Here is a 112732-nt window from a genome sequence, read left to right on the forward strand (position 1 = left end):
GTTTTAAATTTAACGAACCAACAACAAACGAATACAAGAAGTATGAAATGGAAAATTTCAGATGACATCGTAAAGATATATACGAACTGAATATGGATCTATCATTTTCGATAATTCGATCATCCCACACCGCTTGATAACAATCAACCTTGTTCCTTTATCATTATGCGATAAGTAGTTTTTGGTCCTTCACGTCGGATTTATCAGATATTCAGTATCTCGATAATGTGCAACCGACAATTACTACAGGTGTATTTCAAGTTGCATAGCTAGTAAATCGTCAAGGAATGTTGAGAACGAAATTGCGATATATTATTGTTTACCGATTTCCCAAGGATATTGCAAGGAGGGGGAATCGATAAGAAGCTTATGAGCAGAATAATTCTAACGCTGGTGAATGTGTACAGCTTATTTCTTCTGACCTTTCGGCTTCTATTCTTCCTCTACAAAACACCGGTGTACAAATGTCAACAGAAAAACTGATAACCAAATAGTTGACAAACAAAGCCGGCCAAAATCAGGAACCGGGAACAACAATCCCGTATTTTGTCGACCTTTCCCCCACCATCCTAGTATGGAATAGTGGAATGTAGGTCAAACTCGTTTCGCGAATCGCAAGCTCCCCCTACCATCACGTGGTTTTGTTGTTATCATCAGCTGTGGCCGGGCCGCTACACCGGCATTCTGAGGAATTTTCGAAGCGTCCTTCTATAGTTTTCTCTTTCCAAAATCGAACAGAGGAAGGGAGATGGAATGCGCGTTCACGTTGACTACAATCAGCTGATGTTACGCTTGCCGGCCGGCTCGAAATCGGCAGTCAGTGTTCAGCTGTTTTGCTTTGCTACAGTATCCCTGAGCATAGCCCTCTTGATCTATTATGATTATGAGTTTTCGTTACGGTAATGTGTATCAAGGAAAAGTTGTTCAATTGATTGGTCATAGTTCAATACAGTGCTTCACCTACACTCAACAATCTGTGCAAAAACTGATGGTTCGCAGGTTGTACTTTACGGATGATGTTGTTCTGTGAAAACTAACCAGAGAACTTTATATCACGAAGCGTGTTTTGAATTTTTTCTTGAAACGGAAAAGTGTTAACGCTCGAGATGTCGACTGGAAAGAGATTGGCCAAAAGGTCTATAATCGGTACTCGAGTGTGTGCTCCTGGTGAGGATGGTAAATACTACTCTGGTGTTATACAGGCAGTGAAAACCCCAGCTAATTGCTCTTCCAACAATAACTGTATCAATCTCACCCCCTATACGCGATATACAGTGAAGTTTGACTCTAGGCAAGGCAATTTGGGACGTACCAGTTGTGAGTTTTTCGAGGGTAACTTGATCGGACCCGGCTTCCAATCTGTGCTCGGTCTTGAACTTGTTAAAGGACAAAAAGTTTTTGTTACCCATAATGGCAGAGAAAACTGTGGTGAAGTCTTGAAACATTACGTGGAGACGGACGAAGTACTGATAAGAATCCACCCCTCAGGCAACGAGGTACGTTTCATCTGAAAAATCATCGAAAAAAAAAATCTACGTGATTTGGATCATAGAACACTTCATCAAAAAAAAATTTTTTTTTAATACGAAACTCAAATTCTTGAGAAATGTGAGCGAAGGTCAGTTGTCTGTTATGAATGTACCTAAAGTACCTGGCAACTTGAACTTCTAAAGGGTTTACGTCCACAGAATTATTTAATTGTTTGGAGAACAACATTTGGATATTGCTCTAGAAATTACAAAATTCATAGAATGAGATTGGACAACTTTTCAACGAACGTCAGAATTGGAATTCTCACAGAAAATTGAGAATACTGACTGAAAGAAAAAATTTTAATAAAATTACACGAAAAAAATTGTTTCATTTTTTCAAGTGAAATAAAACTTTCGCCATTTCGAATGAGAAGTTTTACTGAATATTTTCAGGTTTAACCTGCATTTTTCCAAAAGTTCCAGTTTTGTACGATTGCATAGACCATAATAATATGCATTATAAAAATCATTATAGCTTGGAAATTTCAGAAGATATGATGAGATTCAAACAACTATCAGTCTAGAACTATTTATAAATTCATCAGCCAGTAGTATAGTGTTATTGTTTATTTTACATGATGGCTAGCATTCTTCCTTATCATCCTTAATACGTTTCGAATTAATTTCAGATAACTTCATATAGTATGAAGGTTAATTAATTTTTGAGCCCTTATTTAGACAATAGTCTCAGCAAGGAAGTGAATGTCTTACAAAACTCTTAAAACGTAGATACCAACAAATAAGCAATGAATTCAAAAACTCATTTACTATTCACACTGCACTGAAGATCAATTTTTGTGAAAGGAAAACTTTCTCTGAAATTCCTACACCATTCGCTGACCAAATCAGACCATAAAACGTATTTTTGTTTATTGAGCTATGAATGCCAAACACCTACAAGGTTATGTTAACAATAGTTGAAATATTTTTTTGGCCAAATTAAATCTATTGTTTATTTATAATGTGTTTATGAGGCGTATACCGATTCAATAATTAAAATAAGACTTATGTCGCTTCTGTATATAATGTAGAAAAAATTTACATGCTGTAAATCTGCCAATTTGATCAATTTCAAGGAATAATAATCCATGGCGAAATAAATCTTCTACAATTTCAACTTGGCAATCATTTATGATTTCGTGTGATCAAATGCACACATTGGAACACTTTTTTTCAATTCAAATCGTACCTCTTGAGTTGAAAAACTCACATTCTATTGTTCCAACTCATATATCATCACGATTCCCCTTGTTTTAAACAAATTGTTACGCTTGTAGACAAAGGTGCCTATTGTTATGCATTTGTTATGTTGATTTAACCGGAAATAAGTTGAAAATATGACCGGGAGAGCAACTAACGGATGTAGTGTAAAAAAATTACGTAGAGGAGTTATTTTAAACACCTTTCTTGTAATCACCACAAAATTAACTTATGGGACCATTTCTCCAGAAAATTGGCGGTATGATTTTGAGAAGTGAACGGTTTTGTGTTCAGTAGCGGCACTCCTCAGGTCTTTTAACGGAAGTTCAAGGTTCTTCTGCTGAAACATTCAATGGAACAGTTATTTGAGAACTTGGTCATCGGTTCCAGTAGTTTCGTAATGAAAAGCAGTCATCAGGTAGATAAATGAAGCGTTGCAAACACTTGCATCCTGTACGGAGAAAAAAAAATCAACACACACTTAATTTTATCATGAGGCGTTTCCTTTGGAGATGTGAAAAATGGGAATGAAATGATTGGAGGAAGTGACAAACCCAAAATTTATGATTGGAAAGTGACTTCTATCTAGGTCAAATAAACGCCTAATTCTTATTGTGATTGGGAAATAACAATCAAGATTTTATTACGAGTGATAGAAAGTTACGAAATCGATTTTGAAATGGGTGCCAACATTTGGAATCAATAAAATGAAACACGTTCTTGAACATGACACGTGATTGACAATTTCGGCGAACTACTTATTACCCCCTATTGGAAACAGTTGAAGGACAGATTTTGTCAGATCGATTTTTGGATTCGGTTTATTCCAAAACGTTCCTATTGGCAGAACCAGTACAAACACGTTTGTTTCTTAAAAATTCGACTTCAATTGTCAACATAGTCACCTTTAACGTTTCTCTCACCTTACAATATCTTTTCTGTAGATCTTAAAATATGGATAGAAGAAACGGAAAGTAAACATTTGTGCTCGATTCCGAATACAAGAGAGATGCAAGTTTAGTGTCGCCAATCACAATCGAGTTATCCGATTGTGTGTGCGAGCCATAGGCGTGGAGAATCCTGATTTGATTGTTGAATGTTTTATCAGGAAACCCTTCTTCCTAACTTCACAATAGCTAAATCATTAAATTGAGAAAAACATTGGCCCTATTGAATCACGAAAGAATTTTTATGAATAAATCAGATTGTAAACTATTTTTAAGCATCAAATGATAATTTCGAAATTAATTAAATTATGTAACGCTACTGCTATAGTGTCCCGTTAGACAAGGAGTGACGAATGTTGGCATCAAAACAAATGCATCAGTTATGAGGCGATATCCGTTCCTCTTGCTAATGTTCTAAGCTGTAGATAGATTCGTCTGTGTTTTCGAAATAGGCTTTAACCTCGTCAATCTTCTTTAGAACCAAATTTAAATTCATGATACCACCTTTTAACTGTTGTTGTTGATGGAGCAGTCTGAAAAACACTTGTCAAGACATGCTTGTATGTTCAGTATTTTTTTCCATCAGAAAACAGTGTTTTATCAATACACGACACTCGTTTTTATCCATTTTTAAACAACCACGAATATAGCGTCATTTAAAATTCAATATCTGGATCCCGTCGTAAGTTTATTTTCCAAATTTTAATACGCCAATGAAAATAATGTGGTATGGCACTGACGGTGCGATCTCTGCGCCAGGTCCTAGACATATTGAGTGACGTGTTGATTTGACAAAAATATGGTATTGAATATGCAGAAAAAACCTCTAAAAACATCAAAACTGTTATCACGTGAAGGAAAACAGTTTGCGTCGACGTCAAGGCAAATTTCGATATTTTCTACAATAAAATGAGTTAAGATGCGTGTCAAAATTTCACAATGGAAGGGTTAAGTGACGCTACACACTTAAGTTGTTGTTTGAAATTCATAGGAACGAGTTTCGTGTAAACCTATAAGAAAACATACTGTAAAAGGCTTGAGAAGTTTCATTCAGACACTGCTCCATCAAAAACAACGGTTTAAAAGAGCTCTAGAGGGAAAAATTTGGCTCTAATGAAGAAGTAATTGCCAAGGTTCGAGCCTATTTAGAAAGCAAAGAAGAATCCTTCTGCAAAGAATGTATTGAAAAGTTAGAGAAACATTGGAGTCCATGTATCACTCTTTAAAGTCAAAATTTTCAAGGAAACTGTATTTTTACTGACTGGGCCCGGAACCTGTTGAGCAAAGTTTTAATTATTAAATGTGAAAGGAAGAAATCAAAATGGAAAATTCCTATGATAATCGTTCTGGGTAGAAATCCCAAAAATCACTTTCAAAGTTTCGTAAAACTCAATATTCATCCTGTACTTATAATCCTCCGGCTCAATACTCCCCATTCTCCCTAAGGTGGATTACTTTCTCTCCAGCACCGTCAATCACGTTCTCTTAATCTCACCGAAATTAACGTTGGAAGCTGTTTTGATCAAAAAAACTTTCATTCGTATCCTCCTCATCCTTCTCAAGATCGGATTCCTCAACGAAATCCATTCGGAAACCGGCTCCCCACGAGGCGTAGCAGGCTGTGCAGGCCTAAATGTTGCTGCGTAAACTGCGTAGAAACGTGATCATAGTTGGCCGCGACACGTACCTACGTCTACAATCGACCCACTTGTTTGTTCCTCGTATCTCCTTGGTCGAGGCAGCAGGATGTGGAATTGGGCCGCTGTAACTTGTTTACATTCTGCCGAAGCCGAGCATCATCGCTACTAGAGGCGGATCGCAGAGCGCATGGACGGAACCGGCGTGATGATCGTATCTGTTTTTGTTGAAGCAATCCGGGGAGGCCGTTTTGGTAGGACGCGTTAAGACGTTTTGGAAAGGCACATGTTGAACGCAGGATTTGATAACTTTTCAGGGATATTACGTGAATCAGTTTGTTTTCGAATGTTTGGGTTGTTCGCTAGATGGCCGAAGATAATCTTGTGGCATTACATTTCAAATATGATTTCTGGCATATGACCGCCACGTTTGGCTCGGATGTAGTCCAATCTGGATGTCCAATTTTCGATGACTTTTTCCAAAATTTGTGGCCGTATATCGGCAATAACACGGCGAATGTTTTCTTCCAAATGGTCAAGGGTTTGTGGCTTATCCGCATAGACCAATGACTTTACATAGCCCCACAGAAGGTAGTCTAGCGGTGTTAAGTCACAAGATCTTGGAGGCCAATTCACAGGTCCAAAACGTGAAATTAGGCGGTCTTTCAATAAATCGATTGTGGCACGAGCTGTGTGACATGTTGCGCCGTCTTGTTGGAACCACAGCTCCTGGACATCATGGTTGTTCAATTCAGGAATGAAAAAGTTAGTAATTATGGCTCTATACCGATCACCATTGACTGTTACGTTTTGGCCATCATCGTTTTTGAAAAAGTACGGACCAATGATTCCACCAGCCCATAAAGCGCACCAAACAGTCAGTTTTTCTGGATGTAACGGTGTTTCGACATACACTTGAGGATTAGCTTCACTCCAAATATGGCAGTTTTGTTTGTTGACGTAGCCATTCAACCCGAAGTGCTCTTCATCGCTCTCATTTCAGGCCTATTCGACGAATCTACGCCTTACTTGATGATCGTTTGGCTTCAATTCTTGCACGAGTTGGATTTTGTAAGCACGCAAACCAAGATCCTTCCGCAAAATCTTCCATAAAGTGGATGGACACAGATCCAATTCCTGTGCTCGATGGCGGATAGACTCATTCGGCTCTTCCTCAATGCTACGCTCTACAGCTGCAATAGCTTCTTCTGTACGCACCGTACGGCGTCTCTGGGGATGCGACTTATCAATAAGAGTAAACGTGGTGCAAAAACGTTCCATGGTTAATCGAATTAACTGCTCTGATGGACGATTTTGTCGACGGCAAAATGGACGTAGTGCGCGATACGTATTCTGCACAGAACCATTATTTTCGAAATAAAATTGCAGTTTCTTTGTCAGTTAGAAAATATTCGTAAAAACGTGGAATATATTTCTTTACTGAATTATGCGTTTTTTAAAAGGGCGCATCGATTTTAACATCGATAAAAAGTAGCGTTTCAATTGAATTGAAACTATTAATTTGCGATTAAATCATTGAAATTGAATGTATCTACTTGAAAATCACTCGATATATTGGAGGCTGTAGAAACAACAATCTATTAACTCAAACTTCATTTTTTTTAATCAATTTAAATATGAACAAATGGTACTAGACAATCTTGTTTGTTCTCGATGCATTTCTATTATATAGAAATAGATAATAGTGTTGTTCTAGTTTTAAGAGTATTATTCGATAAAAAAAGCGCTTTTGCTTTTGCGTATGAAATTTTACTATGCTTAGTGTTTGAAAGTTTCTTGAAATAGAGGTGCTTTGAGTTTATAATTTTCAATGTTTTTTTATCCAGACCCTTGAGATATCAAAGTCACATCTAGCCAAGGCGTTTAGTATACCTTTCTTGAAATATCTTCAGGAGCCCCTACACACTATTTAAAGAATATTTCTATGCAGCCCTAACAAATTACAACGAAGACAGGTGCATCTCGTAATAGTTGAAAATCTACCTTTGCTCATACCTGCCCTAACAATAGATGAGGACTGAAAGTCTTTTATCTTCAGTCTTCGTCAAAACAAGACAGTTTTTACACAAAGGATTCAAGCTCCCTCATCAATCTGAATAAGCTCTCCCTCAAATAATCTGAGGGAGATAATTTCCCTCAAACAATTCAAAAGGTACCTACACCTCCTATACATACTGCATACTTGTTGAATACAGCTATTGTATGTGTCCGATATATCAATCTATTTTTCATCTATTATTTTCGAACTTATTAAAATCACATTTATCAGTGTGAATAGAAATGGACTTTGATTGGTACAGACAATAAACTTGTCCCAGTGAATTAATAGACATCAGGGGCGATAAAACCATCTTTTGTTCGATATCAAGGTCGTTGCATAACAAAAAATGTCCCAGTATTAGTAATCGTACCAGAGATTTTCGTCATTTTATCTATTTGCTCATTTTTTTGTGTGATCTCGATTGTTCTAAGTAATTTCGAAATATTTTATGGATCTGATTGTTTAAAGTGCGAAACAATGCATGGAGATTGTGCATTATTCGAATGATAGTGTGAATAAATTCCATGAACTTTATTACGATATCTATCTATTGATGGAGTGTTGATCAAAATATTTTTATTGTGGGTTTCCCGAGGGGTTTCCTTTGTTGTAGTATCTTCATATACTGTAGAATCTCAGCAAATTTGATCTCTTAAAAAGTACAGTTGATATGGAAAATTGACGTTTCATTCTTTTCAAGGCATAACTAAATATTTATTAACTTACAACGGAACCTGCTAGTTTTTCAAGGGCTATTACAATTTCATTTTTCAAATTTAGCCATTCATGAGGTGTTCACTCAATAATAAAATAAAATTTCTGATAAAGGTAATATAAAAAACAATATTTTGAAGAAGAAGTAACATATTAGAATAATAAAAAAACAAAACTTCCAACAGACAAAATTTTGTCATTATTGAAACGTGACCTCATTCAAAGATGGGTCAGTTACAATAGATCAAATTTCTGTTCTTTTTTTTAAATACGATTCGTAATAACGTTTATTCCATTCGATATCCAATCAAAGGAAAGTTTTGAAGAGAAACTGTTACACGAAGACCATTGTGAAAAGAAAACTACAGTTATTTCGTATATTCAATAGATTCAATAGCACAAATGAGTTTCATCTGCCAAATGGCGCAGAAAGGTCTACAACTAAAGTGCTAGGCATCCACATCCGCGTGTTTAAGATCACGTATTATTCAATATTGTGGTAATTTATAGATAAATAGAAATTAACGTGGACGTGCAAGAGAAAGTCGGAGTCATCTGCAATGAGAATTGTTTCGAATGGTTGTTTTATGGTTGTGAGTTGTAAAAAGTTATGATATTGATGAAGATTTCTTGTATTGAAAACAATTCATTCACTTGAAAGTGCATTAAAACAAATCTATAATATTGGAAATAAAAATTATTATACAGGGTGATCCACCGGGATGGCCTTCTAGACGTTTATGGAAAACTTATCATAATTTTGAGCTAAATATTTGCATATTGGGGTATGAGACAATAACCTTTCTCCCTAAAATATATTCAGATCTCTACAACTTCCGGTTATACAGATACATACAGGAAACAGACAACTACTGCCTCATTTCAAATGGCACACCCAGTATATTATTGCATCATTCGATAGCTTTTTTTATGGCAATTTCGGCAATATGCCATACCTTGGGTAAAAACTCAACGGTTCATGAGTTAATGGGATTCTTATGAAAAAATGGTGTCGATGAGGACTCATATATATTTTTTGATATTACGCCAAAAAAAAGCTTTTTTCGAAAAAATCTTTTTTCTTTTTCGATTCTGCAAATACGTAGTATTATTAACCCCAAATTGGATCCTTGACAGATAATATTTATTTGAGAAATTCTTCAGTGAGTCAAGTTATTCTACAAGAAAAGTAAATAATAACCCCTTGTGAAAATTCTTTAGCGTTTTCATGAATGGCACACTCTAAATATAGAGAGCGTTGTGTACGGTTTCTTCGAACGTAGTATACGATATCTGAGATAGTGTTATTTTAGAGTCTGTTATTGATGACGAAACCGAGATTTGCATTTTAAATTAGAAGATTCACAGCTAGTAAACAACATCCAAATCCGGCCGCAGAATGTTGGAATTCGAAAGTTATTTCGGTGAAAGGATTGGGAAAAATCTCATCATTTCGAACAATGAGGATCCTCCAATCTTGATCTGTTTTGGTGATGTTAGGCAATGCGAAGATTAAGATGGATAAGGTTTTGGTAATCTGGTGAAAAGAAAGGATTTATCACTCTGGAAGAGTTTCTAATTCAATTCTGATGTAACCTTTGAATTACGTGTCACTAAGGCTGTTATTAAGACACATTGGTCATGTCTTGAGTGGCATCAAGTGGATCATTGAAAATAACAATACGATTTTCAATTTTCTCCCAGATAATTCCTTTTTCCACATATTGAATTCACATTCGAGGGTTATTTCATTGGCTATTTCTAAATCCATTTCATATAATTTTGTTATTTTTTGAAGCAGACATCTGAACGTATACATCATACCATTCACGAATATTTGTACATGAGAAAGCTGTGTGCAAAATGGGTGCCGCGCGAGCTCACAATCGATCAAAAGCAACAACGTGTTAATGATTCTGAGCAGTGTTTGAAGCTGTTTAAGTGCAATAAACCAGAATTTTTGCGTCGATATGTGACAATGGTTAAAACATGGATCCATAATTTTACTCCGGAGTCCATTCGACAGTCAGCTGAGTGGACTGCACACTATGAACCGAATCCAAAGCGAGGAATAACACAACAGTCAGCTGGCAAGGTTATGGCATCAGTATTCTGGGATGCGCAAGGTTTAATATTCATTTGTTACCTCCAAAAGGGCCAGACCATCAACAGCAATTATTATATAACGTTATGGGAACGTTTAAAGGATAAAATCGTTAAAAAGCGGCCCCACTTGAAGAAAAAAAGGTGCTGTTTCATCAAGACAATGCGCCGAGTCACAAATCAATGGAAACAATGGCAAAATTGCATGAATTGCGTTTCGAATTGCTTCTGCATCCACCGTATTCGTCAGATCTGGCCCTCAGCGACTTTTCCATGTTCTCAGACCTCAAAAGAATGCTCGCTGGAAAGAAATTTAACGCCAATGAAGAAGTAATCGCCTAAACTGAGGCGTATTTTGAAGCGAAAGACAAATCGTAGTACAAAAATGGTATCGAAAAGTTGTAAGATCGCTATAATCGCTGTATCTCCCTCGAAAGCAACTATGTTGAATAATAAAATCGAATTTTGCCAAAAAAATGTGTTTTACTATGGTACTTTTCAATTGGCCTGTTACGTCTGCAACATCATCAGTTTTAGGGAATATTTTGTAGGATGTGTTGATACAACGAAATGATAATAATTCTTTGAATCATGGTGTTCAACTACTGAACTACTACCTGGTGTATTTTATGGATATCTATGAGGAGCAATCCCTGAGAAATCTTTACCATATTTAAGCTGCCGATCGCTAGCTGTGCTAGTGTCCTGAGATACCGAGTGAGATACAGACTTGCCAGATCTGTATCCCCATATGAGGATATAATAATATTCAATTCTCGATGACGCCCACTATATCCGGATACTTAATACAAAGCTGCCAACACTCCAAGATAAGAATTTCAAGAAAAACCAAGAGTCAACTTAAAATATCGGATATTGTGCTCGATGCCTTTGTTCCTGTTGATACACTTTCCTCTTCAACCTCAGTAGGTGTTAAACTTGGCATATCTGATTACCTAATCACCATACAAAGATCCGGATAAAAGCGTAAGTAAAACGTTCAGTCTGTGTTCCAGTTTCTAAAACAAATATTCGAAGTCGAGTGCATGGCACAGTTAAAAAGAGGTCGAGTGAGGTGAATGGTGGCATGCAGCGAGATTGAGAAATATTTCGCAAGAGCCAGGCAATAGTCAACCTGTCTTGAGGTCGATTATGCGATACCTTTCTCTCACCACCTTTGCACAACAAGCATCAGCGACGCCATGCAGGAACTACATAGCAGTGAATTATTGTCTGAATAGAATGAAGATTACCGATTTCTCTATCTAGTTGCTGATTCCGATCAGGCCTTGGGGATGTGATAAGCTTGTTAGGATTGATGGCTCTGATTGTACGTACAACAAAAGTGCATTAGTTTATGGTATGTTGGTAATTGCGATGGTACTTTCTTGCTTCTGGGTAATGGGATAGGGACTTGTTCGTAATGGAGCTGGCGCCGAATGTGCTTCTCATGAGATGAGTATAGGAAAAACTCAGGATGATATAGAGTTGAAAGTCTTAAAAAGAAACCATTGATGGAGATTGAACGCACTTAGTTGGACCTCGTTCTATCGGATGATTGAAGTTTTTTGGCTTCAACCAATGCGATCGTAAAATGCTGTCTTTATACAGAATCTGCACATAATGGGTTTTTCAATAGCAATGATACAATTTTAAAATTAAAAAAACATCAATTATTCGGTGAGACAAATTTTCCGTACTGTAAACCAAATTCACGTAAATCTTGATTAGGTGGAAAAGTTTTCGGGTAAGCTTTGAATTTGGTTGATTAGAGATCGTCAATTCTAACACCGCTCACCGTTTTTTCGTAGACCTCACAGTTTGAGAAAAATTCGAAGTCGAAATTTGGGAAAAATTGAATCTCAATACAAAAATTGTTATATCTCCTGAAATATTCATCACAGATCCATCAAATAAAAACGTTTTTTGAATATCGGGTTCTGATCTGAAACATAGTAAGGTTTCAAGGGCGTAGCTCACGTCCAGGAGAAGTTGCAGCTTCGGGAGTTTCATCAATTTTTTTTTCGAAAATTTCAGATTTTTACCTATGATTTCTGAAATAATGTACTAATCGCCAAACTGCAAGCATTTTCGTGATCTACATAGTCGAATCAATCAATAAATTGGTACAATAGTCCCATGAATGAACTTTTAATTTTTTTCAATTTTCTAAGGGTTAGGTATGGAAAATTTTATATTCATCACAGACCAATCAAATAAAAACGTCTTTTGAAGATCGAGCTCTGATATAAAACTTGATGAGGTTTCAAGTCCATATCTTGCGTCCAGGAGAGATAGCAGCCTCGAAAAAATTATGACAATTTTTTTTTTAAATTACTGTTTTTGACAAATAATTTCTGAAATAATGGAGTTATCACCCAACAGCAAGCATTTTCGTAATCTACGTAATGGGATCAATCAATAAAGGGGTTCAAAATTTCCATGAAGGAACTTTTAAATTTTTTAATATTCTAAGAATCTACAAGAACGTCAAGAACCGTTCTTTTTCTTAAATAAATCATTTGAAATCTCTTAGAGGTGACTTCAAATTCGCCAATAGAACGTTTAGCATAATAAAATTGTGCTCAGTGACTCAATGAAGACGAGAAAAGATAAGAATAAGTAATCAATGCAATTTCCTTGATTTATTTGGAAAATAACTCATAGTGGAAGTACCTTTACCTGTACTTGAATTGTTGAAAAGGCCAAACTCGACAAATACTAGCACGTCTAACCTCAAAAGTGAACCATGAAGGTTACACACTCTATTCAGAAAAACCTCAACGGAAATCTTCCTGTTCTCAAATGCGTGTGGGAACTAGTGGCAACATTTGCAATGCTAGAAACTGTCTTTCTCTAATTCTGTGGTTATTCCGTTCATTCTTCCACATCTTGTAGAACAAAATCGTGCGAGAATATATCAGAAACGCACAATTTTCATGGTTATATTTTATTATTCTATGGTGGTACTCCGAACTTTCCGCCACGGCTTCATCTGTCAATTCATCAATTTGCCTTAAAGCAATCAGTTCTGCCAACCAACATTTTTCAATGCAAAAATCACTAAAATATATTTATGGAAATATTTCATTAATTTCAATGAAAATGCAATGCATTAGAGAAAATAATGTATAATACTCGTACAGAAGGCTCATTCTACCACTCGTTCATTCCAAAACTCGCCACTTCGTGGCTCGTTTTTGAATTTTGAACTCGTGGAAGAATATCAATGCCTTCTGCACTTGTATTATAAATAACTATTCTCTAATTCTGTGGTTATTCCGTTCATTCTTCCACATCTTGTAGAACAAAATCGTGCGAGAATATATCAGAAACGCACAGTTTTCATGGTTTATTATTCTATGTTGGCACTCCGAACTTTCCGCCACGGCTTTATCTGTCAATTCATCAATCTGCCTTAAAGAAATCAGTTCGGCCAACCAACATTTTTCAATGCAAAAATCACTAAATTATATTTATGGAAATATTTCATTAATTTCAATGAAAATGCAATGAATTAGAGAAAATAATGTATAATACTCGTACAGAAGGCTCATTCTACCACTCGTTCATTCCAAAACTCGCCACTTCGTGGCTCGTTTTTGAATTTTGAACTCGTGGAAGAATATCAATGCCTTCTGCACTTGTATTATAAATAACTATTATCCATCTACAGACTGAGTTTCGTCATAAAGTAGGTAGTATTGAACTTCGTTTAATGACACGATCTTAGACACATGCCAAGGCTAACATTTCGCAAAATCGATATCAGTTATCAGTTAATAAAAGGTGTGGCAGGATACAAAAACTGTAGGAACAAGATTTTGCTGAGTGGTTGGCGCAATGACTGTGACTACAGTTTAAGGAGAGATATGTCGATTAGCTCAGATCGTTTCGACCTTAGCATAGATTCATAATTACGTTCTTGATTTCCCTTATGCCAGGCATAGCGCAACTGGATTGTCTTGGCTGCAATCGACTTATATAGACGATTGAAAATTTCATGCCTGGAATATTGATTACCCACGTGCATAATTCATCTTAATCAGAACAATGAATAAATATAAATCAACCTCTATACGAATATTTGCTGAGTTTGACCTAGAAGGTACATACTTCCTTTGGCGTCAAATGCCAACTTGCTGATAGAAATCAGGAACAAACCTAGTATTTGTGACCGGTACATACCTTAAGGATATTGCATCATTCTGAGAAAAGTTCATTGTCATCAGTGAATAATTTCGAATATTCCTAATTTTAAGGATGTTTTATTTGCACTAAAGATAAGAAGAGAACATACACCAAATTCATTAATTCATTTGTAATATTAGGTATCGTTATCTCTAGGTATTTTCCAATAAGAACGATGATTTCAAAATGAATAAAATCTGAATGAGTCTATATTTGATGATGGTAGAGTAATAATCATAGACAGAGGGAGCATATGTCATTTTCAGTAAGCAAATTTTGTCCCCAACATGAACAATCACATTTGACAAGAAGCGCGCGGAAATGAAAACATATCAGTGATACGATATTTCACTCAATTCGCGAATTTCTCCACAAAGAACGCACTTCTTATGACCCATAGTAAATCAACGTTTCATATTGACTCAAATATTATTATATATTGAAATTAATACCTAAATATATCAGAAATTCAGAAAACAAACTTCAAGCTCGCCAAATGACGTGAAACAACCTATGACACTAGGAGAGCAAAAGTTGCCAAACCTTGGATTTCATCAGGTAGATACAGAAAATAATGAATATTCTGCTTATTATATTATAAATTCGACAATTAGGAAAATTATCGGATTCCGAACATTCAAATTTGTATATTTAATCGGGAATCACTCAGATAAATATATTTCATTCAATATAATATAAAGGGTGTTTTTTTAAGGCTATAGAACTTTAAAAGGCAATAAAACAACGATGGATTATTCGATTGACATGAATTTAATTTATCCGCAAGATAATCTTGTGGCATTACATTTTAAATATGATTTCTGGCATATGACCGCCACGGCTGGCTCGGATGTAGTCCAATCTGGACGTCCAATTTTTTCCAACATTTGTGGCGGTATATCGGCGATAACACGGCGAATGTTGTCTTCCAAATGGTCAAGGGTTTGTGGCCTATCCGCATAGACCAATGACTTTACATAACCCCACAGAAAGTAGTCTAGCGGAATTAAATCACAAGATCTTGGAGGCCAATTCACAGATCCAAAACGTGAAGTTAAGCGGTCACAAAACGTGTCTTTCAATAAATCGATTGTGGCACGAGCTGTGTGACATGTTGCGCCTTCTTGTTGGAACCACAGCTCCTGGACATCATGGTTGTTCAATTCAGGAATGAAAAAGTTAGTAATCATGGCTCTATACCGATCACCATTGACTGTAACGTTCTGGCCATCATGGTTTTTGAAGAAGTACGGACCAATGATTACACCAGCCCATAAAGCGCACCAAACAGTCAGTTTTTCTGGATGTAACGGTGTTTCGACATACACCTGAGGATTAGCTTCACTCCAAATGCGGCAGTTTTGTTTGTTGACGTAGCCATTCAACCAGAAGTGCGCTTCATCGCTAAACAAAATAAAATGGACGTAGTGCGCGATACGTATTCCGCACAGAACCATTATTTTCGAAATAAAATGGCACTATTTGCAAGCGTTGTTCAGGCGTGAGTCTATTCATGATGAATTGCCAAACCAAACTGAGAATAAATCACTTGACAGCTGTTAAATCAGTCGCCATCTTGAACAGTAATGCCAACTTAAAGTTATATACCTCGAAAAAAACCTCCTATACATAAAGTAAAATTGTGGATATGAAAATATATCACAATAGTACAACATAATCTAACCATGTTGGGGACATGTAAAAATTGCGTATACTCCCTCTATCTATGTTTATTACTCTACCTAACCTAACCATTTGTTGAAGTTAATTTTAAGGCTAAAGTGCCAATTGGACAACGATACTGAAAACTTTTGATAACGTAATTTCACTGCTAAGATGAATAATTTATAGTTATAGTTACAAAATAATCTTCCTAGAAAAAGAAATTTCTCTCATTGTGTAGTTATCATGTTACGCTGAATTTCGACCTTGCTTATTTTGCAGAAAGTTATCCGACATACCTTGGTTCTGTTACAAATGAACTAGGTCATCCGGGTATTTGGTAAACAAGTATTTAATATTGTCACAACATCTAAACTATCGTCCAAATTGCATCAGAAATGTTTAGTCAGCAATGGAGTGTACAATGTCAGGTGTCTGAAAATAAATTCTTGCGGCGACCTTAATATTTGTCATCTATGACGATTCGACCTCGTGGATATGCGTTTCTGACCCGAAATTAAAACAAACACGAAATAAATTCCATTCAGCGAAGTTTATTCTTATTGCTTGCTGAAATTTGCATGAAATTTATGTGAGACATTCCGCGTTACAATAATTCTGCAGATATTCTCGTGTATTATATTGCTTCCTCATACGATTAATATTATTTTCTTCCATATTAAATATATAACTTGCGACAATCGCTAAAATTATATTTTTTTCTTGATGCCATTTATTTTGAAGGATAACCTTATTTATTGAACAAACAGAAACAACCCTGATATCAAATTTCACCATACAATGATAACCTTATTTACACTAATATTGAATAATATTTCTAAGACGAATCTGCAGTTACATCTTTGATATACCCTCAATTAAACTGCTTTCTTTTAAAAAGATCTGCCCAATTGTCTCGGTTTTATGAAAGAAACAAGGTGGTGTTAGTTTATGTTCTTTTTTGTGCTGCTAATTCAGCATTTCAAAAATTTGTTACTAGGCTAACTTACTTACTAGCCAAAACATCTTCTAGCTCTTTAATTGTCATTTGCCTTCAGAAGGTTGGCTATTATCATAACTAGGTTGTTCTACCATTGCTCCACTAAAAACATTTGAAGTCGCTCAAGGGCGGTCGTAGCCTAAAATTTTGGGGGGCGCCCTAATGGGCTTTTTTTATGAAACCAATTACAAGTCCCAGATTACAACGATATCAAGTCCTAACCTCTCAAAAATATTTATATTAATAAAGATATTTATATAAGGTGTAGGTACAACTTTACTTCCGCTGTTTTGCAATAGATGGCTGTAGCAGTAAGTGGTAGTAGAAATAAATAGGTCGTAGATGTTATACAATAAGCTTAGGCATTTTTACAAATTCCTAAGCTTATTGTATGACATCTACGACCTATTTCGACTACCACATAACGCCATTGAAATATTAGTCGATTTGTGTCTGCATCGTAAAGTTATTCTCGATAAAACATGTCAGTTTACATGCCAAATCTTCTTCATTTGTGGGAGGTTTTAATTTACAATATGAAGAAATCTGCGGCTGAGGCTCATCAAATGCTCTCAAATGACAATGGTGAGGCCTCTATTAGTGAAAGAACGTGCCGAGAGTGGTTTCAACGCTTCAAAACGGTGATTTCGACGTCGAAGACCAGCTGGAAGAGAGAAGGTTTTCGAAAATGCATAATTGAAGGCATTACTTGATCAAGACTCATGTCAAACGCAACAAGAATTGGCAGGACATTGGAAGTGACGCAACAAGCCATTTCAAAACGCCTGAAAGTCATGGGAATGATTCAGAAAGAAGGAAATTAGGTGTCGTACGAGTTGAAGCCGAGAGATGTTGAATGGCGTTTGTTTTCTTGTGAACAGCTGCTTGCAAGGCAAAGACGGAAGGGATTTCTGAATCGCATTGTAACTGAAAACAAAAATCCCAAGCGCAGAAAATCATAAGGATATCCCGGCCATACTTACACGTCGACGGCCAAACCGAATATTCACGGTTCCAAGGTCATGTTCAGTATTTGGTGGGACCAGCTCGGCGTAGTGTATTATCAGTTGTTGAAACCGACTAAAACAATCACAAGCGATTGTTATCGAACGCAACTGAAGCGTTTGAGCCGAGCATTGAAAGAAAAACGGCCGCAATACAACAAGAGACATGATAAAGTGATTTAACAGCATGACAATGGTCGACCACATGTTGCGAAAGTGGTCAAGACATACTTGGAAACGTTGAAATGTGAAGTCCTACCCCACCCGCCGTATTCTACAGACGTTGCTCCCTTAGACTATCACTTGTTTCGATCAATGGCACACGGCCTGGCTGACCAGCACTTCCGGTCATGAAGAAGTAAAAATTGGATCGATGCGTGGATCGCTTCAAAAGATGAGCAGTTTTTTCAACGTGGGAGTCGTACGCTGCCCGAAAGATGGGAGAAAGTAGTGGCCAGCGATGGACAATACTTTGAATCATAAATGTATAACCAGTTTTTTACAATAAAGCCTCGAATTTCTGGGAAAAAACGGTGGAAGCAAAGTCGACAAATGTATTTTTAAATTTCTACCCTTTGAAAAAGGATATTCTGCGTCATACAGAATTCTATAAAACCCCCGTCATTTCTGCCAGTGACGTCAACGTAACACCTGGGTAGTTCGGGAGGAAAGGAGCATCGCAGATAATCCGATTCTGCCGACATCAGTGCTGCCGCCCGCGCACTTCCGCATTGCAATGCTATTTTTATACCCCTATGATGCAGTAGGCTGCGAGGGTGGACGACAGTCGCTACGCAAAGCGTCGTAGCAACCCCAGAAACCCGGACAGCGCGTGCGACCTCATTTCTGCATCGACCTGCGACCTACTTATTTGGGCAACACGTGCCTACCGCAGTGTTGCCATATAGGCTGTTTTAGTGAGGTGAAACAGGAATTTTAAAATTGAGTTTTGTTGGTGGATTGGATCATTGATAATTCTTCTTCTCCCCTCCAAATATTAATGGGGGTGAGTGTTGTTCATCCCTGCAAGTTGTTTTTTCATCTTCATCTTCGTCTTTCGATGGTTATTTTCCAAGAGGAAACACAGTCTGTATTTTCCCAGAGAATGTGGGACAAAATAATGTGCGGTCTTGCCAGAACGATTGAATGATCAGTAGAAGTTAGGAATATTACAATAGTTCCAACTTTCGTCGGAAAGAGGCGAACCTTTTTAAAATTTTCACAATATCAAAATTTTGCTTCTTTTGTAGTGATTTTTTGTAGCATTTTTTCACTAATTTTCTTAAGATACATCAGTGCTTTGTAGGGATACCGTAAAATCAATTTTTTTGCGAAAAACGAAAAGTTACCAAATTTATTTTCATATTGAAATACTACAATGTAGATTATTATTCAAAGAAATCATGTGAAAACCACATAAAAATCATTGATTTATAGGAAGAAATATCTCTTATTTCACGTGGTGGTGTTCCTTCTTCATATCTTCTTCTTCTTCTTTCTACAAGTGCAATATTTTTTCAGAATTTCGTTACAGTCTTCGATGCTGTAAATGAACTAAAATTGTATCTTTATACCAGATATTTTCAAATTAATCTACCTTTACCCACTGATCACTCAGTGCAAAGTGCAGCTTTTTATTAGCTGAGGCTTTATCTTGTTCCGATCGAAATGACTTTGCGGCCTACTTATCTGGGCAACACGTGCCAAATGCCACGTTGCCATATCGACCATGTTGGTGAGGTTAGGCAGGAATTTTGAATCGTTATTATACATGGATCCATCACTGACTGATGTAATTATTCTTCATCTTGGCAAGTTGTTACTTTATCTTCTGCTTGGCTTTCCGATGCTTCATTTTCTTAATATTATTTTATTTTTCTCGATCTTGTATCAGGGATTTCATCTACCAGACAAAGGTATCTCCTTCTTTTTCAAGGGCAATCTCCTTTCAGAAGGTACACTATTATAAGAATTGATTTCATCTTCGATGCTGTGGCCCTAGTGGACTCAACTGAACTGCATTTGTATCTTTGGTCAGTTATTTTGAAATTAATCTTCCTTCATTTATCACTTCTTGGAAGTGCAAAGGAGCAGCTCTTTATGAGCTGAGGCATGAGTTTGAGCAAACTCTCTTCATCAGTCATTCCATCTTTTCCTGGGTTTTCGTATGCTTCTCATCCCTATTGGGGCTTTATTTGTCACTTTTCCTAATCTTGTTTCATCATCCAGACCAGATATTCTTCTTCTGTTTCAAGTACCATTTCTGCTCAGAAGGTTCACTATAATTTGCTGATTTTATCTACAATGCTGCAGCATTGGACAACCCAACTTAGAACTGCACTAGCATCACACTCTTCATATTCCTTATTTTACAATGAATCTACCTTACCAATTGCGATTTTGAAACTACTCTCTGTGTAAAGTGGCAGCTTTTAAAAAGAGAAGGAATTATCTTGTTGGGATTTAAAAGATTCTGCAACCTAGTTATTTGGGTAACACTTGTTGAGCTTTGATGCTGTGTGTCTTATAGACCTTATTATTGAGGTGAGGCAGGAATTTTGAAACTCAATCTCTTAGTAGACCCAACATTGATTTTAAGGAAAGACCAATGCATTGTTAAGACCCTGACTTATTAACTGGAGTATTACACCTTTCCTAGGCCATCGCTTACCCGGTAGAGTGACATAGTTCGGGATATGTTAGTGTCACGTTCTTACCTACTCCCATATGTAACAACTATGTTGCCAGGATGCCAGACAAATATTTATATCTTTGAGTCTGGCGAGTAGTGTTTGTTACGCGATACATTCGACACAAATATATTATTCATGCGGTCGGCATTTAGTGGTTAGGTTACCAAGACCGAGCTGGCTTTGAAGCCGGCAAAACGGAATGGTTGACTCACTTTTAATATTGTTGTCGTCATCGTTTCCAAAGGCAGACATCGATTGGATCACTATTTTCGGTTCTGGGGATCAGGAGATCGGGTTTCGACCCTTTGATTTTGAGGATTTCTTCAAATTTTTCCTCTGTTAGAATAGAGGATGATTATGAGCTGTCTTTTTGTCTCTACGAAGGAGTAAAAAGTTAATACTGGTTTAATGAACTGGTTTATATCCTGTTCGTCTTACTATCTTTTAGATGGACGTTGATTCAGTTATTTGACTTCTGAGGATAGATATCAAGTTTTCGACTACCGACCATTATCAATACTAGTACAGGCTGAGTAGCTGAAGGAGATTGTAAGCTACCTTTTTTGGTCAAATATAGATGGAAAAGTTGAGACGTTCTTGCATGGTTAGGACCCAGTGGTCACTCTGTTGGACATGACAGATCTTGAGCCAAACTTAAAAGCCGGCAAGGCCTAATAGTGACTCAATAACTTTGATTTTCGGTTGCAAGGATGGATATCAGTTTCAATCCTGATTCCTCCAACTGCCTTATCTGTTGCATGCCACCTATCAACACTTGCAGCATATAAGGCTTTCCTGCAAGGCATTCCATTAAAAATTTTAGTCATTACGAAATCTAAATCTTAATCTAACCAGTAATATGCTTTCTTTTCTTTAGATATTTTTCACTCAGCGAGATAAGGCACAACACTAAACAAAGTCATGTTATGGCAGCATGGCACATGCTTTATCTCGATCTTCGGTAATTCTGTTTAACTTTATCTGTGTTAATGTTCCTTTATCGTTGTACCTTTCAAGTCCAAGAGAGTATCAATTTTTCAATTTTGAATTAGGCCAAATCTATTCTATAGTATACTTCTTTTTCCCCCTCTTATTATTTTTTTATGTTTATTATCTGTTCTACCTCATGAAATCTTTTTGATTTTGGTTTTTACTATATTCCTGATGAGGGATCATTGCGAAATGGGTTGATGATTATTGGATTCCTTTAGTTTTATGCATCTCATCTCCCTACATTTTTATTAGTTTGACTATCCAGTAATTTAATGTTTTAGTTTTTTCGATGACTTGTTTCGTAACTTCGTTGCTTATTTTTAAATCACTGAGAGCATATTTGTGGTGTTATAAGCAGCCAACATCTGTTGAATTCCATTTGATTCGTATCGTAGGTGGCGCCGCCTAAATGTTGTCTAGCAATAAACAAGGTGACATAATTAAATTCTGTTCTATATTGTGTAAGGAGACGCGTAACCAAAATATATTGTTGTCGAAATCCAAGATGCACCATTTGGTAATCGCTGTCTAAAAATAACACAGTGAAGACGTTCAGTCAATCCTAAACAATCTCAATTGGGAACTTAACCTCGAATTTGTACGCATTTACGCGGAAATGTCATGGCCGCGAATTAGTGTTGCCCACCTTCGCAGTAACTATTGTTGAATGGGAGCCACCATGACGGCAATATAGAAATTGAAAATTGTCCTCTGGTGAACTTAATCAGTTACGAGAACAAATTTTGATTATTCAGAAAACCGGTGCATTACTTCGAATATTTGGTGAATTGGGCCTTTCAATCATGAATTTGGGAAGAATCAATTCATTTCATTATTCATTATTCATTTTATAACTGACGATATTTCAATTACGATGAATTTTGTAGCCATAAACGATGAATTTGTGGAAAATCAAATTGATTCATTATTCATTCCATTGTCATTTCATTATTCATTTTTTATTCATTTCATCATTCATTTTATTACTGGTAATATTTCAATTACAATGAATTTTGTAGCCAGAAACGATGAATTTGTGGAAAATCAACTCATTTTATCATTCATTACATTGTCATTTTATTATTCATTTTATTACTGGCGATATTTCAATTGAAATGAATTCTATAGCCCGCTATAACCGATGAATTTGTGGAAAATCAACTCATTTCAATATTCATTTCATTATTCATTTCAATATTCATTTTATTACTGCAGATGTTCCAATTATAATGAATCTGCGTGAATTTAAATAACATCATTTAAAATAATTCGCCTCAACACACGGTAGAGTAAGTTGTTTACAATTTTCACATAAGAATCACGCTTGTTTTTCTAATGGCTCTTCATAAAATCATCTATTCTAATTTTATCGTGCCTCTCATGTTGATGCTCAGAAGTAGGTCAGGATTTAATCTTAACTAACGGTCAAAATGAGTTGAACCTCCTTCGTGTATTTAATACTGTACGTATACATGCTTTCAACCGAATGTAAGTAGGCCATATCTGTTTTCCGCAGATTATTCCACTCATGAATTATGGCAGAACCGGATTATTACCAGCCGAGTTTCGACGAATTTGAAATTCCATTGCCAACAAGCGTCATCAAAACTGCGTTGGAAAGTGTCCCTCCAAATTATGCAGTTATGTTTGTTGACCACATAAAGTGTGTAATAATTTACATTAGCATAAATATCTCCCAAAACAATGGCGCTCTATTGATTGGCATTGGTAAAAAGGTCACTAAAATTCAATTTTATGTGGCGTCCGTGACGTCACTTGGAAGTATAAACAATCAAGCGGTTTTTTTTGAGGAGATCGTTTTGATGTTTCTAGTTAACTTATTATCAACTAACAGTTTTCATTACAAAGATTATCTACTTATATTCATTTCATTCTCATCTATATTGATCTATTTGAGGTAAAAATTCAATATTGTTTCATATGGCCTGAGTTGTCAATGGCTATTTTCTAGTGAAAAATTTCGAAATACAACAAAAAACAAACCAACGAATATGCAAATGACGCACGAATTTTAACTGTGATACTGCAACATCTTGTAGAACAAAATATTGCCAGAATATATCAGATTTACATAGATTCAATCTGTCATATTTGATATACGGAACCCACATTTCACTGCAAAAATCACTAAACCCACATTTTCATCGCGAGAATCACTAAATCCACATTTTTCAACGCAAAAATCACTAAACCCACATTTTTCAACGCAAAAATCACTAAACCCACATTTTTCAACGCATAAATCACTGAACCCACATTTTCCAACGCAAAAATCACTAAACCCACATTTTTCAACGCAAAAATCACTGAACCCACATTTTTCAACGCAAAAATCACTGAACCCACATTTTTCAACGCAAAAATCACTGAACGACATTTTTGGAAATATTCCATTGATTAAAAAAAATTTCAGTGAATTAGAGAAAATAATGTACATTCATACAGAAGGCTCATTCTAAACTTGCCACTTCTAGGCTCGTTTTTGAATTTGAAACTCGTGAAAGAAAATCAATGCCTTCTGCATTTAACTATATTGATATAAGGAAAAATAATAAGAGGCCTCTTTCCATTATTTTTGATTTTGGATGCATCAGAAAGGAAAAAACTTCGTGCTTCAAAAATCTAATAAATCTGTTCGGTTCATAATTTTCTCATTAAACTCGTGGATTCGTTCAAGGAAAAGCATTTCCCTCTCCACCTGAAATTTTCACTTTCGCGTTTCGGAATGTGTAGAAACCAAAACCAATTACCCAACAGCGTGGTATCTTGCCTTGTATTCCCGTGTTTCAATCGAGACTACACGAAATCCGCCTTTGATTCTCCTTGTCCCATAAGTGACGCAGATCATCTACAAGCCTAATGATGCGTTGGAGTACCAACTGCTATTTATGCAATAATGATTATACAACAAGGTCGATTCACTGAATGTGATGAACTGCTAGTGAGAGTGTACAATCTGATGTTGGTCACCCTCGTTCACGGCTTGCTGCTTCATATTATGAATCCTGATGCTGATCAATAAGTTATTGTCACTTTGCGCCGCTGTCCCATTGACATCGTTTTTGGATTAGACGCGGTGTTTCTTTAACCTACTGACAGCTCTAGCCGTTCTGTGAATTAGGCTGTAAGTGACACTTAATGCGATGCGGAATCCGTGGAATTTAATTTTTAAAGCTGATGTGTTTTGTAACCGGATGCAGCTCAGACGAATGCGTTTTTTTTCAGGTATTTCTACTTGTTGCGATAGGAAACTAGAATGGTATCGTGATTTATTTATACTCTGATGGAAGTCCATTATTTGAACCTGTCATTCTAGACGATACTATGTATATCTCTCAAATTATATTTTCCCTGTTTATCGTTTCTCAACACGTGGTGATATGGGTGTGGAGTGTTCGAATTTTTAAAGCATATTTGGTAACGATCTAATAATGTCAAGCTTTGTGTAATATTTCAATTTGATTGTATCATCAGAACCATAGAAAATTCAATGAGAATATTCGAAATAGAAATATCCAATATCGAATTTAAAATATTGAAAATAGCATGAAGTTGTTACGTCATTGGAACACTGACATTTGATTCGTTGGACATTGAAAACCAAGGAATACACGTGAAATAGATGGCGCTCATCGAAGTGCTTACAATGAATGCTAAATGTACGACATTATGGTGAAAATATACTTTTTTCATGGTATACATTGTAATGATAAAAGGATCCATTAACGCTAGTAGCAATTTCTTCCATATCAGTTTGTTAGAAACCAAATTATTTGAAATAATCTGCTGCCAGATATCCATGTCAATGTCATCATCTTCCATCCAAAGCCTTCTATTTAACTCGGACAAAATTCCATTCTCCATCAATTTAATTGTACGATCTGATATTAGCAATGGTGCCAACAATGATGGGAAAAAAGTATTCAACTTTCAAATTCGTATTTGAGACGAGGCATCTCCAATCGAAATTTCATAATCGAACCGTATTTAAATGTCAAATACAATTGATATTAAACTGTAGGTTTATTACCATTTCAACATGGGAAAAATTAATTTCACAAACGTGTTTATGACGGTTGGTATAATCTACACTTTCAATTTCAATAATTGCGACAATTAAGTGACGTATGTGAACGGAGAAATAAATTGGTGGAATTAATTGAAATTGTAAATTGTTACTTTACAAAATTGATAATACTTTTGTGAAGTTATATGAAATATTTATATTTTGAAGAAAGAATTTTACTGATTGATATTTTATTGGTGCATAATTCAAATCTGTCTGTAAAAACAATCAAATACAAAGCTATAATTATAAAAACGATTACTTCTCTTTATCGTGATTATTTTTTATATTATATTTTTTTTTTAACTTTTTTAAGATTATCACTCAGGATTTATATTAAAACCGTGTTTCAGAATTCTATGTTTAGATTGATATAAGTACTAAATACATATTTCAAAACCAAATTATCTAATAAAAGAAAAAATAAAATTAGATTTGTAGAAATCAAAATGATATGACAAATGATGATATGAAATTTTCCTCTAATCAATGAAATTGTTTTTCGGACAACAACGAAGGTATCTCTCATGTAGAAAATATCTCTGCGATTAGGAATTGGTTATTTATGCGTGGAAAAAAAACAAGAACGTTAACCACAATCTGTATACGCTCATATCAATATTGGTTTATTATTTTCAATAATCTTGTTAAATATTGAATATCTAATTAATCTAGAATAACAATCGTAATAACAATGATAAAAATTTGGGAGTTGAATCTGGAATCATTTTTACTTTTTTTTTTGCAAAAATTCAACGTAGAATAATCTCAATTTAATGCTTCCTATTTTGTATTTGAGCCGAAAGAATGAGAGTAAAATGTAAATCGAATTAAATATTCCAATTAACCAAACCAATAATTCAAGCATAAGATGCTATTAAGTGAGAACATATAATAATAAAAAAAAAACGTAATATCATAAACCTAAGCTGGCGAAGTTTTTCGATCAATGTCCCATTATTAGAAAGTTGCAGGTCTTAACGTAAATAAGATAATTAAATGTTTTTCCATCAAATAAAGCGCATACAACTTAATTGCAAGTATCGAAAAATTTGATATATAAGAGGCCATTTCCTTGAATACTATAAAGCATGAACGGAAGTACTAAGACATAAAACGAAGGATTAATGTTGCTGGGTTGGCCATTAGAAGCTCATTCATTAGCTTAACAGATTCAATTTTATTGAATCAGACCATTAAATATGAAATAAGTAGGGTGAACAACTAATTTTTGATAACTTTGCAATTTTCACTCAAATATATATACTTCAACTAAAAAATATTTAAGTTTATGATGAAGTGATTGGAAAATGGATAATCCATTATAACTTTGCTCCGAATGAACATGCAATAGTTTTCTTCGGGAAATTTGGTCTTATATTCGAACAAAATAATCCAGATTACAGGTCCTAGTTCAGGTCCTAGTTCTTGTCCTAGTTCCATCCTGATAGTCCTTGAACTATCATTGTCCTACTTCCCTGGATCTCCAGTGCTGCGCTTGAAGTCCTGGAAAATAGAATTGGCACGCGTTTCCAAGCTCTACAAGTGACCCAATTCACAATTGAAGACCTGCGACCTTGATTTGGTTTTGATAGCAATCTAGATAAATTGAAAATATCGATTTAATATGCTGGGTGAATTCACTTTATCCTACAAATATTTTATGTTGGCAACATCCTAATCTAATATTCTCCATTGGAAATATCGAACTGACTGGTATAACTGGATAAAAAATCAGAGTTGATGGAAGTAATATTGAATTATTGAAAAGTGACAAAAGCGTTGTTGGTTTCAGCATTTCTCTAGGCTTTTTGCATTTTTTGAGCGCTCGTTCTTCGTTTTTTGTAAGATACCTGTTATTGAAGGAAATGAAAAAGCCGATGAATTTGCAAAAAAGGCATCAAGGTTAAGACCTGTTGGTCCTGAGTCCTTTTGTGGGCTCGGAAAAGACCAATTTAAGGCAACGGTCTAACAATAGAAGTGGGACAAAAAAACCCTCTGGAGAAACCCTCCGTGTCTTGCCCAGGCAAAGAAATTTGTGGTGCTTTTACCGACCTATACCAGGAAGCTTCCGAAGCACCACGAGCTGAGCTTCGGGTAATGGTGGGACTGCTGACAGGACGCTGTCGGTGCAAAAACCTTTTGTACCGCATGGGTAAGTCAGCAGATGAGATCTGCAGACTGTGTGGAAAGGAAAAAGAGGGTGTTTTTTTAGAGCTATAGAACTTTAAATTGCAATAAAACAATGATGGATTATTCGATTGACATGAATTTTATTTATCCGCAAGATAATCTTGTGGCATAACATTTCAAATATAATTTCTGGCATATGACCGCCATGGCTGGCTCAGATGTAGTCCAATCTGGACGTCCAATTTTCGATGACTTTTTCCAACATTTGTGGCCGTATATCGGCAATAACACGGCGAATGTTGTCTTCCAAATGGTCAAGGGTTCGTGGCTTATCCGCATAGACCAATGACTTTACATAGCCCCACAGAAAGTAGTCTAGCGGTGTTGAATCACAAAATCTTGGAGGCCAATTCACAGGTCCAAAACGTGAAATTAGGCGGTCACCAAACGTGTCTTTCAATAAATCGATTGTGGCACAAGCTGTGTGACATGTTGCTCCGTTTTGTTGGAACCACAGCTCCTGGACATCAAGGTGGTTCAATTCAGGAATGAAAAAATTAGTAATCATGGCTCTATACCGATCACCATTGACTGTAACGTTCTGGCCATCATCGTTTTTGAAGAAGTACGGAGCAATGATTCCACCAGCCCATAAAGCGCACCAAACAGTCAGTTTTTCTGGATGTAACGGTGTTTCGACATACACTTGAGGATTAGCTTCACTCCAAATGCGGCAGTTTCATTTGTTGACGTAGCCATCCAACCAGAAGTGCGCTTCATCGCTAAACGAAATAAAATGGACGTAGTGCGCGATACGTATTCCGCACAGAACCATTATTTTCGAAATAAAATTGCACTATTTGCAAGCGTTGTTCAGGCGTGAGTCTATTCATGATGAATTGCCGAACCAAATTGAGAATAAATCACTTGACAACTGTTAAATCGGTCGCCATCTTGAACAGTAATGCCAACTTAAAGTTATATACCTCGAAAAAAAAACACCCGTTATTTTGGATCATGATGTAATCAATCACCCAAACATTTGAGGATCATTCATCATGATCGTGAATGAAAGCCATCATTTCACCAATCAACTGAATAGTGTCTTCATAGAAGGCCCCACTTCACCATGCAAAGGAAATGATCAAAATTCAAATTGATGCAACGTCCTAAAAACCACACGTAGCCATAGAGAGGGCGTACCTATAGAATCTAAAAAATTCTTGTTCTTCATAAAATTTCCCACATGTTCCCCCTCCATCTCACTCTCTTCCTTTCTTAAGGCACGTATACCTGCTTAGCATGAATTTAAGCACGACTTAGCGTCTCATGAAAGGAATACGAATGGTAAACAAGTGGAATAATACAGGCAGCCAAGCTTAAACCGTTAAGAATCAGTTAGTGCGATTTAGGTCACGGGTAGAAAATGACAACATCGCAAGAAACAGTAGATGCGTACCGTTAAAAAAGTGAATTAATACCTATAGGAGTCTTTAACAGGCTTACTACAAGTACGGCAAGATGAACCACTTGTTGACCAGTGTGGTGACCTCATATTAACGTCAACATTTAGATTTCTTAGGATCTATAATTGAGTTTGTGAGCATTTAATTTGTGGAGTGGCTTCCTCCGCTCAGCTAGGATGAATGAATAACGCTTCTTGAGAAAATTGGCCGTTGATGAAGCTGATATACTTGATTAATCATGATACAGTTAATCAGTTTACTATACTCGAGTCGGAACATACCCATTTTTAACCGTGATAACAGGCCAATTAAATAGTTCCCGGTCTACCATAGTAAAACACATTTTTTTGGCAAAATTCGATTTTATTATTCAACATAGTTGCTTTCGAGGGCGATACAGCGATTATTGCGATCTTCCAACTTTTCGATAACATTTTTGGGTACGATTTGTCTTTCTCTTCAAAATAGGCCTCAGTTTCGACGATTACTTCTTCATTGTCGCTAAATTTCGTTCCAGCGAGCATTCTTTTGAGATCTGACAACAGGAAAAAGTCGCTGGTGGCCAGATCTGGTGAATACGGTGGATGCAGAAGAAATTCGAAGACCAATTCATGCAATTTTGCCATTGTTTTCATTGATTTGTGACACGGTGCATTGTCTTGATGAAACAGCACCTATATTTCTTCAAATGGGGCCGTTTTTTAACGATTTCATCCTTCAAACGATCCAATAACGCTATATAATGATCGCTGTTGATGGTCTGGCCCTTTTGGAGGTAATCAATGAATATTATACCTTGCGCATCCCAGAATACGGATGCCATAACTTTGCCTGCCGACTGTTGTGTTTTTCCTCACTTTTGATTCGGTTCATCGTGTGCAATCCACTCAGATGACTGTCAATTGGACTCCGGAGTGAAGTGATGGAGCCATGTTTCATCCATTGTCTCATATCGACGCAAAAATTCAGGGTTATTACACATGAACAGCTTCGAACACTGCTCAGAATCATTAACACGTAGTTGCTTTTGATGATTGTGAGCTCGCGCGGCACCCATTTTGCACACAGCTTTCTCATGTACAAATATTCGTGAATGATATGATGTTCACGTTCAGATGATATCTTCACAATGTCTGCTATCTCGATCAACATCACTTTACGGTCATTCAAAATTATTTTGTGAACTTTTTTGATTTTTTCGTCGGTGACAGCCTCTTTTGGGCGTCCACTGCGTCCGCCGTCTTTGGTGCTCATTTCGCCACGTTTAAACTTAGCATACCAATCAACGATGGTTGATTTTCCTGGTGCAGACCCCAGAAACTCTTCATCAAGCCAAGATTTTGCTTCATCTGTATTTTTTTCCCTTCAAAAAGCAATACTTTAACAGCACACGAAATTTTTTTTTTTCCATCTTTTTTCAAATAACAAAAGTAGCTACACTCACAAAGCAATATCTCACAAACTAATGGTCGGACTGCTGTCAAATTTTGACACGTATCGTTTGAAGGTTGGTACTAACTAAAAATCATATGGATTTAATACTAGCACCGCTTTCTGTGCATCAGACCGGGGACTTTTCAATTGGCCTAATAGTTGTTTGATGACTGGTTTCTTCATTCGACAACATTAATTTCAATCTTACCCAATTGAATTTCAAGAGAATTATTTTTATATATTCTAAGTGCAAACTAAGATAAAATGTAATAAAATTCAGGTTTATTCACTTGTACAAGCAGTGAATTCGTTTCATTTCTACTCATTATCACCTTCATATTCCCATCTACGCAATACCGATGAAGGACGAAGTGCAATACTGATTTACATAACTTGTTTCAACATCAGAATCGAAAATTTCCTCGAGAAATGTCGATTGAAACTAGCAATCAGCTGATAAGTTCAGACTGTGTGGTAGATTCAAGAGTCATTTACTATACGTTGGTAATTTCATTTGGAGATAAATTCAGAGGAGTACAATTATCTCAGAGAGCCATACGAGTTAAGAAAATTCACATAAAAATTTTTTTTATTACTAATGTCAAAAAGTAACCACCAAGAATTGGTCAATGAACAAAAACCCTTGTATTGTTGAACAAAATAAGATCCTATGAATCAATATAGTAGGATAAACAAATTAATATTACATGAATTCATTAACACAATACCCAGGTCGTGTGCTATTCTCTATGATCTAAACTTTCACAACTTTCGCTTTTTACTTTCACAACAGCAATTAGCAGAATATATGGACTAAACAGAAGCAGTCTGTTTTTATTGACTACTAGGAATAAATAATAAATATGTTGGAGTACCGGGTGTAAGATTTATAAGTGTTTATCTATTCAACCTTGGCTTCAGTAAACACTAGAGATAATGATCTCTGAAATCAGTCAAAACACTAATTTGTCTCAAAATTAGAAACGGTATATCTCGCGCTATTTCGAATTCAAAAACTTCCTCACTTAATTAAAACACTATTTGTTTATTATTTTCAACGAAAATAATTAATTCAGTTCATATGTTGAAAAATTGGTTCATTAATTATTAATGTTGATATAATGCAAGATGTTTTGAAAAGTTAATCGATGGAATAGTCCAAACAAATAAAACATAATCTTAATGATTTTGCAGTAAAAAATATGATTAAATAAAGCTTTTGAAGACATACAGAAGAGCGTGTTGTTTTTTTTAAGTTTGGTTATTTGTTTCTTTCAATACCTCCGGCTTAGAAAAATATGTTCTGTATTTTTCAAATGACTACGTCCTCTGCAATATTTGGAGACGACTTTGTATGAAAAATGATGAATTTTAGAAATGCACAACTTTCATCATTTCAGAATTTCATTATTGAATATATTTTCACTGGCAGAAAATGTTTCCACAACTTTATCAGGCATTCATTTCTATATTAAACTTGAAAATACAATTCGAATCGAACCTTGAATTTTTTGGTCATTTAGATAATGAAGTTTTAATAGACTTCATGGCAATCTAGGGAACTTCTTTGAAATTAACAGGAAGGTCAGGTTAATAAGATATTCAAATTATAAGTAACAATAATATCGCTGAATTCCGAAAAAATTTCAATTTTTTCAGTGTTATTTATCTAATAGTAATTAATTTATGTTTCCTAAAATAAATAATTCATCTCATTTTGCTTGCAATCAATTAGAATAATCAACAGTTTCTCCTCTTTCTTTATGAGATTTGCCTAAAAACGGAACATAAGTTGAACTTTCATTGTTGGTTAGTATTTCCCGCAAGATATTATGTTAATGGCAATTCGAAATTTAATTAATGTTTTCAGGTATACCTCAAGCTCAAGATATTAGCTGAGATTTACGAATGTTTATTATATTCAATTTTACAGTCTAGTGGTTCCTCAATAATTACACGAATGCAGTCTGTTCTTGTCGAATTCGTCGTATGTTTTTCAAACATCGTTTATATTGAAGGATTGGACAGGAAACAACCCGAAAATTACCATTTTCACCTTCAAGAATGACCTCAAGGTTACAGAGAAATACTTTTTTTGGAAGGTCGTTTGAAATATTAGCCATATATTCCTGGTGTTATTATTATTATTGGAAATGAGAGGTTGCCGTGTTAACATTCACTTGAAATTTTTCTTCAATTCGGAGAGATTTCAGATCTCCGTTCATTATTTTTCGATTAGCAAGTTTCAAGTTCACGTACCTAATATGTCCTTGCAAAAATTCACAATGCGGTTTCCGCTAAAGCATTCTAAAGAATACAATTCTCCAAAGGTGATAGGAACCGAAAATATCAACTTTTTTGAAATACAAACATAAATTAAATCACTATAAATCATAACAAAATAAAAAATATATTAATATTGGGAAACTTCGAGTCTCTGATCGATTTCATCATTTTCCATCCAGGATCTAAGGCACATGAGGCATCTTATAGATTTGTCGCCTAACCTATTGCAGGTTTTTGTAACTGTAAGAGCAGCTTTGGAAAATTGTCTTTCAACAGGAGCTGAAGATGTTGGCGTTGATAAAAAATCCTTTGGGCAAGTTAAGATAGATATTTCTGAAACTACCAAAATCTACCTATAGATTTCATAGAAATGAGAGAAAACTACTAATAAAGTCACGCTGGCGAATGATTCAGTCTCTCGGTATTCAAGGAATCCCCTTATTTTGTTTGAGCGCGCACGAGATTGCAGAAATATATGGCGTGCGACGCGTGCATATCAAGCTCAAGTAATATCAAGTAGCTTGATATCGAATCAAGCAATAAATATCTAAAATCAAGTTAAGCCAAGCTCAAGGATGTATTTTTTCAGGAGCTCGATTTTCAAGTCAAGTAGTTGGTTAAAATATCAAGCTACTTAGCTTGATGAATCTCTATTAGCGAACAAAAGTTATTGGTATAGCAAACTGTCATAATTTTTTTCATACAGTTATGCACCAATGCTTATTATTAAAGGTACAAAAATGTTCACTTTTTGAATTACGTATTTGGAATTTGATATGAGATAAATGTCGATCAATTCAAGACAAGAGAACTTTACATCATTTTGAACTTATGGTTTCCTGTAAAATGGAAATAATAGCTTCCAACATTGCCATTACAACCATATTCAACGAGGTCATAGTAATTGGGGAATTTTTCGGAGAAATCTTGAATAAATACATCCCAAAGTCATTAGTTGAACACTTTCATGAAATCTGAAACTAAAACCACTTTCGCCAAACATCAACAATCTGGATCCTCTCATACAATGCTCACAAGAACGGGGTCTCTGATGTTATTGAGCGTTACGAAAGAAGCTAATCCAGCACAGAAAGTTGGTACTCTAATAATAGCGGTTCAAATTATATAAATACACACTCAACCAAAGTTTTGATACCCGGACAACATATAGGAACGTGCTTGAAGCCTGGCAGAAAACGGTGAAAGATGTCGGATAAACTAGGCTTATATCCCCTCTTGGACGTCTCCTTAAACTTAAAAGAAATAGAATTGAGTTGGCATCAGGATCTCGATCTTGTGTGTGGTAAAATATGTGGAAACGTTTGTCATTCGATATTATTGGTTTTCGATTTCTTCTACCTAAAAGTTCACGTTTGAGACACGTGAAAAGTGATAATTAGTATTTATTACTGATTGCCTCAGTTACACAGTATTTGTTACAATCTGCCTTCCGGATCTTGTAGACGGTGAAATTGAATAAAATATGGTTTCTGCTGTTTTTTTTTATTCATTTGGATAACATATGACAGGTCAGAATTGATATGAAAAAGAAATTTGAACTTGTCATGACTGAGATTTCCCAAATTTCTGTATCAGAAAATCCACCATGAGAGTGATTAGTAGCAACTATATTTAGATCATATTGAATCGATTGCTTTTTTTGTCTCATCGTTACTTCATTTTTCTATCATTGTTTCAAGCACAGTTGAAAAGCTAAAGATGAGACTATAGAGCCTTCATCTCGTAAATTTTCACATTTCAAGATTAAATTTACATAATAGATTCTTTTTTTCATTCTCTGATAATGAATCTTGTAATTGTCAAATTCTATGTAGAATTAATGTTTCTCTGATATTTCTTGCTCTGGTTTGGTTATATTTTGAGCAAGAAATAAAAAAATCACCGATTTTAGAACGCGTTTTTCAGATATGTATTTCCATAGTCTAGTACGTTCTAAGATGAAGATAAGATAAGGTTGTACTTTAGAAGTTTTATTTTGATTTATACTTATGAGTAGTTTATTCGAAATGTATCAAAAGCATAAAGTAATAAACATAGATAGAGGGAGTATACGCAATTTTTACATGTCCCCAACATGGTTAGATTACGTTGTCGGATTGTGATATATTTTCAAATCCACAATTTTACTATATCGTTGTGAATGTATATTATATTGAATGAAATATATTTATTTGAGTGATTCCCGATTAAATATGCAAATTTGAATATTTGGAATCCGATACTTTTCCTAATTGTCGAATTTATAATAAGCAGAATATTTATTATTTTCTGTATCTACCTGTTGAAATCCAAGTTTGGCAACTTTTGCTCTCCTAGTGTCATCGGTTGTTTCACGTCGTTTGGCGCGCTTGAATTTTGTTTTCTGAATTTCTGATATATTTAGGTATTTATTTCAATATATTTTGATTTAATATCAAACGTTGATTCACTATGGGACATAAGAGGTGCGTTCTTTCTGGAAAAACTCGCGAATTTAGTGAAATATCGTATCACTGATATGTTTTCATTTCCGCGCGCTGCATATGTCAAATTTGATAGTTCTTGTTGGGGACAAAATTTGCTCACTGAAAATGACATATGCTCTCTCTATCTATGTTCATTACTGTAAGAACAAGATCATCTGAAAATTCTACTTTTATTCTGAGCAATTTAGTTTCTAGTTTATCCCATCAAAAAGTCTTGTGCTTTTACATACGATAAAATATCAGCTTTAAATTCATATTATAGAATTTGTTAACAGGTTTAGATCTTTCTTTTAAGACATGTATGTGCACCATAACCTATATGTATGATGTATTTCGCTATATTGGCACCAAATTCGCATGGTAACCAATAATCTCCAGCATCCTTTAAAATCTATCGATTTAAGAGGCTGCATTTTCGTTATCACTCCGTATAGGTCACAAGATCGTCAATTTCCACCAATTAAGCATTCCTATACGATAAAAATGTACTTCCTGAAACTTATCGCCCAGTTGAAATTCGCAATAGAACCAGACGTGCATTCAGATCAGGCACGTCACTAGATCGTAAATATTCAATTGCCAGTCAGCTTGGTGTCGCATATAAGACGCGACCTTTGAGACCTTGCAATCTACGAAATGATTGTCGAATTTATCGACCTTGAAGTCTACCTGTATTTGAGTGTTTTTTTTTTACGTGGTTTGATATTCGATTAATTGGGCGCAAGTTCCCTACGGAGGAGAATAAGCGTCTATTAATACGAAGACTTCAAGGTCTGTGCAGCCTTAGTTGCAACCATTAGTTGCATGTCTAGAATCGTTTCCTTCTACGAGTATAATTGGAGAATGAGCAATATTATCCAGGTGTATCATTAGAAGGATACTATGTTGATTTTTAACGTTTAGAACGTACAATGAGGGCAGCGGAAACAAAAAAGGTAACGCAAGATCGGTGAACTCCTTCAGCTGTTTCATGCTCTGGTAAATCTGCATCTCTAAGCTACTCATCTTGGACTTGTGTTAGTCGTAATTGAAATTCCTTTCTTGAATTTTTATTAGAATGTTGGCCAAGTCTTAGTAAACGATATGTGGTAAATTTCTAACATTTCTTTTATAATTATTATTATGACATTAAAAAATGATGATGAGTTTGTAGAGATACTTTGGATATCATTGACTAGTCCGGTAACTCACATATATCTTCACAGATTATCGTCTACATATCATTATGATTTTTTTGAGAATTCATAATTGTGCAAGTTCTCAAGGATGATAATGAGCTCGAATTATTATGCAGGGTGTTCTGCAAGCTCTTCTCACGTTCCATAGTTAATTAACGTTTCATATTAACTCAAAATATATTGGAATAAATACCTAAATATATCAGAAATTCAGAAAACAAACGACGTGAAACAACCGATGACACTAGGAGAGCAAAAGTTTCCAAACCTTAGATTTCAGCAGATATATACCTATACACAAAATAATAAATATTCTGCTTATTATAAATTCGACAATTAGGAAAAATATCGGATTCCAAATATTCAAATTTGCATATTTAATCGAGAATCACTCAAATAAATATATTTCATTCAATATAATATACATTCACAACGATATAGTAAAATTGTGGATTTGAAAATATATCACAATCCGACAACGTAATCAAACCATGTTAGGGACATGTAAAAATTGCGTATACTCCCTCTATCTATGTTTATTACTCTATGGGTGGGATTATCCACAATGGTTTGATGCACAACCTTTTTGACTTCATTGATGATCTATAGCGCAATATTTTTAGAAATATGTGACAAGCACACCTTGTATATTTGGTGCTTTGTACTATTCTTGTATAACTCAATATAATTCTTTCAACTAATTGATATCTTTAATTTTCAGTCGCCATACGAAGTCCAAAAGAAGCTAGAAGAGGTCAGGTTGCTCGAGTCCAGGAAGTCAGCTAGATTGGCTGACACTGATACTGACTTTGCCCGCTTGGCAGACATGGCTGGAGATAGAAAAAGGCCAGCTTCACAGTCCATTGATGTTCCATACTCCAATGGCAGCCAAGGGTAGGTTTTAATTCATATCTTCAATAGTCAGAGGAAACAAGGATCCTGAAATATATTTTCAAATGTTCCTCAAGGGCAAATACCCTGAAATTGTTGGAAAATTAATCCTTGAACCACTCCTATCTCCAACGAAAAAATGTCGAATCTTAAAGGTTCCTCTTGCTTAAAATGTCATTACATGATCACATGTTTCATTATTTATGGCAAATTATTGTATTCGATATGAGTGCGTTAGGAAATTTGAAACCATTAAAAAAATAATTGATAATCTATCATTGTCAGCATCCAAACTTTCACTATCGTGCCTCAACTTCACTCAGGATTATTATAAACGAAAAGTAGCAACTACCTATATCCTAAGGATAGAAAGCTCTCCTGCAGAGAATAGACAGTTTCATTGTTCAATTTTTAAGATATTATTCCTGCAATTACATCTGTTTAATCTTTGTTATTGCTCATATTGGCACATCAAATGAGTCAACTGCAGGTGCCGATGACTTATATGGAATCATTGCAAAATTCCTTTTTTCCAATGTTAAACCATTGTCACTTAATTGCTTCATGCTAAATACGAAAATAGTATAGGTTTCGATTAGATCTAGTGCATGGAAACAGATTATTTACAATAATTATAGCATTAGATTTCGATAGAGATAAAATAATCGATTGCATCTCAAATATTCATGATTGGAATATTCACCATATATCTAATCAATATCAGATAACATACGAAAAATGTCCATTGCTCATTACTTTCAGAGATTAGTGAGGCAATATTGACTAATTTTCCTGTGGAATTAGTCAGCTACAAGTTACAACATAAGGTGAAGGTATATTGAACATCATCATTCATTTCAGTTCTCAGACCTCAAAAATTGTGGCCTATTAACAAAAATAATTGAAATTTTATCGAGATCATAGTTCATTTAGAGGAGTTTTGGAAAGAAAATACAACACAATCCAAAAGATCAATAATACAGTAACAGTATATCTGATTATTCGACAAATGAAATGGTCCAAAAATAGTTCCTTGGGGCACACCTATCAAGCATTTTATACAGAATTCAATTCTATTGTAGTTCCTAGCTATTCATCACTCTTATATAACTCCGACAAACAATACTGTGCTCATATCTAGCAATAATCATTCTTCCATAACATCATCTGGTTCTTAGATTTGAAAGTGATCTTCCAACTACTCTCCTACACATTGATGGGGAGTAAGAAAAGTGTGTCCCCTTCTGATCAAAAACGTCAGTGTGCTACGTTGTTCTGTCTTCGGGCTGAAACAGAAAGTTCTTCGTTGTGGAAACACCTTCACTAACTTCGTTACAGTTTCTTCGCAGTATTGATAATACACTTGGTGATCGGTAAGACCGGAACTCACGGAATGATCTAGAAACCGATAATATTGAAGTATTCGAATCGTGCAACGAGAGTAAAAGTACATATATAATCAATTTCCTTGAGGTGACAGAATAGCGGAGCAGCAATCACAGAATTGTCACAGATTTAATAATAACATTCTCAAGCTTTGAGGCCGAGGAGAAAGAAAAAGAACTTGCATAATTCAATGTCAATTGTTGTTTCTCTATCTTGGATCATAAGTGTCACTTATGTAACTGAGTTCGTTCTTCTGGAATAATTTTGCGGGAAAACAATGAAGTCTAAGCCGTTTATTTTCTTATCTTACCATTATCAATTTTCCCCGAAATTTAATACTTCATATAATTGGAGAAATCAATAGTTTTCTTGATATCTAATCGATCATCTCTATTATCAGCAATAAATTTCGGGGAAAAGTGGAAATGTTTTATTTCCGTTCGTGAATATCATTCAATTACATTACTTGAGTGGCTGTCATTTATTGTGTGATAGACATAAATATAAATTGAAAATAGGGATCAGATGTGTTCGATTCCACTGAAATGATGGATATCCTGAAAAAATTGAATTAGTTTTTAGATATTTATACTCGTATTCCTCCATATGTCTATCTTCTGGGAAAATTGTCTTTAGTACTTGTATATTCTCATGATTGGGATGAACTGAAATGAAAATTATAGATATCCAATAGTTGGTCTATTCAGTTGATCACAATAAAGAATATTTGTTTCAAAAAATGTTAAATCCTCAATCAAAATGTTCCAAAAACGATTGTATAAAATTTACAATTATATCTTTTTTCGATCGACTTTCGTTTTTCGAATGATGGCATCTCTCTATATAGCGATAAATTCAAACAATTGGTATTTACTCCACCCAAAGATAAGAGCCTACTCATCGATAAAATATTATTGAATTGATTTTTAGTAGCCTGAGAGAACTCAAGCCTCGTTTTAGAACCAAAGTATTCAGTTTATAGAAAATAATTTTTTTATCGCAAATATAAAAGCGTATTCGAAATTTTCTGTTGCAGATTTATCGTATTATTGTCACTAACATGGAAGTTAAAACATCAATAATGGCTTATCCAATCTCCTTTATCATATACGTACTTTCTTTTTAATTATTTGAGCAATTTTATGAGCAACCTGATGTATTGAAAGAACGAACAGTAATTTTGTCACTGAGCAGAATGTTGGCAGATACAGTTTATCATGGCATATTATCGTCTGCAAACTGACCATAAACTGTATTGCAATAAGAAATTTGACATAATCTCGCTGAAGGAGTGGGTCTGCCAACTGTTGATAAAATAGAAGGAAATAAAGTTTTCCTATATCAGCCATATGCTCCTGAACATCCTTGTCTTCGAGGACATTGGACTAGATTCGACAAAAAGTGATAAGATTGCATTTTAAAATAGTCGGGATGAATTACTATGCGTATGATTATTTTATAGATCGGTATGTATGTTCAACAGCTGACATTAAATCATAATATTTGTTTTTATTTGATATTGCCAGGTTTTTGTTGTTTATAAAGGCTGTTTTTTTTAGAGCTATAGAACTTTAAATTGCAATTAAACAACGATGGATTATTCGATTGACATGAATTTTATTCATCCGCAAGATAATCTTGTGGCATTACATTTTAAATATTATTTCTGGCATATGACCGCCATGGCTGGCTCGGATGTAGTCCAATCTGGACGTCCAATTTTCGATGACTGTTTCCAACATCTGTGATCGTATATCGGCAATAACACGGCGAATGTTGTCTTCCAAATGGTCAAGTGTTTGTGGCTTATCCGCATAGACCAATGACTTTACATAGCCCCACAGAAAGTAATCTAGCGGTGTTAAATCACAAGATCTTGGAGGCCAATTCACAGGTCCAAAACGTGAAATTGGGCGGTCACCAAACGTGTCTTTCAATAAATCGATTGTGGCACGAGCTGTGTGACATGTTGCGCCGTCTTGTTGGAACCACAGCTCCTGGACATCATGGTTGTTCAATTCAGGAATGAAAAAGTTAGTAATGATGGCTCTATACCGATCACCATTGACTGTAACGTTCTGGCCATCATCGTTTTTGAAGAAGTACGGACCAATGATTCCACCAGCCCATAAAGCGCACCAAACAGTCAGTTTTTCTGGATGTAACGGTGTTTCGACATACACTCGAGGATTAGCTTCACACCAAATGCGGCAGTTTTTTTTGTTGACGTAGCCATTCAACCAGAAGTGCGCTTCATCGCTAAACAAAATTCGCTTATGAAAATCGGGAATAACGGCACATTATTTTCTAAATAAAATTGCACTATTTGCAAGCGTTGTTCAGACATGAGTCTATTCATGATGAATTGCCAAACCAAACTGAGAATAAATCACTTGACAGCTATTAAATCGGTCGCCTTCTTGAACAGTAATGCCAACTTAATGCTATATACCCCGAAAAAAACACCCTTTACATAGGTCGAAAAAACACGAAAGACACATAGTATATTGTAGACATAAAAAATCCAACTTCCACATGACACTACGTACGATCGAAGAGATAAGAATCAAGGATAAAATATGAAAAGACGGTCAGAAACTAGGCCGAATTCCCGCCCCTCAAATAGAGGGGCCTGAAACGGTCGTTTCACTGTTTCACCCCTAACGCCAGCCCTGATACAGATCTGTGGTTTTCAAGGATGTAACTGGCGCATGAAAGAATGACCGCTAAAATGCTCTAATACAATCTGACGTCCAAAATACGTCTCCAGCAATGTAGAACGGAACTGATTGAATGAGTATGTTAACGGGACGATTTGCGTTCATTCATTTACAGCTATTGATATTTTTAACGGAAAAGGACTGGTATGGGATGGATACCTACGAAACGTCTAGTAATAATCAACCATTTACCGGCTCATTTCCTCAAGCCATAAAATTTTTCTAGTAGATGTTGCAAATTTCAAACCAGAGGGTTTATTATTTCCTCTACACTTCGTTTCCTCTTTCTCGTGAGAAATCTGGACGCATTGAAAAAATCATACGTGTATTCTGAAGGAATGTATTGTTCTACGAACGCTAAACCAATTTTGTTCAGGCAATCGCATAAGTGGCACTTATGATCTAACAATTATAACATTCTCTACTTACCAAAATTTCATAACAACTACCATTTTTTGGAATAGTACACACTTTTTTTGGGTACAATAAAGTTAAGAATTACGTAGAATTAGTGGAAACTATGCTTTAATATTCTTAAATTCTCGATTGTACAAGTTTAGTACCTACACAACCACCTATATAATAATAATAATAGTAATAAAGGTCTTTATTATTTAGACATTAGTTACAGAAAATATGTCATACAAATAAATAGGGCGAGGTTCAGTGTGGGTAATTGCACATTTCTGTACAACCCCCACCTGTTCTTACACCTAACCCAAAATTCGAGAGTGGCACTGAGAAAATAAGAGAAAAAAAAGAAACTTAAATTAAATTCAATGGAAGAATATCGCTTTTCAAAAAACCTAGGTGATTTTGGTGAAGAATAAAAGGAAAGATTTCATCAGAATCATGGAAGATCAATATCAAGGACGATGTAAAGGGAATTTTTCAGTGATAAGTGACTTATATATATAAATTTTGTAATAAATACTTTTTTCATTTAAATCAACATTGACACATGGTACAATGTTTATTCCTCTAAGTATTACAGGTATTAATGCTTACAAAATATTTACAAGTACTTATAAATACCCTTGTACTTCTGTTAATAGTTATAACGTGAATTACACACAAAAAACATGCTAAATGCATCTTATCTCACAAAATCACAAGGCTATTTCTTATTCTATACCAAAAAACTAACTAAATTTGGAACAGAATTCAGAATTTCAAAATCGTCTATAGTTTCCGCAGTGATTTTCATAATGAAATTCTCTGCTGAAAGTGGAAATCATAAATCTTATAAATTAAATTTGCAGTTGCAAAACTCCAAGATTTCTATAGCGTAGCATGATAATATTTATTGTGCTATAAAATAGACGTTTATGAACTATGTATAGAACAAGACACCTGGTGAATGGTTTCCTTGGTTTTGCTTCAGTGATCACTTCTTGGTAAAATTCTACGACTTCAAATTTCTCCACAATCATAAATAGTGGAAATCTCGAACAAATCCGGTAATAGAAAAATCATGAATTGAAAATACAGATCTTGTTGAATGAACGTAGTTATCACATCGTGTATTATTTTAGTAAAGATTCTTGCCTAATATCCTCCTACTCATTTTACTTGTGGAGTTACTCACAACTATATCAGGCATAGATAATAATTATTCAGATTTTGGGCGTGGATCACGGTCAATGCTTCAACTGTTTCCGCAATTCAAGGAAAACCTGCCTAGTGGTTTTTCACGAACCTCGTGAATGTACTCGAGCGTAAATGTTTCTCTGATTCAATGTTTTCATTGTAAATCAAGCGAGCACATTCCTAGATATGACGGCTTCCAGAAATATATATCGGGTGTTTTTTTTCGAGATATATAACTTTAAGTTGGCATTACTGTTCGAAATCGCGACCGATTTAACAGCTGTCAATTGATTTATTCTCAGTTTGGTTTGGCAATTCATCATGAATGGACTCACGCCTGAACAATGCTTGCAAATAGATCAATTTCATTTCGAAAATAATGGTTCTGTGCGGAATACGTATCGCGCACTACGTCTACTTTATTTTGTTTAGCGATGAAGCGCACTTCTGGTTGAATGGCTACGTCAACAAACAAAACTACCGCATTTGAAGTGGAGCTAATCCTCAAGTGTATGTCGAAACACCGTTACATCCAGAAAAACTGACTGTTTGGTGCGCTTTATGGGCTGGTGGAATCATTGGTCCGTACTTCTTCAAAAACGATGATGGCCAGAACGTTACAGTCAATGGTGATCGGTATAGAGCCATGATTATTAACTTTTTCATTCCTGAATTGAATAACCATGATGTCCAGGAGCTGTGGTTCCAACAAGACAGCGCAACATGTCACACAGCTCGTGCCACAATCGATTAATTGAAAGACACGTTTGGTGACCGCCTAATTTCACGTTTTGGACCTGTGAATTGGCCTCCAAGATCTTGTGATCTAACACCGCTAGACAACTTCTGTGGGGCTATGTAAAGTCATTGGTCTATGCGGATAAGCCACAAACACTTGACCATTTGGAAGACAACATTCGCCGTGTTATTGCCGATATACGGCCACGAATGTTGGAAAAAGTCATCGCAAATTGGACATCCAGATTGGACTACATCCGAGCCAGCCGTGGCGGTCATATGCCAGAAATCATATTTAAAATGTAATGCCACAAGATTATCTTGCGGACAAATAAAATTCATGTCAATCGAATAATCCATCGTTGTTTTATTGCAATTCAAAGTTTTCTAGCATTAAAAAAAACACCCTTTACATCTCCTGGAATTTATCCAAATTTTATGAATACTTGATTGATACGCTCAAAAGATCCTTACACTAAGTCAGAGCTTTTCTCTATTTTTTGATTTGCTAAGTCTTCAGTATCAATTTATGCAATTCTCAAGCTAGTATTGACTCATACTGTCTAAGATCTTCGAACGGCTTATGAATAGATTTTGAAATGTGAAGTCTAAGAATTTCAAGGTTTGTGAACGATCCCAGGTTTGCATTGAACCTCAACTCAATAATTGATTCTGTGTAAAATTTTCTTTCGATATCCTAGTTCAACTCATTGTGTAAAAAATGTTTACTATAAGAAAATATAATGAAATTAGTACATAATTGAAAATTAAACCATTTGGGCAAGAATCAAGACCGTTTCATAAGAGAATAATCTAGATTCATTTAATTGAGTCGGTGAATCGCTACTTTCATCGAGAACTTGACCATTCACTTTCACAAATTTACAACTGAAAAAAAATGCTTAGAATGTTCTACTCGATAGACTCGGTTTTCGACTACAGATCTCAACTCACTCCCAGCTCAATTGGATTCATTAACACTTAATCAGGAGCCACTGAATGAAGATTACGACAGATAATTGAGGCTCGTGTGTATGAAGAAGTGGCCTACTTTTACTCGTAACGAAAATCTAACGATTAAATCTGGCCTTATAAAAAGTTTCGACAATCTAGGTGGGGAATTAACTGACAATAACTTTTTCTCTGCGGTATTGTTGCGTTGATTAGGTTTGGTTCTTTCCTTTTATGCTTTATAAGATGATTGCAGAATCTATTGGTATTATGGAACTAATTTATATTCATGAGTAGATTTAGGGAATTCGACACGTAATTCAAACTACTAATGTAATTAAGACTGAAATATTCAAACTTGTCAATATCTATGTGTTCTTTTGTTTTGGTTTTAGAATATTTGATTCATATAAAGGGTGCTTTTTTAGAGCTATAGAACTTTAAATTGCAATAAAACAACAATGGATTATTTGATTGACATGAATTTTATTTATCCGCAAGATAATCTTGTGGCATTACATTTTAAATATGATTTCTGGCATATGACCGCCACGGCTGGCTCGGATGTAGTCCCATCTGGACGTCCAATTTTCGATGACTTTTTCCAACATTTGTGGCCGTATATCGGCAATAACACGGCGAATGTTGTCTTCTAAATGGTCAAGGGTTTGTGGCTTATCCGCATAGACCAATGACTTTACAAAGCCCCACAGAAAGTAGTCTAGCGGTGTTTAATCACAAGATCTTGAAGGCCAATTCACAGGTCCAAAACGTGAAATTAGGCGGTCACCAAACGTGTCTTTCAATAAATCGATTGTGGCACGATCTGTGTGACATGTTGCGCCGTCTTGTTGAAACCACAGCTCCTTGACATCATAGTTGTTCAATTCAGGAATGAAAAAGTTAGTAATCATGGCTCTATACCGATCACCTTTGACTGTAACGTTTTGGCCATCATCGTTTTTGAAGAAGTACGGACCAATGATTCCACCAGCCAATAAAGCGCACCAAACAGTCAGTTTTTCTGGATGTAACGGTGTTTCGACATACACTTGAGGATTAGCGTCACTCCAAATGCGGCAGTTTTGTTTGTTGACGTAGCCATTCAACCAGAAGTGCGCTTCATCGCTAAACAAAATAAAATGGACGTAGTGCGTGATACGTATTCCGCACAGAACCATCATTTTCGAAATAAAATTGCACTATTTGCAAGCGTTGTTTAGGCGTGAGTCTATTCATGATGAATTGCCAAACCAAACTGAGAATAAATCACTTGACAGCTGTCAAATCGGTCGCCATCTTGAACACTAATGCCAACTTAAAGTTATATACCTCAAAAAAAATACCCGTTAAATACACACCCCTTTGAGGTTTCTTTTGAGACACTCTTGGGCGCAAGTATGGACAGCTTGTGTCTAGGTTTGCAAGATAGAGGGCTCACTTCTCAATGAAACCCTCTCAAATTAAATCTTAATCTTATGATATATGGTAACAAAGGCGATAATGCGCCATTTCTGTTTTCTGCAAGAGCGCAAGTGGCACTTAAATTAATGAGCGCTCAGAAGCTCCTGGCTTCATGTCACTTCTTTCTTCCCTTGATTACTCTTAAATGGCGACTCTTATAATATCGAAAGCACATTTTTTTGAAGTGGTAAACTAAAAAATCCTCTTGTTTCAGATCTCGCAAACGTCGCACGAGCAGCAGCTACGACGACAGCTCGAAAGACTCCACGATGGACGAGTGCAGCGCCGCCTTGGTCCTCATGAGCCTCTCTTGCTCTCCCCATTCCCCGAACTCATTCGGTAAGTCGAAGATTGCTATCGCAATAATTGGGCATCACCGGATTTTGATCTGTTGTTAATGACCTGGTCCGGGCAATGCCCGCCTGAGGCATTCAATTATCCCGTTTTCTGAGTAATCGAGGCGTAGAATGATCGAAATCCAGGGCTGCCACCCGGAGGTTATGAGAAATTTCTGAAGAAGTAAATAAAGGAAACGGTATCTAGATGGCAGCTAATTTTGCGGAGTTGGATCGATAAAAAATTCGGGAAAAACGACGTCGTGAGCTTTGGTGCGCTTGTTCGTGCAGTGGCGAATGAAGGCGTTGTCAGAAAGCACAGAAACCGGTAACTGACAGAGTTCCAGAAAAAAGTTTGGGTGCATTATGCAGCTTCTTATTCAGTAATCACTTCTACATTACAGCCAAATTTGAAGTCTCTTTTTTTAACAGTGGTTGTCGAGCCATTACTTTGCTTCCCCAGTATTTCTTAGAATCAGAAAACTTTAGTTTATCAACAGACCAAACTCGTTTTATAACAATTAGGCAAAACACTCTTCAACATTTTCCTTCAATTAAAGATTTTGAAAGATGTTTATCTTGAAAATATGAGGTTCTATCGCTATATAGTTTGTATTAATGGTGACATTTTGGCTATTTGTTATTTAATAATTGTTTCGTGACTCTAAAATTTAAAAGCCTAAAAAAGAAAGAAGAAGTAAAAAGCAGTGTCAGCTTGCGTGAAGATTCAAATAGGTCTACGATTTCCCTAACGCATTTTCGTCTAGATCATTTCCTTTGCCGAGTTGCACAGCAAAGAAGCTTTTAGTGAGTCTGCAGAAAAAAATTTATGCTTTTGCCAATGGATTCTTCTCGAAATGTAGAGTGTCTGAATAGAAGAATAAAGCATAGTTTTCCTGAAATTTTAAACTCGTAAAATTGGAATAGACTCATCTTCTAGTGGAAGCTTCAATTATTGTTTTTGAGGATCTAGATTCTGACATGTGGCCCTGAAGGACATTCTCATCAGCAACCCCTTCCTACATCCTAGAGTAAAATTCAACAAAGTTGTATAATATGAGGAAAGTTTTCTTAACAGAGTTGAAATCATATCATTGGATTTTCAGATCCAGTTGATTTGAACAACCGATAGGAGAAGAAAATACATTTGCAACATTAAAAAACATTTTTTGAAAGATACTCAATGAATCGAACCATTACCTATTCGAATAATTAAAAGGATATCAGATAACGGAAACATTAAAAAATCACTCAGTAACAAGCGCCCAAAAATTCACTTCAAAATGCCACACTTCACGATGACGACAATTGTTATTCTCCACATTGATTCGGCATTCACCAAACAACCTTCAGAGACCTTGGCGAACTGTATTTCCTCACTCGAAGCCCGGATTTGTGATTTCTGGTTATGGCAAAATTCCAGACATACAACTTTCACTTTTGCATTTGATCGATGGCCCATTGCAAGATAACGAGGAAAGCGAAGGCTTTCAACATAATATCAATCGAATTTTCTTCTAATCTCGATCCTTCGGAGTAGAATGCCCCAAGTCCGCCTTGTAACGAATCGAAAAGGTCGATACGAGGCACTAGAGGCTAGTTGTCAAATCTGACATTCGCCCCGCTAATGAGATTTCGTAAGTACTCTTATGACGTATCGCTTGGCACCGTTCTGAAGGTAATTGGGACGAATTTTATACTAGCTGACAATGAAACTGCAACACTCAGAAGGAGCTGTTTGAATTTGAATTTTTTTTGGTAAAACATAGATAGTATAGCGAGGAGTAAATGATTGAATTTGGAGACAAAAATTGTGAATGTTTTTTCATGTAAACAATTTTCGTTACTTAAATATTGTAGTCGTTTTTCGCAAGTTTTTTAAATTTTACAACTAACCAGCTGTTCGAGGAGATCCAAAGTCGATGTTCACTTGTTGTTAAGATGCCTAGAGCACGTGTAGGCGGAATTTATCGCCAGCTAAGTGGATTTGAAAGAAGTCGAATTATTGGTCTAAGGGAGGCAAGGTTGTCATTCCGAGAAATCGCTAACCGTACGAATAGAAATCCAACAACTGTTATGAGATGTTGTCAAGCGTGGTTTGATAATGCCCAAAATCGAAGGAGAGTAGGCACCGGACGCCGAAGGGCCACAAATGAAGTTCAAGATCGACGTCTGAGACTTATGGCCATTAGAGACCGATTTACGACAACTCGATCTTTGGCTGATGAGTGGTTAGGAGAACAAGGCCATCGTGTAACTGTCCGAACGGTTTACCGTCGGATAAGGTCTTTTGGACTGCAGCATTATCGACCCTATCTTGTGTTAGCTCTGACGGTTGAACATCGCCGGCAACGATTACAGTGGTGCAGAGAACGTCAACATTGGAATGTGGAATGGCATCAGGTCGTTTTTTTGATGAATCTCGATTCTCCTTGGGTGCACATGATGGTCGAAGAAGGATTAGACGACGTCGGGGAGAAAGACGAGAACCTCTGTTTGATGTTGAGCGTCATGTACACCGGACAGTAGGCGATATCGTATGGGGTGCTATTGAACATGCAAGTAGGTCACCTTTATTCATTATTCGAGGTAACATGACAGCGCTGCGTTACCTTCAAGAAATAGTGGAGCCATATGTTCTCCCTTACTGGCTCGAGGATCCAATATTTCACTAAGATAATACCCGACCTCATGTTGCCTGAGTTAGTTTACACTTTTTCGAAGCGACCCATGTGGATCTTTTGCCATGGCCGCCTAGATCCCCCGATCTTTCGTCCATAGAGTATGTTTGGGACATTATGGGTAGAAGGCTTGGAAATTTACCCCAGGCCCCACAGACTTTGGTGGCTCTGAGGCATGAAGTACAGGTAGCTTGGGATAGTATCCCTCAAGAATAAATAGACCATCTTATTGCATCAATGCCGAGACGTGTTGGGGGTGTATAGATAATCGCGGTGGAATAACACATTATTAACAAATTTATTGCTCCTATTTAAGCTCCTTCTGAGTGTTACAGTTTCTTTGTCAGTGAGTATAATTGGGACGAATTTTATTCGTTCAACGTGCAGTATGTACGGTATTGTTGCATCGATAGACGGGCTAATAATGCTAGCGACCTTCGGTTGAAGGTCCGGCAAGAATAGTCGATATTTCGCTATCCTATTCGACTGTTTTTGCGAGGGCGTTTAGGTATCCTTCATTCGTCCTTTGAAAATGAAATTTTTTACGTTGGCACGCTCTGTTCTGATCCTGTCTGTGGGTTGAGGTTGCCGCAACTGCAGCTGTTTGGATTTCGAATGATTTTGGAGAGGAAATCGACAAATAACTTTCGATTTGTCGTTTTCCATAATGAATCGTAATAAACATAGATAGAGGGAGTATATGCAATTTTTGCATGTCCCCAACATGGTTAGATTACGTTGTCGGATTGTGATATATTTTCAAATCCACAATTTTACTATATCGTTATGAATGTATATTATGTTGAATGAAATATATTTATTTGAGTGATTCCCGATTAAACATGCAAATTTGAATATTTGGAATCCGATATTTTTCCTAATTGTCGAATTTATAATAAGCAGAATATTTATTATTCTCTGTATCTACCTGCTGAAATACAAGCTTTGGCAACTTTTGCTCTCCTAGTGTCATCGGTTGTTTCACGTCGTTTGGCGCGCTTGAAGTTTGTTTTCTGAATTTCTAATATATTTAGGTATTTATTTCAATATATTTTGAGTTTATATGAAACGTTGATTCACTATGGGACATAAGAAGTGCGTTCTTTGAGGAGAAACTAGCGAATTGAGTGAAGTATGATATCACTGATATGTTTTCATTTCAGCCCGCTTCATGTCAAAGTTGATAGTCCATGTTGGGGACAAAATTTGCTTACTTAAAATGACATATGCTCCCTCTATCTATGTTTATTACTCTGAGGATTTTCCAATAGGAATGTGCTCCTATTTCAATTTGTATCATTTACATTTCTTATATCATTTGTGTTCAGTAGGTTATGCAGAAAATATACTGAGTGAATTCAAAGATATCAAGTTCTTCTTCAGTGATTTCCAAAAATCTGAGCGATGGAATTTCATTCATTTTCAGATATTTTTTGGGATATCAATATCAATTGCGATCGATGATGTTAACATCCCCTGAATTAAACTGACAAATTCTGAGCGTGAACCTCTGTGCAATATTTAGGCAATTTTTTCTCATCCTCAAATGCATCACTTCCAAAGTAGATACATTATTAACATTATTAACTGGCAAACCAACATCATAGTTGAAAGCCTAGGTAGTCTATCTCATTCACATAATCGATTGATTATATTTTATCGTCAGTATAAAATTACATACCCCGTAACAGAATACGAGAACATGTGAAAATATATTCATGAAGGAAACAAACCTTTTCTTTCATGATGAATCAATTATCTCGAAGTTCAAGGTCTCAGAATCGATAAATAGATTATAAGGGAAATTACAAAATGAATCTTCAAAATTTCATTGCTCCCAAACTAGTGAGAAATATCATTTGATTTGATCATCAGTTTTTATCGTTTGCAATATTTAAAGAGGAACGTAGATCAATATTGCTTTAACGTTTTCGAGAATCATGTCATCATCAAGATTCAACCAATACAACAAAATTATACCGATTTGACCGATTAAAAAACTCCTTGTTGGATACTTAGAAAACAAAAAATCAGAATAGATCGTTCTTGAAGTGTGTTGCAATTAGTTGATAATCTTTATCGGTGCATCTAATTCAATAGTCTGTGTAAATGATGATAAGAATATACATATTTCAGAATTTTACTGCAATTCATGTTTATCGGTTTCCGTTTGCCAGCAATTGCTAATATCAAAGGTGTGTGAAATCATTTCTCTGAAATAATAAACTTATTTGTCATATCAGTTTGTTATTTCCATTCTATTGCTTAGTTATCAATGTCATTCACCATTGAGCACATTATACCCTTGGGCATAATCTGAATACTTTACACACACAAGAGAAATAATTTTAAATTTCAATAAGTTTAAGTAATAACATAGGTAATCACAAATGATGAACACTACCAACATTGTTTATTGGAATAAATATGAAAGTTTCGAAAGATATAGGTACTGCTCTCTTTATATATCCTTCAGAAACAGACGTACCAACCAACATGACATCCAGCTTCAGCTACAGCCAGCTGACGCTGACATGAGCTCTATATTTTTCAAGATCTCAGATACCCAAATATCTCTCAGTTATACATGTTGTATAGGTCAGCTCTAAATTCATTTCACCTTCTTTAAAAACTGTGAAAAAGCGTTTTTTCCTACGGTTTTTATCTCTGGTACATTTACCAAAATAAATAACTTTTATCTCCAAGCATATTCACAAGTTCTTTCCACACAATTTTCTGCCATACACTCTTGCTGAACCCTGTTACTGTTAAAACCCTTGAAATGAACTTAAAGAAACAACTTTTTACAGTTGCAAAGAAAATTTAGTGGCTCAATGTCTTTGCAACATCAATCTGCAATCTCAGAAAATAAAATCGAAGAAAGCAGCTTTGCAGAATCGCCTTTAGCAGCGGTATTATGTCGTAAAAATAACTATCTACAACTTCCTCATCTATCTCTCCATTCTTGAGTTCCTGAACTCTATCCGAAGCTATCGATTTCAGCGCCAGTCGACGTTATTTATTTAAATTACTGCCAGATGTAAGTTCGAGTCGAAAAACTTTCGGTTCAACAGGGTATTTCTCGAAAGCTCCACATTTGATTTCGATTTCGAATAATACACCTCTTAAATTCATCATATCTGATAAATTCGTCCTGCAGTACATTTTCTCTGTGTTCTAATTATTTTTGATATGACTATTTTCTAAAAAAAACTGGCACATTGCAGGGTTTTTCTTCGTTTCACAACTATAGTATGTTCAAGTATAAGAAGGAGCAATATAAACAAAGTAAATCTCATGGTTTGCGCATGGTGCAACTGTTATTGGTCAAACAGTAATAAATTCTATTCCTCCTTTGTCCCTAACAGACTCCTAGGATCGTGCCAAAACGAAGTGTGGATATCAATTATAAATTGCTGATTTGCATACCATTTCACAGAAGAGTAAGAGAAAAAATCTATGGCTTTACTATACAATGTATACAGATTCTATGCATCTCTAACTATGTATATTGATCTACCAGCTAAGTAAATCTATTGACTATGTAGATCGGTAGATGCTAGATCAACCGAACAGTACAGAAATTCACAAGTTGAAACTCCATATGTTTGGTATTTCATATTCAATATTATCCTGAAGATCATCTTTTAATTCTATTGAATATTTTGATTCTGAGATTCGACATTCTTTCGATCTATGTAACATCCAAATCTCAACATAATGAAGCTGCTATTGAAGGAAATAATGATTCGAAAATAAGGCAAGAATTGATATTGGGTTTGTGGATGATCAAATACAAAAAGATTCCTTCCAAAATGTATATCTCCTCTACAATCTCAAAACGCCAGATGTTATATCCTCGAAATTGCTGATCTATGTACACTGCAACGTCATTCTATCAATTGCAATGAATATAATAATTGATAACCTTGGTGCAGATAGCTGATGCATTTTTTTATTACCGTTAATGTAGGTTGATAGCCTTTCCCCTGAAATAGGCAAAATTTCAATGAATTTGCATATGTTTCTCATTAAAGGAGAATTGTACGAAAATCAGCGAAACGTCAAGTGTCCAATGTCAAACGATTCATTTTGCATTTCTGTGTGTTGTCCCCATGCTTAGCGACAGGTATCATTGACGAAAGTTTTGTTGAATGTAGTTTTACGTAACATTTGCGTGGAATAGCTTTTATCGCCTTTGACACGTGCTTGGAACATAGCAATAGCACGTGCGCAAAATGCATCGACGCGTCGGATACTTTTTGATGTTGATTCAATGTCAAATAGTATTTCTAAGGTGTGTTGCCAAGCAGAGGCAAACCTACTTTTGTGCTCTAAAGGATTTTCTCCTTCAAGTTTCTGTATATTTTCGTCAGTTTTTCAACTTGGTGTTTATATGTACAGAGTGTTCGGTAACTGGAGCGCCGAAAGTCATTTATCCTTAAATCAAGATAAAACTTTGAAGAGATCATAAATCTGAAAATATGGAAGCTAGGACTTTGTGGTTGAAAATATTATATTTCTCATTCCTTATAACAGTAGCAATATGATTATTATGTTTACAAGAAATTGAGTTTCGAATTTGGTTGTTCGATATTTTATCTTCAAAATTTGTTAGTCACGTTATCGAGCTAGGAGTTTCAATAAGGTATAACAACAAATTTTGTATCAGATATCATCAAACTAGCCTTTCTAATTTCCCAGGAAAGCTAAGGTCGTTTTTATATTCGATTTTCGGACTAACTATGAAAAATTCTTAGGTTGTTGACCCCGAAGTTATTTTATTGTAAATAATAAAGCTGAATAAATCATAAGAATAGGGGATTCATCAATCCAAGTAGCTTGATATTTTAACCAACTACTTGACTTGGAAATCAAGCTCGTGAAAAATTACATACTTGAGCTTGATTTGACTTGATTTTAGATATTTATTGCTTGACTTGATATCAAGCTACTTGATATTACTTGAGCTTGATATGCATGCGTCGCACGGCATATATTTCTGCAATCTCGTGCTCGCTTAGACTAAATAAGAGGATTCCTCGAGCGCCGATAGACTGAAGAATTCGCCAGTGTGACTTTATTAGTAGTTTTCTCACATTTCTATGAAATATATTGGTAGATTTTGGTAGTTTCTGAAATATCTATCTAAACTCGGCCAAAATGGCCAAGGATTTTTTTATCAACGCCAGCATCTTCATCTCCTGTTGAAAGACAAATTTCAAGAGCTGCTTTTACAGTTACAAAAACCCGCAATTGGTTAGGCAACAAATCTATAAGATGCCTCATGTGTCTTAGATCCTGAATGGAAAATTATTAAATCCTGGAGGTTTCTCAATATTAAGAAATTTTATTTTTCAATATTTTTAAGATTTATAGTGATTAGATTTATGTATCGTTTTCAAGAAAGTTGATATATCCGGTTCTTTTATCCAAAAATTTTAATGAATAAAAGTGTTTTTTGCAAGGTTTCTTCTCATCTCATTATTTTTTTTTATTGATTTGACACTACACACTTGAAATCAAGTCAAGCTCAAGCCAAGTAGCCGTGAATCCCTAATTTGAATAACCATAGAAAAATAGTATTGAACTTAATTCATTCGGAAATATTTCTGATTGGTATTTAATATATCAAATGTTTGAATACGATTTGAATGGAATGTCTGATGACAACTAAGATAGATTTCGTTATGGATTTTGCATTAAAAATGTTGAGAGGATGCAACTTCAGATGTTAAGTCTGTCCTACGTAGATAATAAATAAAGCATTGCCGGGCTAAGTTATTTCCTATTTTCATTATCATAAGGTTGACTGATATGATTATAGACTCGATTGTTTACGCCAGCTTTAAAATTTATGGTTTGACTTTTCGATTGTTTGGAAATCGTCATTCTGATGAAATTTTCATGGAGTTTACCTACTCACGCAGTTGACATTTGCGTCACTGTTAAAACCATGTCCGTAAAAATTTATACTTTTATATATGAATAAAGTGCCGCATTTGATAGTTATGACGAACTTTTTGTATTGCATTAATGAATTTTTCCAAATTGAATAATATTTTAATAGTCAGTTCGATATCAGTCTGGAAATGAATTTTTTCTTAAACATATAATTGGTGCCTATGAAAGAGAAATTTTTTTTAATTTATTTTGAATAATTATAAGTACCAGCTATGTCAAAAATTCTGTAAACGTAGAGAAAACTCAAATAAAGCGTTGTTTCATGTTATTATATTTCTAAAGAAGATGAAATATCGAAGAAAAATGCAGGCTTGGGTGGAGTATTCTCAATGAGCGATTGAATAAATTATTGAAACGAGTTATCTATTAATTTTTATGTTAGTTACCTATTTTGAAGGTCAGAGATATTGCTTTCCGTATACAAGAGAAGGTTCATCGAATTAAGAAATGAAACAGAAAATCTCGAAACTGTGGATTCTGTAACTGTGAATTCCACAGGAAATAAGTGGTTTTATGTAAATTGGCGTGATATAATTGAATATCAAGGTCTTAGGTGGGGATATGTTTATGTTTACATTGAGGGAACAAGGCTTTTGTCGACCAATGATTTTGTTATCTGGGAATTTCAAACGAAATAGCAGTTTTCGCCTAGTTTTTAGATCTATGAGAATCAAATATCGAGCCCCTAACCTTAAAAATGTTCCAATTAGCAATATGCGATGTACACAGTTCATAAAGATGTTCTTCGTAAAGAAATTAGCCTCTTTTCATCTACTCTTTTTGGGTGGTATCAGCCTCAAACTCTCACTATTATAGCATGAATAATTTTTTAACGTGTTCATTTGACATAATTTCATTTGCGTGCTACAACAGATATTTTCATGTCTTCATCTTACCTTCCAACAATCTGAATCCTATCATTAGAGGCAAGTTTGATATGCTATGATAAATTTCACAACAGATAATAACTTGATATCACGTTTTGTTCCTTGATTAGATTACCAGATTTAATATCTTCATATTTTGTTGAAAGAAGAGCTCAAAAACATGAAGGTAACTTTGGGTCATGCATGCATCTATTCAATTTACCGCTTGATTGTTATTTCAAGAGCAGCATATGAATTATTTATTTATTTAATAGATATTCAATATTTTACAGGTTGAAAACTCAATTGCAAAACAATGACAAATAGAAAATAAATGAAAATTTTAAATCAACTATGTAACAATATAACTATAAAACAGTTTCAATTACTTGAAAATCTTGAATCTTCCTATTCCTTTCATCAAGTAACGGGTGTTTCTTTAGAGCTATAGAACAACGATGGATTATTCGATTGACATGAATTTTATTTATCCGCAAGATAATTTTTTGGCATTACATTTTGAATATGATTTCTGGCATATGATCGCCACGGCTGGCTCGGATGTAGTCCAATCTGGACGTCCAATTTTCGATGACCTTTTCCAACATTTGGGGCCGTATATCGGCAATAACACGGCGAATGTTGTCTTCCAAATGGTCAAGGGTTTGTGGCTTATCCGGCTAGACCAATGACTTCACATAGCCCCACAGAAAGTAGTCTAGCGGTGTTAAATCACAAGATCTTGGAGGCCAATTCACAGGTCAAAAACGTGAAATTAGGCGGTCACCAAACGTGTCTTTCAATAAATCGATTGTAGCACGAGCTGTGTGACATGTTGCGCCGTCTTGTTGGAACCACAGCTCCTGGACATCATGGTTGTTCAATTCAGGAATGAAAAAGTTAGTAATCATGGCTCTATACCGATCACCATTGACTGTAACGTTTTGGCCATCATCGTTCTTGAAGAAGTACAGACCAATGATTCCACCAGCCCATAAAGCGCACCAGACAGTCAGTTTTTCTGGATGTAACGATGTTTCGACATACACTTGAGGATTAGCTTCACTCCGAATGCGGCAGTTTTGTTTGTTGACGTAGCCATTCAACCAGAAGTGCGCTTCATCGCTAAACAAAATAAAATGGACGTAGTGCGCGATACGTATTCCGCACAGAACCATTATTTTCGAAATAAAATTGCACTATTTGCAAGAGTTGTTCAGGCGTGAGTCTATTCATGATGAATTGCCAAACCAAACTGAGAATAAATCACTTGACAGCTGTTAAATCGGTCGCCATCTTGAACAGTAATGCCAACTTAAAGTTATATACCTCGAAATAAAACACCCGTTACATTTCTACCACTACTGACTACATATCATATTGCATCTCTTGAGAAATAGAATTTTATTCACGAAAGACAATATATGGTTTTTATTTTTCAGTAGTCAGGTGCCCTTATTAGTTTTAATCTAGTTTCAGATCTTATCATATCAGAAATTCAAAATTGAAAAACAATATTTTCCCAAGATAAGCTCTCTTTGCGGTCCAGGAAATCGAAAATATAACAGAGATAACACTCTGTTTACTTGTTTCTTCCGATAGGATGAAAAGTCAACTTATTCTGCGATGAAACAATAATATATGTAACTAGAAAGCTATGAGAAATATAATTTTGTCAAAAAATATTAATAAAAATTAAAAATCAGGGATAATCATGTTAAAATTAATTTAATATCTGAGTTCACTAAAGCTTTCGCTATTATCTTTGTCTTACCCCAGCAAATATTCCTACTCCTAGGATCTGAAGTCAATGTTCTCATTCTTGAGCAGACACTAAATACTCAAGTAGGTACATATATACATATAATTATTACGATCCACACTTTTATCTTTTTGATGTATGCTGGCATGAAATATGTCATTGGTTACCTAACAGTGGTGCAGTTTATGCTACTTCCTGCGAAGATGGAATGAACTATAATTGAGCTTTTCAACGATAATAATTAGATGTTGTCTTATCTTGTTGAATTACTAGCTACTCCTTGGGGGTTATGCACCGTTATAAGTCAATTAATTGATATAATTAAAAGAGAACTATTCAATATGACAAACATAGTTATTTATTCATTCAGTAAAACAATGTAGTCTATCAGTAATAAACTTCGCAAAACGGAGAGATCAAGATGGCGACCGATTCAACAGCTGTCAAGTGATTTATTCTCAGTTTGGTTTGGCAATTCATAATGACTATTTAGTGCGCTTTATGGGCTGGTGGAATCATTGGTCCGTACTTCTTCAGAAACGATGATGGCCAGAACGTTACAGTCAATGGTGATCGGTATAGAGCCATGATTACTAACTTTTTCATACCTGAATTGAACAACCATGATGTCCAGGAGCTGTGGTTCCAACAAGACGGCGCAACATGTCACACAGCTCGTGCCACAATCGATTTATTGAAAGACACGTTTGGTGACCGCCTAATTTCACGTTTTGGACCTGTGAATTGGCCTCCAAGATCTTGTGATTTAACACCGCTAGACTACTTTCTGTGGGGCTATGTGAAGTCATTGGTCTATGCGGATAAGCCACAAACCCTTGACCATTTGGAAGACAACATTCTCCGTGTTATTGCCGATATACTTCCACAAATGTTGGAAAAAGTCATCGAAAATTGGACGTCCAGATTGGACTACATCCGAGCCAGCCGTGGCGGTCATATGCCAGAAATCATATTTAAAATGTAATGCCACAAGATTATCTTGCGGATAAATAAAATTCATGTCAATCGAACAATCCATCGTTGTTTTATTGCAATTTAAAGTTCTATAGCTCTAAAAAAACACCCTCTACTTAGTTCTGTTGAATGGATACTGTTTCCTTAGGTTATTCACATAGAAAAAAGTTTGAAGTTTTTTGGTTTTTTCGTTTGGGAGTTATCATGTTTACGGTTCGAAATTCTAAAAGACATTGTGAAGAAGTGATCTCAGAATTATGATAAAAATTTCTCGTCCAGCGGATTAAGGTTGAGATTGTCACAATTATCAGATAATGTAAAATAATCTCCACGGAAAAAAAATCAAATATCACGTGTGTGATGGAGAATAACATGACGTGCAATTCATACTGTTCCTCTGACGTTCTTAATTGGCCTTAATAAAAAGGTTTCATGGTGCATTCAACGAGGTTGAACGGAATGTTGACCTTTCAAAGTTACATGTTTTTGGGATTTTTATTATTGGAATAAAGGTTATTGCTTCTATAAATTTTGGCGAATTTTATGTATGGAAGGTTATAGCACTCTCATTTCTTACTTTGCCGTTAATTGATTCGTTAAACGATCCTTCTGTTGTTTTTGCGAAGGAATTATTCGTGTTCATTTTTTTTTATTTTGCGGTTATTCATCTGAGCTCAGAAAATTCTTAATTTTTCGACAATAAAAGTTTGATAGAAGAGGAATTGATCATTTAATTAGTAGGTATACAGAGTGTTCCTTAATTGCAGGTATAAAGGTAAATGAGAGATACTTTGCTTTCAAGATACAGGGTGTTTCTTATAGTACTTCTTTTTTGTGATGATTATGGCAGTTTATCTATTCTTCATTAATTTCCCCTGCTCGAAATCGGTTGTAAATACGACAAAACTACAAAAAATCAAAAAGTGTAGTACTGGACCAAAGTTCCTTCTTACATTTTTCTACCAATAGACCACCAAAAAAAGGTTCTGTAGATTTGCATTCAAAATTAGCATACTACATGATGAAAACTTCAAATAGAAATATCTATGCCAAAGTTAAGTTAAATATCTTGTGTTTGATATTAATAAAAGAAGATAAAATAAAACACTTGATGTTTCACCTTGTGTTTATATGACTTTTCTTTAAATGATCCCAAGAATCTGTCATTTTCATTTGTATATCCAATTTAGGAACTCTCTGTATACAAGTAGTAAATAATTTCTGAAATAATAGTTTCTTATTGTAAATATTTGACAACAAAAAATCCATTGTTTATAACACAGAACTAAGTGACTAAAATTGAATTCTAGTTTTTCCCGCAGGTTTCCCATGGTTGAGTGCCTCGCCTGAGAGTTGCAGCAGCTCAGCATCTTACAGATCGACCCCATCACCACCTCCTCGTGAAACACCACCGCCATACTTGTTGTCTTCTAGCAACGTCTCTGATGAAGGAATCGTTATTGACTTTATGGACGAGAACCCACGAAAAAAGAAGGTGAGATTTTTTATTTTTATCACTTCTAATTGTGGCAACTCCTCGAAATCCCGTGAGATGGCACCACAGTCTGTACACTATCAGGAACTACGTTACCACTCGAGATTTACCCCACATTCAAGTAATCAAGTCTATTTTTATCAAGTTTTGGTTGTATCTGCTATTCACCTGAATTTTTTTAACTAAATTAATATTTATTTTCCGCTTTAAGCTGTTATTAACGGTTATTTACAATCGAGATAAATCGGTCAACAAACACTTTCAATACAAATAGTTGCGCTCGATATATAAAGTGAATGTTACACATTTCAATTATTACTCCATAATAATAGTAACTGTTCTTTTCCGCATTCCTTGTTGAAGCAATTCCTTCCCATCTAATAGATTCGGTTGAGTAGTCGTGGTTACCATAATTCGATACAAAATTGCAAGAAGGAGGTTTTCTACGAATTTCATCACCAATTAATTCACACTGTTTGTTGGGAAAGCGTGAAGAATGTCAGTACAATCAACAGAAAGGATATTTATGATGTGGAAGCGATTTTAAATTCCTGCTGAGAATTTGGTGATTTCCTTCTTGATTGGCATAGAGCTTATCTTTCACGTGCCACCAAGGAAAAAAGTCTAAAGGTGTTAAATCATAAGATCTCGGTGTCCAATTCGAGAAAGGCAACTTTTCTTGCATAATTGGGATGGTTTCGTTGCTTGTATGGCCATTTTCAGTAATGGTTTTACTTGTCGAATGTCAAAAGATGACAGCTTCAATAGCAGCAGCTGTCCAGATAGCGGGCTTTTCAAAATGAAACCTCTTATTGGAAACTCTTGTACAAATTTCCAAAAAACAAAACATTGATCCACATTGAACTCAAGACCAAGAAATGCCACAAACATTGCAATATTTCATCTATTTATCAGCTAATTTTTAGAATGACTTGAATCGTTATCATATTCTCCTCAGAAAAATGTATTTTCAGAATTATTCCAGTTGTAAGTTCTTTCTGTTGTTATACATTTATCTTTCCAATATTGCCAATGTTTGTGTAGTGGGTGGAGCAATAGAAGATCCCATTTCACAGCCTATAGGTTTCTCATAAAATGTATTATATTACTTTTATTTCCACGATATACATTTCACATAATTACGGAAAATACTGAAAAGTATCGATATACATGTTTCAATATGTCAGGATTTATCTCTGAAATAATGATTGATTTGCATTCATGATGGATTTTGAAGTTGGACATTAGATAACAGGCAAATTGAAAATTCCCCAGTGTACCATAGAAAAACACATTTTTTTGGCAAATCTTATTTCACTTTTCAACATAGTTGCCTTCGAGGGTGATACAGCGATTATATAGATTTTCCAACTTTTCTATACCATTTTCGTAGTAGGATTTGTCTTTAGCTTCAAAATAGGCCTCAGTTTCGGCGATTACTTCTACATCAGCGAGCATTCTTTTGAGGTCTGAGAACAGGAAAAAGTCGCTGGAGGTCAGATCTGGCGATTACGGTGGAAGCAGAAGTAATTCGTAGCCCAATTCATGCAATGATATCTTCAAAAGGTCTGCTATCTCGATCAACTTCACTTTACGGTAATTCAAAATTATTTTGTGAACTTTTTTAATTTTTTCTTCGGTGACAGCCTCTTTTGGGCGTCCACTGCGTTCGCTGTGTTCGGTGCTTATTTCACCACGTGAGCATACCAATCAATGATGGTTGATTTTCCTGATGCAGACCCCGGAAACTCTCCATCAAGCCAAGATTTTGCTTCAACTGTATTTTTTTCCTTCAAAAAGCAATATTTTATCAGCACACGAAATTCTTTTTTTCCATCTTTTTTCAAATAACAAAAGTAGCTACACTCACAACGCAATATCTAACAAACTAGTGGTCGGACTGCTGTCAAATTTTGACACGTATCGTTTGAAGGTTGCTACTAACTGAAAATCATATGGATTTAATACTAGCACCGCCATCTGTGCATCACACCGGGGACTTTTCAATGTTCCTAATATTTGAAAAACTATTTTTTTTTGGGAGATATAAAGACGAAGAACACCTATAAGCAAAAAATTACTATTATTGGCTATGAAAATTCTCCTTGGCGAACTCAAAATAATGATTTATCGACGTGAAAGGTTCCGAAAATGAGAATGTTAGTTTTCGTGAGCTGTAAATCGACTAGGACAACATTATTGCTACCCAAATGATTAATTCCCTCAAAGTCACCTCCTAAATTATTGAAGGCGACGAGTATTAACCTTCAGTTGTTGCATAGGATTGGGAGCTTCCAACTACGTTACGTAATGTGTTAATCAGACGAAAACGGATATTTTATTCATTTCCTGTTCAAGGCCTCAGCTTTCTGTGCAGCTAGATCTCCGTTCGTTTTGTTAATTGCTTGATTCAAGTCGATATACGACTTCTGGTAGTAAATGGAAATGTGTGTTGAGAAAAAATTCACGAAGAGTAAGAGGAAGAAAACGTTTTATTAATTTTGCATCAAGTAGTTTTTTCTGCCTCAATCAAGGTCTAAAAGATTTACAGAAAAATCCTATAAAGTATGTCTCATGAAGGTTGAACTTGGTACGTTCATGCATTATATGTTAAGTTCATTATGTAAGAGTTCAGACACAATTTTTTCGTCGACATCCAGAACGATTTTAAATTATGTAATGTCTTTCTCAATATACATTATATAGCTTCAGAGAGTACAAAATCATTGGAGAGCCTTAAATTTGCTTAACTTTACTGTTTTCATATTGTCAGTTCATTTCAAGTGCGTCTTGTTTCATATTTTGCATTGCAAATGAAATTTTAGGAACAAAACAGCTTCTTGGTGTTGATTGTTCCCAATATTTGGCTTTATCTTAGTTTCTTAGATATTCGAAAAATTCTACAATTTTCGTTTTCGGTAATTTTTATGGATCTTTTTGATAGTCTTATAGTTCTTGATATGCTCCAAGTGATCATCGAATTTGGGGCACCCTGTACAATGTCTTTCATTGTACAATGACAAAATAACAATAAGTAAAGGCCAATGTGTATCAACTTTTTGACAACTTTTGTAATAATGGTCACCCCTCTCAATATATCACTCTGTGAATCTCAAAAACTGGTCATAGCAAAGCCAATATTGTTTGACATTATGAAAGTGTACTCGAACTAAGAGTAATGACAAGAAATTGGAAAATTTCACGGACAACTTTTTCAATTACAGGGAGAATAATGAACTAAACTAATTTCATTTTGAATAATGTTTGACTTACTACGTATCTAACAATAATTTTCATTAAAAACCAGTCTAAAATTATTACCTTATGGGTAAGCAATATTTGTTGAGCAAAAGTGTTTCATTCAATATTTTTTCCTACGAGAAATGTTACTTCAAAGAAATGCTATTTTCCAACTTCGACACCCTGTATCTCGAAAACTAGTCATAGGATTGAGTTGGCCCCCTAGACTTTCTTGTTCAGGAGGTCATATTCAACAACAAACGAAAAATTGAGAAAAATCAACCAGTAACAATGTTTCATTAGGTAGCTGCCTAGTCTTTTATGTCTCATGCTTAAAAACGTGAATCTCTTTAAGAAATTCGTGGAATTCTAATCTTAGTATATTGTAAATATCCCTGCATTATACACCCTGCCATTCCTTTCAAATTCAGACTCTCGTTGTCACGGCCAGATCTATCTGTTTTCACAATGCTCGATTGGAGATTACGCAAGCACAGAATAGGTTAGGTGCAGCAAACATAGATGCCGGCCGGCACGGGTAGAAAAAATACCTCATGGAAGCAGGAAGCAAGGACAAATTTATTTACGTCAAGGCAAGGTCAACCCACAAATGGCTGGCTCGTATTTATATCCGTTTGCTTGCGAACTTTTATTATCAACGCCATTTAGAATTCATCTCGCTATGCACATTGGAAGGTCCCAGTCGCTTATTAAGCCATATACAGTGAGGGAGTCAAGTTATTTGGATATTTGGTTATGCTAGCGGTTTGTTGAATTCTGCATCTTCGAAAACCTTCTCTAGACGTCAAAATCACCGTTCTTCCACTAATAGCGGCCTCACCATAGGTATTGGAGAGCATTCGATGAGCCTCAGCCGCAGATTTCTCCATAATGATGCAGAAATTTGAAAATTCCCGCAAATGACGAGAATTTGGTTAGTAAGCTGACTTGCTTAATCGAAAATAACTTTATGATGCAGACACAAATCGACTAATATTTCGATGGCGTTATGTTTACAAATACCCAGGCTGATTGTATGACATCTATGACCTATTTTTTCGACTACAACTTACCGCTACAACCATTTATTGGTTTCGTATTGTTTTTCTACCAATGAAATTAGATATCAACAATGAGTTCATCTTCTACTGAAGGTTCTACAAAAGCTCAGAATGCAAATCCATTCATAACATGACATCTCTAGAACAGCAACGAAACCAATTTCATGAAATTTTTCTTATCTATTTTTATGATGCATGTAACTTAAGTTATCTTTCACACAAGTTGATATTAGGATGGTGGAGTCCTAGCATTGCTCATACACTAAATAATTCTGATGGAATTCATGACTCTTATCAGCGAAACGCAGGTATGTGGGCAATTTTTATTCACTTGTTAGCCTTCAGGTCGTTTGGAGTTGAAAGATGACATGTTTGTTCAAGCTTTTGAAAGAGCTCCTCTGAAATGAATTGATAAAGTTTTTAAGTAGGCTTTTATCAAACAGCAATTTCATTCTTTAAATATTCATTTTAAGAGACCATAATTTTGATATTTTCTTCGAGTTTCATCATTCATATCAAGATATTTTGAAAACATTTATCCTTGAGTGATTTCCAAAGCTAGATGAACACGTAAACATTAAACATCTATATTACTCTGAAACGGTCATCATTGGAAAATTTCAACATGAATCAATTTTTATACAACTCGACTAAAAGTTTCAGAATTTTAATGGATGAGTGAAATTAAAACACCCACAGCTTAAAACGCACATTATAAAAGATTAACGCAGATTATAAAGACATATTAAACACATGGATATTTTAAAAAAGTTTTACTTATCATAATCAGTTATAAAAAGTTAAATATTTGGCAAACAATTGGTAAAAAATATATTTTATTATTAATTGCTAAAAATACAGAATAATTGTAATACTGAACTATCTGAACTTCCTCTGTATTGTCATTAAGCTTTATGTACTGCATAATATGAAGATTTATAATTATATTCATTTTTCACACAGAAATGAAAATATTATTTTTGAATATTAATAACACAATTTGAACAATTAATGACATTAACCCCAGCTGACAACATAGTTTTCAGTTCAGCATTAATTTGCATATTTTCCATTTAATTTTCTCCAAGGATGTTTATGGCAATCTACTGTTTATTAATTATGGAATTTCCCGCATAACCCTCAGCAACTGTATTAGTCCGCCATTCCTCTTGTCTCATGATTTTCTCAACATAACCTAAGACAACACAAGTAGAAATTACATTACTTTATTATTCAAGCTGCACAAAAAGCATTGAATTCAGTTGCCAGAATTACACTAAGTCAATAAAATTATTCCATTAGAATTATTATTATTATTATTATTAGAAATAAAATTGTAACGGAAAACCTGCCTCTGGGTGTATTTCTATAAATATGTCAAAACAGAACAGGCTTCCTTGCACCTATTCATTATACTGAAGGAATGCCCATTTTCCAACATATTATTTTTCCTAGAACTCCGATTATGGAATGTCCAAGCTGTTCTGAGTAGTTTCAATAGCACGATTATTATGGTTTTGTGGAAAGCTGATATCATCGTTGTAATTTCCCGAGCTTTTTCCTTGTTTCATACAAATGTAAATGCATAATAGACCATGGGTCAGCGACTTATTTCTTTCTTCTGTTAATGTCATTAATATGTTTATATTATGTCTGAATCTTGAAAGAGTATCAAGATTGGTAGAAATATTTGTTAAGGTCACTTTGTATACTTTCCACAAATTGAATCTCTGACCACTCGTCGTCTTTTTTCTCCATAGAATTAATTTTATGGTTATTACGTGTTAGATTTAGGAACAGGAAAGATAAATAAAAACCTGATCTATTTCACATCTAATCGTTTGATGGACTTTATAACATCATTGTATCAAATTCACACCAAGACACGAGTAACAGCAGTTTATATGTAAATTTTCAGACAGTATGAGAAATTAAGTTTTTATTTATCGGAATTTCTCAGCGTAATTTGGTAGCAAAGGCAAATTACAAAGGTCAACACCAAAAGAAAGCATGTGTTTTTTTATCATATTCAATATTGGTATACTCTTTGGAATATTGAATCTTCGGAATCAAAAATATAAAACTTGCTAAAATTGTTATTGGCTGATGCTGATGAGCTCTTTGAAGCGGTTGCTTGAAGATAAGTTTCTGTCGGTTCTTTATTTCCAAAAGAAAGCATTTAATCTTTTATTATCATATTCAATAGTGGAGTATTAAATGTTCGGAATCAACTGAGAAGAAATATAAAACTAAATACAATTGTTATTGGCTGATGATGCTGAGCTCCTTGAAACGGTCTATCGCCACAAAACTCTAGTAGACCTAGGTTTCTGTCTTTATCGGGTGTTTTTTCTCGAGGTATAAAACTTTAAGTTGGCATAACTGTTCAAGATGGCGACCGATTTAACAGCTGTCAAGTGATTTATTCTCAGTTTGGTTTGGCAAATCATCATGAATAGACTCACTCCTGAACAACGCTTGCAAATAGTGCAATTTCATTTCGAAAATAATGGTTCTGTGCGGAATATGTATCACGCGCTACGTCCATTTTATTTTGATTAGCGATGAAGCGCACTTCTGGTTGAATGGCTACGTGAACAAACAAAACTGCCGCATTTGGAGTGAAGCTAATCCTCGAGTGTATGTCGAAGCACCGTTACATCCAGAAAAACTGACTGTTCGTTGCGCTTTTATGGGCTGGTGGAATCATTGGTCCGTACTTCTTCAAAAACTATGATGGCTAGAACGTTACAGATATAGGTATAGAACCATGATTACTAACTTTTTCATTCCTGACTTGAACAACCATGATGTCCAGGAGCTGTGGTTCCAACAAGACGGCGCAACATGTCACACAGCTCGTGCCACAATCGATTTGTTGAAAGACACGTTTGGTGACCGCCTAATTTCACATTTTGGACCTGTGAATTGGCCTCCAAGATCTTGTGATCTAACACCGCTAAACTACTTTCTTTAGGGCTATGTAAAGTCATTGGTCTATGCGGATAAGCCACAAACTCTTGACCATTTGGAAGACAACATTCGCCGTGTTATTGCCGATATACGGCCACAAATGTTGGAAAAAGTCATCGAAAATTGGACGTCCAGATTGGAATACATCCGAGCTAGCCGTGGCGGTCATATGCCAGAAATCATATTTAAAATGTAATGCCACAAGATTATCTTGCGGATAAATAAAATTCATGTCAAAGTTCTATAGCTCTAAAAAAACACCCTTTATTTTTTTTTTCTTATTTTTCGTTCTGAAATAATTTTAGAAAAATCGTTGGAACTCATCCTCTATGCCGATGAAGTAACGCTGCTCCTATGTGTCAAATTATTCACAAAAAAGTCGTATGACGCTGACGCCTTATATTAATGAATCAAATTGAAAAGAATTCACCACTAAAAACATGATAGAAACTTATAATGAATAATGAAATCAAAAAAACATATTTGATAAACTGTATCCTTCATAATCAATGTTTGCCTGATTTCAAAATAGATTGTTGCTAATTTTTCAATGAACGTTTTTGGCCTTTGTTCCCAGAGAAGGTAATGTGAAAATCCCCGCCAAATAATCATGCGCAATATATATTCTTTTGTTTGCAAAACAAAATTTTCAGAGACCACGGACGTGCATTATCCAAGTTCTTAGTAAAGGCTAGCTATTAATTTATCAACACGTGTAACAGTGGTTGTTATTACAAAGGTCAGTTTCTCGAATCCTACATGTAATTTTTAAATTATACGTATCATTCGCTACAACGTAAACATGACCATGTTGTGTTTACGAGTTCGAAATCGGTATTATTCTCATTGAACTTATCTCTCTGGTATTTTAGTGGAAAAACAAGAAGATTGTTTTGATCTTGTAACAATTGGTTTTTACGCTGATGAGCTTGCTAGAGGAAAGTATTGGGAATCTCGACGCATTAAATACGTCAAGATGACGTTAGTCATACGTAAGTTCGTAACCTACGAACAGCACTCTATGATTTACGTCATATATGAATGAAATTCAATGAAATTAATCGATACTGGTTGACGTTACTACTAACTGCTGATGCGTTAGCAGATAAGTAGGCTACTGCACTTTTCATGACGTTTATCTCCTGATGACATCTGCAAATTACGAAAACATCAATTACAATTCGGTATTTAATTTTATTTTGCAATAATGAACATTCGAAACATAGTAAAAGACATTTTCTTGGCAAAATTCGATTTTATTATTCAACATAGTCTGGCCCTTTTGGAGGTAATCAATGAATATTATACCTTGCGCATCTCAGAATACTGATGCCATAACCTTGCCAGCTAACTGTTGTGTATTTCCTCGCTTTGGATTCGGTTCATCGTGTGCAGTCCACTCAGCTGACTGTCGGTTGGACTCCGGAGTGAAATGACGGAGCCATGTTTCATCCATTGTTACATATCGACGCGAAAATTCAGGTTTATTGCACTTGAACAGCTTCAAACACTGCTCAGAATCATTAACACGTTGTTTTGATCGATTGTGAGCTCGCGCGGTACCTATTTTGCACAAAGTTTTCTCATGTCCAAATATTCGCGAATGATATGAGGCACACGTTCGAATGATATCTTCACAATATCTGCTATCTCGATCTACTCAGCCTCTTTTGGAGGTCCACTGCGTTCGCCATCTTCGGTGCTCATTTCACCACGTTTAAACTTAGCACACCAATCAATGATGGTTGATTTTTTTTGATTTTTTTTCTGGTGCAGACCCCGGAAATTCTTCATCAAGCCAAGATTTTGCTTCAACTGTAATTTTTCCCTCGAAAAGCTATATTTAATCAGCACACGAAATACTTTTTTTCCCATCATTTTTCAAATAACAAAAGCAGCTACACTCACAACGCAATATCTCACAAACTAATGGTCGGACTGCTGTCAAATTTTGATACATATCGTTTGAATGTTGGTACTAACTGAAAAGCATATGGATTTAGCACTTGCATCGCCATCTGTGCATCAGACCGGGGACTTTTCAATTGTCCTAATATCTGATACTTTTATTGATTTCACTAAAATTAATTTCTTTCTATCTAGGTTTAATTATAAAATAATTTATCAATGTCCAGCAGTTCCTATACAGCGTGAATCTTTTAGGAACAAATTTGCGAGTCAGCTCAAATCCAAACCTGTTACTTTCTTGTCGAATCGTGCAGAAAAATTCTCGGTCATACCCGAATAATTTACGAGCTCTTGACTTTAAGCGATACTAATCTCTCTAAAAACACGACATTTCAGATTAATTAATTATTCTCCTTAAATACCTGTTTTCCAAAATATCAAGGATCTCCTCATATTCAAGAGAATTATTGCGACAACCTTCCACTGAATACTTGCATTTTTTGGTTAATCTCTCATAAAAATGCAACTTTTTTGATTCATGTCCCCTGCAGATATGGTTATCATGATTTTACCCAAACTGAGGTAGAATTGATACATAAATATTATGGTGAAAAGTGATATTTCAATCGCTTTGAATGTTTATGTTATTCTGATCTTGAACGAAATTCTTGGATCGTGATATTTCATCATTTAATAATTATTATTCGAATGAGGTTTTTATGGCTATATTCAAAATATTTTCGCGACAAGCAGTAAGTGGAAATCGATCTTCAACAACTGAGATGATAATTCCAAAATCTTTATTATTGAAAACAGCAATTAATCATAATCTGAGAAGGCTACATTAAAATACCGTTCTCAATGTATCCACATTGTAAATTAGAATGTATGTTTCCTAAACGACTTTTAAAACTTTAAACATAACATAAATATCGTAAAAAATGCTAAACAAATGCATGTTTTGTATTTTTATTCGAACACGTATCAAATTTTGGCAACGGACATCGACCTCAGAGCTGGAACGAAAAACAATCTCGTATTCGAGAAATACTGTTACAATCAAGTGTATAGAATGACCCACAAATTCATGTGTTAGAATTTTCAAGAAGCACAAAATCCTATAGGTTTATTTTGACTATTCTTATTGTTTGTATTTGTTTATTGATTAGAGTGATGCTGATCTGGGCTAATCACTCATAATTGTTGATATTTCACATTGTTCAGCAGTAGTGTTTGGCGTTAATTCATCTGTTTATCAGCTGACACAATGACACCTTTCTGAAGTAACGACGTATTTTGTTGGTGATAAAGACTGACCCTAATAGCTTTCACTCTTGAATACAATGAATAGGAATGCAACAGATTGGTTCCGTGGTTTTGTATTAATTTTATAGGCCATCGTCCTATAACGAATTCGTCAGTCTTGACTTTTAATTTTTATTTATTTTTTTATAATTTTTAAAGATGAACCTTCTAATTCATTGTGGTGAAAACTGAAAATAATGTTTCGAGAACTGTGCCATATGTTTCATGTCTACTTTTGGTCAAAAAAAATACCAAAAATCTTGCTTGAAGAAATATCTTGGTACAACTAACTCCAAATTAAATTCTCCTGGAGTTTGAGCGTATTCTTTTGCTTAGGAGAATATTTTATTTAATTTGTTTTCTTGGTATTCAACCTCTAAAAATCATGAATATTATCCTATTTCATCTTTTTCTCGGAAACTGGAAGAACTATTTCTAAAGCGTGTTTTTTTAGAGCTATAGAATTTTGAATTGCAATAAAACAACGATAAATTATTCGATTGAAATGAATATCATTTATCCGCAAATAATCTTGTGGCATTACATTTTGAATATGATTTCTGGCATATGACCGCCACGGCTGGCTCGGATGTAGTCCAATCTGGACGTCCAATTTTCGATGACTTTTTCCAACATTTGTGGCCGTATATCGGCAATAACACAGCGAATGTTGTCTTTCAAATGGTCAAGGGTTTGTGGCTTATCCGCATAGACCAATGACTTAACATAGCCCCACAGTAGTCTAGCGGTGTTAAATCACAAGATCTTGGAGGCCAATTCACAGGTTCCAAACGTGAAATTATAGGCGCTCACCGAACGTGTCTTTCAATAAATCTATTGTGGCATGAGCTGTGTGACGTGTTGCGCCGTCTTGTTGGAACCAAAGCTCCTGGACATCATGGTTATTCAATTCCGGAATGAAAAAGTTAGTAATCATGGCTCTAGACTGATCACCATTGACTGTAACGTTCTGGCCATCATCGTTTTTGAAGAAGTACGGACCAATGATTCCACCAGCCCATAAAGCGCACCAAACAGTCAGTTTTTCTGGATGTAAAGGTGTTTCGACATACACTTGAGGATTAGCTTCACTCCAAATGCGGCAGTTTTGTTTGTTGACGTAGCCATTCAACAAGAAGTGCGCTTCATCGCTAAACAAGATAAAATGGACGTAGTGCGCGATACGTATTCCGCACAGAACCATTATTTTCGAAATAAAATTGCACTATTTGCAAGCGTTGTTCAGTCGTGAGTCTATTCATGATGAATTGCCAAATCAAACTGAGAATAAATCACTTGACAGCTCTTAAATCGGTCGCCATCTTGAACAGTAATGCCAACTTAAAGTTATATACCTCGAAAAAAAACACCTGTTATTTGTATATTTCAATTGTCAAATCTGATTTTTGGTATCAGTTAGAATTGACACTTTTTCTGAATGGAAAATTGATTAAATTGGTTCATCAAAAATATAAAAACCTTTCATTTCGTATCTATTATATTTCCAAATTCTCTCTTTAATTCAATAATGAACCTTCAGAGTAAAAAAAACTGAAATTATTTCAGAATAACACCTCTCATGAAACCTACGTGATAACTTGATCAATAGTCACGTGTACCCAAGGACCAATCGGAAATGCCCCGTTATATAAATTCCAAGAAATCAATGCATGTACCTATTCCTCGAAAAAGCATCCTGCTCAAATTGAACGGGACTGAGTTCATCAATCTCTAGAGGCTTCAACTCCCAGTCAGTGAAACACACGTACTCAAGGTGTTAAAGCACCTTCAACCTTCACGATTCCAAAAAAAAAAGAGAATCACTCTTAATAAAACGTTTCGGTTTAAAAACCCCATCATTTACAGTGATACTGACATTTCTGTATTGTATAACGTTATTTTCTCTCCGAGTCAAGAGGATAATATCCCACGATGTCGCTAAATTTATCTCTTTACGATGTTCTACCCTATTGTTGAAGTGTTGATGTTTTGGTGTTGGACACAATTCATTTAAACTGGGGCCAACAGCTTAACACAGAAAATAAAATACACTGTCATTCCTCTTGGTTTATATTTATGGAAGTTTAATTTATTGATCAACACGAAAATTGAAAACTTTACGTCTTTATTGTGTTCGAGCTGATGCATTTCATTTTATAACTTTGTTGGTCTTTGAGCTACTTCCTTATAATTATTTTTTATATTACGAGTGTAATTAATTCATATAAAAAAACCTGATTGAATATATGATGAAACTGCATTTCCTTCATCTAAATTTTCACCTCTATATTTTGATAGTCTATAAATGAAATGTTTGTGAAAACTATACCTGTTTATTTCATAAACAAGGCTTCGAGCAATTTCAGTTTGACTTTTCTTAGACAGTTAATCCCTTGGATCAACCTCTTATTTTGGGTCATCAACCTACCAAGGTCGCCGATGTTCATACAAACGTAGGTATGAATCCTCTAGAGTCACTGACCACGAATCTACGATTCAGTCTACCAAAAAAGAAAAGGAATTGACTTGCTTATTACCCCTTACCATGATTTTGTTATCACGTTGGTTATTACTTTTACCGAGATATTGTTATCACTGAAAAATATTCCGGACTATCATACATATATTTGTTTGTTAAATTGTCATTGAACTTTCGTGTTTTTGGATCCCTCACTTTCAAAATCATATAACATATCATCGTTTTGCAATGATAATTTTTGCATACTTCCAAAAGTCTCCAAATGGATAGAAAATATATTTTTTTTTGGAGAATTAGAAACATACGTTCAAATATTTGTAATGGTCACGCAGTTGCGTGATGATTCATAAAAAGTTGGACAATAGGAAGTATAAACAACGTTTTATCAGGCTACCGAACTTTGATACCATGATACAGAAGAAAACGTGATTGTAGCAGTACTATTTAGTTGTTTTTGACAATTTTGGTGTAGGTTTAGAATAGATAGAGCATTGTACCCTATTCTTTATCAGTAGATCGAGGCTCTTCAACAATATTATTCTCTTGAAGAAATCTCTACTTCAATTCCTATCATATTAGAAAATTTGTCAACATACGTGATATCAAGTTGATTTATTATCTTCTGCAGTATTTGTTATATTTACAAAGCGAAATCTTGATCACGAATACTGCGAAACATAATCCTGAATGAGAAACTAAATTTGATTCCATCAAAGGAATTAAAGTTTCTATTTTTATACACGCAGTCTTTGTTCAGATGAAATCTACGCACAATTCAGTGTGTAGGTTACTTGAATGAGAAGCATTTAGCCGAGTGGCATTCAAATATTTATAGAACTGAATGTGTCATACGCATTGCTTTGTTTGGTATCGGTATTATAGAAATAAGAGTTATCTCTGATATATGTAATAGGATTTAATAAACATCAATTAACAATCAAAACATAAGGATATTCACTGTGTTGTAAATGGATTTAAAAACAACAAAATATTGATTTTCAATCGTTATTGATAATTGACATTGTTGTAATTTTACATTGAACTCTTGAATTATAAAAAATTTAAAATGAAAAAAAAGTTTGAAATGCGACGTTTCAAATATATCCAATGAAAAACGTACTGGAAGAAAATTCCCCAATGTCATGAAAAATGTCTAGCTGGTTGTTACGACTTCAACAAATCACCTTCTGAATACAATGCAATTGATCTTAGCAACTCCGAGCTCTCCCTTTTTCCTCACTTTGGACAATAAAACTATAAATCTCTGGCTACCATTTGACGGTAACAAACAATCTCTCATTCAGTATACGTAATTGAATAACGTATGAATGGTTTCTTACTTTTATTTAGCATTTCGTTATGTAATTTCTCAAATCGTCCAATTTCTATGTGTTGCCATCAGTGAGTCGTTCAGTTTATATTGTGTTGTATAAATCAATAGTGAATCCTACATAAATCCGACTACACTGCACAAAAAAATTAACGCACATTATGGAAATCTCAAATTTATTCTACAACTGAAGGTGTTCTCAATGATAATTATTTTCATCAGAATTATGCATGCATATGTTATCCACTTTCAACGTTTTTCTTCAATACAGATGTTTTTCCACAGCAGGAATAAAAAAATATGAGATTATCAGATTTTGAATGTATTGGCTCCATTCTGAAATCAGCTGTTCTCGATCAATTCTAGTGATCAACAGTTTTTCTTTCGTTTGATTTTCTACACTCGATCGCTATGCAACGCGAAACACGCAATTTGACCCAAGAGGAATATGCCCAAGCGGTAGTTTTGCGAGAAGAAGGGTGGACATACACAAGAATTACAGAAAGGTTTGGAGTTTCCCATACAATTGTGTCCAGAATGTTGCAGCGATTAAGGGAGACAGGAGTTTCTTCGTTGAGACAACGGTTTGCAACCGCTCGCCTCCTTCAAAATCAGCTTGAGCAAACTCATGGGGTGCAAATTAGCACTCACTACTCAGACAATAAGAAATCGCCTCAGAGAATATGATTTAAGGCCTCGTGTCGCGGCAAGAGGCCCAGCTCTTACCCCAGCCCATCGAAGGGCGCGTTTGGATTTTGCGAAAGAGATTATCCATTGGGAAGAGGCGGATTGGGAAAGAGTTCTCTTCACAGATGAGTCTAGATTCTGCCTCTACCATTGTGATCGACGTTCCCTTGTATACAGACATCCACATGAAAGATATGCTCAGTGCAATTTCCTGAATACTACTGGTTTCGGAGGAGGATCGATTATGGTATGGGGTGGAATATCTTTGACAACCTCAATAGAAGGCTGAGAAGTTCAGAAAATCATCCAGCTACTCTTAATGACTTAGGAATCCAACTCAGAGAAATCTGGGAAGGATTAGATCAGAACATTTTAAGATCACTCATTCTGAGTATGAACTGTCGTTGCCGAGCTGTAATTAACGCAAGGGGTGGAAATACCAAGTATTAAATCACTTATCAGCATTCCAGTATTTGGAAAATTGTTTATTTCTCTTCTTTCACATAAGATACGGTGAAATCCTGAATTTTTCTTCCATTTAATGTGTCTTGTTTCGTTCGAAACCTTCCCGAGAGAACATAAAAATAAGTTATAAAGTCAATGTAGAGTTAACTTTCATTAAAATTTAGATTTCCAGAATGTGCGTTAATTTTTTTGCGCAGTGTATTTAAATCGAATTGTGATACTTGATGACAGTTATTGAACAAGGGTTCATATTTTACGATGGTCCGCGTTAAGGTCAAGAGCTAGGAGCTGAGTAAAATGTTTTTCCACTATATAACCTAGTTTCTTCGATAGAAATACCTCGAACATTCCAGCTAAGAACAATCTTGAAATTCGGAAAATCTCATCACATAAAATCTCACCTATCTTTTCTTGAAGAAGCACGCTTTTGATTGATTGACTATTTCGAAATCTATTGAACACGAATTGTGTGAAGTATAAGGTTCTGCAGTAAACTTTACCGCAGAAGATGTACCATTATGTTATAACATACTTTCTCAATTCATTAATTGTATGTTGCGTAAATTTTTGTTAATTCTTTTTCAATTTTCTGAGTTGTGTAACTGATTTTGTACTAGTAGTATACGATTAAATTCAATCCGCTTGATCTTAATAGACAAAACAATCACTGAGTGCTTACATAGTTGGTCTTAGATAGGCATATTTCAAATGCTATCGCGATCTGTTTATTACATCATGATTATGAATATCATTAGCGAACTTATTAGAATTTAATTTTCTGGTTGACTGGATACTGTTTGAAATTCCCATATGTAATGAGTGTCAGCAACCTTTTTATCGGCATATTACCAATCATCTGTTCCTGGATTACAATTTTTTAAAGAAAAACATTAAAACAGTGAAGTAATGTTACTTTAGTAGTGCAAATGTGAAATCTATCACGTTTACTCAATCAGACAATTCAATTTTTATCATTTTACGGGAATGAAATGTGACGTACTCACTAAAGAAATACATTATCAACTAGAACTTTTGATATCTACTGAATTGCTGAAAGGTCAACATCTTAACTGAAATCGGAGAACATTGCACAGGGTCTTCCTAGATTGGAGGTAGAAATGAAAATGATAGATTTTACGGATCATTCTAAGAAAATAAATCTTATAAATATGGGGCTGCAAACGCTACAGGGTTTTTTCAAGATTTCTCGCCATAGCACCTTCCCCTCACAAGATATTCAACTCAATTTGGCATGCATATTCCAATTCGAAGCTTAAATCATGTAAAATGCTAATTTTGAATGCCGGAGTCCAATCGACAGTCAGCTGAGCATACGATTAACCGAATCCTAAGCGAGGAAAAACAATACAGTCAGCTGGCAAGGTTATGGCATCAGAATTCTGGGATGCGCAAGGTATAATATTCATTGGTTACCTCCAAAAGGGCCAGATCATCAACAGCGATTATTATATAGCGTTATTGGATCGTTTAAATGATGAAATCGTTAAAAAACGGAACCATTTGAAGAAAAAAAAGGTGCTGTTTCATCAAGACATCAGAAATCAATGAAAACAATGGCATAATTGCATGGATTGGATTTCGAATTGTTTCTGCATCCACCGTATTCGCCAAATCCGGCCCCCAGCGACTTTTTCCTCTTCTCAGTCCTCAAAAGAATGCTCGCTGGAAAGAAATTTAGCGCCAATGAAGAAGTAATCGCCGAAACTGAATCCTATTTTGAAGCGAAAGACAAATCGTACTACAAAAATGGTATCGAAAAGTTGGAAGATCGCTATAATCGCTGTATCGCCCTCGAAGGCAACTATGTTGAATAATAAAATCGAATTTTGTCAAAAAAATGTGTTTTACTATGGTAGACCGGGGACTTTTCAATTGGTCTGTTATGGTACTTCTATTCATGATCATTACTATCTCTATTCATATCAAATGAACCGAATCAAAAGAAATCATCGAAGAAGAACCGTAAGAATGACAAATTCCTCTATGTGACCCGCTCGTCTAACCTCCACGAATTTAAATTGGCTGTCCTTTTTCGGACGCTGGCCAATCAAAATCCAACCGATTTCCCGGTCTAACGACCTCCGACGAGTCTTAACCGCTGGCGGATGGACTGACCTGATGGGCCCCCAAAAATCTGGGAATGGAAATTTTAGCCGTGATTAATCCTTGGCTATGATGCATCTTTAGAGTGAGACACACATCGTAGCAGGTTGTTTCGTCGGTTCTAACTGGCCGAGAATGACGTCATGTAGTCGAAGTCACAAAGAGTTGTGTACATCTTCGAGGCGAGAGACAAGGGGAGCAGCGCAGAGGGCAATGCCCTCTGTGTTTACATCGCAGTACCGGCCGTTGTTGTTGCACTCGGTGCACCCCACGTGGATCTTCTAGCCGGCTCTCTCATCTGATTCGAGTCGCTGGAAATCTACCTGGCTGATGCTCCTTCTGTCTGTTTACAGTAGTCGATTGTCTGCAAGTTTGTTGGCTTGACTCGTAAACGATTAATAATTAATTGCGATTGGATGGATTTATCGCACGCAGTTACAGAGATGCCGCTAATCGATAATTGTGTCATTGTTTATCGATTGAATTCAAGAGTTACAAGTAGCTGACGATTTGGACTATGCTTTTGTCTTATCTAATACGCAGTTGAGCTGTTCATGACTGATGCTCATATGCCGAATTATCAGAGGCGGCACGTGTGGGTAGCCGGGAGAGAAACAGTTTTATTATACACTATTTTGGTACAGGGTGCACTGAAAGCATCTCGAGAACTATGAGTATTTGATAAAAAATCTTCAAGGAACAACGATCTCGTTTTTCGGAATAATAAGTTATCAAAAAGCAGATCATAGATGTCTTGATTCATTCTCGAGTTACAGGCCGATTCTGAAAAATTACTGTTTCAGACAGTTCGATATATCTTCGTTTCTGATTAAAAAAAATCTATAACGCTTTTTTCAGTAACTCTTATTGTTTATATGATACCTATAACATATCAAAGGAATTAATTGCTACTTTACAGATGTAGAAGAGAGTTGGTGTTTCTCAAGAGGGAACACCATAACGTGGTTGCTCAATTCAAAATGGAATTAGAGACATGGTGGTATTCCCTCTTAAATGGAACACCCGTTTCAACGCAGCTTTTCAGTAGTGATTCTCGAAAATCGTTCCCATGATGGTTGATTTTTTCGACTCTAGAGGTTCATCCTTGATATTGAATAATTGGAAAAAGAATTTCGAAAAATAATACGAAATAAAAAGTTTTTTATATTTTTCATGATCTCAAATATTGCTGACATATCTGAAGTATCACATGTGCAAAAAAATACAACATGCATTTAAAGTAAACTAGATGTATCTGGAAATTTTGACCCCCTTTAAAATATTCTAGCCCCTCCTATTGTTGAAAGCTGGATTCGCCACTGAAATAAATACAAGCAATAAAAAAGTTTTCCTTAAATCTCGAATCACCATTATTTGTGTAAACTCGAATTCAAGCGTCATCAACAAAGATAAAATTCGAAAAAATTCCAAGAAGCAACCAACTGAATATGTATATTTCACAATCGGAGTACCTTATCAAAAACAAAGAACCCAAAATCGACCAATTTCAGGCTGTTGACACCTTCGAATGATGTATGCCTACCTTTATGTAAATTGATCAAATGTTAGCGTTCATTGTTCTCTTCGACATAGTCATCGAACTTGTTTAATGTGTTCCACTTTGAATTCAAGATAATTTCGATACCCCGCAATGATATGCCTTTAAGTATGCTATATATAAGCCAATACGACAATGTATATTATAGGGGAAGTATATCCACCTTTAGAACTGTCGTATCAAATTTAAATAACGGTTAGACGAAATTGTAGATGCTAGATAAAAACAGCTAGGAATATTTAAATATCAAAACGTTTACTTGCAACGATTACGTTGTCGTTGTTTCAGTAGATAAGGAAAAGTTTGATGGTGATATAAATTTTATACCTAATTTGTAAGTGTAATTAGGTAGTGGTACAATGACATTTATTTCACCCTTGTTGCACTTTTAATATCTTTTAATGTCGTTAATATTCATCGAATGAAATGAAGTGCGAGATGTCGTTGAATCTAAGGGTTTTGAAGAAATTTGAACTCGAAATTTGGGAAAAAATTGAATTTCCCTCAAAAATCGTTATATCTCCTGAATTATTCGTCACAGACCCCTCAAATAAAAACGTTTTTAAAACATCAAGTTCCGATCTAAAACATACTGAGGTTTCGAGGGCGTAGCTCACGTCCAGGAAAAGTTGCAGCCTCGAGAATATTATCAATTTTTTTCTTGAAAATTTCAGATTTTTACCTATAATTTCTGAAATACTTTACTAATCGCCAAACTGCAAGCATTTTCGTGATTAACATAATCGAATCAATCAATAAAATGGTACGATAGTCCCATTAAGGAACTTTTTGTTTTTTTGAATTTTTTAAGGTATGGAAAATTTTACGAAAATTTTTCGACAAAAAATTTTTCAGGTGAGATCGAAAATAGGCTAATCAAGTATCGTCAATTCTCGCCCTGCTCACCGGTTTTGCGTAGAGCTCACAGTTTTGAGAAAATTTGAACTCGAAATTTGGGAAAAAATTGAATTTCCCTCCAAAAATCGTTATATCTCCTGAATTATTCGTCACAGACCCCTCAATGAAAACGTTTTTGAAACATCAAGTTCCGATCCAAAACCTAATGAGGTTTCGAGGGTATAGCTCACGTCCAGGAGAAGTTGAAGCCTCGGGAATATTATCAATGAATATGTATGGACACAGCAAAATCAATAAGCTATTAAACCAAAAATATTCCAACAACATTTTAGGGTAAACATTTGGAGTGCGATTTTCAACAATTATGTAATGCCAATAGATGTTACAAATGATCGTTTAAATGCATATTTGTATGAACTTTTTTTGGGGCACAACGTTTTTGACTTCTTTGATGATCTAGAGCTCAACAAATGAGGTATCATCACAATTTTGCACCACTACACAAAGGGAGAGAAGTAACATCATGAAAATTTCCCAAATAAATGGATAGGTCAAGAAGAACTAAATGCATGGCCATCTCGTTCACCGGATCTCAATCCGTTAACTTTTTTATGGCAAAATATGAAGAGCTTGTTTATCATGATAAATCACATCTCATTAACAATTTAGGTCTAAACCAAACTACTTCTTTCTATTACTCGAAATAAATTGATAACGGATTATCAAATTGTATTGATTTAGGACTTCATTGTGGAAGTGATCAAGATGACTCTTGACACTGAATAATTCCAATTCAAATTCATGAAGACTGGGCATAGAAATCGAAGCTGTTGTATAACACATTACCAATTGAAATGTGATTTTATTCAACATTGAAATTTCCAGAGTGTTCCAGGTCAGGTATATATGAATGAGCATATGACCTGTTACAAATTCAAAGATGCACTTCCACAGCGTTTCGCATTGAAATTTCATGGATGTATTCCTCTTTGTTCGTTTGACTCTAGGTTCTAAGATATGTTTGCAAAGTTTTGCTCCCCGCAAGTTCTTAATCTATTGGGATTATGGTATGATGAGAAGTGAAATTCCTGCTCCTTAATGATATTGAAGGGTTGTACCATCAACATTAATTATTCCAGTTTTGAGAGCGTACAGCAGTTTGAATATTCATAAGGGTGAAGAACTTCAACATCACTTGTTGTTCATGGTGCTACCTGTAACATTTGCTCAATTAATTATAAGATATGTCTGTCATAATTGGAACCTGGATTAAATTTCCAGACAACATTGTAGAACTCCAAAAGGACCACGAAATTATCTTCCAGTTTTTTCATCTCTTGTTGCATTTTGACAAAAAGTGATTTCTGTTCTTGAAGACATCAAATAATGTTTTATCACAAATCCAAGACACAAAGAACTCATCGATAACAAAAAATATTTTATTCTGTGTTTGTTGGTTAGTAAATATCGAAAGAAAGTGAATGGAACAGTTAAATTGTGTATTTACAATCAACAGCTTATCGGAATGCATTTACAACACTGTTTCGTCAATTTTTGGAACAGATAATCGCTTAGAAGAATGACAGGAAAATGAGGTGGATGTGGTAAAGTTCACTCTCTTACCTCAGTTTGTTGTGGTAATTGAAGCATTGTCACGTGTGAATAGAACTTTCCTTCGATTTTGAATTTAGTTTTGGAGGGTTTACAAGCAAAGGAAATTTATGAACGAATGTTGAAAGTGTATAAGGACTCTTGTTCCTCAAAAAGTGCAGTAGAAAGATGGGTTGCTGAGTTTAAACGTGGTCGTACAAGCCTTGAAGACGATCAACGTCAAGGATGTCCAAAAACAGCAACAAGACCAGAAATCGTAGCAAAAATACGAGATATTGTATTGTAAAATCGTCGAGTGAATGGAAGAGATTTAGTAGAAGCCCTAGGCATATTATTGGGTAGAGTAAGCAATATTTTGACTGAAGTATTGGGTTTCAGAAAGCTGTGTGCAAAATGGGTAATGGAGCAAAAACACATATGAATGTGACTTTCTCAGCAACATTTAGAGCTTTTTCGAGAGGATAAAGTGGATTTTGTGCATCGATTCATCACTATGGATGAAACTTGGGTCTATCACCATGATCCTAAATCAAAACAAGAGGCTAAAGATTGGAGTGAGCCTGGTTTTTCGGCTCCGAAACGAATTCTTGTCCAGAAATCGGCCAAGAAGGTGTTAGCATCAGTTTTTTTGGTTGCGAAAGGAATTTCATTTGTGGATTTCTGGAAAACTGGTGAAACAATAAATTCTGAATATTATTGTAACCTTTCAGATCTGCTGAAGAAAAAAATTCGTTAAAAAAGACCTGATTTGCAGAAGAAATTTTTTTTTTAATCAGGACAATGTACCGTGTCACAAGAGCATTTTGACAATGGCTAAAATCCATGAATTTAAGTTCTAATTGTTAGAGCATCCACTGTATTCACCAGATTTGACCTCTAGCGACTTCCATCTGTTTCCAAACCTAAAAAATTCATTCGTGGAGAGTGTATTTCTTCAAATGATGAGGTCATAACAGCTGTAGAAGCGTATTTTGCAACCCTTCCAGATTCTCACTTCAGGGATGGAATTCATAAATTGGAATCTCATTGGAACAAGTGTATTGATATTCAGGGAGAGTCTACTGAATAATGAAGTGAATTTCGAACCATAAAATTGTGTTTTTCTCATAGAACCACAAAACTTATTGAACCATCTAGAATTTAGTAATCTTCAAATAAAACATTCCTTTAACTTGGAAACACTGATTAAATGTTCTCCAAAAACGATTCTTTATGGTCCTTCAGGTAGGATAATGGCCTAAATCACAGAAATGTATTATCTTTCTTCCTCTCTCTCTCATACGTTTACATTTCCATCGAAATTCATCGGAAAGATTTCCTAAGATAGAGAAAAACAAAATAAGTTGTTCTACAAATTCTATGACAAACTTTGACAAATGTTAATACGCTCTATTAGTGTGACGTCACACACCGCCATTTTTAGTTCTCCTGTCAGTGTTCGGAATCCAAACAAATAAATTGTCATTCAAATTAGTACGGTGTCGTTGAAGGAATTAACTTATTTTCATAAATAAGGGTATTTGAGGAACGATTTCAGTATTAATTGATAGACAGAAGAAACGAGGTTAATACCAGTAAGTTTGAATCCTGTATCATTCCCCAGATTTTGTAAAAAGCCGTGTTTATTAGTTGAACTTCAAGTTCGAACTTGCTGGCATGAATCTCGTTCCTTCTGTCTATCAATTAATAGTAAAATCGTTCCTTAAATACTCTTATTTATCAAAATAAGCCAATTTCTTCAACGACAACGTACTAATTTGAATGACAATTTGTTTGTTTGGATTCCGAACACTGACAGAAGAACTAAAATGGCGGTGTGTGAAGTCATCACTAATAGAGCGTATTTTGCTTATTCCGAGTCTCTATTTTTTTCTATGAACTTAAGTCCGATTATGCAAAATGATTCTTTATGGTCCTTCAGGTAGGATAATGGTCTAAACCACAGAAATGTATTCTTTATCTTCCTCTCACTCTCTCATACGTTTACATTTCCATCGAAATTCACAGGAAGCTTGCGACAGCCCTGTTTTTCCCCAGTTTTTCCCAGTTCCTGCTCGAAGCGGGAAGAGTTTCCAAGAAAAAGTCGACTACTGCTTGCCCTCGCGTGGCTCGACATGCGAGGACAAAGGAAAGGAGCTGTCCGTTATCAACTTATCAGAGTGAGACAACTCGGCATACTGGTTTGTGTTGGTGCTGTCTCCCTCTAACCTTAGCAGGATCGAAGTCACGTTAATGACGTCAAAAGATGGCGCCGTTGCGGTCGATATGTTTATTGACATTGCGGGGCTATCTTGCATCTGAACGCAGCAAAGGACCCGGCTGTAAGGATCAGAATTGGACGGATCCTTTGTCCTTGGCCTGAAACAGTATCGGCGCATTGTGGTGGCGGTGGTGAGAGCGGGCAATAGCGCCGGTTTGCGTCGAGACGTTGTTTTGGTTGTATTCGGACATTTTGGGTATTATTTCGTATTTTTGGCTTGTTGTTGCCAATAGTAAATGTCAACATACTCTGGGGATTTTATGGTTCACTTCATGTCTTTGGTGCTGATACCCGCTACTGATTCCTTGGGTCATTTTGAGATGAAAAAGTCCTATAAACATGGGACCGCAAACGCTTTGTTTTCGAGATACAGGGTGTTGAAGTTTGGCTTTTTTTCAAGCTTTTTCTCATAGCACCTTTATTTCACAAGATATTCAACTTAAATTTGGCGTAGATGTTCCAATTTGAAGTTTTCATCATGTCATATGCTAATTTTTATGACAAATCTACAGGGTGATTTTTTTTTCTTTTTTCCTGAATATTTTTTTTTGGTGGAGCACTGGAAATTTATTAAAATGTTGAACGAAACTTTGATCCAATACTAGAATTCTTGGTTTCTTGAATTTTTGTCATATCTGCTTCCGTTTTCTAGAAAAAATTTCAAACAGTAATCCTCAAGAAAATCCAAATATAGAGATCCAGTTAGTAAGCTCTATAATGAATAAATTAATTATAAGTTTTGGTACTTATTTACCCAATATGTAACAAAGATTAATAAAGATTCTATAAACTGGTATAATTATCACAAAAAAGGAGGCCTACAAGAAACACCATGTATCTCGAAAATAAATCTTTTGCGGGCCCATGTTTAAAGAACTTATTTTCTTATGGTTATCCAAGAATTCTCTGATTTTCCTATGTATCTCCAGATACAGGCCGATATAAGAGTATATTGTAATTGCATATATGTATATCTAAAGGGAAGATATGGAACCTCTCATCAAGCATGTGTAATATTGTAGAGAAATACGAATATTAAATATGTTTTCATTCAGAAAAAATTCACAACCATATATGCATTCAGTATTTTTATATGCTTTTTGTTACCTAAAGAAAATGGTTCCAAAAAATATAATTGGCAGTGTGTTGAAAGAATTGTCATTTAATACTGTCATGACAAGTCACAGACCAGGAAGTCTTGACTTCAAATCAGTGTTCAGAATACTGAATTAATTTTATTCAAGCTAAAATCGACATGATAAAAAATATTGTGAAACGAAAAAGACAAAATTTGAACATTTCTTGTCTCCACGTAAGTGCTGATCTTTTTAAGTTACATTAACCTTTTTATTTCCGAAAATTACATAAGTATCGTCGAAACTTCTTCAAATATATGTAAAAATTTCATGCTAAGTTTATGTTTAATACAACAATTTACTCAGATTATCAGGTTGAAAAGCGATTTTCGCAAGGAATTAGGAAATTATATTTTTCAAGGTTTTTCTCATTAATAATAAAGTTCAGTTTTTTCTCCTGATATTGATATATACACTGTGTCCGTAAAGTATGGAACAAATTCATTTTTGCTAAACAGACCATTCAAAGAAATAATCCAGAAACACGTCGATTTTTTATTTCAATTTACCGTATTTTAAAATAATAATCTAATATACAGGGTGAATTACTTTCGAGTAATAACGTCACCGTCATTTTTATTAAATGGAACACCCCATTTTGTCTCAATTTTCCGATTACTTTAGCTGAGCTGATTCCAAAAATGTATCACATGTTCATTCCAATTGGTACAGGGTGGACAAAAATACAATAGTTTTGTGTGTGCTCATAAAGTAACGCGTAACATTCTTTATTAGTTAAATTAACAATATTATCAAAAATATACTTATTGTCTAGCGGCAATTGGTTTGAATGTAACACCCTGTAGTTTGTCACATTTTTAGATTAATAAAAATGAGCTGTTTCCAAACATGTTTGGTACTTATGGTCTAGCAGACAGAATATGAAAGAAATTATTTCTTATTTTTATACATTTTTATTAATCTAAAAATGTAACGAACTCCATATGATTTATTCAGGTCTTATCAATGAAGACTTGATACTTAAAGGTTTTTTTTGTATATTTTTCATGATTTAGTTGAAATTTTCCAAATACTCATTTCCTATTTGTTTCAGAACCTAACAAGAATTGTCTACCAATGCACCTGGCCAAGCTGTATGAAGAGTACCAACTCACTAGATTCCGTTATAGCCCACATCAGAAACGAACATATAACGTGAGTATATTATTAATTTTTCTTTCATCTCTCTCCAAACAAAACAACCCCTGTGGGGGCCACCCCACCGAGCCTGACTAGACATCTACAATGCTCCCTCCTACTCTCCTCACACCCTTCAATCCAGGGCAATTTTTACCTGCGCTGTAGGGGTGTCGAACAACAAACTATGTGAAAAAGTTCTACCGGGACATGAGACAGGTGGCTTTCATGTGTTGAAAACCCAGCGACAAAGCTTAGAATATTTTGTTGGAGATAATCTATAAAATCTGGGCCCATTTTTCATTTTGGCCTGGAATTCTGACAAAGGATTCAGGTTGAAAAGTTCCTACTGAAATTCATCTGTAGGTTTATTCCTAACGCCAATATAATAAAATACGAAAATAAGAAGAAAGGACTTGTGGAAATGAATGTTTATAAACTTCATCCTTAAGAGTTTCTGCATTTACATAATTGGAAAGTCAAATATCTCAAATAATTCTTCTGTTTTTTCATCTTTTCTATTAATTCTTCAATTTCTTTCATATATATTTTTCTTAACACTCATACCACGAAAAACTTCTAGTTAAAATTAATATACTAGATAGGTATAGGTAAATAGTTGGTGAGAGCACTGGACTGGTGGTTCAGAGGTTGCGGGTTCGAGTCCCGTTCGAGGAGGTACTTTTTTCGGATTCAAAAATTGTCTGTTAACCATCATATACTACGCTATTACAATAATTTTCACTTAAGCTCTTAAAATTCAAAGTTGCCTGTAACACCAAATAGAAATAATATTGAATGGATGCAATTCATTCATTTAAAAAAATTCAAATCACATTTTTTCATGAAATGATGCCATTCAGTTAGATAGTGTTGATGGAATAGCCAACAAGGTTACACAACAGCCTTGAACGTTATATCGCAGTTCTAACGAAATCGTTCAACCAATCTACCGTTGCAGGTTAGCCAAACTTTCAGCTAATAAATAACGTATTCTTCACTATGAGGTTGTGATTTCTCTAATCCGACTTGTGACACCTAAAATTCCTTCCTAGAAAGTGGACGTTGGTCACGCGAAAATATTTTCATTTACTTGTTATGTTATCTTTGATCACTGAAACATAGATTCACTAGTCACCAATTTATCCTTTTCGATTAGTGATAGTGGCAACTATTTATAAGGCTTTCTTGTTGAAATTTTTTTATTTTATCTATGTCATTTTTATTATTTTTGATATTACTGTTCAAAACTTACCGTTAGTACTTATCGTTTCTGATATATAAAATTTCAAATATTTGTTTATGGAGAGGATTGACAGAAAAATATCGAAATTCAAATTCTACATTCATAAAACTGTTCCCCAAATAGTTTCTATTGAAAAGTGTATCAATTTGGGAATATACAAAATAAACAAACATCTAGAATTGTTTAACTGAGTTGGTATACCTAAATGTAAAATATTACCTTGTAACACATTGAAATAAAATGAAAATAAATGTCATAATAAGATTCCAATTCAATGTTTATCTCGATTCTTCGGTAACAACACAAAATTCATATCGATAGATGATTGGTAAGACGAGTAAATAAACAAAATATCTCCATACAGAATGCAAAAATTGACAATGTAAACACCATTTCCCATTCTCATTCAGCGTACACGCAACTGAACATTGTTTACATCGACACGTGTATTGGCACACATATATAACGACCTTGGTCTCATGAAATTACATCATTAGATAGATACAGCTTCCTTCACTACTTCAGAAGCGCCAACTGGTTAATTTCATAGCTAACCCAGCACGAGAGAAGAGATGAATGATTTTTCTGGATAGAATATCGAATAATTTTAATTCAAAAACTGATAATCGCAAAAAAATATGTTGAATAGGCTACTTGACAGTATAAAAATATCGGCATTCTCATCTTTTATATTTTTATTTCATTCATTTATTTATTTCCTTTTATTCTCTTGGTTTTTAAATCACTCACAGTTCGACACCTTTGACATCCACTAAGCTCTCCATCATGAAGCCTTGAAATAAACATTTCAATACTCTGCTTCAATTCTCTTACTAATACTCCTCTTAAAGACAAAAAAATAAGACTGTTCTTCAATATCTTATGACCAGTGTTGTCTCAACATGAAAGACTAAGATTTCATACCCCAACTATGTATGTTTTGGGCTAAGTTCCATCAATTCAGTATATAGGTGTTCCTCATGGTTCAGTTCAGGTCCCGTCTTTATTCTTCCCTAATTAAATTCCCCTTTTTTTATATTCCTACATGATTTTATATGTTTAGAGTCGACTATCCCACCATTCTAATAAATTTTTTATATTTTAGGGAAAAAGCAGCACCAGGAGAAGAGGATTTCTATTACTCAGAGATCGAACTTGGGCTGACAAGTCCTCCCCCCACCCTCTCCCACAGGGACATGGCTAGACCACCCTACGAAGATCCAGAGTACCAACGGCAGCTGGTAGGAACCATACGTCAAAACTTGCTTTCTGGTACTGTCCCCCTAATTCCCCAATCACCACACAAGATAATGAAGCTATCGCCAAGACCACACAGTCCCAAGACTCACCCTGTATCTCCGCGTCGTGTACGAGGGGAGAACAAAAAGTGCCGCAAAGTGTACGGCATGGAGCACCGAGAACAGTGGTGTACACAGTGCAAGTGGAAGAAGGCTTGTTCGAGGTTTGGTGATTGACTAAGAAAACGCTCACTCCGTCAGTAATTATGTTCTGCGATAAATGAACACTAGGTACTTTATCGGCGGAATATAATTATTAAGAGATCTCAATAAATTTCGAAGTACAATAGTAGATATTCTTCAACTTCTCTTTGGGTTCCTACCAGAGACTTTGACCAAGCTCCAACGGTCATATATTGTGAAAACAATAAATACCTCGTACTTTCACCGATACTATCAATTAATCTATTATTAAAGGTAACAAGATACACCTACTACTAACAGTAGAATTTTTTTTAGATAAAAGAAAACATTCCAACTAGGCCTACTCTAATATTTATTTTTGAAAATTAAATAAAAAGAAAATGCTACACTAGGTTATCATTCATTCTAATTTGAATGATTTACAAAGTATTGCAGACAACTCGATATAAATTTATTTAAAAAAAATTAAAAATTAAATTAAATATAACACATATTTTGAAATTTGAATCATATATCATGTAATTATGATATTTCAGCTAGAAAAAATCAATGATTTATGGCAAATAATTGCCGAATAACTTATCTTACTGCCAAAACTATATTGAGATCAGAATATATTTTCTGAGAAATCTACCTCAATTATATATACATATCTATTTGACATCTGACATTTGACATCTGCTGGCAAGAACAGATAGATAGAAACATTCTAGACTGGCAACATGTAGGGTAAAAATTCTTGAATGGACAAATAACATATTGAATTGAATATATTTGAAAAACTGCCATAAAGCCTGACAAAGGTATTATTGACATAACTACACAATCAACGTTTTTGCACTCAAGCAAATTCAAAAAGTCGTAAAAAACACTTTTCTCTTAATTGGTGTTAATTCCTATTGTGGAGTAATATACACATGACCGCTGGAGTAGGTTTCTGTAGAACTGATAAAAAAAGGAACACCGAAAGAGCGGATAAGTTTTTTAAAAATCAACAACAATAAGCGTAACTGCAAAATAAGTGTTCAACCAATAATAAAGAGATCAAGATTTATTCAAAAAGTGACATTTGTGGACATAAAGAACATTTGAGTGAAAGACTGGAAAACGGCAACCACTTAATAAAAAAGCAATCATGAAATTATTTACTTTTAAATTGTTAACTATATGTGAGATTATATTATTATTATGGATGGTGTGTTTGTTCGTTAGTTAGTTTATATAGTTTTGTTAGGGAAAGTTTGTCTTTTTGAAAAGTTTTATTTCCGTGAATTTTCAGCATATTGAAAGGTTTCCCTAGATTATGAAATCATGACGAATGTTTCCAATGTAACAAAAATTTTTTCATATCGTAACGTTCAATAAAATTTAAGATTCGCTATTTCCAAAGATTCTAGGGTTATCTTTATGTTGAAGGTTCACTTTTTGTTGAATTTTGTAACTAGAGAGATCTCCACTACCAATGCGCATAATAGAAGTGCTACCTTACCTGTATCTACGTGTTTGAAGAACAATATTCAGAGCTTCTTGAAACTTATGCAGCATTTACCTCATCACCCTCTGTCATTAATTTTGATTCTACTTATATCTCATTATATTATTATTTGTTTCGATTAGAAATAATATCTTGTATGTGTGGTTCATGTTTCAATCCAAGGTTGCTTGGAGTTTCAAAATATATCAATTTACCCTTTACCACTAAGAATTACGAGTCTTGAATTTTAAAAGGTCAGTATTTACTTGGCTGAATTGATCAGAAATTGAAGCCCACAAGTGTAAGCCTGCAATCACGTGTACAGATATTATATAAACATTACTTTGTTATACATCTTAAATTTATTAATAAAAAGAAGGAAAAGTTTTAACAAAGAAAAGGATTGTTTCAATTTTTTCAAAGATGTGAACATCACAAATACACCTATTAACTCTGCTTTTCTTTGGAAGTTGAATGGGATCTGATGAGAACGAGAACAATCTACTTCTCTGCCATATTTTTTTTCATTTAAGTTTCACAAGGGGCTTTATGAATGTTCAGTCACATTCCGGCATGTTTATTGCCAGTAAAGCCTGCTCCTGAAGCATTTTCGTTGTAGGTATGTATATATTTATATATATTTTTGATGAAAAACGTTGTACGATTCATTATATCTCATTTCATTACCTCTTATTTTACACTCATAATGTTTGCATGTTAGATATTTATATATATTTTCAGAGTATTCATATACATATATTTTATTATTATTGTAAGATTGAGTAATTTAAAGGTTCGTATTGTATAATATAAAATTCACAATTTTAAGACCTATATATTTTACATCAAATAAAATGAGACATAATCACCAAGCATGTATTCAAATGGAATTGTATGACTGATAGACATTTGAGTGAACTTTTCCCGGAACTATGGATGAGATAAATTAAATATATTATATTATTAATGATAGAAAAAGTCTTTTTTTATAAACCACCATAAGGTGAATTTAATAATTAAAGGTAGATAACTTTGGACAGCTTCAACAAATAGCTCTTATAAGGTAAAAAAAATAAATAAATAAAATACCTTTTGATAACAAACGTGTGTTTTTAGAAGCGTTCTCATATAGACTGTAGTGACTCTGTCTGTCCGAAAGGTGGCGTTATGGGCTTCGCGCCACACTCTATTGCTACCCCGACGGGCTTATGAGAGCTGCCGCATTGCAGCAGGATCTCCCCTCCACTCGGAGTGGAAAGGTGTAATTGGCAGAGATCACTGGGTTGCCAAACTGGAGATTCCACCAATAATTTAGGGATAAAACACTGCAATCCTCAGAGAGAAGGTACTCCTTCAAATTTGGCTCAAGAAGACACCCCAAAAGACCTTGACCAGTAGCGTAGGTAACCATCATTGATGTGTGTCAATTTCTTGTTAATCACATCCAAAACTATAACAAATTCAAGACGAACATTGAAAGCACCTTCTAGGCTTCACTTTTGGGACAAGTTCATGATGTAAAGGATCGAAACCGTGTGCGTCGCTCAAGAAAAACTGAGAATATTGCTGCTGTAGCCCGTGGTGTTGACGAAAGCTCAGATTTGTCGATACCTCGTCGATCTTGGGAATTAGGCATTCTACAAACGATATGACACCGTATTTTGCATAAAGTATTATGGCTTAAGGCTTTTAAAGTTGACTCAAGAACTCAAGACGGTCGATCACCAGTAACTTGAAACAGATCCTTGAAATGCACCAAACTGATCAGGATTTTTTTCGAAAAATCATCTTTAATGATGAGACCCATTTTCACCTCGAAGGCTACGTTAATAAGAAGAATTGTTGCATTTGGGGCTCGGAAATTCAAGAATGATTGTTGAAAAGTCTCTCCAACCTCAACGTGTCACTGTTTGGTATGGTTTTTGAGCTGGTGGTGTGATTGGACTTCACATATTTCAAAATGAGGCTGGTGCAACTGTTACGGTGAATGGATAACGCTACCGAGCTATGATTAATGATTTTTCATAGCCTGAATTGGAAGATATTGATGAGATTGTTCATTTTCAACAAAAAAACGCCACATAAGCAAAGATACAATAGTAATTTGTCAAAAAAAGTTTCCTGGTCCTGAGGTGATCACTAAATTGGCCATCGAGATCTTGTGATTTAGCACCTTTCGACTTTTTTTGGGTCCCCGTGAAATATGAGGGCTATGCCAAACTACGCAATCGATTCAAAACCTTCAAAATGGAATTCGTGAAGTTACCGAAGACATTCAGCCGCCAAATGTGTGAATGGGTCATGAAAAGGATATGGTGGCAGCCATTTGACTGAAATCATATTCCATTGGTAATGGCACACCTTCTTCTTTACTTTACAATGGAATAAGCACAATTTTTGTCTTGAAATATACTCGTTTTTATTATAAAGAAACCTTTTATTATAAAACCCTTACTAAGAATTTAATTCAAATCATTAAATTTTTTTCATATTAACCTTGTAGTCATCAGCAGAAATTTCTCTCAGTATATTTTTCGCTAATTCAAAATGATTCTGTGTGAAGATGTGCACACCTACAGTCAAATCATCATTAAGTAACTGCTCTATAATCTCCTTGGTCCAATTCCTTCCATACTGTTTACTTCGATTTTTCTTTCTAGCCGATTTCGCTTTGATATAAATAGATGTATCGATACTTGAACACATTTTCTTTATCCTCTTGAAATCATTGAATTTTGTGAATATCAGCAAACCGAATATTATCGGAATATCTATCGCATATTGAGTACAGATTTGTCTGTAATTGAAGTACCTCTGAGGAGACATGCAAGCTTGGGTGCAAATTAGGCTTGCACCAGCTAATACTTTTTGCTTCAGAAAAAACATCTCTTCTTCCATACATCGACTGGCTGGATGTATATGGGGAAACCCAGCTGTTACAATATCAAAGCAGTCACCAAATTCATTCTTAATGAATTCTATGAAGTCTAGAGCGAATGGAAATGCACAATTTTCTATTTTCAACCAAGGACCTCCACCTCTCATGGCGAATATGTTACGTACTCCATATTTTTTCAACAGAAGCAAAGTATTCTTCATCCACTCCTTCGTATAAAATATTGCAGGGATGTGAATAAGCACCACAAAACCTTTCCTTATCAATTCTTTTGATACTATCAATGGAGGTAAACATTTAGGATTTTTCGAGTCGCTGGGATGTGCTATCCAAATAATAGAACAAAAACTAGGATTGATTATACTCAATATGTTGTAATCAATAGTTTTGTACGGATTCACTTCACAAGAGATCAATTTTTTATCACCTAATTTATCGATTATTTCTGTCAGTTTCTTGTTAGGACCAGGAGTTCGCAACATTTCCTTTGAAAAAAAAAATGTACACAAATTTGTGTGGATGACACAAACAAAATTCGTTTAAATCAAATTGACAACAGAGCCATATGTTCATTTTATCTTTTTCTTTTACTAGTTTGTACCTACTCAATTGATGAAAATTCGATTTTATTATTTGTTTCAGCTTTATAATTCCTTTGGGGTTGAAAAAAGGTTGTGTCTTCTATTTTAAAATTTTCACTCGAAAATGCATTTCAGGCCATTAGATTAGATTTTGTTAAGGAAGTTCCGTTTCACTGCGACCTAAAATGGTCTATAGTGCCTGCCCATCTATTCTCGCTATAACGTGATTTACAGCTGGCCTTCCAGTTGCAGATTTCTGATGAACTCCAGTATCTGGTATGCCTTCAAGGAGGCTAATTCCTCACTTCTACAAGTTTTTTGTCCAAAGCAGATTTCGCGTTGGCTAGTGATGGCGAGGCATTCCGTTACCAAGTGATCCGGAGTTTCTTTCTCCTTTCCACAGAATCTGCACTAGTCATTTTTTGCAAGACCCATTGTCATGAGGTGTTTCCTGAGGCGACAATGCCCTGTGAGGATCCAGTAAGGAGGTTTAGTATACTTTTGCTAAGATCCAGATACTTCTTGGATCTCGCAGCGTCAAAGTTTCTAAGAAACTTTTTGGAATGATCTAACCCGGAAGATTCCACCAGAGCGTTTTTCTTTCCAGTTTTTCCTTCTCCTGAAACTCTTTCTTGTAGGTACATCTGGCCTATCCCACAGAAAGGTTCCAGGCCGATGAATGGAGTTTGTGCTCCTTTTCTGATATCACATCATTACAAACAACTTTGGTTTTTGACTGCCTCGGTAGTGCAGTGGACAGAGATGTCGACTGTGGTGCCGAAGGTACCGGGTTCGAATCCTGGCTAGGTCATGGATGTTGTACATATCCGGTGATGGTTAGGTTAGAGGCTAATGACCATAGCAGTCGATGCCTTCAATGAAAGAAAAAAAAAAAAAAAAACTTTGGTTTCAAATCTGTGTGATGGTCTGAGACCGCACATCTTTGTAAAGTTACCTTTTACACTTTTAATCCGATTTAATTGAAATTTGGTATAGGTATGCAGTTTCAGCCTTAGATGGACCTAAACCAAAATCAGCTTTTTTGGAATACAGGTACAGAGTGGACCAAATTGGACACTTTTCGCCTTTTAAAGGGGGAGACCTATTTCTATACTTAGGGTACGGAAACTGATGTCTGATGGTTAATTTTCATGAGAAACTCATTGGCGAAAACCTCAACTCCATATAAATAATTTAAATTTATTTTCCACGTAATAAATATACAATAGAAGTATAAGACTAAATTATATCTTAAAAATATATAGGAAGTGGGTGTATAAAAATACAATACTGTATTAATAAAGAAGAGATAAGCTTAAAATACCTTGTGTTTCTTTTTCAAATCTGCTTTATAATTATTCGCGTCAGTTTCAGTAAGTATATTATTAGCTAATTCGAAGAAATTTTGGGTGAAGATATGTACACCTACTGTAAGGTCACTTTTGAGAAGTTCCTTAATGAGATACCTAGTCCACTTTCTACTATGCTCCTTCGTCTGGTTAGCTCTTTTGGCTTGAAGCGCATCTTTATAAACATTCTTGTCAATATATAAACACATTCTTTTAACTCTAACGAAATCATTATAAGATCTAAACATCAAAAGCCCGAATATTATCGGAATATCTATCGCATGTTCGGTACAGATTTGCCTATAGTCCAAGTACCTTTGAGGAGACATGCAGGCTTGAGTACAGATGAGGCTAGCGCCAGCTGCAATCTTCTGCCTCAAGAAAAACATTTCGTCTTCCATCGAACGTGTTGCTGGGTGTACATGAGGAAAACCAGCAATTACTATTTCAAAATAATCGCCAAACTCACTTCGTATAAACTCTATGAAGTCTTGGGCAAATGGAAAATCGCAGTTTTCTATCTTCAACCAAGGCCCACCTCCTCTCATTGCGAAAATATTGCTAACGCCATATTCCTTCAGGGTCAACAGAATCTTCCTCATGCTCTCCTTAGTATAAAAAATTCCAGGGATGTGGACTAGCACCAAGTAACCTTTTCTGATCAATTCTTTGGAAATCATGACTGGTGGTAATAATTTTGGGTTCTTGGGTTCATTTCGATTGGCTATCCAAGTAACCGAACAGAAACTTGGGTTGATTCTTGTCAGGATATTGTAGTCTATGGGTTTGTATGGATTCAACTCGACTGAAATCAATTTTTCTTTTCCTAAGTTGTTTATGATTTCAGTAAGTTTTTTGTTGGGACGTACAGCTTGTATCATTTCTGACAAGTGTATAAAACTGATTGAATGACATTAAGACTTCAAACTTTTGATATATTTTGTCAGTTTTGCATTTTCTCTCAATACTTGTTTATTTTTGAGTTTAATAGCATAATTCTTATTTGAACTGACCAAATACTCTACTTTTACTGAAGTATTACTCTATTATTTCTGAATGATTTCTCATTTTTCCGAGAATCTTGAAAACCACTCTGATACAAATTTCCTCGTCTAGGGATTTCAGTACAAAACAAGACAGTGATATTCAATTTCAAAAAACCACTTTGAGAACATTTTATTTCAAAATAAAACATCACTATAGTGACTAACTCTAACATTGTTAATAATCAATTGTAGAAAAAATAATAACAAAATATAGGCATAAGAGTTTTCAAGCGATATCAATAGCTTTATAGTAACATATTTCCACTGTTGCCTAAAGAACAGAATAACTGAGATGGAATATAGTATGTACATAATATTCAGATATTTACATTTTTACACGAAAACCAACTTCAATCCAATCTTTCGATATGAGAGATTATAATTGATCACAAATAATTATCACCCAATATAGAGTAGTGCTCAGATTTCTCAAGATGTTGAAGATCAAAACTTGAAATTTTTTCAACATATTTAATTGACCACCCACTTGACTAGTAGGTTCTGAAGAAATGAAAAACAGAGCAGAATGATTAAAAAAATTACCCAAATTATTATTCGATATAGAGGTCCAACGATTTTGACAAATCACTCATATGGAAGATCTATTTATAATTAGTAACAATAATCATCACCAATTTGAGTTTATATTATTGAAATATGAAGCATATGTAAAGGGTCTGAGCATACTTTGCAATAAAAAAATCTCCAAACGTTCAAGAGCGCTTCTCATTTTAGTTATCATTAAAAAAGATGAAATAGTATGGACATTGAAGAAAAAATGGCAGGTAATTTAGCACTAAAATCTCAAAATATTTCGTAGCAGCTCGACTTACTTATTTGAATCGATAAGATGAACCATTTTGTTTTGGTCTTTGCTAAGAGAGTATTACCATTCATATTTGGCTGTATATCAATTCGTTTCTCAAGAAAAAAACTGAAATGATTCCAATTCTCATTGAACTCTATCAATAGTATCACTGCTGTTATTGATCCACAACAAAGTTCATTACATCCCCATGAAGGAGAGATTTTGGAAAATTTTTAACTTCATTTCAATAACATTTAATTAATTGTGCAATTAGGGTTAAAAATAGGTATGTTTTCAAATTACATTTCATCACTAAGGATAATTAATTAAAATTATTTGTTTCAGACTTTTTAGAGGGATGTTACTAAAAATTTTGTATACAGGGTGTCTCATTTAAAAGGTCGATTTTTGATGACAGGGGGACATGATCTGGGATATAAAGCTTGTTTCTACAAGCAACCCCCTAAGAGGGTTGCAACCCCATCAGGAATTTGAATAGGGAAAATGGGTAGTTTTGTAGCACAAATGTATGCATGGATTAAAATTTGTATGAACCTGCAGTTTGTGGTCTATAAAGTGCATATTATTCACAAAGTTACAGGGTGTTTTTTATGGAATTATGGTACCGATAAAACTAAATGAAACAGAGATTTTTTAATTGATCGTATAATGTCTACTGCTCGATGCCTAACGTAAACAGGGTCAGACCGATGCAAAACGTTACTGTTTGTTGAAAAGTTTCTTTTCAGTAGAAATTTATACGATCAATTAGAACATCTCTGTTTCATTCAGTTTTATCGGTACCATAATTTCATAAAAAAGACCCTGTAACTTTGTGAATATTCAACTTTATTAGAACACAAACTGCAGGTTCATACAAATTTTAATCCATGCATACATTTTTGCTACAAAACTACTTACTTTCCCTATTCAAATTCTTGATGGGGTTGTAGCCATTTCCAGGGGGTTGCTAGTAGAAATAAGCTTTGTATCCCAGATCATATTTCCCTGTTATCAAAAATTGACCTGTTTGAGTGTTTTCACAAATTCTGATTCGTTGTTGAGTTACTGAGGGTGGACACTTAAATTAGACACCCTGTATGAAAAAATATTTGCAATCTTAAAATGTTGATATAACCAACGCATTTCTCTAAGCAAGATAAAAACAAAATTGAAAGGAAAAAATTCAAATTTTGATAAAAATAACATATATTAGAATTAATCTATTGAATGTGTGCTCAATAGGAAAAAATTACTTAACAAAGGTATTTAAAAATATCATGGCATATTCCACTATTTCAAATGATACTATTCTATCACAAATATTAACGCATGACTCCATCTCTTCTGAAACATTAGCACCACATCTTCATGGGATCTAAAACTTCCCTAGAAAATCTCGTTTGAATTGAAAACAATCCATAGATTAGCACTAAAATAGTTGAACATTTATTTCATAGAATTCTCTGAAAATTAAGTATACTTGGTATACGAAAAACAACACAGTTTTCTCAAAAACTAAAAAAAAAATAAGATCATAACTAATGTTGATACTTTGATTTTTTAGATATCAAACTATCAAGTGTGGTTTGTCTAGTAACTTTTGTACCTCTTCTTGGTGCAGAACTTCTGGTTGAATAGCTGGAATTGTCAAAATGCTCTTGCAATTTCTTAGCTAATTCATAGTCAGATTTAACTTGAAGTTTAACTTTTTTCTCGTCAATATTCATTCCTGTATTGTTATTTCTTGTGAACCTTTTTTGTGATATATTGCCTTTTGTTTCAGTTTTAGAAAAACCTCGAAATGGGGAGCTCGGACTATCAACAAATCTGCTGTATGAATTGTTTGAATCGGTTTTATTCTTTTTGTTTGGAGATCCAAAATCAAGTGAATTCTTTGATAATTTTCTTTTTACCAGAGAGTTTACCTTGCTTTTGGTTTGGATTTCAGTCTGATCTTCAGTGTTTGAAGATGAACAAAACTCTGCAGACCGATCTTTATACAAACTATTCAACTTCTTCTTTTCTGGACTAACATTCATATTTTTCACTTTCTGAGGACTAGTTTGAATCTTTTCGTTAGACAGGCTTATACGTTTAGTTGTTTGTCTTGGAAGTTTACTTGTTTTTTCATTGTCTCCGTTATCTCGTAGTGAAAGTTTACCAAATGCGGCAAAAGCAGAGTTTAGTGTATCACTCTTGAGAATACAATCTCCTTTTGGTTTACTGAAAATATACAAATTGGATTAATCTTATGCTGAAAAAATAAATGTACGAAACCTACCTGATGTTCTTAGATTTTATTTCCCCTTTCATTGCAGGAACTCTTATTGGGGTAGTTCTCTGACAAGGAATACTTTTCCTATAATCAATTGGTTTAAAATATTGGCACTCTGATTCTATTGAATCGCTACTATCACTATGGTCTCCCCAATCTAAGACTTGTTGTAGTTCTAGACTTATTTGATGGTTTAACATACTTAAAGTGGGTGGGCCTTTGTTGATAATAGCCCTATTCATATCTGTTTTTACCCGATCATTTCCTATATCAGGACATAATATACGACAAGTATAATCTTTTTTAGAATAATCTATTGTTTTCTCTTCACTTCGTTTCAAAGAACATGGTTGAACTGCAGGACTCTTCATATTTGAATTCACTAGAAACCTATCTAATGGGCCATTCTTTCTTGAATTATTGTTTGATAGGAGAAGATTTGAAACTTCATTATTTTTATTTTCAATAGTATTTAATTCCTGAGCTAGTTTTCTGGCTATCTCCTCGTCCATCATCAATTTCTCTTCTTCTATTATTCTTTGATACTCCTCTTCTTCCCTGAGTTTCTTGATTAGAGCTTCACTAGCTTTCATTTCAGCTTCCCGTTCTTTCTTGAATGAATCAGTTTCTTTTTGTATCAGAGTTTCATATTCTTTTTTCAATTCGCCAGGCTTGGCTATTTGGATCATTGGGTCTTCTGAAAGTTTGGTAAATTTAGTAAGGCCAGTTGATAAATAATGCAAAATATCTATTCTTACCATAACTTAAATTTTCTTCAACTCCTTCCAATTTATTCTTGATCTGTTGAGGAAACAATCTTTTGATGGCATTCCAGTATTCTACATTGATTAATTTATTTTCTTTCTTGGAAGATCGTAGCCAGGATCCAATTCTCATTCTACAAAGGGGGCACACCAAGTTTGCATTTTCCATAGTGCCTTGAAAACATGAAGAACAGAATACATGACTGCAGGGTAGCGTCACTGGTTCTATCAGAATACTTCGACATATGGGGCATAATACTTCCTTAACGGTCAAATTATCGTAATCAACAGTCCGTTCAACTTTTATTACTCTAGCACCTCGCCTTGGTGCCATTTTATTTATATTTATTTTGACCGATTCTAAATCAAAATGCCTTGGCTACACACAAAATAATTCGCTGTCAGTTGTCACTTGTCAACACTTTTTGAACTACTCAAATAACTTTTTTATATTATTTCAAATCAAATCCTAGAAAATTTAAAATTGATTTATTAAATGAGAAATACAAGACCTGTTGTTCCATATCTCTCTTATTTGGCCATTTTTCGTATAAGTCATAGCAGACCATAGAGTAGTGTAAGGAAATAGGTATCGATACTTTGCTGCATCGATACCGTTTCAATACTGAGTACTTTTCGATACTCGAGTTACCGATACCATGGAAGTATCGATACCAAATAAAGTATCGAACGATTAACTGTATATATTTTTTTGAGAATTTTATCGCGTAATATCATGTAATATGCTAATTTTGGATGCAAATCTAAAGGGTGTTTTTTTTATCTGGAACAGTACCATCCTCTTTTCGCCAATAATTTTTTTTTGGTAGACCACTGATAATTCGAAAAAAATTTAAAAAGAAGAAACATTAGTCCAATCATAGAAATATAATTATTTATATTATATTATATTTCTATGAGTCCAATAGTATACGTTTTGGTTTTCTGTAGTTTTGTCGTATCTGCTATACCGATCTCGAGGAAAGAAATTCAAACAATAACCTAGTAATCCTTAGGAAAATCCAAATTATTATAAAGATCCAATTAGTAAGCTGTGATGACTAAATTAATTATAAGTTTCAGTACTTATTTGCCAAATCTGTAGCGAAGATTAATAAATATTCGATAAACTTGTATAATCGTCACAAAAAAAGAGGACCACAAGAAGCGCCCTCTGCATCTCGAAGAAGTGTTTCAATTAAGAAACACCCTGTGTAGGTATTTTAAGTGATTGAAGACATGTTGATGATCTCATTAACAAAAAAAAGTCCGACACTTATTATTTTCGTCAGATGTAATATATCGACATAATTATCAGATATAATTGGTTGAGTACCTACAGAAGCAAACTAAAACATAAAATTAATTTTATGACTACTCTCCATATGAGAATTTTTCAAATTTTATCGTAAGCTTGGAGAAATATCAATTATCAATATACTTCTCGTTTTACGAAGACAAAATTATTTTTCCACTTAGGTAGATACAAATTCTAAATGATGCAAAGATTTTCTAGGCGGAAGATTGTAGGATGTTGCCTACGCCTCCCACACCGTACGCCTACTCTTCTTAATTTAGCGCTCTTGTAGGGAACAGAGCCCATTAAAAGTTTTTGTTAATAGAGAAAAGGCTTCGAAACTAAGACCATCTGACATTTCAGTTATAGTTATTCTTCTTTGGATGTGATCGGTATCTGGATGGGTGCACGCTAGGGGAGTTGATTTGAAATCTGAATGAGCAGATGAACAAGCACAAAAAAGCTCTTGTTTCTATCTCATTAGTTTACTATCTCATTAAAGTTTTGATATTGAAACAATTAAATTTCTTTTATGTTACATATCTTATTAAACATATCATTTTATCAGTTATGATATGTTTTATATCTGTATAATTTGAAACAAAGAGATGCACTTAGGCAGTTCATTCAATTTCCACCTGCGTTTCCAATTTCATGAATGAAATCAATTGCAATACCTAATCTTCAATGGCATAAGCATCGATAGCTGAGCGCATGCGTTCTTTTCCAATCGTTTTCTGAGAGGGAAAGGTTGAAAAAACAGCCATTTCATTTTATAACGAAAGAATTAAAATGCATACGGAATATACCTAGGTATAATTTATTCCCACTATTTTAGAATTGTAAATGATGAGGAGAAATATTTTTCTCCTCGTTATCATAATGGCGCATTTGATTGTAATTGAAAGTAGGACATGTGTTTTTTCTGTAATTTGGAATGGTTTGCTTCAGTGTTAACCCTTTGGAAAAGGTTGGCAAAATTTGGTTTGATAGCTTTAAATGCTATTTCTACGATGAATATTACAACTCAATGGTAATTCAATGAACTTAATCACGTGAAAATTATCCTTTTAAATTCATAAGACCTATTTGAGATGCAGATTATTTTTCCCAATCTAATATATTAATTTATTCGTTTTGGGAATGAAATTTAAAGAATAGAATATTATCATTTTTCATCTTGACCCTTTTTTTCGTTATTCTACCCGAATTTTTTATGATTCTGGTGACGAAATTTCGCACGAAACTTGGAATGTTTATTCTATATACAGGGTGGGCCACAGTCGATGGTACCCTGCACTTTTACAGAGAACGGAAGGTGGGGTTTAATCGAAAATTTGGTTTCTTGGGTAGAAACCACTGCTCTATCGATCTGAAATATTTTCAGCGCTGTGGTGTTACACCTTATATTGAAAAAGTACTTAAAAACTTCGATATTCAAAATAGACACCCTGTTTACTATTACTTTTTTTAGTTTGCCATAGTTTCTTGATTATTTATGTATTAACTTCCTTGTCACCTTGGTTTTCGAGTAATTGATTACTTATTTTTTTGTACAGGGTGGGCAAATAAGAGAGGTAAGCGGCTATATCTCAGGATCCACTCATCGTAGTGACTCGCGGTAAAAATTTTTACCACTAAAGTGTAGAAGAAAACACACTGGAAATTGTTTTGAATTTCATACCTCTACCGCTAGGGGGCGTAATAGCTATCGTCGAGTAGAAAAATGAATTTTACTCGACAATGTTTCATATGAAGTTGAAGAATAAATAACATCACTTTAATCCTTGGAAAATTCTCTATCTTTTTTAATTGTCACTTTCGATTTTACGACATCAAATAAGGGTAGGTGAAAGGGAGAAATCTGACTGATTGAAGTGCCTGTAATTTCAGTTTGGCTCAATATTTTTGGGCAAATTAGATCTCGTCTGAAAGAGAATATCTTGTTGATTGAGGACAAAATATATCTATGATAAATTTGTTTTTGCTGCTTTCAATGGGGGCGCTAAGTCATAAGTTCATTGTTTTGTTCATTTTACTTCGAAATTTGAAATGTAATTTTTTTGACAAAAACAGAAATTTCATCAAATTTGCATGAAAAAACCTGAAGGTCGCAAAGCGATAGATTAAGGCATTCTGAAGTTATGGCCGAAAGAATATATTCTTTAACTGATACACGGCGAAAAACCAAATTGTGTCTTTAAGTTTTGACAGTAATAGAAATCCTATCAAATTTGTATGAAAAACCCAAAAGGTCGCAAAGCGATAGCTTCAGGCGTTCTGGAGTTATGACCGAAAGAAGATATTCTTCAACTGATGCACTGAAAAACTAAATTGTGTCTTCTTTCGGCCATAACTCCAGAACGCCTGAAGCTATCGCTTTGCGCCTTGTTGTTTTTTTCATACAAATTTGATGGGATTTCTGTTTCTGTTAGAACTTAAAAACAAAATTGGTTTTTCGCAGTACATCAGTTGAAGAATATCTTCTTTCGGCCATAACTTCAGAACGCCTGAAACTATCGCTTTGCGACCTTCAGGTTTTTCATGCAAATTTGATGGAATTTCTGTTTCTGTTAAGAAAATCCTATCTTTACATTTGAAATTTCGGAGTAAAATGAACAAAACAATGAACTTCTGACTTAGCGCTCCCTATCAAAAGCAGCAAAAACAAATTTATCATGAGTATATTCTGTCCTCAATCAACAAGATATTATCTTTCAGATGAAATCTAATTTGCTTAAAAATGTTGAGCCAAACTGAAGTTACAGGCATTGGAATATTTGGAAACCGATATTTTTCCCAATTTTCGAATTTATAATAAGCAGAATATTTATTATTTTCTGTATCTAGCTGCTGAAATCCAAAGTTTGGCAACTTTTGGTCTCTTAGTGTCATCGGTTGTTTCACTTCGTTTGGCGCGCTTGAAGTTTGTTTTCTGAATTTCTGATTACCTATTTAGGTATTTATTTCAATATATTTTGAGTTAATATGGAACGTTGTTTCACTATGGCACATAAGAAGTGCATTCTTTGTGGAGAAACTCGCGAATTGAGTGAAATATCGTATCACTGATATGTTTTTATTTCCGCGCGCTTCATGTCAAATTTGATAGTTCATGTTGGGGACAAAATTTGCTTACTGAAAATGAAATATCCTCCCTCTAAAAAAAACACTGACATTGACATCAAGACATCAAGACATCATGTCAGTACTTTCTTCATTTTTTCGATATTCTGCTAGACTTTTACATGCTCTATGCTTAAAATTGTTTTTCTTTAGATACTTCTCCCATTATTATATATGTATATGCTTCCTTCATTTCTTAAAATGTTTTTTCTTTCTAAAATTCAATGAAACTGCACCCAGAAAACTTCGTCTACTTGTTCGTTCACCCTATGTAAACTATCCTTGACTTCAACCTGATGAATAAAATAACACCCCCCAATTTGCCGAAAGGGTCCAGACACATCCAGTGAACCCTTTTATTTAGGACTGCTGGGCGTTCGTGGCGCCCCGGTCGATAGCGGAGGGCTATGAAATCATTCGGAAATTTCAGTTCTTATCCGAAAGCTCAGTCCTAAAGCTCGGTCCTCGTGTACGTCTGGTGCCGTGCTGCTCCATATGTGCCAATCTTCTATCTTTCGGCCGAGCCACAACATCGTTCGTCACATTATGTGAGGATTGCCACAGGAACTCAAAGTCCCAGCAGAGAGTGAGTATCCGAACGCATTTTTTTCCCAATTGCAAGAAAGACCTTCCTCTTTGTTCAACAGTGTGTCGTTGCTGTGGCGGCTCGTCTGCGCTAATACTGATCCAGCATCATAATCCTGAAATTCCTGCTGAAAACACGTAGGGTCCTGCGGAATTTGCAATTTTTGTTTCAGGGATTTTTGGAGCTATTTTTTATAATTTTTTTTTAAATGGTATCATTTGGTGACGATGTGGCTCGTCTGCGCTAATACTGATCCAGCATCATAATCCTGAAATTCCTGCTGAAAACACGTCGGGTCCTGCGGAATTTGCAATTTTTGTTTCAGGGACTTTTGGAGCTATTTTTTATAATTTTTTTTTCAAGTGGTATCATTTGGTGACGTTGTGGATGACCATCATGGCATTGATTAGGGCCCAAACAACGATAAGCTGAGTTTGAGTGAAATACTGGATGTAGAGTGATACGCAACAAGGTTGCCACATCAGCAGGATTTAAAAAAATCTTGAATTTTATTTTTAGATATTTATATTCGCTAAATTGTTCAGGCTATGAAGAAATAACCTGAAAAGTTTCATATTTCCAGAGTGAAATCATATATTCAGTATGGATTATTTCGTTGAGAAGTTTTAAATCTCACAAAGCGAAAACTTCTACTTTCGGTATTATTTAAATCTTTTTCATATTATTGGTTCAAGCAATTCTAACTTGCAGCTTATATTTTATTCTTTGGATAATTATTTTCATTTGCAAGAAAACTTTTTCACAATTCCATTGATTTGAAAATTCTTAAAAAATATTTCACCTTGTGAAAAGTGTACTAAAGAAAATAAGATGCGAAATATCGTCATTCAAACGTTGTTGTTCGAACATCCAATCGGCATATGATCTAAGCATTCCATGGCATAGATGGCTTCAGTTCTTGAGTCAACTGAACCTTATAAAATTATAAAGGGTGTTTTTTTAGAACTATAGAACTTTAAATTGCAATAAAACAACGATTATTCGATTGGCATGAATTTTATTTATCCTCAAGATAATCTTGTGGCATTGCATTTCAAATATGATTTCTGGCATATGACCGCCACGGCTGGCTCGGATGTAGTCCAATCTGGACGTCCAATTTTCGATGACTTTTTCCAACATTTGTGGCCGTATATCGGCCATAAAACGGCGAATGTTGTCCTCCAAATGGTCAAGGGTTTGCGGCTTATCCGCATAGACCATTGACTTTACATAGCCCCACAGAAAGTAGTCTAGCGGGGTTAAATCACAAGATTTTGGAGGCCAATTCACAGGTCCAAAACGGGAAATTAGGCGGTCACCAAACGTGTCTTTCAATAAATCGATTGTGGCACGAACTGTGTGACATGTTGCGCCGTCTTGTTGGAACCACAGCTCCAGGACATCATGGTTGTTAAATTCAGGAATGAAAAAGTTAGTAATCATGGCTCTATACCGATCACCATTGACTGTAACGTTCTGGCCATCATCGTTTTTGAAGAAGTACGAACCAATGATTCCACCAGCCCATAAAGCGCACCAAACAGTCAGTTTTTCTGGATGTAACGGTGTTTCGACATACACTTGAGTATTAGCTTCACTCCGAATGCGGCAATTTTGTTTGTTGACGTAGCCATTCAACCAGAAGTGCGCTTCATCGCTGAACAAAATAAAATGGACGTAGTGCGCGATACGTATTCCGCACAGGACCATTATTTTCGAAATGAAATTGCACTATTTGCAAGCGTTGTTCAGGCGTGAGTCTATTCATGATGAATTGCCAAACCAAACTGAGAATAAATCACTTGACAGCTGTTAAGTCGGTTGCCCTCTTGAACAGTAATGCCAACTTAAAGTTATATACCTCGAAAAAAAAAACCGGTTAGATGCAAATCCAGGTGCAAAATACGCCAAAGCGTGCCGTGAGAGAAGCCCAAATCTTGTGCGCGCCGAGGAATGGATATATTCAAATCTTCTCCAACACTTTCACTTGCAGGTCCAATATTTTCGGTTGAGCGTACATTTCAATGATGTATGGGCTTTAAGACATCAGTAACAGATCCAGTCTCTTCGAATTTTTTCACTATTCAACAAATTATACGCACATATGAACGATTATGTCGGCCATAATTTGCACGTTATACATGAAACGTTTTCACAATTTTCACACGTTCAGCAGTAAATGAACAAAATTCATATTGCTAAATGGCTTAACATATCACGCTTCGGTTGACAGTAAATGTGAAACTTTCTGAAAAATTAAGTTTCATCTTGAGTGCCGGTCTGAGACGGTTACCAAAAGTGTTTAATAATTCACACTGTATGATTTATGTCAGCGCATACAAAAGATGTGGTAGCACACACCAGCTCACATTTTCACTAAAAATTTCAACAGTCCATTTTCATCTTCATAGGCGTGGGTAGCATGAACACCAAAAACGTCATACGTGCGTTCAATAAAGGAAATAGGCAACCACGTTATTTTGACACTCTTTTGTGTGAGTTTCAGTCTTTTGAAGCCTCTAGCAAAAATACCGTTTGTTCTATTTGAACCTTAATTTCAACTCACTTTGTGATGCGAAATAGCTCTTATTTGTATTTTAATTGAAGCTGAATTTGAGCGACATATGGCGAAAAATATTTCTGGTTAACATAAACTCGCAAATTTTGTAAATACTTCCTGTCCCTGTGAAATATCAAATGAAAATTTTGACTTATAATTATCCAATGTAAGTTTTTGTCACAATAAAACTAATCAAAATGAACACAAATGTTCAAATTGGACTCCTTCAACCATTTGGCACTAACTGATGAGTGCAAACACTTTGCACATTTCACTGAAGGTCTTCAGGAGTAATCTGTTTCACTACAACGCGAATTCTTTGACATAATTCTTGTAAATTATTTGTCCTATTGAAAGAAATATTTGATTCCAAATGACCCCACAAAAAAGTCTAAGGGGGCCAAATCTGGGGAACACAGTGGCCACTCAATAGGTCCTCGATGTCCTATGTAATTTTCAAGAAATATGTCGTTAAGATATTGAAAGATTCCATCTTGTTGATACCAAATATCCTGATGCTTCGTCATTTGGAAACATGAAATTGAATGTTTATATTGCAATAATTGGAGGGCGTTTGATAGGGCAAATGTATGACATCAGGATATTTGCTATCAACAACAGTGGGCTCCTCTTGATTTCCAATATTTTCTGTAGTCAAAATTATCATCTTCATTCGACTAAATGAACTTGGTGAGAGAATTTTTCAAACTTTCTTTATTACCTCTTTTTTATACGTATATTTGTTACTTCAACTTATACCTATTTTGTTTGTTTTCTCTATAGCCTCAAGTGAGCTTGCTTAATCCAAAACTACAACATTTAATAAAAAAAACCAATATCCAAAATTTAGAATTCCATTCTCATATGTAGTTTTCGATTTTGAAGTATCTAAGGTAGGAAAAACTCTGCCAACGCGTTGTTCCAAAATTGAATCAGCAGACATTTTCCGAACAAACGATGAACAATTCAAGAAGCGTATTTCGTTTCGAAAAGTTTTCTTATTATGAAAGTTACATGTTGGATACGGCTCAAGCCAGACATCTGGTGTTCCGCAGTTACACAAAATTCTTCAGAGAATTCATTTTGATAGTTCACGAAGCATCGAGATGAAATTTGAGAAGTTTATGTATATGTATAGGAAAATCGAATCAAGGAAGGAAATTGGATGAACTGCATTTTATCTTTCATATTCACATATTCTCGAATGTGAAGAAACTGTGATACTTCGATAACTGTATCAAATATCCTGCAGAGTCAATTTTAGAACGAATTGAATTCGAACATATAACAGGCCAAATGAAAAGTCCCCGGTCTACCATAGTAAAACCAAATTTAGCCAAATTCGATTTTATTATTCAACAAAGTTGCCTTCGAGGGCGATACAGCGATTATAGCGATCTTCCAACTTTTCGATAACATTTGTCGATTTGTCTTTCGCTTCAAAATAGGCCTCAGTTTCGGCCATTATACTTTTTCATTGGCGCAGCGAGCATTCTTTTGATGTCTGAGAACAGGAAAAAGTCATTGGGGGCCAGATCTGGCGAATACGGTGGATGCAGAAGCAATTCGAAGCCCAGTTCATGCAATTTTGCTATTTTTTTCATCGGCGTATTGTCTTGATGAAACAACATCTTTTTTTTTCTTTTTCCCTTTACGGTCATTCAAAATTATTTTTTGAACTTCCACTGCATTCGCCGTCTTCGGTGCTCATTTCACCACTTTTAAACTTAGCATACCAATCAATGATGGTTGATTTTCCTGGTGCAGACCCTGAAAACTCTTCATCAAGCCAAGATTTTGCTTCGACTGTATTTTTTCCCTTCAAAAAGCAATATTTTACCAGCACACGAAATTATTTTTTTTCCATATTCTTTCAAATAACAAAAGTAGCTACACTCACAACTCAATGGTCGGACTGCTGTAAAATTTTGACACGTATCGTTTGAAGGTTGGTACTAAAAATCATATGGATTCAATACTAGCACCGCCATCTGTGTATCAGACCGGGGACTTTTCAATTTTCCTAATATATTGACTTCAGGATACAATTTCAAATCACCTGATGAGAATCGACAAATATTTTCACTTCTCCCTCTCCTTGCACTCTCATATTAAATGAACATTAAACCTGTGCTTGTAATTTCTAACGGTGCCGTATAATAGATACTATTTTCGTTGACCTTGTGTTAATGATTCTCCGTAATGTCAACAAAAGTGATTGCTAATGACCCCTAATAATGATCAATTCTACTATTAATGAACGTCAGGAAATAAAATATCCGGAACTAGAAATCTTCGCGCTGTTATTTTGGTATTGTAATAATTCTATCCCTTCTCAAATAAATGGAGATTAATAACCTTGAATAATGCCCATAGATTCATCTATAGTTGTTCAGTCATCGAATTTGATGATCTTAATGATCATAATGGTCCATTTCACATCTCTGTTTCAATTAACATTTCAGCTATTCAGTTGCTTCATGAAAATGCTGGCTGGTTGGAAGGAAAGGCATATTTAGGCATCATCTGCTTAAAAATATATCATGACCAATGAAAAGTCATGAATAAAAAGCATGGGTCCCAATATCGAACCCTGTGGGACGCCAGACTAAACAGGGACGAAATCAGATGATTTTTCCTCTACCCTCGGATCCTCTGGAACCTACCTCCAGAGTAAAATCCAAAACATTTCAAAGCAACTGCGTTGAAGCTGTAATGATTTAGTTTAACGCATAATAGTTCATGATCAAGACAATCAAATACCTTAGCAAAATCTAAAAAAGTACGAATAGTAGACTGTACCTCATCCAACTTCCTTTATATGTCATCAGCGATGTTTAATAAAAAGAGGTTCTACTTACATTTTTCCTGAATCGCAACTGTCTGAAAGTTAGAATGTTATTTTTATCAGGATCCTTAGCCTTAAGTAGCAGTTAAACATGAAGTATAAATACACATTCTCTCTTACGATAAGGATAACAACTGCAACATTTAGATGGAGACGTCATCAAAACCAAAAGCCTTTTATTACAGCTTCTACCATTTTACCACTCTTTATTTACCTATTTTGAAGGAGGTTATATACTATCTGCATTTCATCAATGAAGAAATGAACTCGGAAAATGTTCAGAATACTTAAATAGTTTCCCATGACGTCTTTCTGAGTTCATTCAGAGAATATTTCGAGCAAGTATTAGAGTTAAGCTACTCGACTATTGATTTAATTCTTCTCATTCTCTCTACTCTCCAGAGATTCGAAATGTCGAATACAGTTCAATTAGTATAGTTTTCTTCATATACATTTTATGTTATTGACAGACGTCCTAGAAAAGTAAAATGAACCATAATTTATGAAATAAGACATTCACGCAATATGCGGGGCTGTAATTTTTTCAATGTACCTTATTATTATCGCTCAAGCTGAATACAAAAAGATTTCCGATTGAGTCGAATGATATTTCTAGATTTCTTCAGTTTTTTTCAATAATTAACTCACACGAATAGTTATCCAACACAATTGTAAGAAAAATTAAGTTGACATTTTCAGGAATTTATTATTTCCACCTCCAGTTTACCAGTTTTCACTAGTAACTTGAATTCAGCTGTAATAAATATGTACCATAGTATTTACGGCAGTGCACGGCTATCTTCACGCTGTCAGTTAAAACTAATAAACTGGGGGTGAAAAGAATGAACCGCTTGGTGAAAACTTTTATTTAAAACAAATGTTGTACTTTTAGAGACGTGATTAACAAGTGTGTATAGTGAATGAAGACTTAAAAAATACCATTATTTAAAATAAAAAATCTGAAATCTTGGGTAGATAATTCAATTTCCCCATCGGAAGCTTGGGCTTCCATCTTCAACGCCTTGGAGGCGTCAGTTGGAAAGGAAATGGGAAAGAACTCGAGATTCAATAGCTCAAGCCTTCATGGCATGGTGGTAAATCATCCAATTTTCGGGTGATGAAGAATGAATGCATGTTATTATGAAGGAAAATGCTTACTCATAACGAGATCCATAGATATCAATGGCCCCGCAGGCGAAAATAGTGAAAATCGATTCGAAAATTCAATTAGCTCCCAGATGAGTGGGCATATTCATCTTCTGGAAATGAGTGGTCTTAAGATAATTGCTTCGGTGGTCTTAACAACCTGACCTATTTTTCAATAATATTGCTTTTTCGATGTCAATAACATCGACAAATAATTGAAAAGAAAAAATTAAGTGTGTTCAATTTAAATGAATTTTTTTCAATTTCAATTCAAGGTGAGAAATTCTATCTCGAAAATATAATTAAAAAAATATTCTTAATATGATATCACCTAATATTATCCGAATGTAGAATTCTGAAATTTGATAGAGACTGACAGCGATTTATTGAAGAACAAAAATCAATATCTGGTTGGTTGTTGCTTGAAACAAAAATGAATTGAAAATATTTTATAGAGTTAACTCACACCTCTGATGCCTCAGGTCATAGTTTCAATCGATTCTTCTAGTTTTGTCTTTAATAAG

The 112732-nt window shown here is 35.0% G+C and overlaps 4 protein-coding genes across 5 annotated transcripts; 1 reads left to right on the forward strand and 3 right to left on the reverse strand.

Moving 5' to 3' along the window:
* Window positions 1-458: 458 nt before the first annotated feature.
* On the forward strand, window positions 459-91898 carry LOC123677651 (zinc finger protein 395). Of its 2 annotated transcripts, none has more exons than XM_045614306.1 (6): window positions 459-1496; window positions 37530-37702; window positions 46763-46887; window positions 60442-60626; window positions 86676-86776; window positions 89110-91898. In XM_045614306.1, the coding sequence occupies exons 1-6, from the start codon at window positions 1107-1109 to the stop codon at window positions 89477-89479; spliced, it is 1344 nt and encodes a 447-aa protein (XP_045470262.1). In that variant the 5' UTR covers window positions 459-1106; the 3' UTR covers window positions 89480-91898. The 2 variants fall into 2 exon arrangements, with proteins under 2 accessions (XP_045470262.1, XP_045470263.1); XM_045614307.1 differs by having other exon boundaries at window positions 461-1496; window positions 60454-60626.
* A 1281-nt stretch (window positions 91899-93179) lies between these two features.
* Window positions 93180-94370, reverse strand: LOC123677810 (methylenetetrahydrofolate reductase-like). Its single transcript, XM_045614524.1, has one exon. It carries the CDS (start codon window positions 94296-94298, stop codon window positions 93396-93398), a length of 903 nt encoding a protein of 300 aa, XP_045470480.1. The 5' UTR covers window positions 94299-94370; the 3' UTR covers window positions 93180-93395.
* Window positions 94371-95712: 1342 nt separating this feature from the next.
* On the reverse strand, window positions 95713-96627 carry LOC123677764 (methylenetetrahydrofolate reductase-like). The gene has a single exon (XM_045614457.1). The coding sequence runs from the start codon at window positions 96625-96627 to the stop codon at window positions 95713-95715; it is 915 nt and encodes a 304-aa protein (XP_045470413.1).
* A 264-nt stretch (window positions 96628-96891) lies between these two features.
* LOC123678022 (E3 ubiquitin-protein ligase rnf168-like) lies at window positions 96892-101103 on the reverse strand. The gene is made up of 3 exons (XM_045614789.1): window positions 100637-101103; window positions 99885-100575; window positions 96892-99826 (listed from the first exon to the last, which is right to left on the reverse strand). The coding sequence occupies exons 1-3, from the start codon at window positions 100974-100976 to the stop codon at window positions 99142-99144; spliced, it is 1716 nt and encodes a 571-aa protein (XP_045470745.1). The 5' UTR covers window positions 100977-101103; the 3' UTR covers window positions 96892-99141.
* Window positions 101104-112732: the final 11629 nt, after the last annotated feature.

The sequence above is a fragment of the Harmonia axyridis genome, chromosome 4 (assembly GCF_914767665.1).
Source record: "Harmonia axyridis chromosome 4, icHarAxyr1.1, whole genome shotgun sequence".
Classification (NCBI taxonomy): domain Eukaryota; kingdom Metazoa; phylum Arthropoda; class Insecta; order Coleoptera; family Coccinellidae; genus Harmonia; species Harmonia axyridis.

Excerpts from the sequence above, each read along its gene's own strand:
- LOC123677651 (XM_045614306.1), top strand. The coding sequence starts at position 1,107 with ATGTCGACTGGAAAGAGATTGGCCAAAAGGTCTATAATCGGTACTCGA. Across the intron at positions 37,703-46,762 it reads TACTCCAATGGCAGCCAAGG|ATCTCGCAAACGTCGCACGA; the intron begins GTAGGTTTTAAT and ends CTCTTGTTTCAG. Across the intron at positions 46,888-60,441 it reads CCATTCCCCGAACTCATTCG|TTTTTCCCGCAGGTTTCCCA; the intron begins GTAAGTCGAAGA and ends ATTGAATTCTAG.
- LOC123677810 (XM_045614524.1), bottom strand. The coding sequence starts at position 94,298 with ATGTTGCGAACTCCTGGTCCTAACAAGAAACTGACAGAAATAATCGAT.
- LOC123677764 (XM_045614457.1), bottom strand. The coding sequence starts at position 96,627 with ATGATACAAGCTGTACGTCCCAACAAAAAACTTACTGAAATCATAAAC.
- LOC123678022 (XM_045614789.1), bottom strand. The coding sequence starts at position 100,976 with ATGGCACCAAGGCGAGGTGCTAGAGTAATAAAAGTTGAACGGACTGTT. Across the intron at positions 100,576-100,636 it reads TGAAGAAAATTTAAGTTATG|AAGACCCAATGATCCAAATA; the intron begins GTAAGAATAGAT and ends CCAAACTTTCAG. Across the intron at positions 99,827-99,884 it reads ATAAAATCTAAGAACATCAG|TAAACCAAAAGGAGATTGTA; the intron begins GTAGGTTTCGTA and ends GTATATTTTCAG.